Below are 109,824 nucleotides of genomic sequence, written 5' to 3'. Positions count from 1 at the left end.
TCACCTCCACGAGGAGAGCAGGACTCAGCAGGTGGTTCCCCACAAGTGCTTGGAAAGTGTTACTCGCTCAGTCATGTCCAACTCTTTGTGGCCCCATGGACTGTAGCCCACCAGGCTCTTCTGTCCATACGATTCTCCAGGCAAGAATACTGGAGTGGGTTGCCATTTCCTTCTCCAGGGGATCTTCCCAATCCAGGGATCGAAGCTGGGTCTCCTGCATTGCAGGTGGATTCTTTACCATCTGAGCTACCAGGGAAGCCCACAGTGCTCAGAGTTGTTCCTAATTCAGGTTCTGGGGCTTCTGAGAAAGGGGGGCATGGGGCAGGTGTGCCGGGAGAGCCTTGGGAATTCATGGGACTTCATGTGGGGCTAGCTCTGGTGGGGTGAGTCCTGGACCCCAAGCATCAGTGCCCAGCTGTGGCACTGACACAGAAATACCTGTTTCTGGCCCATGGCACCCACCAGTGTCTTCCTTGCAGCTGGGAAGAGGTGGGCACAGGGGCAGAGGGTGCAGCAGTGCCAGCATCCGGTGCAGTTTGCTGGAATGACCTCCAGGGCCCCTCACAGCTAACCAATTAATCTGGACACATGTAGAGAACATTTATAGTTTATTCAAAACTGCAAGAGTGCCAATGTGAAAACAGTTTTCCACACAGTGTCTATGCTCCTTTTGCTTGGAATGTTTCTGAGCTTCACCCTAAGAACCACCATCACTCATGGCCCAAGAATCTAAAGCAGCTGAGTTGACCTTAAAGTGCCTGGTCAAAATCCCAAGGGCAAGGATGACCTTAACATCCACAGGCCAGGGTCATGTTCATAAGAACCTTGTGAGTCTTAGGGAGCAGACCTGTCATGGCAGTCTGATCGCAGGTTGGAAAAGAATTTTCAGACACAGAGCATTTTTGAAGGGTGTGAGTTTATTAAGAGCAAGGAGCAAAGATAAGGAAGGCACTGTGAGCACGGTGGCCGACCTCCCGACAGGCCAGGGAGAGCCAAGGGGACACAAATACAGGAGACCAGGGATCGATCCCTGGGTCAGGAAGATCCCCTGGAGAAGGAAACGGCAACCCACTCCAGTATTCTTGCCTGGGAAATGCCATGGACAGAGGAGCCTGGTGGGCTAGAGTCCATAGGGACGCAAAAGAGTCAGACACGACTGAGCGAATGGACAGCACGGCAGCAGCGGTGAGCACTGGGTCGGGCTGTTTTGCCTGATGTGGAGTCAGGAAGCCTGCTGGTGGTGATCCGGGGGCTTCCGGCAATGGTTACGGAGGGGCTGAGTCAGTTCTGGAGACAACCTTGTTTCTGGGCTCTGCTTCTGGGCCTTGGTGCAAGGCCTCCCACCCGTGGTCTTGGGATAGACTCCACAAGACCCAGTCTGCTTTGTCTCTTTGTGAAATAAAGTCATCATCTCAAATCACCTACATCTAACACGCTTCCTCTGGCAGCCCACATGGCCCTCTCTCGATCTGATTCTCCGGAGACACCACCGGAGTGAAAGGCACCCCCGTGAACCAGCGCACACCTGCACACATTCCTATCTGCCGTGTGCAAGGCCTCGGGGCTCAAGGCCCCACCTTCCTCACCTAAGCTGCTCTAAAACGGCACCAGAACCTCCCTCGACTGTGTCCCCGTGGACTCCAACCCCTGACTGGCCCGTGAGCACCACGGTAGAAACCCAATGACCCCGCACATTTCGTGTGGGCCACGGCGTCCCCACCTCACAGATGCCCCTGGGTGGTGCCCACAGGTGATACCTGCCAGACACGCAAGTAAAGGGCCACCACTGGGATGCGGCTCTTTGTCTTTCCTAAGGAGATCATTTTGTTAGTCACTAAGTCCAGTTCTTTGCGACCCCGTGGACTGTAGCCCGCCAGGCTCCTCTGTCCATGGGATTTTCCTGGCAATAATACTGGAGTGAGTTGCCTTTTCCTCCTCCAGGGGATCTTCCGGACCCAGGGATTGAAGTGGTGTCTCCTGCACTGCGGTGGATTCTTTTACCACAGAGCCACCTGGGGAGCCCATAGATGATGGGGAAGAGGATGGAATTGCTCTGTATCGTTTCTTACGATTGCATGTGAACCTGGAATTATTTCAAAATGAAAAACTTTGGGACTTCCTTGGCAGGCAGTTCAGTGGTTAAGACTACACATCTCCAATGCAGGGGGGACGGGTTCAATCCCTAACTGGGGAACTAGGATCCCACATGCCACATAGTGCAGCCAAAAAACATTTAAAATTTTAAAAAATCAAAATAAAAGGTTTAATTAAAGAGAAAGCCCATTGAGATTTCTATTTCTACAGGAAACTGACCTTCAAAGATGGAAATCAGGGCATTAAATTGCAAGGTAATGCAGATCTAGTCTATTTCATGCAGGGAAAAAAATAGTAATATAAGTTGTCACCTACCGCAGTAAGTATTGTTGCCTAGAGGAAAGTGTCTACTGAAGATGAAGCCTTGGTGGATGGAGCAGTTGCTGTTCAGTTCAGTTCACTCGCTCAGTCGTGTCCAACTCTTTGCCACCCCATTGATTGCAGCATGCCAGGCTTTCCTGTCCATCACCAACTCCAGGAGCTTACTCTAACTCATGGTCATCGAGTCAGAGATGCCATCCAACCATCTCATCCTCTGTTGTCCCCTTCTCCTCCTGCCCTCAATCTTTCCCAGCATCAGGGTCTTTTCCAATGAGTCAGTTCTTCGCATCAGGTGGCCAAAGTGTTGGAGTTTCAGCTTCAATATCACTCCTTCCAATGAATATTCAGGACTGATTTCCTTTGGGATGGACTGGTTGGATCTCCTTGCATTCCAAGGAACTCTCAAGAGTCTTCTCCAACACCACAGTTCAAAAGCATCAATTCTTTGGCACTCATCCTTCTTTATGGTCCAACTGTCACATCCATACATGACTACTGGGAAAACCATAGCTTTGACTAGACAGACCTTTGTCAGTAAAGTAATGTCTCTGCTTTTTAATATGCTGTCTAGGTTGGTCATACCTTTTCTTCCAAGGAGTAAGAATCTTTGAATTTCATGGCTGCAGTCACCATCTGCAGTGATTTTGGAGCCCCAAAAAATAAAGTCTGTCACCGTTCCCATTGTTTCCTGATCTATTTGCCATGAAGTGATGGGAGTGGATGCCATGATGTTAATTTTTTGAACGTTGAGTTTTAAACCAACTTTGTCACTCTCCTCTTTCACTTTCATCAAGATTCTCTTTAGTTGCAGTTGCTGTAGCTGATCATTATGATGGGAGTGAGGGCTATAAGAACTGTGGGGTGAACTGTGAATTATTATAACTGTAATAATTACACTGAAGATGTTCAAAAGAGAAATAGTTAGGATTTTAAATTTTAAGACAGAGCCAGAGAACCAGGCCATTCCTGACTATTCTAACTATGTTTTCTTATCTCTTGTAGCCACAGGGCTTGTGTAGTCAAAAATTCAACAGAAGTGATCAGTGGGTTGCTAAACTGTAATGTAATTGCGATATAATTGCACCTGGCCAGATGCACTGAATGGCAACAACAAAGTGCACTTAGGAATTGAAATGGGGATGTTTGGGTGGATGGGCTTCCCTGGTGGCTCAGATGGTCAAGCGTCTGACTGCAATGCAGGAGACCTGGGTTCAACCCCTGGGTCGGGTAGATCCCCTGGAGAAGGAAATGGCAACCCACTCCAGTACTCTTGCCTGGAAAATCCCATGGACAGAGGAGCCTGGTAGGTTACAGTCCATGAGGTTGCAAAGAGTCGGACACGACTGAGCGACTTCACTTCACTTTTGGGTGGATGCAGATGACCGAGTTCCCCTGATTCCCAAAATCCAAAATTCAAGGAAACACCCTTGCCAGCAGTGGCAGCCCCTCCCCCCATGGCATGAGGCCAAACTACTTTCCCTGGAGGGCATGTAATAGCCTCCAGTGAAAGTGAAAGTCGCTCAGTGTCCAACTCTTTGAGACCCCATGGACTATACAGTCCATGGAATTCTCCAGGCCAGAATACTGGAGTGGGTAGCTGTTCCCTTCTTCAAGAGATCTTTCCAACCCAGGGATGGAACCGAGGTCTCCCGCATTGCAGGCGGATTCTTTACCAGCTGAGCCACCAGGGAAGCCCAAGAATACTGGAGTGGGTAGCCTATCCCTTCTCCAGGGGATCCTCCAGGCCCAGGAATTGAACCAGGGTCTCCTGCACTGCAGGCGGATTCTTTACCAACTGAGCTATCAGGGAATCCCAATTAGGAAGTTATTTTGTTGTGTTCCACACAGTCAAAGGCTTTAGTGTGGTTAGTGAAGCAGATGTTCCTCTGAAGCTTGTTTGTTTTGTCCATGATCCAACAAATGTTGACAATTTGATCTCTGGTTCCTCTGCCTCTTCAAAACCCAGTTTGTACATCTAAAAGTTCCAGGTTCACGTACTGCTAAAGCCTAGCTTGAAGGATTTTGAACACAACTTTGCTAGCATGTGAAATGACATGAATGGACTTGAATCTGGGCAAACTCCGGGAGTTAGTGGAGGGCAGAGGAAACTGACGTGCTACAGTCCGTAGGGTCGCAAAACGTTGGACATAACTTAGCAACTGAACAACAAACAGCAAGGAAGTTATTTTGCAGGGAGATGCTGCTTCCTCTCAGAGACCACTCACTTCACCACCCTTCTTTTGTCTCCAGATCTGAACAGAGAGTCTAACTCCAAAATGCCCCAGTCTGATCTTGGAGGCGGCTTACACACAAGGGAGAAAGAAGGGAAGGACGGAAGGAGGGGGAGGAGGAGACAGAACAGTCTTAACTGATAAACAAGCTGAAACCGGGGAATATGGGTGTGACTGGACTCTAGAGGTGCTAGGCCCGGGAAGGGAGCTTACGTTAGACTTGGCATGATACATGTATCGGTATGTAAATGCATGTTACAGAGATTTGGGTGTTTTAATGATTCAGCTGAGAATGGTTCTAACAGCACAGGTGGTTGAATAAAATCTGGACTCATTAGTGGTTTTCATTAAATGACACTGAGATGCCAGAAAGTCTTTAATACAGAAGAAGAAATCCCGAAACCTGGGGTGGGTGGTTGGGATAGGGCAGGAGTAAGTACATATGCGTTGGTGGGATGAGTGCAGGACTGACTTGTCTGGTTTCTCACTAAGGCTGTGGCTCCGGTGTGTTACCAACCAGCTCCCTCACCCCAAGCTTCTGCCCTCCAGGACCTCTCCCCTCAGAGTGATGCACAGGGCCCTTCACCATGCCCAGAGTTTCCAGCCCAAAACTCATCCACCCCTACCCTAAAGTCTTCCCAAAGCTCAGTCACTGTTTATATGTGGGCTAACTTGCATTTTCTGAATAAGTAGAATTTTTTTATTTGGTTGACCAGCCTGAGGATATAAACCTGAAACACTGTAGATAAACCGACAAATATCTATTTATACAATTTAGTCTATCATGCTGACTACAAACATTTTAAAATCATGAATTATATAACAGTGTTTTAATTTATAAATGCTACTTTTATGTTTTCTCTGTTCACTTGTTAGGTAATGGTTTTCTTTACTCTTCACGCACATCCTCGGCACACGCCCTTGACATTCACTTTTAAATTCCTTTTCATTTTGAAAATTTTGTAGGACTCCCTTGGTGGTCCAGTGGTAAAGAATCCACCTGCCAAAGCAGGGGAACCTGGTTAAGTCCCTGGTCCGAGAAGATTCCCCATACTTTGGGGCAACTAAGCCCATGCACGCTCACAGCTAATGAGCCCTGAGCTCCGCAACAAGAGAAGCCACTGCTCTGAGAAGGCCAAACACCACAACTGAAGAGTAGCTGCCCCCAACTCAGCGCAACCAGGTAAAGCCCACGTGCGGCAACAAAGATTCAGCCAAAAATAATGAACTAGAAAAACTGTTAAAAGAAAAGAACACTTTGTAAAGAACACAGAGTAGTGAGAATAGTGAAATATTGTCTGTACATCTGTCACCCAGATTCAACAGTTAGCTTTCGCTAAATGTACTTAAGATACCCTTCTTCCCCCCACCCCACCCCTTCCCCACCAGCGATCAAGCCCGAGCCCCCTGTGGTGAAACTGAAACTGGTAACCTTAGACTGGGACTTGAACTAACATCAGTTCAGTCCAGTCACTCAGTCGTGTCCGGCTCTTTGCAACTGCAGCACTCATGTGGCTGGGACCAGAACTCAGCCAAAGTCCAGTTTGGGACTCTAACCCATGTGGCTGGACTTGAACACACTAAACCCACAGGACCTGGTTTCAGGACCTAAAGAAGCTTGATGTCTCATTGCAGAAAGAATTCAGTGAGAGACAAGGTGATACATAATAAGTGGATTTATTTAGAGAGAAACACACTCCATAGAGTGTGGGCCATCACAGAGGGTGAGTCTGGCATCCCGAAATGTGGCATGGTTACTTTTTATGCACTGGGTAATTTCATAGGCTTAATGATGGAGTGTTAAGAGCTTATGAAGTGAAAGTGAAAGTCACTCAGTCGTGTCCAACTCTTTGTGACCCCATGGAATATACAGTCCATGGAATTCTCCAGGCCAGAATACTGGAGTGGGTAGCCTTTCCCTTCTCCAAGGGATCTTCCCAACCCAGGGATCAAACCCAGGTCTCCCACATTACAGGCAGATTCTTTACCAACTGAGCCACAAGGGAAGCCCATAGGCTAATGAGTCGGAGGATTATTCCAACTACTTTGGGGAAGGGGTGGAGATTCCCCTTCACTCATTCAACCAATGCATATGTACTCCTGCCCTATCCCAACCACCCATCCCAGATTTCTGGATTTCTGGAAGTGGGCCACCACCCACTTTTTGGTTTTTGATGGGGCCTTGGAACTGTCACGGCTCCTCTGGGTGTGCCATCTAGCTTGCTGGCTGAGGATCAAGGTCTAATCAAAGTCAACTTGTCTGCCATCTTGGACCCATTTGGTTCTAATCAGTTTATGTTGTATCCTTGGGCTATGTCATTCTTTCAAAAGCTGTGCCCTTCTCCCTTCCCTCTTGTTTCAGAAGTATGGAGTCTTAACCACTGGATGGCCAGGAAAGTCCTTTCACTTACTTACTTTTTAAGAAGCTTTGCTGAAGTGTTTTAAAGCAAATCCTAGATATCAAGTCATTCTATCTTTATATATTTCAGTGTGCAATTCTTTTAAAAAGATCTTACACTTATGCATGCCCTGATCATGCCTAACAAAATGTTCTTTGGAATCATTTAATATCCAACCAGAATCAAAATTTCCCTAATTGTCTTGAAATGTCTTTTTATTATTTTTTCCAACCAGGATTTATACAAGGTCCTCTTTCACTGCAGTAACAATTGGGTGGGGTGTTTTGGGGGATTTTGTTTTGTCAGCTACTAATTGGCACTGACCAAGAGCATTGCCAACTGAACAACAAAGGCATTTGCCATCTGCCTCTATGTTGACCTTTAACAATCCCTGAGGGAGTTCAGGCACTCTGCGCTCTAGGGAATCTGGTGGAACAGGTCTTTAGATGGTTGGATGTTTTTAGGAACAGATTTTATGATCGCAATCCTCGCATCTCCTCATTTCTAGAGAAGGACTAAATCCCTTCGTGGTGACATCAGATTCTCATGGCTAACAAAAACCTTTTATAAAATGGGTGCCTAATGGTATTGAGCTCCCCCTTCAACAAAACCTTATACACTGACCGTCCCCCACGGCCACTTTGCAGCAGCCTCTCTGAGCTATCTGAGGTGCTGCCTCTCAGGCTGCAGCCCTCATTGTGCCCCAAATAAAACTGAACTCAAACTCCCAAGTTGTGCATCTTTTTTAGTCAACAGTTAGTTTTGGCTTTTGAGTCACTTTTGTTCCAAAGTAATCTTTTCTCCTTGTCTCGTTTTTTGGGTTTATTTATTTGTTTATTCTGGTTTGTTTCATTGCTATTTCATTGCTTTATTGCAGAAATGGGGTCACTTGTCCTGTAGAATGACCCACATTCTGGATTTTTCTATTTCCTTCCTTATGCTGTCTTGCAATTAGCTCCTTTGTCCCGTTTCCTGTAAAATAGCTATAGACGCCTGAGTAGATCCAGATCCAATTTTTTTTGGTAAGAGGGCTTCCTGTTGAGTCCTTTGTGTGTTGTTGTGTGTGTTCAGCTGTGTCTGACTCTTTTGAGACCCCATGACCTGTAGCCCACCAGGCTCCTCTATCCATGGAATTTTCCAGGCAAGAATACTGGAGTGGGTTGTCATGCCCTCTTCCAGGGATTTTCCCTATCCTTTAGTGATGATAAAATGGGTAGTTTGGGTGGTTTGAGTGGCAGCAGCCTGATTCTTTCTTTGGAAAGTTTCTCATCAACCTTCCATAGTACTTTCTTCCTTTGAAGATGCTTGTCTGAGTCAGTAATTTCATTAGAGGTTGTAAAATGACACATTTCTGATCCTATCATTCTTTCCACATTTATTAGCTGAAATCTGTAAACAAGAGCTTTCCCTCATCCAGGGCCACATGTTTTTCTAGAAAAACAGTTTATCACGGAAGATAGGATAGCACTCATTTTTTTAAAGATAACAGCTTTTTGATATATAAACATACCATACAATCCACCATTTTGAAGTATAAAATTCACTGGTTATTAGTATATTAACAGTTGTGCAGCCAACACTGCTATCTAATTTCAGCACATTTCCATCGCTCTGCCAAACCCCATTTCTTCCTTCCCCCAACTTCTGACAACCACTAATCTACTTTTGGTCTTCACAGCTTTGCCTATTCTGGACATTATTTAAAATGGATTCAAACAACATGTGGTCTTTAATGACTGGTCACTTAGATTTTAAGCTTCATTCACACTGTGACATGTATCAGGACTTCACTCTTTTTTACGGTCAAATAATCTCCTGCTGTATAAGTGTACAGCATTTAGTTTATCTGTTGAACAGTTGATGGACACTGGAGTCCTTTTCACCTTGTGCTTAGTTGCTCAGTCGTGTCTGACTCTTTGCGACCCCAGGGACTATAGCCCGCCATGCTCCTCCGTCCATGGGATTCTCCAGGCAAGACTCCTGGAGTGGGTTGCTGTGCCCTCCTCCAGGGGATCTTCCCAACCCAGGGATTGAACCCATGTCTCCCACATGGCAGGCAGATTCTTTACCAGCTGAGCCACAAGGGAAGCTGTTGTGAATAATGATGCCATGAACATTTGTGTACAAGTTTTGTGTGGACGTGTTTTCACTTGGGCATACATGTTGAGTGAAATTGCTGGGTCTCATGGTAACTGTTTTAAGCACTATGTCCTTTACTTTTTGATTTATCATACTAGAACATCAGCTCCGTATTACAGGATTTTTTGCGGGCTCTCTCCTTTTGGCTGTGCTGGGTCACTGCCAGGCTGCTCTCTGCTGCGGTGAGCAGGGCTCTCTTCACTGTGGTGCTGGCACTTCTCACTGTGGCAGCGTCTCTGTGGAGCCCGGGCTCCAGGGTGTGCCGGCTTCGGTGGTCTCAGCACCGGGGCTCAGGCGCAAAAGAGCCGTGGCACCCGGGCTTAGCTGCTCTGCCGCATGTGGGATTGTCCCGCATCAGGCATCACACCCATGTCTTCACGCCCAGGCAGATTCTTTACCACTGAGCCACCAGGGAAGCCTATGATGACTCGATCTTTAACATTTTGAGGAACTGCCAAATTATTTTCCAAGATGACGGCACCATTTTTAAAAATTAAATTACAATTGAGTCACAGTGTTTCAGTGGTTCAATTATACATACATATATATATTAAGATTCTTTTCTATTATAGATTGTTACAAGACATTGAATATAGTTCCCTTTGCTATACAGTAGGTCCTCACGGTTAATGTATTTCATATATAGAAGTGTGTATCTGTTAATCCCAAATTCCTAATTTATTCCCCCACACACAAAGTGACTGAAACATTTAACAATCCCACTAGTAATCTAAGAGGATTCCAAATTCTCCAGACCCTCACTCTCACTGTCTTCCTGATATTCATTTCCTTTAAATTATCAAGAAATGAGAAGGTGTCCCGGTTACCTCCACTAGCGTCCAATGAGAGTCTTCCCCACTAACTTTTTAAAAATACTTTTTAAATTTTTAAATAACTTTCGGCTTATTGAAAAGCTGCAAAGTTAACACAGAGAGTCCCTGTACACTCCACACCCAGTTTCCCCATTGTTAACATCTTACGTGACCATGGGACATTTGTTAAAACTAAGGAAACAACACTGCTACGTGACTATTAACTAAATTCCAGGCTTTATTTGGATTTCACAGTTTGCCTGTTAGTACCCCTTTTCTCCTCCAGGATCCAGCCCAGGATTCCACACGGCATGTAGTCGTCATGTCTCATTAAGCCTCCTCCAGCCTGTGACATTTTCTCAGTCTTTCCTTGTTTTTCACGATCTTGACACTGTGAGGAGTACTAAGTGGGTATTTTGGAGAATGTCCTTCAGTTTGGATCTTTCCAGTGTTTTTCTCACGATTAGACCAGGGTTATGGGTTTTGAGGAAGGATGCTTTACATCTGCTGGGCTTCCTGGTGTCTCAGTGGTAAAGAATCTGCCTGCTAATGCAGAAGACACGGGTTCAATCCCTGGGTCGGGAAAACCCCTGGAGAAGGAAATGGGACCCACTCTAATATTTTTTCCTAGACAATTCCATGGATAGAGGAGCCTGGCAGGCTATAGTCCATGGGGTCACAAAAGAGTTGGACATGACTCAACGACTAAACAGCAACAAAGCTGTACACCTGAAACTAACACAATATTGTAAATAAACTTCAATTAAAAACAAACAAACAAACAACATCCTACACAATACAACAAGCCCAAAATGGGATTGCTTATACCAAGCCTCACATCAGGCAACCAACAGGCCAGCCGCCACTGCAACCACCCCAGCGGTACCCCCTGACGGGACTCAGGAGGGAGAAAAACAGGATACTTAAGGTGCATATTAAAGGAATAATTTCAATAAGCCCAAACTCTTGTATCTTCCCGTACATATAAAAGCACTAAATTCATTAACTTGAGATGTCTGATTTTCTTTAATTAATAGTAATCTTCTTTTCTTTCTTTATTTTTTGGCCAGGCTGCAGAGCATGTGGGATCTTCATTCCCTGACCAGGGATCAAACCTGAGCCCCCTGCATTGGAAGCCAGGAGTCTGACCTCTAGGCCACCAGGGGAGTCCCTGACAGTAACCTTTTCATGTTTCAACTACCTGGTTTGTTTTGTTTTGTTTTTAACTCCTATATATCCGGCTCTACACTTACCTCTTTTGATCAGGTTTTCTCTTGGACTTAAGTCCTCAGTAAATCCACTGAAAAAACATAACTCTGAACTTTAGGCTGTACATTTTCTTTCAGTAGACAAGGATCTCTCTTTTTCAGTAAAAGAAAAAATTGACTTAAAATTTGATTGACTTAAAAGATGCTGTAGATAGAATATATCCTCCGAAAATTCATATTTTGAAACCTAGAAAAGGCAGAGGAACCAGAGATCAAATCGCCAACATTTGCTGGATCATCAAAAAACCAAGAGAGTTCCAGAAAAATATCTACTTCTACTTTATTGACTATGCCAAAGCCTTTGATTGTGTGGATCACAACAAACTGTGGAAAATTCTTAAAGAGATGGGAATACCAGACCACCTGACCTGCCTCCTGAGAAATCTGTATGCAGATCAGGAAGCAACACTTAGAACTGGACATGGAACAACAGACTGGTTCCAAATAGGAAAAGGAGTACATCAAGGCTGTATATTGTCACCCTGCTTATTTAACTTATGTGCAGCGTACATCACGAGAAACGCTGGGCTGGAGGAAGCACAAGCTGGAATCAAGATTGCCGGGAGAAATATCAATAACCTCAGATATACAGATGACACCACCATTATGGCAGAAAGTGAAGAAGAACCAAAGAGCCTCTTGATGAAAGTGAAAGAGGAGAGTGAAAAAGTTGGCTTAAAACTCGACATTCAGAAAACTAAGATCATGGCAACTGGTCCCATCACTTCATGGCAAATAGACTGGAAAACAATGGAAACAGTGAGAGACTTTGTTCCTTTGGGCTCCAAAATCACTGCAGATGGTGACTGCAGCCATGAAATTCAAAGACACTTGCTCCTTAGAAGAAAAGTTATGACCAATCCAGACAGCATATTAAAAAGCAGAGACATTACTTTGCCAACAAAGGTGCATCTAGTCAAGGTTATGGTTTTTCCAGTAGTCATGTATGGATGTGAGAGTAGGACTATAAAGAAAGCTGAGCGCCGAAGAATTGATGCTTTTGAACTGTGGTGTTGGAGAAGACTCTTGAGAGTCCCTTGGACTGCAAGGAGATCCAACCGGTCTATCCTAAAGGAAATCAGTCCTGAATATTCATTGGAAGGACTGATGCTGAAGCTGAAGCTCCAATACTTTGGCCACCTGATGCAAAGAACTGACTCATTGGAAAAGACCCTGAGTCTGGGAAAGATTGAAGGTGGGAGGAGAAGGGGACGACAGAGGATGAGATGGTTGGATGGGCTCACGGACTTGATGGACATGAGTTTGAGCAAGCTCTGGGAGTTGGCGATGGACAGGGAAGCCTGGCGTGCTGCAGTCCATGGGGTCACAAAGAGTCGGACACGACTGAGCAACTGAACTGAACTGAACTGAAGAGATGGGTCTTTGTGGAGGGGTAATTAGGTCATGAGGCTAGATCCCTTATGATGGGGTTAGTGCCCTTATAAAAAGAGATCCCAGAGACCTTTCTTGCACTTTCTGTGAGGTGAAGACACAGCAAAAAGATAGCTATTTATGAACTAGTAGGCAGGTCCTCACCAAACACCAGAATCGATAAATGCCTTGATCTTGGACTTCCCACCATCCAGAACTGTGAGTAATCAAAGGTTTGTGGTTTAATGCCCTAATCTATCGCTGCTCAGAGTAAGACAAGGACATGCTGTCAGTAATATCCCATATAGTTCTTTGTTGCTGTTCAGTTGCTAAGTCATGTTCGACTCTCCGTGGCCCCATGGACTGCAGGATGCCCAGCTCTTCCGTCCTCCACTGTCTCCTGGAGTTTGCTCGAATTTATGTCTGTTGAGTCCGTGGTGCTATCTAACCATCTCATCCTCTGCCACCCCCTTCTCTTAGGTGGGACCAAAAAAAATAAATAAAACAGCTAAAACCTGGGAATGCAGCCAGGCAATGACTGAGGTTCGGGAAACTGAGACCTAGAAGAGACAGTTCCCAGGCTCGTCCCCAGGGAGGAAGCCGCTGCACTTGGAAGAAACTGTGTGTTTTGTAGAAGGCCTGCCTCCCAGCCACCCGACTGCAATCCTGTTGACATAAACCCGTTGATCAAAGCAATCCCCCAACTGCTCCAGGCCAGTTCCTGTGGCTCCTGGTGGAATTCACTCAGCAGATCCGGATCTGGTAAATATGAAAGGTCTGGTCCTCGGGTGGGGACCTGCATTCTGGAAAAGGCTGCCGAAAATGGCTTCCTCTGGCAGTGCTGAGCCAGGCGTCATGGCAGCAGTCACGGCCCCCTCAGAAGACCCCAGAGACCCGAGCGCCCGCCCTGGGGGCCTGGAGATGAACCTGGAGACTAGCTCAGGTAAGAGGTGACAGAGGGGGCCTCAGCCCTGCAGCTGAGAGGGACTGGGGAGGCCATGGAGTGGGGCTGGCAGGAAAGGACAGACAGGCTCCCTCCGGGGCTGCCAAGATTCTCAAGCCACGGGTGAGCTTCATTTACAGTTGACCCTGGAACAACTTGCGGGCTGGGGCGCTGATCCTCTGAGCAGTGGAAAATCAGGCTATAACTGCAATCATCCCTTTGTATCTGAGCATCCACATCCACAGACTCAACCTACTACGGATGGTGTAGGAATGAGTATTTATTGAAAAAAAAATCCACATATAAGTGGATCCACAGTTCAAACTGGCATTGTTCAAGGATCAGCCACATTTCCTGCGTTAACTAACTTACCAGAAGAGAAGCTTCCTTCTGAGCCTGGGTCATGGTGACGAGCACGTAGTCAAGAGGATAGTTTTGTTTATCATTTGAGCAACTTGAAATGTTTTTTTCGAAGAGCAAAGGCTTTGGATTCAGAGAGACCTGCTCTGGCACTTGCTTCATTGATAAGTCCCTGGGTTGTTTCACCGGTAAGCCCCTGGGTTGGCTCATGACTGCTCCCTGTTTGGTGGGGAAGACAGAGCAAGGATCCCCGGGGCAGAGAGGACAGGTAGATAAGAGTATGGTGGGGGAGGACGGAAGAGCAGCAGTGTTTCCTGAGGCCACTAACATCTGCAGCAGCTGAGCCTCAGTTCCCTCACCTGTAAAAGGAAGTCAGGGCTTTCCTCGTATTACTCACCACAGTGAGGTCCGTGGGCCAGCACCATCAGCACTCCCTGGGAGCTTGTTAGAAATGCAGACCATCAGGCCCCAGCCCAGACCTGCTGTACCAGAAAGTGAAGTGAAAGTGTTAGTCCCTCCGTCATGTCTGACTCTTTGAGAGCCATAGACTGCAGCCCGCCAGGCCCCTCTGCCCATGGGATTCTCCAGGCAAGAATACTGGAGTGGGTAGCCATTCCCTTCTCCAGGGAAGCTTCCCAACCCAAGGATCGAACCCAGGTCTCCCGCACTGCAGGCAGATGCTTTACCACGGAGCCACTGAGAATCTGCATGCTAACACGTTGCCCAGGCAGCTGGTAGGCATGGTGGGGTTGAGAGGCTCTGATGTGGTGGGCTGTGTACTCCTGGAAGGCAGAGGGCTGACGGGGGGTGGGAGGAACAGGTTTATACTCAGGCCTCCCCACTGCTGAAATTCATGCTCTTAAGCCCCACTGTCTTCCCATTTTTGTGTGCCAACTAACCTACAGTTAGAGCTTCCCAGGTAGCACTAGTGGTAAAGAGCCCACCTGCCAATGCAGGAGACGTAGAGATGTGGGTTGGATCCCTGGGTTGGGAAGACCCCCTGGAGAAGGGAAAGGCTACCCACTCCAGTATTCTGGCCTGGAGAATTCCACGGACAGAGAGCCTGGTGGGTTACAGTCCATGGGGTCGCAAAAAGTCGGACACGACTGAAGCAGTTTAGCACGCGTGACATACAGTTAAACCCCTGTTGAGGGAACTCCACTTAGTATTCTCTGATAACAGAACTTCCCTGGGTCCAGTGGCTAAGACCTCGTGCTCTCCGTGCAGGGGGCTTGGGTTCGATCTCTGGTTGGGGAACTATATCCCATATGTCTCAACTAAAAGATCCCACATGACACAAAGGTCAAAAATCCGGCATTCTTCAGCTAAGACCCTGTGCAGCCAAATAAATAAGTAAATACATATTTTTTTACAAAATTCTGTAATAATATATATGGGAAAAGAATCTAAAAAAGAATGGATATATGTTATATATTTATATATATATATACACAATACTGGATCACTGTGCTGTTCACCTGAAACTAACACAGCATGGTAAATCAACTACTGTTGTTCTTTACTTGCTAAGTGGCTAAGACTTTTACGACCCCGTGGACTGTAGCCCAGGCTCCTCTGTCCATGGGATTCTCCAGGCAAGAATACTGGAGTGGGATGCCCTATCCTTCTCCAGGGGATCTTCCCGACCCAGGGATGCAACCCCTGTCTCCTGCATGGCAGGCGGATTCTTTACCCCGAGCCACCAGGGAAGCCCAAATCAACTATACCCCATTATAAAATAAAAATTAAATTAAAACAAAAACTCCCCGTTGAGTGAATGAACACACGAATCACGGGAGCCACTCCCCGTGCTGCGCCAGCACAAACCTTCAGCCTTCTCCTCCCCTCCAGGTGGAAGGCTGGCCCGCCGTCAGAAGGCCATCCCCAGAGCTCACCTGACTTTCGTCATCGACTGTGCGCGTGGGAAGCAGATCTCTCTGGCAGCACCCCCAGGGCCACCCCGCAGCCCCAGTCCCAACCCGGGACCTGCCATCCCTCCGATGAAGACCTACATCTTGTTATGCGGGGGAAAGCAGTCCCCCAACCTGACTCAGGAGGCTCCGCTAGGTTGGGGGGGCCTTGCACAGGCCAAGGGGCCCTGCCCAGGCCCTCCCTGCAAAGGGACTACGGCCCCAGCTTCCGCCCCAGCCAGCCCAGGAGGCCTTGCCGAGGCTCCTGAAGCCAAGGGGGGCCCCGGGAAGGCCGTGTCCTCGCGGTCTTCCGCGTGGGGAACGGTCATCGGCTCCCTCAAGGCCCTCTCCTCCTGCGTCTGCCCACAGGCGGATTGATTGCAGGAGCCTGGCCGTGGGACGGAGGCTCGAGGGTCCATGCACGATTCCCGGGATCCACGCCCGCTTCCCCAGCCGAGCAGAAGGCTTTTGTGCCTGAGCCAAGGAAGGAGAATTAGATCCGAAAGGACATCTGGAACAGCCCCAAGTATCCCACTTCTTCCTTCCTGCCCATCTTTGCTAGCCTTTCAGAGGCGGCAGGATAAGGCACTGCCACGAAGAATGAGGCTCACTCACTCACGCAGCATATTCTAATGCAGCATCTCCCAGTTACCAGCCCTGCAGAGCACTGGAAAAGACGCTGGAGGTTTCTTGGAGTTTGTATTCTTGAGGCTGGAGAGACAGGTTAAACCACCGAATAAAGACCGTTTGAACAAGGTGATGAGTGCTGTGTAGAAACTGAGCAAGGTGGTAGGCTGGAAAATGATGGAACAAAGAGGGGGGTCTGTGGGTTTTTTTAATGGCTGCTCCTCTGGACATGCAGGGTTTTCTCCAGTTGCTCAGCGGCAAAGAATCTGCCTGCAATGAGACACAGCTTTGATCCCCAGGTTAGGAAGATGCCCTGGAGGAGGGCATGGCAACCCACTCCAGTATTCTTGACTGGAGAATCCCACGGACAGAGGAGCCTGGCGGGCTACAGTCCACGGGATTGCAAAGAGGCAGACACCCCTGAAGCAATTTGGCATGCATTGCATGGCATGCAGGAGCTTGGTGCCCGAACCAGGGATCGAACCCTGCAATGGGAGCGCAGAGTCCTAACCACTGGACTCACAGGGAATTCTTGGCAAAGAGGTTTTTTTGATATTGTGGTTGGGAAAGGCCTCTCTGAGTGGGGAACAAAATATGATCTAAAAGATGAGAAGGAGCCAGCACTGGGAACTATCCTCCCTAGGATCACCTGGTTGGTTTCTTATCCAGAGCAGGAGTCAGAACCTCCTAGCACAACGGGCAGGGGCGGTACAGTGACTGCAGCCATCTTAGCTCACCATGCAAGGGTGTAGGTCACCAGGGATCACCGGGAGGGCATGGGACTCAGGATGGGAGATTTAAGGACCCAGATGGAAGGGGAAATGAGGGGGACTGGCTTCTCGGGAGGGGATGGAAGTACTCAGAAAGGGAAGGGAGTATCATGCTTGAACAGATGAAAATGAGATATTATTTATTGAGCATCTATTGCATACCAGGCTTATACTGCCCCTAGGGACACAGAAAAGGAGGTGGGGGAACTTTGTTCCTTTCCCCCAGGGCAGTCCATAGAGTTGCAAAGAGTCGGACATGACTGAAGAGACAGCATGCACACACAAACACCGGTGGCTAACATGTATTGACCATTTGCTCTGTGCCAGGGAAATGACATCCTCCAAATGCCAGTACAGAGAAGCACCTTTTTTTTGTTTTAACCCATTTCACAGATTAGAGAACCATGGCACAGAGAAGTTGAGGAATGCATTCAGGTCCCATAGACAGGTGCAGTTGGGCTTAGAACCCAAACCAGCCCTACAGCAGATGGCCTCTCATCCTGGCAGGTTGTCTTCTAAACAGAGGGGATCTAGAAAAAGCAGACCCTGTCCTCAAGGAGCTCATAGCCTCATAGGGGAGGTGAGAAAGAAGACGACTGTTGGTTGTCATAACTTCTGGTAAGTGTAGCAGTAAGGACGCACAGAATGAGACTGGGCTGGAGGAGGGCGCCCTGGCCACTCAGGAGAGGAGACCAAGGAGGGCTTCATGCAGGAAGTGGCATCTAAACTAAAATCTGACCAGCGAGTGAGTCATACAAAGGCAAGGGGCAAGGGTGGGGAGTGCTCCAGGGAGAAGGGCCAGTCATTCAGTCTGGCTGAAGTATTCATTCATTCATTCACCAAGTATTTGTTGGGCACCCACTGTGTGCTGGGCTCTGGGCTAGACCCCGGGATGGAGCAGAGACAGACAAGGCTTTGCCATCAAGAAGCTTATCCTCCAGCTGGGGGAGAGGATGCCCGTACACATTCCAAACAGAGAAGCCAGAGAAGCGACAGGGACCTTATCACTTGCAGGCCCCAAAGAGGTCTTTGTGTTTCACTCTGAGATGGGGACTACTGGAAATTACGACCCGCCTTATAAAAAAAGATTTCTTAGCTCATGTGCTGGGAGAGGAAGGCAGGGGAGGAAGCTGCATCTTGGGCCAGGCAAAGGGAGTAATGATCTGTCCTAGAGAGGTGGTGAGAGAGGAGCTTGGACCGTTTACGTCCCCTCCTCTGTCCTCCCCTTGCTGAGAATCACTGGACTAGAAGAGCCCAGAGACCTGGCAGGAAGAGGGTGGGGCTGCAGGTCTCGCTTCCTGCCAGCATGTGTCGCCCTAGCATCAGACCGGGCAGCCCCTCCTTCCCTGTGGGGGAGGGCCAAGCTTTCAGAAGCCAGGCTTTTACTCTAATCACTGTCCCTTTCCTCTCGAATAGTCGCTATTGATAGTTTTATATACACCACAGGCCACTTCAGTTCCTCTCACACTGGCCCCGTGAAGACACTGAGGCACAGAGAGATGAAATGATTTACCCAGGGTCACCAAGTCCAAACCCCAGGCAGTGTGACTGTGCAATAATAGCGTCATAAGGCTGTACTGCACTGTAGGTGCTCCGCGCATGTTTGTTGAAGGAGTGAATGAACAGTCCCCAAGGAACAGTCCCCAGGGCCTGGCAGTGTGCAGCGGTGTCTGAGGGTTGAACAAGTGACTGAGGCCCCTCACTGAGCTGGGCACACGGGTGGAGGAGGACACCTCATCTCTTCCCCACAGTCCTGTGGGGGGCCGTCCCATTGTACAGGTAAGGAGACTGAGGCCCAGCTGGGTGGAGTGATTGGCCCAAGGCCATGCAGACAGCAAGTGGCAGAGCCAGGGCTGAAATGGAGACGGCGCCTCCTCAGAGCTTTATCTACCCACGATATCACAGAAACTTACTGAAAAGCTGTTGAGAGGATGAATCAACAAGAAAAAAGACTTTCCTGAACCAGCAAGTAAAAGTGTGAATCGGTGAATGTGTCTCCAGGTTGGCCTGGCTCCACGCCTAACCAGGACTGTGTCCTCAATGCCCTAAAAGTGCCTGGTGCATGGTCCGTGCTCAGGGATGGCGAGGGAAGAAAGGGAGGAAGAGGCAGAGGAGGGGAGGGCAGCAGGGAGGAAGAGGCAGGCTTGCGGTCCACTCTCTCCCCTCCAGCTCCCTGGGGCCAGTGGCCCAGCTTCATGCCCCTTCGGGAGGCTCCCCAGGACCCCCACCCCATCCAGCAGCCCTCAGACCCCCAGGGAGAGCTGCCCCTGGGTACCGGCGCTGGAGGGCCCCAGAGCTTAGGACGGGCCTGGCTGGCTGCTCAGGGTGAGCCCAGGCCCGCTGTGCTGACTGTAAGCAGCACCATCCCGCAGCCCAGAGGCTCCTGCCTGGAACTCCAGCCTGGCAGACTCAAGCCTCCCTGCTCCTCAGGACCCTCTCCTGTGTGAGGGCAGAGTCAGAGGGTGGAAGCTTGGGTTTCCTCGTTCAGAAAACAAGCACAGAGATTTTACAGGAGCTTAGCATTTCCCGAGCTTATACTAAACACCTTCTGGCTCCGGCTGTCACAGCAGGCCTGGGAGGGTGCTACCTGATCTTTGTGGAAGAGGAAACCAAGGCTTCCAGGTGCTTCTCTCGCCCACCTCCCCATCCCCCGGGGCCCAGACAGGTCTTCCAGGAGGGCCTTGGAGAACCGGCCACTTGATGATGATGATGATGATGATGATGATTAGTTATTTTGGGTGGCACTGGGTCTGTGTTGCTGCACTCGGGCTTTCTGGGTCGGGGAGCGGGGGCTGCTCCTTGCGGAGCTGGGGCTTCTCATTTCGGCGGCTCCTCTTGTTGCAGAGCATGGGTTCCAGGCTCAGTAGGTGCAGCTCGAGGCCTCTAGAGCTCAGACTCAGTGGTTGCAGTGCATGGGCTGTAGTTGCTCCGCGGCATGTGGAATCTTCTGGGACCAGGGACTGGACCCGTGTCCCCGGCACTGGCAGGTGGATTCTCATCCACTGTACCACCAGGAAGTCCCAGGAACCTACTTTTTCCATCTGCTTCACCTGCTTTTCCTGGAAAGAGGACCGACCCCGGGTACAAGGCAGCTCTTCTGCCCTTCCAGTCCGTCTTCATCTCAATGGAGCCAAAGACAGAGTGTCAGAATCCAAACAGAAATGAGATTAGGGGGCTCTAAATGACCCCTTCTGGGCGTTTTCAGTGCATGGCATATGTGAACTATAGTCAACTGTCACGTACCAAGCCCTTTAAGTGTATTACCACAAGCACAGCAGGTAGAGCCTGTCAGCACCATTTTATGATGCAACAGTTCAGTTCAGTTCAGTTGCTCAGTCGTGTCCGACTCTTTGTGACCCCATGGACTGCAGCACGCCAGACCTCCCTGTCCATCACCAACTCCCAGAGTTTACTCAAACTCATGACACTGAGTCGGTGATGCCATCCAACCATCTCATCCTCTGTCATCCCCTTCTCCTCCCACCTTCAATCTTTCCCAGCATTAGGGTCTTTTCCAACGAGTTAGTTCTTCGCATCAGGTGGCCAAAGTATTGGAGTTTCAGCTTCAACATCAGTCCTTCCAATGAATATTCAGGACTGATTTCCTTTAGGGTGGACTGGTTGGATCTCCTTGCTGTCCAAGGGACTCTCAAGAGTCTTCTCCAACACCACAGTTCAAAAGCATCAATTCTTTGGCGCTCAGCTTTCTTTATACTCCAACTCTCACATCCATACACGACTACTGGAAAAACCATCATAGCCTTGACGAGACGGACCTTTGTTGGCAAAGTAATGTCTCTGCTTTTTAATATGCTGTCTAGGTTGGTCACAGCTTTTCTCCAAAGGAGAAATTTCATGGCTTCAGTCACCATCTGCAATGATTTTGGAGCCCCAAAAAATAAAGTCTCTCTCTGTTTCCACTGTTTCCCCATCTATTTGCCATGAAGTCATGGGACTGGATGCCATGATCTTAGTTTTCTGAATGTTGAGTTTTAAGCCAACTTTTTCACTCTCTTCTTTCACTTTCATCAAGAGGCTCTTTAGTTCTCCTTTGCTTTCTGCCATAAGGGTAGTATCATCTTCATATCTGAGGTTATTGATATTTCTCCCGGCAATCTTGATTCCAGCTTGTGCTTCCTCCAGCCCAGCGTTTCTCATGATGTACTCTGCATATAAGTTAAATAAGCAGGGTGACAATATACAGCCTTGATGTACTCCTTTGCCTATTTGGAACCAGTCTATTATTCCATGTCCAGTTCTAACTGTTGCTTCCTGACCTGCACCCAGATTTCTCAAGAGGCGGGTCAGGTGGTCTGGTATTTCCATCTTTTGAAGAATTTTCTACAGTTTATTGTGATCCACACAGTCAAAGGCTTTGGCATAGTCAATAAAGCAGAAATAGATGTTTTTCTGGAACTCTCTTGCTTTCTCGATGATCCAGCGATGTTGGCAATTTGATCTCTGGTTCCTCTGCCTTTTCTAAAACCAGCTTGAACATCTGGAAGTTCACAATTCACGTATTGCTGAAGCCTGGCTTGGAGAATTTTGAGCATTACTTTACTAGCATGTGAGATGAGTGCAATTGTGCGGTAGTTTGAGCATTCTTTGTCATTGCCTACTTTGGGATCGGAATGAAAACTGATCTTTTCCAGTCCTGTGGCCACTGCTGAGTTTTCCAAATTTGCTGGCATATTGAGTGCAGCACTTTCACAGCATCATCTTTGAGGATTTGAAATAGCTCAACTGGAATTCCATCACCCCCACTAGCTTTGTTCGTAGTGATGCTTCCTAAGGCCCACTTGACTTCACATTCTAGGATGTCTGGCTTTAGGTGAGTGATCACACCATCGTGATTATTTGGGTCGTGAAGATCTTTTTTGTACAGTTCTTCTGTGTATTCTTGCCTTGGTACAACAGAGAGGTTAAGTTACTTACTCAAGATCACACAGCTCACAAGCAGCAGAGACAAGAGTTGAACCCAGGTGGTGTGGCTCTAGAGTCTACAACTGATCCTCCACTCCTTTTTTTTTTAATGAAATCTATAAATCATACACTTTCGATTGTTAGTCGCCTATCCATGTCTAGTGCCCCGTTTGAACTACACTTTTTAACTTACTTGGCAGCATCAGGTCTCAGCTGCTGCACACAGGATCCTCTTGTTGTGGCTCGCAGCTCGGCAGATGTGCGGCGTTAGGGTTTAGCTGCCCCCCTCCCAGCCCTGGCATGTGGGATCTTAGTTTCCTGACCAGGGATCAAACCCAAGTCACTGGACCAACAGGGAAGTCCTGAGCCTCCACTCTTTTTTTTTTAAAAAAAAGGAAGTTTTTAGATTTTATTTGTGTATTTCTGGCTGCACTGGGTCTTCACCGCTGCGCACCGACTTTCTCTAGCTGCAGTGGTGGGGGCTGCTCTTCGCTGCAGCACACGGGCTCCTCCATGGAGCACAGGCTCTAGGCATGCAGGCTTCAGCCACTGCAGCACGCAGGCTCAGTAGCTGTGGCACAGGGGCTTAGTTGCTTCGCAGCATGTGGAATCTCCCAGGACCAGGGATGAAACCCACATCCCCTGCATTGCCAGGTGGATTCTTATCCACTGGGCCACCAGGGACCCTCCACTCTTTACTAAGCCTTCTGAGCTTTTTAAAAAATTCCACAAACATTTACTTAGCTCCTTTCCCATACTGGGCTTGGGAGCAAGAAGGCAGAATAAGGCATCTTCTGCCATCGCAGAACTGGTACCCAAGGCAGATAGGAAGCAGACGGGGTGAAGGGAGATGGAGGGGTACAGTGGGGGAAGTGGGTCAGGGAAGGGTGGTCTGGGGATGGGTGTGTGGTCTGGTAAGGAAGCTTTGGTCTGAAGTTCTACAGGCCTGGTCTTCATCCCTTCTCTGCCACTGACTGCTGTGTGACCGAGGGCAAGGCCCTACCCATCCCGGGGCCTGGGTCCCCCATCAAACCATGAGGAGCTGGGAGTGACTCCCACAGGATATGGGGCTAGCCAACCAAGTCTCAGGCCTGCCCTCAGCCCCAGGCATGAGCTCATCTCATCTGAATCTGACCTTCTTTTAAAGACAAGTTTTGGACCTAGGTTTCCTTGAGCTCTGTGACTCTGAGCTGGTAACTCTGGAGGACTTTTGGGAGGAGGAGGCTTTTGGTCTGGGCTAGGCCTTTGAAAGTGATGGCACCTCCTAGGTCCTCCACACCCATCAGGCACTGGACCTGGACTTGCTCTCAGATCTCCAGCCCTGGAAGGCTGCATGTTTTCAACCTCCCCTGCTTCCTGCCCACACCCTCTGCTAAAGCTATAAGATGTAGGGGTTCCCCTTCCCTATACAGAAGGACAGGGAGTGAGGGACTGATCTGAGCTGACCCGGCAGAGGACAATCTAGAGCCACAGCGATTCGCATTCTAGCCGTGCCACCTCCCCGCTGGGTGGCCTTGGGCCAGTTACTTGACTTCTCTGAACCTCCTGTCTTCCTTGGTGTCCACCTTGCAGGGTGGTGGGCATGAGCAGGTGTTTGGCACACACTAGGCGCTCAATGAATGGGGCTGCTATAATTATTTTTCACGTGGTAGGGGCGGAGCCCAGGACCCGCAGCCAGGTCTATTTTTAGCCTGAAAAGCGAGGGGCGACAAAGCACGGCCGCCAGCCCAGGCGCCTGGGGGCGGAGCCAACGCGCGGCAGCCCGCGGCCCCCACGCCCCGCCCTCCTCTTCCGCGGGTCACCTTGGCTGGAGGGCGCCTTCAGTCTCCACCAGCTCACTCAGCCTCTAAAAGCGCAGTCTGGGGAGGGGCCGCTGGGGCCTGCGGGGTGGGGAGCGTTCGGCCTCACTGGCCACCGGGGAGCTGCCCCCTTTACTGGCCCGGGGAGGGACGCCGCTGAGCTGGGGACGCCAAGGTGAGCCTGGCCCCAGGTTGGGGTCGGAGGAGGGGGAGAGCTGGTCCCTCCTCCCCCCAGCTCCTCAGCGATGAGTGTCGGGACTGCAAATAGCCCGGTGGAATCAGTGAGTCACGGAGACTGGAAATACCGCGCCCCCTTCCTTCCCTTCCCCCCCTCCTCCAGACTGCACCGAGCTGCCTGGAACTCCGATTTCAGCAGCGCCTGGTGGTGTGTGGGGGGCGTCCTTGCAAAGGGCACTCACACTCCCTGAACCAGTCAGCTTCCCAGCCAGGTTCCAGCCGGCCTCTGCCTCTGGGGCCGTGTGGCCCTAGGTTAGTCACTCAGCCGCTCTGGTCCCCAGAACCCATCTGGTACAAGACAGGCTTCAAAAGCAGCCCAGCGCAGCTGGCCCACCGTTGGTCTCCCCGTGCCTGGGACCGTGCCTGGCAGGTAGGAGCAGGGGCTGGCAGTCGGAAGAGAAGGCGACGCAAGGTTTTCAGGGAAACCATTCCCAGAAGACTACCCACGTGGGCACGGGAGCCAAGGCAGGAGGCCAAAGGAACCCACGATTCTGTGAGGTCTTGAACTTTACTTGAGCTACCACCCCAGCCCCCCAATCTCAAGAAAGACGATGTTTATCCAGCTTTCCATTCCTGCCCTATCCCAAGCTTGAAAACTTCAGGCAGGTGACCTCCAGAAACCGGTGATTCTGCTGTTTATTGTGTGTGCAGGATACAATGCCAGGACCCTCCCCACCCCCGTCGTCCCCTGAGGACCCCAGAACGGCAGGGACGAGAGGCCACCTCACAGAACACTGGCCCAGGCAGCGCAGGAGGCCGGGGCCACCCTCCCCCCTCAGCCCTGCCTCCGCATGTGTGAGACTGTGCCACGTCATGGGGGGCAGCTGGGGGTCCCCAGAATGGAGGCTAGCAGGAAGTCCTTGTCCTGGCCTGGGGATGAGGAGGGACCGGGGTGGGGGCATGCTCTCTCAAACAGGAAGCTGTGGGGTGGGGTGAAGGGCTGAGAGGCAGAACAGAGGAGCTCTTCCCCTCTGCACGGAGGGGCAGGGGGGTTGGAGAGCAGCTTCTGACGTCCTGGGTTCAAACCCAGCCATCAGTGGGCAAGCTGGCCGCTCAGCTGCTCAGACTCTGTCCCCACTGATACAAATGGAGATTGTAAACCTGATTTTAGAGTGTTCTGAGACTTTCCTGGTGGCCCAGTGGTTAAGGCTCTGCCTCCCAACGCAGTGCGTGCAGGTTCCATCTCTGCTTAGGGAACTGAGGCCCCATAGGCTGCAGGGTGTGAACAAACATTGAGAAAGAAAAATAGAATGTTCTGAATTTGGCTGCAACCCATGGTAACACGTATTTGAAGTACAAGGGTAACCGTGTGCACGCGTGTGTGTGTGTGCCTCTGTTTGTGTGCATGTGGTATACACACACGCCAAGCCTACAGTTTCACAGATTATAGATAGGGAGGATGGGGGAGGCGAACGGCCACAAGGGAAGGTTGGTGGGAAGCAGGGATCCTACCTCGAGGACTCAAGCCCCATCCGTACTTCCTCTTGTTGGGTGACTTGTTTACAGTGGAGACAGTCCTGGGAGCCCAGGTCTCTGGGTGGGAGGCGGAAGCGTCAGCCCCGCCCCTCGGCCCAGCCTTCCCTGGAGGCATGAGCAGGTAACAGACGGTTCAAACAGTTTATCACGAACCAGCTGTATTGGAAAAACCCCGTCTATATACAGACACAACATGGCCCTGCCTGGGGGCAGCAGGCTGGATGGGGCACCTTGTGGGCAGGCAGCCTGGCAGCAGGTTCGGGGCTTGGAGAGTGGCCAAGGGGAAGTGGACCATGAGGGCTGTCTCCCGGCCTCTCCGTGCCTTGGCAGTTCGGTTTCGTGGGCGCCTCTGCCGGCGATCTCCCTCCGCTCTCCTGCTCCCCTTAGCCAAGGGGATCCTAGGTCCCCAGTTCCCCTGCCCTGCAGAGACTCCAAAGATGAAAGAATATGGCTGTCTGTCTGTCCTGCAGATTATTTGCCCAGATTGCCTGTCCCAATCCCCCTTCTCCAAACCGGGTTCTCTGGGATCTCCTGTTCCCATCCCAAACCGTTTGTTCTGGATTAAGGCCACATCTGCAATCTGGGGACCACGAGTGAGACAGGGGGGTCCCCGGCCTGCCCTGGGTAGAGCAGAGGCCCTTGTTCGGGGGTGGGGATGACCCACCTGGGGTCTGGGGTGGGGTGGGGTGTCAGGGCCCGGAACCTGGGCTGAGATGTCCCCAGAGCTGTCACGAGGGGATCAGGAGAGCCACTCAGGCTGGCCAGCGGGGAGAACAGGACACGGGGCAGTAGGGGGGTGGGGCAGGGGCGGCCCTCAGATCTTGATCTCCGTCCGGAAGGTCTGCTGCACGTGCTCCGTGGGGGGCTGGCGCCGGGCCCGGATGGTGAGGCTGCCGTCCTCCCGCAGGGCCGAGGTCACCGAGGTGGGGTCCACGTCCTCCGGCAGCTGGCACTTGTGGGCGAAGGTGTTCATTACGGTGCCGTCGGCTGCCAGCTGGGGGAGGGCCGAAGGGTCAGAGCGGGCTGCCCCCCAGCCCCTGCCCCTGGCTCCCACCCCAGCTGGGCCCCACGCGCCCTAGGCTCCTGCTCTCAGGTGCAAGGATCTGGCCTCAGAGCTGCCCGGGGCAGTGGTACCCACGGGCTGAGCGCCGCGCGGGGACGCATGCAGAGGAGCTCAGAGGACCCCAGTGGTTCCAGGGGAGGGCAGGGCTCAGTGGAGGAGCTCAGAGGAGGAGGGGGAGGCTCGGGCCGATTCCGGGGCTCCTGAGCAGCAAGGAGACGGCGCAGAACTGCCCTCGCATTCCCGTGCGTGGGTGTCTGGCAGCCGCGCCCCCTGATGCCGCCAGCACACAGTGTCCAGAGGAGCCGGGGCGGCTGAGTCACCGGTGGGGGCAGGGCGGGCACGTGCTGCCCACTGGTCCTGGCACCGCAGGGCCTGGCTCCCTGGTGGGGGCCCTCTGGGCTCAAGGGAGGAAGCCGGGCCGCGGGGATCAGAGGCGGCCGTGGGCAGCCCCTCTCCTCTAAGGGGCACCTCCTCGTTCAGCCACAGCCACCCCCTCCTCCAGGGCACAGGCCTCCTGACCCTGAGGACCTGTGGGTAGAGGGAGCGTGGGGTTTGGAGGGTGTGAGGCCCTGACCTGCAGGGCTCTGCCCAGCCTTGAGCCCAGTTCAGGGGTCCCAAGATGAGACGCTAGCCAGGCCTCTGGGTCTGGGAGAAACGAGGCCTTGAGGGGCGTCAGGGGCGAGAGTTTGTCCCCCAGCTGCCCCTGGGCATGGGGCGCCCACCACCCACAGACCTAGAGGGAGGGCCGTCCTCCTCCTCCTGGCTCCGTTTCTCGCCTCGCCTCCCGGGGGCCCCCTCCTGCACCCCTCTGCCCCTCACCCTCCTCTGTGGCTCCGTTGGCTCCTGGAGAAAGCACCTGGGAGCCTGGGGCAGAGGGGGCAGTGACGGGGGTCCTGTGGCCCACCAGCCACAGGAGCAAGGCCTCCTGTTTGTCCTGGGGGCTGGGGGTGCAGTCAGGGTGCAGGGTCCCAGGATGGGACATGGGAGGGGGCCCCTGTGCAGAGGGTGCAGGCGTGAAGTCTGGGGTGGGGGCGGGGGGCCGGGCTCACCTTCTCAGCCCGCACCTCGATGTGGTTGTTGGAGGTGGTGACAATGATGTCCTCAGGTGAGAAGTCGCTCACGTCCACAGCAAACTCGTAGGCATCTCCCAGGGTCTTGATGTTGCCTGGCCCCCCGGTGCGGGCTGTGGGGAGCGCTGGGTGAGCAGAGCACAGGGCAGGCTTGTCCCCAAGGCCAGGTTTCCGGCTCCCTCTCAGGTGGAGGGTGAAGGGGCAGACCCCGAGGCCTGACCGCCCCCTCAACCATAGCTCCTAACCCACCCCACCCTCTGCACCGAGGGGGCGGGGCCTTGCCCAGCAGAGGCTGTGGGAGGAGGGGTGCACGTATATGACACTCTGCAAGGACGCGCCCCAGGCCTGCAGGGAGGTCTGCGTGCCTCCCCCGAGCCCCGCAGCTCTCCAGACTCCAGAGAGGACCTGGCCACAGGCCCCGCATGACCCTGGCATCAGAGCTGACCCCAGGCCAGCACTGTCTCCTGAAGGCCTGCCCGTCTTCCCGGCCACATCTGTCTGTCTGGCCACATCTGCCCGGGCGGCCACGCATGCCTGCAGCTGTAGCACCTGTTGCTGGAGGCGCAGCAGCGGCCACGCCATCAAGTGTCCCCACCCTGTGCAGCGCCCCCTGCCCCCATGGGCCTGAGCACTTGCCTGGAAAGGCCAGGGGCTCCGAGTGGGGCCTCATGAAGCTGCCAAAATCCTCGGAGAACATGCTCAAGGCCTTCTCCATGGGTGGGTCCTGGGCCGGGAGGGTGTGGGAGGCCGAGGAGGAAGAGGAGGAGGAGGAATGGAAGCTCCGCTCCGCTCTGAAGGTGGAGGAGGTCCTGTGGCTCATCCACGGGCAGCGGCAGGCCCCGGCCGGCGGGCTCAGCGGACAGGGCAGCGCAGGGGCAGCGGGCTCGGGGAGCTGCCGGGCCCCGGCCGCCACCGCTTTATAAGGCCCAGGCGCCCCGGGCACGGGGCCAGCCCCTTGTCTACCGGCTAAATTTAGTCCTCTCCGTGGCCCAGAGGGGCTGGGGAGCTTCTCCAGTGAGACGGCCCTGCTGACAGCACAACGCGGGCGCCGCGAGGCTGAACTCACTGCCCGGCATTCCAGGCTGATAATTCCAGCCCCAGAGCCACCCGGAGCCACCACGCGGGGGCCTGTGCTGTGCCCCCGCCACTCAGACCCAGGCCGCTTCAGGACCCTGTGCATGCCTGTCTCTGGGTCTCTGTCTTCCCCCAGCAGTGGAAGAAGTGTGCCTCCCCCATCAGACTGCGTGTGGGCTTCTTGCAGAGGGTTTTCTCTCTCCTGCCCCCTCTCCCTCGAAGTCTCAGCCCTTGGTGCAAGGGATCAGGGCAGAGGCCCAAGGCCCTGGATCTGGGGAGATCAGGAGATGCAAGGTCAGGGGTCCATGGAGGACCGTCACCTCCGGGATCCCTGTGTGAGGCAAGGGTTTCCCCAGCCAGGGCAGATAACATCTCTTGGAGAGGCCTGAGACAGCCCTGGAGGGGAGTATAGAACGTGCTGCTGGTCCCCTCCCAGCCCCCCCAAGGGACCCAGATTTCAGGCTTGTCTCCTTGCCCCCCGCCCCTCCCACCACCCCGACTCTGGAACGTTTCAAGACCAAGAGGAGAAAGCTGGGGCAGGGTGGGTTGGGTCTGGACTCAGGGGAGGAGAGCAGATAATTCAGGAATGGTCCTTAATGATATAGAAGGTTCTGTTCCCAGGAGCTGTCTGCCTGACCTCCAGCTCAGAGGAGAGGCCTGGGTAGGCAGCAGGCAAGGTTTCAGTAGGAGGTAAAGGAGGCTTGGCAAGACGGTCATTCTAGCTCTGAGTTCTGAGGGGGCCTGCTGGGCCTGGGCTCCTGCCTGGGAGCTTTCCAGCGTGACCTCATTTGATCCCTGCAAGGAGCAGTTATTCCCATTCTATAGATGGAGAAACAGAGCCTCACAGAGAGCCTGGGGCTTGCACCCGGGAAGAGGCAGAGCTGGGATCTGAAACTGGAGGTATCTGACCCAAAGCCCCAGGAAGCCAGGGCACCCTGAACATCCGTGTAAGGAGACAGCCTGGCCCAGAACACTGAGAAGCCCCCTGCCCACACACAGGTCCGCAGACCCCGGCCTGATGTCTCACAGTATCAGGGGTGAAGCCAGGGAAGGCTGTTCTGGGAGGCTGGGGCCCCTGCTCCCCCACTGCCCAGACCAGCTCTGGTTCCTCCTCCTCACGGAGGCCCTCTGACTGCTGCAGCCCACGCAGGAGGTCCTGCCCAGGTGCCCGCTGTACCAGCTGGCCTTGCCCACCCCAGCGCTGCATGTAACTCGGTCAGTCTTCCAGTGTCCCCTCCCCTCGCAGACTGGTAGTTCCCTGGGACAGGTCTTCGCCTGTCTCCCCCATTAGAACAGGGGCTCCTGAACGTAGAGACCGTTCCTCTCTTTCCTGGCCCCCGCACAGCCTCCTCCTTGGTGTGTGTGGTGGGGGTCCAGCTACGTGGGTGATGACTGGGGCTGGTGGTCCCAGAAGTGGGGTCAGGGTGGCGGCTGGAGCAAGAGGGGTCTGTCTCTCCAGTGGCGATGCCTGCCTGGCTGGGTCACACACCCCCCAAAGAGGGGCTTCCAGCAGGGCTGCCAGAAAGTCACCAGCACTGAGGTGAGACGGAGGGAGGGAGGGGGTGCGGCTGGGGGCCCAGAAGCCTGCCGCCTGCCCGCCAGGAAACAGGAGCCCGTGGCTAAATGCAGACACACAGTCATGGTGCAGAGGCCTGAGTCACTGCTCCTGGACGTCAGCTCTCATTACCCACCCCCGCCCACCATGCCTCCCCCCTCCCCCCACCCCCGGGGCGTCACCCACACAGGCACTGGATCTACTGGCTTCAGTGCCCAGGAGGGACCCTGAAAGGTCATTAAGGGCATTCCCCTGTCTTGGCGCCTGATTCTTCCTTCAGATCCTAGGGACAGAAGGGGCTTCAGAGATGATGCAATGTCTTCAATCCCAAACCTGCCAGGGTACCTCAGTCTCCTGCAGGAACTTTTAACAAACACAGACTCGTCCCACATACCCTGAGATTCTGATGGGAATCTGCTCCCGTCAATTCCCTACTCAGCCAGCCCACAGGCCAATGTTTGGAAACCACTCATGGCTCAGCAGGTAACTGCTGAACAGCTGCTCTGTGCCAGGCACTGTCAAGGTTCTGGGGGACCCATGACAGTGATGAACGAGGCAGAGATAGGGCCCTGCCCCAGGGGTCTCAGGTTCCCCTCGTTGAGAGAAGTGAAGTGTCAGTCGCTCAGTCGTGTCCGCCTCTTTGCGACCCCATGGATTATAGCCCACGAGGCTCCTCTGTCCCTGGAATTCTCCAGGCAAGAATACTGGGGTGTGGGTTGCCATTTCCTCCAGGGGATCTTCCGGACCCAGGGATGGAATCTGGGCCTCCTGCATTGCAGGTGGATTCTTTACTGTCTGAGCCCCCAGGGAAGCCTCACTGGACAGAAGAGGAAACTGAGGCTGCAAGGGGTGAAGGACCAGTTAGGGGTGAGAGAGCTGTCCTGGCATCAGGCCTGCCCTCCACCCTCACGGCCTGATGCAGAAGCAGGAGAAGCCAGGGGCTGCAATGCAGGGAGTGGCTCTGGAGGGACTCGCCGCGGGCACCGTGTCCGCCCACCGGCCTCTCCCCAGGTTCCTGATGCTCGCAGGGCTAGGGGATGAGGTGTGGCCGTGCACTGCCAGCTGGCCAGCTGTGGCTGCCTGAGACCAGAGACGTGCGGGTTTGGGGTGTCAACAGGGTGGCCGGTGATGCTGTCACTATACACAGGTTGGAGCAGCCAAGCAACAGTGGGCCCCGGTCCATGCAGAGCAGCAAGCCCCCACCCCACCCCTCACAGCACACACGCGCTCCTAGCTGGGATTGACTTGGCCTGACATTTAGGGGCAGAGGGTGGCTCCGGGTCTCAGGAGTTTAAGTCACTGAAGGGCCATCGTGATTTCCAGAAAGGGGGCGCTGTCTGGAAGAGGGCGGAAGTTGTCCCAGATCTCTGGCCCAAATCTTCTAAAAGTGATAGCAGGCACAAATCCTCTGCTCTGTGCCTAAACCCTCGTCCTGAATGGTTAACCCACAGGAGCTGCAGGACTCTGGGCAGAAGAAGAGCCACAGCGTCTGAGTCTAGGTGCAGCGTCTGCTTTGTGATCTTAGATGAGTGACTGCACCTCTCTGATGCTCCATTTATTATTTGCAAAATGGTGCTAGTACTACTGCATCTTTGCCGTGTGCCAGGCACTGTGCTCAACCCTCCTCCAAGTTAGTGAGTGCTCAGGGAAACCCAAGGAGGTGAGTGGTCCCAGCCCATTTTAAAGAAATGGACTCTCGGAGAGGCGAGGGTGCTTGCCCAGGGTCACAGAGGCCGAGGGACAAAGCCCAAAGTTCCACCCTGGTTTGCCTAGCTCCCACGCCTGGACACCTGTCCAGGATCCTGCCTTGATGACCTGCCTTGCTCAGAGCTGGGGGCAGGGGGCTGACAGGGTGGAGCAGGAACAGGGAATTGGGGCAGGGGAGGAACTTGGACTAGATCTTCACCTCCAGACCCCCCAGTCTGTGAAACTGCCTCTCCCTCCACAGCACCCCAAGGGCAGTGGCTGTGCTTGGGGCTTCTGGGTAAAGGCCACAGACTTTATCCCACCCCAACAGAGTGCAGGAGCATGTGCATCAAGCTCCTCCTCCCAGCAGCCCTGTGGGTCAGGGACAGCATCACCGTTTGGGTGGGCCCTTCCACTCTCTCTTCTGTTCCGTCAAATCCCTCCCGTGCCCAACTCTGAGAGTCTGCAGCCCTGACCTTAAGTCCCTGCAGATGACCCCTACCTGTCCTGTTGCATCACGAGCGTCCCCCCTCCCCAGGCCCTCCAACTCCAGCCTGCAGCTCAGGTGGGTGCTCCCTGCCTCTGCGTGGCTCTGGCAGGTTGGGGAGCCCCAACCTGGCCCCTCCTGGCGGCTCTGGCCTGTGCTGCTCTGCTGGCTGGGGCAGTTCCAGTCGGTTTGTCAAGGACATTCTTGACGGCCAGGGTAAACCCCGGCGGGGTGGGCCGGGGGGGGGGGGCAGGGTGTTGATTGGTGGAATGAACACCTGTCCAGGTGCACCTGAGTTGCAAGCAAAGGAGTCTCTGTCAGAGGCGCGCTGGCTGGGGCCACAGCGGAGCGGACTGACCGAGGTGAGGGGCCGCCGGGTTCAGAGGCAGGATGGACTTGGACGAAACCTGCCCGGGCCAGTGCAGGGCAGGTGTGGGAGGCTGGGGGCAGGGAGCCAGCACCTCCTTTTGACCCTCAGGAGCTGTCCCTCTGGACCTGGGGTTTTCCTGACTCGCTCCTCCGCTGCGGGGGCAGGGGCTCAGGGATGGGCACGGGGACCCCACAGTAAGACAGTGACTGCTGGCCGAGGAGGCTGCCCCGAGCAGCGGTAACAGGCAAGCTTCCTGGGAAGGGGGAGTGATGGCTCCAGAGAACCGGGGGCCCTGTCTTGATCAACCAGCTCTAGACATGGAAGGGGCCGCTCTAAACCCCCCACCCCGAATGGTAACACGCACGCGCACACCCTCGGGGTTCCCCCTCGGAACGAAGGCACATCAGAGCTGCGTCTGCTCCTGAAAATGCCTCCTTTCCTTTCTATCCGGGAAGCAGAGCCGGGAAGGGCCCAGTGGTGGGGAGGGCAAGGGCCTCAGAGCCGCCCACCAAGGGTCCTGTGCCCTCCCTCAGGGGCCTGATGGAGGAGCTGGTAGGGCTTCGGGAGGGCTCCTCGGGGAACCCTGTGACTCTCCAGGAGCTCTGGGGCCCATGTCCCCGCGTCCGCCGAGGCATCCGAGGTGAGAGCTGGGCTCCCCACCCCCGACCCCCTGTGGGAGCCCCCTCGAGACAGCACCCCGCCCAGCCCGCCTCCCCACTCACCTTGGAGCCTAGGAGTGGCCCCTCCTTCCCCGGGTCCAGCGTTTCCTGGGTGACAGGAGGGAGGGAGGGGGTCTGTCTGCCTGTCTGTGGGTCAGACGTGCTCGCTGCTGGCTCTCAGCTTTTTGGGAACACGGCCCCCAGGCCTGCTCACTGGGGGCCTTGCTGGGGGCCCCGGGGTGAGCTCTGGCATGACCCCAGGACGGCCCACAGGTCCTGGGATGACAGAACAGTCTCTCTAGATGCCCGCGTTCTCTCCGCTGTGGACCCTGCGGAGACGGGGCCCCCACCCCCTGCCCCCCCTTTTCCTCCATCAGCACCTCAGCAAGGGGCAGGGGTGCGCAGGGCAGACGGTCAGAGGCGCTCTCCTGGCGGAGCCTGGCACCCACTGTGCTACCGCTTCCGCTTGCCTCAAATCCTGCTGGTCTCTCAAGGGAGGCAGAGCCCCCTCCCAGCCTCCCGGGACTGGCCCACCCGATTCCAGCCCCACACAGCGCCTTCCCTCCCTGCCCTCCTGGTCCCTGGGCTCTGATCCGGTGCCCCCGCCCCAGGTGGCCTGGACTGGCTGAAGGGGAAGCTGTTCCGCGTCGGTGAGGACTGGTACTTCCTGACGGTCCTCGGGGTGCTCATGGCCTTGATCAGCTTCACCATGAGCTTCACCGTCGGGCGTGTGGTCCGAGGTAACCCCCCCACCGACACGCATGCCTGCTCTGGAGCCTGGCCTCTGAGCACGCTCTCGGGATGCTGGGGGTGCCGCCAGGTGCAGTGGGGGCGGGGAGGGGGCTGGGTCTGGTCGTGGCATGCTGAGCGACCCTGGGCACCTCCCCGGGCCTCAGACTCCGTGTCTGCATGGTGACGAGAGACCAAACCGTCCTTCTTTCTGAGTTCCATGCCCACCGCTTCCTACTGCCCTTGCTCCCCCTGCCCTGGTCTCAGCTCAGTAACCCTGGCTAGGGCCCTTGTCTAGACCACCAGCCATAGAACATTCCCTCCCCATGCTTCCGCAGGTCCCTCTGCAAGGGGGGCGAGGGGCAGGAGTCACTCTGGCGGCATTACAAGGACCTGCCAGGCACCAGACGGCATCTGGCTTTCTTACAATGACCCTGTGAGGGAGTTGCCATCAGAGCCCATTTGACAGATGGAAAAACAGAGGCTCAGCAATGTTGAACAGCTTGCAAAATGTCACTCAGCTAAGGAATGGCAACACTGGGATAGGGATGCAGGGTCCTGCTCTTCCTCCTCTTGGGGGTCTGCCACTCACAGGGTAGCCCTGGCCACCTCTCTGTGGGTGGCCTCTGGACCTGCACTTCCCGGCCAGCAAGTGGGTGTCTGAGGGCTGTGTGGTCTGTGGACGGCTCCCTGACTCCTGGCTGTCCCCAGCACACAAGTGGCTATACCTGGAGATTGGGGACAGCCACCTCCTCCGGTATCTCTCCTGGACCGTGTACCCCGTGGCCCTGGTCTCCTTCTCCTCAGGCTTCTCTCAGAGCATCACGCCCTTCTCGGGAGGTAAGCCCAGTTGCCATGCTGTCCCCCTGCGTGCCTTGCCCGGCAGTGCCTGCTGCCCAAAGGCTATCCCACGCGGTCCTGCTGGGAGATGGCAGGAAGCGACAACCTCGCCTCTCGGCAGAGAAGCCAGGCTCAGAAGAGTCATGGCACTTGCCCGAAGTCACACAGTGAAAAGGACAGATCCTGCCTCGGGTCGCTGCTGGCTCTGCTTCCTCTCTGAGGCCTCCTCCAGGCTGGAGCTGTGGGTCCCCAGGGAGGGGCTCATGGAGGTGCACATCTCTGCCAGGCCTCCCAGCTCTGCCTCCGGTCCAGGCCAGCAGAGCGGGGTGCAGGGGTGCGTCACGGGGGGCAAGGTCTGAGAGTCCCTCCTAGTTCCCCCCATCCTGCAATAGCATCTAGCAGGCCCAGCTGGAGGAAGGTGGATGGTTCACATCCCCTCTCTGACCCTCAGCTTCCTCATCTGCAGAAAGTGAAAACTGTTAGTCACTCAGTCATGTTTGACTCTTTGTGACCCCATGGACTGTAGCGCCATCGGGCTCCTCTGTCCATGGAATTTCCCAGGCAAGAATACTGGAGTGGGTAGCCTTTCCCTTCACCAGGGGATCTTCCCAACCCAGGGATCGAACCCGGGTTTCCTGCATTGCAGGTGGATTCTTTACTGTCTGAGCCACCAGGAAGCCCTTATCCGCAGAATGAGTTTACAAACCCTCACTGACAGGGTTTAGGAGACCTGACAAGACCCGAATGTGAAACCCTGTGCCGGGTAAAGGGATAAGGCTAATCTAGAGAGGGTCCCTCCCCTTGCCCCTGTCCATCCATCCCACCAAGGTTCTGGAATTCCGGAGCTGAAGACCATCCTGTCAGGCGTGGTCTTGGAGGACTACTTGGACATCAAGAACTTTGGGGCCAAGGTGGTGGGCCTCACCTGTACCCTGGCCAGTGGCAGCACCATCTTCCTGGGCAAAGTGGTATGGATGGACATGAGAGCACCACTCCCCCCCCCCGCCCTCCAGCCCCGGCTGCCTTTTCTCCATCACCCCACTGAGACTGGGTCACGGGCACTCAGGCCAGTGCCCGCCTGAGGCAGGAGGCAGGCCAGGTCTCCACAGTGTGACTCAGGAACCTGGGAGGTGGGGTGGAGGGAGTGGGGGGGCGCGCCATCCCTGGATGAGCTTGGGGGCCCTGGGACCGAAGGAGGGGAGGAGCAGGGCTCCAGCTCCCGTCAAGGGCCAAGCCGAGCCCTGTGCCCACAACTCCCCGGCAGGGCCCCTTCGTGCACCTGTCTGTGATGATCGCCGCCTACCTGGGCCGCGTGCGCACCAAGGCTACTGGGGAGTCCGAGGTAAGGGGCTCGTGGGGACCCCTCCGTTGGAGGAATGAGAGGGAGGGCTGGGCGGGGGCTGGCTCTCAGCCCGGGACTCTGGATCCCTCCAGAACAAGAGCAAGCGAAACGAAATGCTGGTGGCCGCGGCGGCGGTGGGCGTGGCCACGGTGTTCGCAGCGCCCTTCAGCGGTGAGGCCCCGCCCGGCCCCCCGGGCTCCCCTACAACCCCCGGGACCCCCAAGCCCCCCGGGCTCCCACCCCCGGCCCCCATGGCCCCTGGCGCAGCCCGGCCACTGCCCGGCGCAGGGACCTGCAGGGCAGATGGGGCCGGTCGCGGTCCTTCCTGCCGTCTTCCCGGGAGCGCTGACCGTCTCCAGGGTGGCGCCGAGACGCGCGGCGGTCCCCTGGACAGACTTGGGCTATAAACTCGGCCCCCCTGCGCGTCCCCGAGCGGTGAGCCCGGCTCTCACCCTCACTCCGTCTGTGAAATAGGGGCGGTCCCCCTCCCCACCGCAGGGGTCAGGATGGGGGCGCTGGTTCCCGGGCGGCTCCTGCCGCGCGGCCAGCCCTCGGCTTCAGCTCAGGTCCAGGAGCGGGTGGCCCTGCCCCGGCGGCGGGAGGCCCAGCGCGGCGGGCTCTCAGCCCCGTGTCGCCCCCAGGTGTCCTGTTCTGCATCGAGGTCGTGTCCTCTCACTTCTCGGTCTGGGATTACTGGAGGGGCTTCTTCGCGGCCACCTGCGGGGCCTTCATGTTCCGCCTGCTGGCGGTCTTCAATAGCGAGCAGGGTGAGCGCTGCCCGAACCCTGCCCCTGCCCCCGCCCCCCGCCCCCTCCCCCCGCCGCCGCCCCCCGCCCCCTCCCCCCGCCGCCGCCCCGCCCCCTCCCCCTCCCCCTGCCCCCTCCTGCCCCCGCCCCCGCCCCCCGAGCCCCTGCCCCCGCCCCCTCCCCCTGCCCCCTCCTGCCCCCCTCCCCCTGCCACCTCCCATCTCTTCCCCTCTCTCCCCGCTTCCTCCCGTCCACTTCCTTCCTCCTAGGGGCATGGAAGGAACTGACCTGTGCTGGGCGTGAAGGATGGGAGCCCTCAGGGTGGAAGCGGGTGAAGCCAGTCAGGGAGGCCGGCAGGGAGAAGGCGTTTGAGGCACACCTGCCCCGCCTCCTCTCCTGCCGGTTGATTCTGAGCCTTCGGCTGGGCTGGGCCCTGACCCCACTCCCCGTCTCCCCCAGAGACCATCACCTCCCTCTACAAGACCAGTTTCCGGGTGGATGTCCCCTTCGACCTGCCAGAGATCTTCTTTTTCGTGGCGCTGGGGTGAGTGGGGGCCCCACCTGCCTGCACAGCTGCCCTGGGTCCAAGAGGGGCTCTGGACTCACCCCCCCCCCGGCCCCTGCAGGGCCATCTGCGGCTTGGCAAGCTGTGCTTACCTCTTCTGTCAGCGAAAGTTTCTCGGCTTTGTCAAGACAAATCCGGTGCTCTCCAAACTGATGGCCACCAGGTGGGCCCTGGATGGGGGCCGGGACCCATCAGGGTGATGCCCCAGACCCTCCCTCCCTGGTCACCAGGACCCCTCTCCAGGCCTCTGCAGGGTCTGCCTCCCCACTTACTAGGCCACCAGCATCAACATTTCAGCCCTCACTCACTAATGGCCACCCCACTGCCTATGAAGCCCAGGACCTCACTGAGCCCTGTTCCCCCACCCTTGTCTGAGCCCTGGCATTGCTGTTTCAGAGTCAGCCCTCCTCCGCCAGGTCGCTCCTGCTCCGGTCCCTCTTGCCTGGTGGACAGCAGCCTCTGTCTCACACTCTCCTGTAGTCCCGCCCCCGGTCACCCAGTGGTGTGGGGCCGCCCCCCTGGATCAGTGCTCAGCTCCTGCCCCCCCATTCCTGCCTCAGTGTTGCCCCCAGACTGGCAGGGCTGCCCCATGGGGTGGGGTGAGGGGAGTCGATGGCTGGCCTGGCGCTGACCCCCACCTCCTCCACAGCAAGCCTCTGTATTCAGCGCTAGCAGCTTTGGTCCTCGCTTCCATCACCTATCCCCCTGGCGCGGGCCGCTTCATGGCTTCTCGGGTAAGGGCCTGAGCTGGGGGGGCCAGAGGGGCATGCCCGTCATTGTCCGCTTTGTGTCCATCATCTCCCTGAGTCCCCTCAACACCTAGAAGAGGATGGCTGTGTGGCACTTTTCATATGAGGCCACGGCAGTTCCCTAGTGGCTCAGATGGCAAAGAATCCACTTGCGGTGTGGGAGACATGGGTTCGAACCCTGGGTTGGGAAGATCCCCTGGAGGAGGGTGTGGCAACCCACGCCAGTATTCGTGCCTGGAGAATCCCATGGACAGAGGAGCCTGGCGGGCTGCAGTCCATGGGGTTGCAAGGAGTCGGACACGACTGAGCGACGGAGCACACAGCAGCCCCTGTAGGGACAGAGCCGTTCCCAAGGAGTCCCCCCAGCAGGAAGTGACAGCGGAGGGTCTGAGGCAGGGAGGGGGTGGGGGGCACTGCTGCCCGGCCCTCGGGCAGAACTCTGGCCCCCTTCCCCCTCCAGCTGTCCATGAAGGAGTATCTGGACTCCCTGCTCGACAGTAACTCATGGGCGCTGCTGACCCGGAACATGTCCCTGCCCTGGCCCGTGGAGCCCGACCCCCAGAACCTGTGGTTCGAATGGTACCATCCACAGTTCACCATCTTTGGGACCCTCGCTTTCTTCCTCGTTATGAAGGTGGGCCCCCAGGGGTGTGCACAGAGACCTGAGTGGGCTGGGGTGCCTCCCCACAGCATGCATGTAGCACGGGGCCTGCACCTTCACCCAGACCCCCTGCCCTGACCTCTGCCCGCTGTGTGGTCCCCAGCAAGTTGCTTCAACTCTCTGAACCTTGCTTTCCTCATCTTTAAAATGCGGTAGTCACTGGGCCTACATCATAGAAGGTTGGGCGGGAAGAAAGGAGAGGCTCTGGTGCAGTGCCAGGCACACAGAAGGTGCACTGCCAGGGTGGAGGCCCTTCCCCTGCTCACACTTTCGTCACACCGGACGCTGGTGACAGGTGCGCGCCTGGGCCTCCTCCTTCCCCAGGGAAACTGCCCCCGCCCCAGGTAGGTCCCTCCTCTGCCTGCTCTTGTCCAGCCGCCTCTAACCCTGCCCCCACTGCCCCTCACCCCGTTCCCACTCGCAGTTCTGGATGCTAATTCTGGCCACCACAATCCCCATGCCTGCCGGATACTTCATGCCCATATTTATCTTTGGTGAGTCTGGCTGTTGAGGGTCTGAGAGGCTCAGGGTACTGGGACAGGGCCATGGCCACGCGTCCACCTGCCTCCCTAGTATGGTGCTGAGGCTGGTCCCCAGGGAGGGCAGGCTTTGGGAAGCAGGTCAGCCTGGCTCCCCATCCTCACTCTAAGTCTGTGGCCAGGAGCTGCCATTGGGCGCCTCATAGGAGAGGCCCTTTCTGTGGCCTTCCCAGAGGGCATCGTGGCAGGAGGGGTCACCAATCCCATCATGCCTGGGGGGTACGCGCTGGCAGGTGAGTGGACCTGGTTCTTACTGGGTGGGCATACATCATGGGTCTGGGCTGGACCTGGAGAATCAGCCAGTAGTTCTGAAGCACATGCAGAGGTCACTAGCCTCCCATGAGCCCCAGCCCTCCCTGGACCCCTCCTCTAAGCCCCCACTACTCTTTCTAGCTTCTCTCTGGGCCCTGATCCCCCCCTCTCCCTTACTGATCTCTCCCTCACCAAGCCCAGGCCCGAGGCATTTCCAATAGTAGCCAGTGTGTAGCCTCTGGACAATTTCCACCCAAGCCCATGGCCATCCTCACAGCAGCCTTGTCCTCTGCACGAAGCTGTCTCCTAGCCTGAGCCCCCCACCCGGCCTGCAGGGGCTGCTGCTTTCTCAGGGGCCGTGACCCACAGCATCTCCACCGCGCTGCTGGCCTTCGAGATGACCGGTCAGATCGTGCACGCGCTGCCTGTGCTGATGGCGGTGCTGGCGGCCAACGCCATCGCCCAGAGCTGCCAGCCCTCCTTCTACGACGGCACCATCATTGTCAAGAAGCTGCCTTACCTTCCGTGGATCCGGTGCCGAAAAATCAGGTGAGCGGTGCATGCTCAGCTTGGTGGACCGAGGCGACGGGGTCCGGGTGGGCTGACCGGGGACTAGGGTGAGCGTGGGAGGGGCTGACACAGGCTGCTCTCTAGTCCGCGTGCGCTCCAGCTCCTGTGTGGCCTCGCGTGAGTCCCTGGCCTCCCGAGCCTCAGTGTCTTACTGGTCATCAGTCTGTCTTCACAACAGGAGGACAGATATTGGGGCTCAGAGAGGTGCCATGTCTTGATCCAGGTCACCCAGCGAGTCAGCACCAGCTCAGGGAGGTCCTCACTGGGCCCTTGGGAGCTGGAGGTGGGGCTGGAATACTAGATGGAAACAGGCATTGAGGTCCTCACTCGACCACACAGGGTCGAGCAGCCTCTGTCCCCAGAGAAGCAGAACTAAGAGCCTCTGAGACCCCTGGGTCCAAGGCCCAACTCAAAGATGAGCAAGCTGCCGCCTTCTCCAGACTGTTTCCCCATCTGTTAAATGGAAGTGGCTACTGCAGTCATTTTCGAACTTTAAAGTTGTTTTGCCCCCTTTATGCCATAAAGCTTTTCTTCAAATGAAATTCTCCAGGGACGGCTTCTGAAGAAAACAGATGAAACTGGAGCTGCTCTTGGGGAGATAGAGGTCGGGGGGCTGGGAACTCAGAGCCAGGCCGTAGGCAAGTCGTCCCCAGGCTTCTCCCCAACCTGGGGTGTGAGGAGCTGTTCCTCCGAGGAATCCCTTAGTCCCTGCCTGCACTGGAGAACCAGCGAAACTCCCCCGGGCCCCCCGCCTTGTCCTGCTCCAGGACCCGACGGGAGCACTCCTCTGCCCGCAGCTCTCACCGGGCGACTGTAGAGCACTTCATGAACCGCACCATCACCACGCTGGCCAAGGACACACCACAGGAGGAGGTGGTCAAGGTCGTGACCTCCACAGACGTGGCCGAGTATCCCCTGGTGGCGAGCACAGGTGCCCAACAGGAAGCGGGGTGTGAATGGGGAGGGGGGCTTCCGGCTACTCCCTCTTGCATCTAGGAGAGTCAGGCCCTGCAAAGGGTGAGCAGGGCATTGGAGCTGTCAGGCACCTGAATCCAGACCCAGGCTCTGCAACTGTGTGACCTTGGGCAAGTCACTTCGCCTCTCTGAGCCTCAGTTTCCTCATTGGTAACATGGAGATAATGACCACCTTACCTTGGGGTGCTTGACATGTTTATTTATTGATATTTTTTTGACGTTGCAGTTCTTTTCTTTTAAAGGTTCTTTTTTTTCTTTTTTTCACGTAAACTCTTTATCAAACTTATTTCAACATTGCTTTTGGGTTTTTCAAAATTATCTATTTATTTTTAGCAAGGGCTCTAGGGCTCAAGGGCTTCAGTAGTTGCAGCACACGGGCTCAGTAGTTACGGTTCCCAGTCTCCGGCACTCAGGCTCAGTAGCTGTGGCTCCGGGTCTCCAGCACTCAGGCTCAGTAGCCGTGGCTCCGGGTCTCCAGCACTCAGGCTCAGTAGCCGTGGCTCCGGGTCTCCAGCACTCAGGCTCAGTAGCCGTGGCTCCGGGTCTCTGGCACTCAGACTCAGTCAGTGATTTTTGCTCTCAGGTTAGTGGCACTGCGGCAGGTGGGATCTTCCCGGGCCAGAGATGGAACCCATGTCTCCTGCATTGGCAGGTGGATTCTTACACACTGCACCCCCAGGGAAGTCCCAATGTTGCTTCTGTTTTTCGGGGTTTTGTTTGTTTTGCCCATGAGGCATGTGTAACCTTAGCTCCCTGACCAGGGATTGGACCCACACCCTCTGCATTGGAAGGCAAAATCTTAACCACTGGACCCCCAGGGAAGCCCTGACATGTTAGAATGAGAGATGAGAGGGGGCTGGTAAGGCACACTGTGAATCCTAGAAATCTGGCCTGATGTGCTTGGGGTAGAATGATGGGAACACATCTTCCTCCCAGGAGGCTCCTCCCTCAGCCTCCCCGTCCAGCGTTCCCCAGCTGAACTACCTCCCTCAGTCCTGGCACCATCAGAAAGACATCTTTTCACAGATGGATGGGGGCCCTTGTTGAAAGACACGTCAGCTGAATCTTCAGGGAGGGCCTAGCTGGAACATCATTTCCCTCTCGGACAAGTACAGTATGAGTGGGAAAGATATGCAGGGGGTTAGGGAGGGGACAGCCATGTCCACTCAGGGCCTCTGTCAGCCCATGTGTCCCCTTTGTATAAATGAAAATAGGTGCATACTTGGCAAGCATAGCATGGCTGGATTTTGGTCCCTACTTGTCCTTTGAACTGGTTTCTTGGGCATTGAGCAACCTGCACGACAGTATGGGTCATGCACATTCCTAACCCAAGCAGCATAAAGCTATTTTTGAGCAGCAGAACTGTAGATAAACCCCTTAAGCGCTATGAACTGCAGTTGCCTCAGCTGGAAAGTAGGGAGGACAGAGCTGTCAGAGGTTCTCATCCCAAATGCCAGGCCCTTCTTCCCACTCAAAGTGGGATACCTATAGCATTATCCCGTAGAACATGCCAGATATCCCATTAGAAAATATCTGCACATGGATGTCCCCTCAAGAAGCTTCACTCCCTTGAAAAAAGACAGAAGTCGTGTCCAAGACCAACTCCAGATCTACCCTTAGTGCCACAGAAAGCAAAGCACTCCTAACTAGCCCGGGCCCAGGCTGTGTGGCCCAACTGCTCATCCAAGAAATAGCTTTTTTTGTTTTTAAAGGGGGAACATGTGTATGTCCAAGTGTGAAGTTTTTCCTTTACTGGAAAAGGAGCAGAACTGTCAGGCTGTCCTTCCAAACAGAATACTTGCAAACTCCAGCAATGCCCTGAAGGCTGTGACCCCTCCCCACAGGAATGAGGCGGCCCCAGGGCACAGCTGTCTTCACGGAGGTGTCCCAGACCTGCTCCTGCTTGAGGCCCCGCCACATGGGGCATTTCAGGGTGGGCAAGTGACCTCCTGGCCCCCTGGCAGCCTTGCCCAGCTGCCCTCAGAAGCTGAGTGACCTTGGGCGAGACAGATGGCTGTGCCTGAGCCTCAGTTTCCTCTTCTGTAAAATCAGCGGTAATAGTTCCTGACCCATAGATTGCTTCAGGTTCCGGAGAGTCATGGGAACACCCAGCACAGCTCTTGGCACATCATAGAAGCCCAGGAAACAGAAGTTCCTTTTTCATAATGTGGCTCCTTCTGTCTCCCTCTCTGCCTGTCCAGAGTCCCAGACCCTGGTGGGCACCGTGCGGAGGGCACACCTGGTGCAGGCCCTCCAAGCTGAGCCGCCCTTCTGGGCTCCAGGACACCAGGTCAGTGCTCTCGTGGGGTGTCAGGAGGGGATGGGGAGTCAGGAGGGCTCTCGCAGAGTGGCCAGCTGATCACCTGTGGTTTGAGAGGGGCAGCCTGGGACAGGGGGCTAGCCCTGGCCCCCATAACCCCTCCCCCATCCCCAGCGGTGCCTCCAGGACATCTTGGCTGGAGGGTGCCCCGTGGAGCCAGTGACCCTGAAGCTGTCCCCGGAGACCTCCCTGCACCAGGTAATAGGCGAACTTCGGGCTGTGGGCAGACATGGGTCCTGGGATAGAGGGGAGGAACCTGAGAGGGAAACTCGGCGTCGTTCCTCAACACACAGTGTGGCTCTCTGTTCTCCTGCATCGCCTTCCTCGTCTGTGGAAAGGGCATGCAGTCCCCGCCTCTCTGCCCCTCGGTCCCAGGGTTGTTGGGACGTACAGAGACTCGGGGAGAGGGAGAGCTTAGGAAGCTGAAGACTCTGAATGGACAGAAATAGTGGTTAAAAGTTTGTCTTTCATCAAGGCACACATGGGTTTCAATTCCAGGTCTAACACATTCTGCCTGTGTGATCTTTGGCAAATTCCTTAATCACTCTGAATGCTGATCCCTCCCCGCTGCAAGCACAGAGTCTGGCACATGGGGTCATGGAGGGACAGAAGCGGGTTGGGGACCTAAAGGGGGCCCCAACTCCTGTGTCCACGGGTGATGCTGGGTGATCCTGAGTGGCGAGTCCCACTGGTCCCTTGTGTGGACTCTGGGGACCCCTGGTGGTCATAGTAGACAATGCGGGCCCATCCCAACTGCCCAGCCCTCCTAGGCTCAGAAACAGCGGGGCGGGGCAGGGGGAGCAGGGCCAGCACCCCGGGACAGAGCCTGGCCAGGGCCTTCATCTCTGCTCAGGGCTCACAGGCTCGGAAGAGTGAAGCCAGACGGGTGCGTGGGAGCCTGTCCTCCAGCATTTCCCAACCGCCCTCCTCCAGGCACACAACCTCTTCGAGCTGTTGAATCTTCAGTCCCTCTTCGTGACGTCTCAGGGCAGAGCCGTGGGCTTCGTGTCTTGGGTGGAGGTACCGTGGCCCCGAGGATGAAACAAAGGGGAGAAGCCAGGCTTGAGCATCGGGGGCGGGGGGGTGTCAATAACCTGCCATCACATTGGAAGGGGCCTCATGGGACACTGATGAGCCTCACTTTTGGCCCAGAGGAGCCAGCCACTTGGTCCAGCTACCCCTACCTTATCTTGTGGCCACTGGCCAGCCCTGCCATTACCTCTGGGCCTCAGTGATCCCATCTATGCAGTAGAGAGGCACTGGCTCTCAAACTCACTCCAAAATCAGCCCTTAGGGGAGGCAGACTATACTGCAGCCTCCATCTTCAATCTCCTCTACACTCTCCCCTTCTCCGGTCTCTGTTCTAGTTGGAGAAAGCAATTTCCAACCTGACAAACACTCCGGCCCCAAAGTGAGCCAGCCTGCCAAGATGACACAGAGCCGCCCAGCTACCACCGTGAAGGAAACAGGGCAGAGACCCTGCCTGTCTCCCTACGACAACACACCGCTCCCCTGCAGCCCAGCTCAACTCCATGGCGAAGCAGCCAGCTGACCTAGCCCTGAGGAGGACCCCATAGTCGCCATGTCCCATCCTCGGTGGGCCAAGTGCCACATGTCCTGAAGGACAAATCCCATCCTGAGAAGCTCAGAATGTAAGACAGCAGAAAACCGTCATGTGGTGGGTACTGCAAGCAAGCATCAGATTCACAGATGAAGAGCCTGGTGTCTTCTGTCAGCAAGGACAGGCACAGGTGCCCTCTAGGGGCTGTGTGACTCCCAACCAGAGGCTTCCAAGGCAAATAAAGCCGGTTCCCAGATCTGCTGTCTGCCCTCATCTCAGCATCCAGTTGTCTTGCCACCTTAGCGCCTCACCTGTGCCAACCCTGAGTGAGCTCTCGGGGGCCCCCAGGTGGTCGTGTGGGCATTGCAGGCCTGGGCCCTGGTCCCCCACTCCTTGCGCCCCCCTTCCTGGCAGGGAGCTATGGGGGATAGCGGGTTCCTACCAGGTCTTATGATGCCTGTCCTCATCTGTACGCATGACCCCGTGACCCAGTTACCTCCACTCCAGCCTCAGCCCCCTCCTTGGCTGAGCCGGGGCTGACAAAGCGGGGTCCCCAGGTGTGGCTCCTCGGAGAGTCCGCAGAGCCTTAAGCCTGCTCCATGGGGACCCTCCTGGCCACCAGCAGCAGGGTGACCGGTGGTCTGTGTGTTGAGGGCTCCCTCTCCCGTGAGCTGAGAGCCCAAGGACATGCTGTCCCCTGCAGAGACCAGCCCAAGGTCATCCGGGGGGAATCCACCACTTTAATGTCTGCCGAGAAGCTTCCTGGAGGTGGAGGAGGGTGTGAGGAGGGGAAGCAGGGCCCCGTGAAGAGCAAGAGCGCAGAGGAGCGGGGGGGTCAGCGCCCCAAGGAGCCGCCGCCTCTGATGGGGCCGCAAGGCGGAAGGCAGAGCCCAGGGCTGAGCGGGGGGGGGGGGGGGGGGGTTCCCCACGCCCTTCCGTGACTGTCGGTTCCTCTGGGCGGTCTGCCGGGTGTCTGCCGAGAGTCCTCAAGCCTGCCGTGGCAGACTCCCTGCTGGGGGTTGGCTCCCTCCTAAGCCAGGTAGAGAGGGGGAAGGGGATCACGGCTCCCACCGCGGGGGGGGGCCCAGGAGGCACGGAGTGTCCACAGGAGTGCCGCCCCCACCCCGCGCCTGCCCCAGAGCCCATGGTCCTGATGGCTCTGGGCTGCCCGCCGGGTCACAGCGGGAGCAGCCCAGCCTGCCTCAGTTGTAGAACACCTCGTCCTCCTCCTCGGAGGGCGGGCCGTTGTCCTCGGAGCGTAGGGGGCCCTGCAGGCAGGCCCCCCCCTCGGGCCCAAGGGCCCCCCGGGGCCGCGGCCGGAGCTGCTGTGCAGGGCTGGGGGGCTGCAGGCTGGAGGCTGTGGGGTGGGGCTGGTCAGGGGAGGGCCAGCCATCGGGGGAGAAGGCCAGAAGACTGTCGTCCTGCGAGCGGACACTCAGAAGACTGTCCTGAAGGTAGACTCTCTCCAGGTCTGCAAAAGCAACGGGGCGTGGGGGGGTGAGGATGGAGCTGGGAAGACCCTGCCCCTTGCCCTCTCTGGGGGTAGGAGGTGGGGGCTAGTGGCAGAGGACCTGCCTCCAAATCCTGCTTTATCAGCGCCAAGCTGGGTGGCCTTGGTCATGTCACTGAACCTCGCTATGCCCGTTTCTCCCTGGGGGTGACGGTGTGGTGGTGGCAGTGAGCAGAATGGTTAATAGCAGACTCTGCAGCCAGCCTGCTGGCCTCAAATCCATCTGTGCTCTGAGAACTGGGCCGACCAGTGCTCTCCTCTCCCCAGGCCTCCGCCCCTCCCCTCCATCACGGCAGGAGGAGGAGCACACAGTGGGTCTGCAAGCTCCACCCAGGCCCCAGGCCCCCTGAAGCCCTCAGGGGTAACCTGGGTATCTACAAAGGTGACTGACTGTGCCTGAGATTAAGGTTCAGATCCTGACGCCTCCAGCGTGTGTCATCTGAGGCTTCTCTGGTGGCCCGGCTGGTAAAGAACCGCCTGCAGTGTGGGAAACCTGGGTTCGATCCCTGGGTTGGGAAGATCCCCTGGAGAAGGGAAAGGTTCTACCCACTCCAGTATTCTTGCCTAGAGAATCCCATGGACAGAGGAGCCTGGAGGGCTACAGTCCACGGGGTCGCCAAAGAGTTGGACCCGACTCAGCGACTGAGCACGCAGCACAGTGTGAGGCCAGTCTCCTTCCGGCCGCTCTGCGCAGCGTGCGGGACCTTAGCTCCCCGACCACGGATCGAACCCGTGTCCCCTGTAGTGAAAACGCAGAGATTTAACCACCAGGGAAGTGTCCGAGGCAAGGCTCCTGATGCCTCAGTTTCCCTTATTTGTAAAATGGAGATAACAACTGCTCTACTTCTCAGTGTCATAGGTTGAGCTGCAATAACGCCTGCAAAGCGCTTAGCATGGTGAGCGCCTGATTCATGTCATGTGTCACCTCTTTACTGTCATCTCTCCGTCCCTCAGGTAACCTATCGCCTATCTACCCATCTATCCGTCTTCCTCTCCTTTGCGTTCATGGCGCTCCCCAGGCAATGGGCAGGGCAAGGATCACCAGCCCCATTTTTCAGACAGAGAAAAACTAAGGCTGAGGGTTGGAGGGGCTTCTCTGAGGGCACGGCACACGCAGCAGAGCAGGCCTGCTCCCCGGCTCCGCGGCCCCCATGCCCGCCCCGCCGGCCATACCCTGGAGCTGGAGGACGTCCGCGGGGCTGCTCTCTGGGCGCAGCTCCCCACTGTCCAGCGAGGACCAGGCGCTCAGTGTGGCCTCCGTGATGGCAAACTGCTCGGCAACCCCTGTGGGGGATGGGCCTGGCTCAGCGGGGGCACAGAGGATCCGGGTGGGCGGGCACCACATGCTGATTCTAGAGACTGCCCATCCGTGGCCCTTGGGGTCGGAGTTCCCATCAACGCCCCCCCACACTCAGCACTGTATTTCCCTGCCCAGACCAGTGGTAAAGAACCTGCCTGCCAATGCAGGAGACATAAGAGACTCAGGTTCAAACCTTGGGTCGGAAAGATCCCCTGGAGTAAGAAATGGCGATCCAATCCTGTATTCTTGCCTGGAAAATCCCGTGGATAGAGGAGCCTGGTGGGCTACGGCTGAAGCAACTGGGCACGCCCCGACAATCCGCAGGTGGGGACCCCGGGTCCTCTAAGGACCAGACCCCAGCCAGTCCGTCCCCGAGCCCCCGCCCCCGCTCACCTGCGGCAAAGCGGGCCTCACGCAGCTCATCCGGGAGGCGGTGGTAATGCTCCTCGTCGGCCGGGGGCAGCTCCCAGCCCGCCCGCTGGGCGCTCCAGCCCTTCCACTCGATGAGGTGGGCCACACGGCCGCGGGCCATGGCCGTGGGCTTTGTGATGTGGTCCTTGATGCTCTGCACCACCCCTGTGGGGATTGAGGGCGGCTGAGCCAGGGCTCAGACCCGAGGCTCAGCTCGGTGGCCAGGGCCCCACCCCCAAGAGCCCAGCCCTCCCAGAACCTCCAGCCTGTCCAGTGGCCTGTACCCCGCCGTCCATCCACAGCCCGGGTCCTCAGAGCCCCACCCCGCAGTGCCTGTACCCACCCAGTTCCTCACACCCGGCCAATGCGCCGTCCACGCCCCGCCTGCCCACTCCCTCCCACACCTGAGGTCCCCTTGCACAGATGTTCCCCACCCACCTGCGGGCCCCACACCCTCCCAGCATCCTGCTCCCGGTCAGTGTTCCTGCCCACCTGGCCCTTCTTCTCCAGACCTGCCACACCCCTCGCTCCCTTTCTGACCAAGTTCACACCCGTTTGCTCAAGGAGATTCACTCATGGACCCTTCAAGATCCACCCGGCTGTCCCTTTATCCACCAGTTAACAAGCTTGGGGACAGTATCTTCTGTGCCTAGCACACTGCTTGCTCTGCTGAGGGTGAGACCTGTAGCAGGCAGGGAAGGCTTCCTGGAAGAGGTGGGCTGGAGGCAGGCTTTGAAGGCAGTTTGGGTTGGATAAAAAGAGGCAAGACCGGAGGCTATTTCAGAGATGAGAAGAGGATGAAAGCATAGAAGAGTCTGGCGTGGTTCCAGGACTACCGGGGGCAAGCCACAGGGCAACACTGGGAACAGGGTGGCGGAAGAGTCTGGGAAGCCTAACAAGGTCCAGACTGGGGACGGACCACCCCTCTCCTTACGGCAACGGCACGGTGACGAGCAGGAAATCGGCACAGGGCAGACCTGCCGTTTGGGAAGAACGTCCTCACTGGAGGGCCGGGGCCAAGGGGGGCTGTTAGGGGCCACCGAAGGGGGTCAGCGAGGGACGGGACAGGTGGCGAGAGGGGGAGCAGGGCCTGGGGGGCTCTTGGGAGCAGACCAGCTGGATGAGCAGGCTAATCGACCAAAGGCTGCTAAGGACAACCCCCAGTATCTCCTCGAACCCAGGCTGAGAACACACATCTGGGGATCACTGGTCCCAGAAAGCAGGACATGAGGAAAAGCAATATTTAAGAAAGAAAGGCGACTTCCCTGGTGGTCCAGTGGCTAAGACTCCACGTTCCCAATGCAGGGGGCCCAGGTTCGATCCCCGATCAGGGAACTAGATCCCACATGCAACAGCTGAGCTTCCTCACGCCACAGCTAAGAACTAGCACAGCCAAACAGATAGACAGATACATAATTAAAAATAATAATTCAAAAAAAGCTAATGTTGACTTGCTTTAGGAAGAAAAACATGGAAGGAAGGAAGAAAGGAATCCATGAAGGAAGCTGAGACATAAAACTCTGGGAACATGGGAAAGATGAAGGTCGGAAAGAAGGTGGAGGCCCCCAGGTTGGAGAGCGCTGGCAACCGGAGGAGGTTTCTGGAGGGGGTGGTTCAGTGGCCCCCGAGGGGCAGGTGAGGTGGAGGGAGGGGATTTGGGGTGAAGGAAATGGGGGGCAGCTTCTGGGGGGCTGCGAGGGACTGAGGACATAGCAGGCTGTGAGCAGAGCCCCGAAGGCCGCGCTGGGGCAACCACCCCCTGCCGCTGCGGGCGCCGCGGGCACACCTGTGCTCACACCTCTGCGCACACCCGCGCCCTTGGGAGCCTTGCCCTCGGCTGGTAGGAACCACCTCACCCGAGATGCCCGGAGGCTGGGAGTCCTCCCGAGTGGCAGCCGGCACTGACGGATGGAGGAGCCCCGTGAAATCAGCCACGGCCGCAGAGCGCCTGGAGAGGAGACCCGCAACCAGCCCTCTGCCGAGCCCCGCCCCTGCCCTGTCCTGCTCCCCTCGGTACCCCAGCACAATTCCCCTCTCGGCTCTGCTTCTAGGGAACCCGTCACAAGTTGGCTGATTTCATCTGCTGCAGAGAGGCAGGGAGACCACCGGGGAGACACCCAGGAAATCGGGGCCAGCCCCTCAGAGCTTCAGGAGGGGGTAGGAACCCCGAAGTCCTGCAGAATCCCGCACAAGCCTGGCATTTAGAAAACCCTTGAGTGCAACAGGGCTGCAGTCCTTCCAGCTGCAATTCCGCTTTGACCTTCCCACCACCAGTGGCTAGCGGACGCTGTGTGGATTCCCAGGGCAGGAGGGGGCAGCCGGAGCTCACCCACGAGGGACGAGGTGGCCAGAGCTGCCACATTGTAGTTGCTGGAGCAGGACCTGGAGTCGGACAGGTAGTTGTTGGTGGTCTGGAAGCACCTCTGTAGGAAGGGGAGGGGGGTGAGCAGGGTGGGCAGACCTGCAAGATGACTCCCTCACCCCTCCCACCCCGTTACCCACCCTCCCCAGGTCCTGGGCGGTCCTGCCAACCCCCACAGGACCCCCCCCAGCCCTGTGTCCATCAGACCCTGCCCAGGGCTGGCAGCGCTGTGTGCCCAAGCTGGCCCCAGAAGCGAGGGCGACGGCGTCAGCTGGGGCTGGCTAGCCTTGGGGAGGGGTGAGTGCACTGACCTGCCAAGGATCCCAACAGAAATCCATCTGTTTGTCCTGAAACAAGAGGAGAAAGAGAAACAGGCAGGGTCTGGCATGCTGTGCCGCAGATGGCACGGATCCTGCAGCCCCGGGGGCGGTGCTCCCTGACTGAGTCAGGGTCTGCCTGCTCCTGGGGCATGCCCTCTTGTCCTCTGGCATGCAGAGAGAAGCGAGTGGGTGCGGGTGACCGTGACTCTGCCTGGAGAGGCAGCGGGTGTAGGGGACCGAGCAGGCCTGGGCTCAGACTTCGACTCTGCTGTTTCTCCTGGACATCCTTGGACTAGCAACCTAACATCTCAGAGCCTTAGTCTGCACCTCTGCAAGACGGGACAGTGCCATGCATCTCACAGGGTGTGGGGAAGCATCAACAGCATAAGGTAGGCAAAGTGCCGGGCATGACACTTAGCACGCGGCGTGTGAGCTCTCTCTATATATATACACACACACACACACGCACATACCAATTCTTTACTACTGAGCTTCCCAGGTGACTCAGTGGTAAAGAATCTGCCTGCCAATGCAGGAGATGTGGGTTCAATCCCTGGGTCAGGAAGGTTCCCTGGAGGAGGAAATGGCAACCCACTCCAGTATTCTTGCCTGGGAAATCCTGTGGACGGAGGAGCCTGGCAGGCTACAGTCCATGGTGTCGAAAACAGTCGGACACGACTTACAGATTAAACAACAACAACATAATTACGTGCTGAGTTGCTTCAGTCGTTCCCAACTCTTTGCGACCCTATGGACTGTAGCCCACCAGGCTCCTTTGTCCATGGGACTCTCCAGACAAGAGTACTGCAGTGGGTCGCCATGCCTTTCTCCAGGGGATCTTCCAGACCCGGGGATCAAACCCACATCTCATATGTCTACTTGTATTGGCAAGCAGGTTCTTTACCACTAGCACCACTTGGGAATTGTGTGTATGTGTGTGTGTATATATATGTATATATACTTGTGTATGATATACATATCATATATATATATTTGTGATATATATATATCAGCTTGTCAGTTCAGACCACAGCTTCTGGGGCAAAGGTGAAAATTATGGGACTCTTTTCTAGATAGAGCAGGTTCAGTGCCGGGATGCCCCATTCCACTCAGAGCTCCATCCAGCTGAATGCAACCCTGAGCTGCCTGACCCTGCAGGAAGGAGCCAGGCCCGGCAGGGAGAGAAGGAGGCTGAAGCGGTTTCTGCTTCCAGAGCACAGCCCAGGAGCCAGGGGGATGAAGCGTGACCAGTTACCTTGCCAGTGACATGGTCCAGAGCCACGATGGGGGGCAAGTCTGGGTTCAGGGGGTCTGTGCCCTGGGGCAGGGGGCAGTCCTTGTGGGCACTTGTGAGCAAATCTGGAAAAAAGGAAGACACGAGGAACTTAGACAAGCCCAGAGCTCTGTTGATTACGTAGCCCATTCAAGCCAGTTCTGAGAGATGGTGTTACTGTATTATTACATCATTTCATCGAAAACAGACTCAGGGACTTCCCTGGTGGTCCAGTGGTTAAGAATCTGCCTTGCAATGCAGGGGATGTGGATTCAATCCCTGGTAGCAGAACTAGGATCCCACACACCCTGGAGTAACTAAGCTGGCGCAGCGCAGCAAAAGACCCTGTGTGCTACAAGACCCAACACAGCCATATAAATAAAATTTTAAAAAAGAAAAAGAAAACAGACTCAGGCCCACAGCAGGTGAGGAGTCCAGCCAGATCCCATCAGTGGGATTTGCCTGCCCTCTCCTTGTTACTCCATTTTTACTAACTCTAGTCCTCACACTCCAGCGATTCCTTGACCTCACGGAGACCTGCAATCCATTTGTCCGCCTGTCTTTCATAAGACACTCACGTCCCCACTTCCCTCCTGGCCCAACTAAGACTCCTTGGCATACCCTTAAAGCTCTCCTTTGCAGATGCCCTTGACTCACCTCTCTTAACCCTGTTTTGCCCTAACCCTCCGCCCGGACTCTCAGAGCTACTGGCTGCCGGGGAAAGTCGTGGGTGTCAAGTTAAATCGGTGCCTACCAGTCTACCCAGGGATCCCTCTACATGTCTCTGATTCCTGCGAGTTTGCATCCTGTGAGGTTGACCACTTCATCCTCTTTCCTTCTCGAACTTTCACACAGACAACCCTGCTGGTCCCTGCACCCTAGTGCTGCCTGCTCTCCACCTCTCAGTGCGATCCAGGAGCCTAGGGCAGGTATCACTCATTCTCCCCACCTCAAGTCACTGTCCCGCCCACATGCCACACCATCTGCTTTCCCTCTTGTGACAAAGAGCTGTCCCCCCCAGTCCAAGCCCAGCCGCTCTCCCTGCATCTGGGTCTCCTGCCTGCTCTCTCTTTCCCGTGTTGTCTGAGTTTCTCTCCCCAGAGTCAGCCCATCGGTGTGGCTGCAGTGCCTCTGGGCTCAGGGACTCTGGCCGGCATTGCCTCTCCTGTCTCCTGCCGTGGGGTCCCCTCACCACTGGGCCAGCCCCCAGCCCCTCCCGGCAACACAAGCCTCTCCACCCTTGGAAGACCTCCTCCCGACCCCTGCTCCCTCCACTCCTTGCTCACTCCTGTGCCCCCAACTTAGAGCTGTGTCCAGCCTCTGCTGCCCATCTTCTCCTGTTCTCCAGCACCGGTTCCAACCAGCTCTCCTTGAGACAGCTCTTGGGAAGTGGCCAGAAAGCTCAGAGGGGCCCTCCGGCCCCCGCTTCGGCGGCCCCCCAGCAGGCATGAGGGTGCCCCCCTCTCCAGCCGCACCCTCTCCTGCCCCCCCCACCTCCACGGCTGCTCCTCCTCCTCCTCTGCTCGACCCTGGAGCCGACCCACCGCTCATCCCGGGTCACTTCTCACCTCCCTTCTCCCCTCTCCCGGGAGATCAGCCCTGCAGCTGACACCCACATTTATGCCTCCAGCCCCGATCCTTTGCTGGAGCTCCTGACTGAATTTCCAGCTCCCTACCTGGTTGCCCACTAGGCATCTCAAGCAAACGTGGGCAAAACAGAGCTGGCGAACCACCTTTACGTCCCCAGTTTGGTCCACCCAGCTGTCCCAAGGCAAAATCCAGGCACTTTCTCAGAGTCCTGCTTCCCCAACTCTTCCCACCAACCCCATCCAATCAACCAGCAAGGCCCCCTGGTCCTCTCTCTGACCTCCACTCCAGATTCAGCCCTCTCCATCGCCACTGCTGCTCCCGCCTTGCCCCTGCCCCGTGAGAGCCGTCACCTTCCCCCCCAGCAGCCTCCTCCCTCCCCTGCTGGGCCACCCGCTCTCCACCAGCAGCGTGGGGCTGTCACAGCCCTGGTCAGGCTGTCTCCATCTGCCCAGCTCTCTCCCTTCCTTCAGGCCATCAGCCCGCCCGCTCTGGCAGCAGTTCCCCGCCCGCGCCCGCGCTCACCGTCCTCGGCACTGCAGCCTCCATGCTGCTCCTCAAACGGCCAGGCCCGCTCTTTGTCCTTGCTGCCCCCCCATGCCTGGAGCACTGGTTCCCCAGATCCTCTGGAACCCCATCATCCTGCGCTCAGCTCAAGAGAGGCCGTCCCTGGCCACCTCCCTGTCCCCCCCCACAGTCAGCACCCCGATATTTGTGTTTATTTAAGTGTCCAGCCTCTCCTCCCACAACAAATGTGAGTGCCACGGCAGCTCTGCTCGGGGCTCTGCGTCCACAGCCCCTGCACTTAGTAGGTGCTCTGTAAACACCTGGGGGATGATTTCCACCGTCTGGTAAAAGCACTTATGTGTGGGACGGCAGGGATCAGCCTGCCACTGACAAATTACCAGGGCCTACCATATACTATGGTCACAGTCATTGCTGAGGGAGTGAACACCTTGAACGAAGCAACTAGAATTGCTGGACTGAATCCTTGGTCTAACTTAAAGAGGAATCCTCCAGTCCCCCTGGATGACAGGGAACACTTATCATTCATTTGATTAATGTACTTGGTTACTCTTCCATTCACTGAAAGGTATTACTGAGCAACTACTATGTACCACCCACTGTTCTGAGTACAACGGACACCGTGGTGAAGCCTGGGCTTCCCCAGTGCCTCAGATGGTAAAGAATCTGCCCTCAATGCAGGAGACCTGGGTTTGATCCTGAGGTCAGGAAGATCCCCTGGAGAAAGGAATGGCTACCCACTCCAGTATTCTTGCCCAGAGAATTCCATGAACTGAGGAGCTTGTTGGGCTACAGTGCACGGGGTCAGAAAGAATTGGACATGACTAAGCAACTAACACTTTTACTTTCTTTCACTGGTGGTCCTGTGGTTAAGACTCTGCACTTCCACTGCCAGGGGTGTGGGTTTGATCCCTGGCTGGGGAACTAAGATCCCATATGTTGTGCAGCATGATCCAAAAAAAAAAAAGAGAGAGATGATTTCTCTGCCCTCGTGGACCTGACATTCTAGTAAGTGAGACTATTAACCCAGAACTCACAAGCTCTGAGAGCTTCTCAGAGCTGAGGTCTGTGTATCCAGAAAAGTCCAGTTACATGAAGATCTGTAGACTGATCCTTCGTTCATTCACTCATGTAGCCATTAATTCCTTCAGCCACTGAGCACCCATCTCCTGGATGCCTATACTCTGCAGGCACCTGGGGAGGGAGGTCGGATCAGCTCTGTCCCTGCCCTCAGGGAGCTCACAGTTGCATGCAGGAAGCTCCCCAAAGCCCCTCACTCAAACCCAAGGCTGAGCGGTGGGAACTGTAGCACCAAGGACTGCTGTTCTCTACGCCCTCCTGTCCCAGTGTGACCTAGAGGGAGGGCTCCGTGGCTCAGCCTGGCAGGTGAGGAAACCCAGGGCAGGTGGAGGGTCACAGCCCCAGGCACACAGCCTGTCAGGACCTAAACCCTGCGGGTCTGATGCTGAGGCTCCTCAAACACAGGAGTTGTGATGATTTCCTGCGGGGACTCGGGGCTGCATGGGAGCACTGATGGGGCAGCTGGCCAGGAGGGGGTATCTGGAGGGGGATGGTTTAGGTGGGTGCAGGGATGGTGGGGAGGTAGGGGCGAGGTGGGAGGGGAGGGATTGTGGGGAGGGAGGGGTGAGGTGAGGAGGGAGGGGGTGAGGTGGGGAGGGGAGGGATGGTGGGGAGGGGAGGGGTGAGGGAGGGAGGGAGGGAGGGGTGAGGGAGGGAGGGAGGGAGGGGTGAGGGAGGGAGGGAGGGAGGGGTGAGGGAGGGAGGGAGGGAGGGGTGAGGGAGGGAGGGAGGGGTGAGGGAGGGAGGGAGGGGTGAGGTGATCAGAGTCTGGAAGGAGGGGTCTGGGGCGATGCCAGGAGGGGAGCCTCTGCAGGACGCTTGTCCGGCCTCCACCGTCCTGCCCTGGGCACTGGCTCCCATCACCCTTTCCGGCTAGGGACCACCTGGACAGAAGAAGACGAACTGATGGCGTGGACACAGAAGCGGCTTCCTGGAGGAAGCTGAGGCCAGGGAGGATCCGAGACTGGAGATGGGAGGCACCAGGCAACCCCAAAGGCAGAGCTGGGCGGGCCACTGGTGGACGGAGGGGAGTGGACAGAACTGAAGACTCAGAGATCGGGGGTTAACGAGGAGGGGAAGCAGTGGTGGTCAGGGGAGGCTGTGGGCGCTCCACCCAGCCCCCAGAACCCCGTGGACCCCCACTAGGCAGCTCCTGAGGCTCTTCCTAGACGAGCTGCCCAAGGGCAACTGGGCTGAAACTAGCCGAGAAGCGATGCTGCTCCCAGCGCAGCAGCCCTTGCCCGTGACTGGAGGGGCAGGGCCCCAGCTACTTTATTTCTGGTGGGAAAACTCTGAGCTCCACTCTCATCCCAGAGTCCCTGGTAGGATCAGGCTGAGACCAACCCCTGCAGGACGACGGACATCCTCTCCTGGCTGCGTCTCCTCTGCCCCACTCCACTTCTGCACTGGTTTCCTCTGGCAGGTTCCCTTCACATTCCAGTGGCACCCAAATCCCAGTTTCAGGGTCGGCTCCCGAGGATCTGCCCTGAAGACAGCTGGCTCAGGCTCTGGTGCCCGACTGTCCAGTTCAAATCCCAAGTCTGCCCTTTATTCCCGCGGGCCCTGAACAACTGGCTTCACCTCTCCCAGCCCCCACTTCCGTAGCTGTAAAATGGGCACCTGAGGGAGACAGTTCTCATCCCTTGGGAATTGTCTACTAGGACCCACAACTGAGACCCAGGAGGCTTTGAGGGCCCCACTTTTGGAGAAAGCCGCTCAGAGGGTGGACGTGGGGTGCGGGGAGTGGACACCCTCTTCAAAGCGGCTGAAACCAGCTCTGTCTCCCCAGCCGTCAACCTCCTTCTGACTCTTGTTGCTCAGTCATGTCTGACCCTTTGTGACCCCATGGACCGCAGCACACCAGGCCTCCCTGTCCTTCACTGTCTCCCAGCGTTTGCTCAAACTCATGTCCATTGAGTCGGTGATGCCATCCAACCACCTCATCCTCTGTCGTCCCCTTCTCCTCCTGTCTTCAATCTTTCCCAGCAGCAGGGTCTTTTCCAATGAGTCAGTTCTTCACATCAGGTGCCGAAGTATTGGAGCTTCAGCTTCAGCATCAATCCTTCCAATGAATATTCAGGGTTGATTTCCTTTAAGATAGACTGGTTTGATCTCCTTGCAGTCCAAGGGACTCTCAAGAGTCTTCTCCAACACCAGAGTTTGAAAGCATCAGTTCTTTGGCACTCCACATTCCTTATGGAGAATCACATAAAGAATGAAAATCACATCCATACATGACTACTGGAAAAATCATAGCTTTCACTGTATGGACCTTTGTCAGCAAAGTAATTATCTCTGCTTTTTAATACTCTGTGTAGGTTTGTCAGAGTTTTTTTTGCCCCCCACCAAGGAGCAAGCGTCTTCTGACTCTGACTACCTGTTTCTCCCCACAGGCTGAATGAGGGGATCTCAGGGACTCACTTGCAGAGATCTGGCAAGCCTGCAAAGGAGAGGCCACCGCCTCATCCACCCCCTTCACCCCTCCCGCCCTGGCTGTCCATACTGGGCATAGGGGCAGCCTGCCCTCCCACCTCCAGTAAGGCAAGGACTGTGTTGTCACGGGTCAGGCAGACACAGAGGGAGGGTCCAGGTGTGAGTCTTCCTGGTGCCCTCTAAGAGGGCCGCCTGCAGGCACCGGGACCCCAGCCCCAAAAGGATGGAAGGTGCGCCGCTGCAGGGAGACCAGCGAGTTGAGCGGGGGATGAAGAGGTCAGACCAGATCAGATCTCCCATGACGGCACCCCCCGCTGCTGTGGGTGCTCGGAGAATCTCCCGCGCTAACCTCTGCCCCCTCACTCCAGCGCGTTCCTGCCGCGGATCCTGTGCGCCGGCCGCTCTTCCCTCCATCTGGGACTCTCTCCCCTGTACACAGTTCACAGCCTCACTCCGCCCAGGTCTCTGCTCAGATGGTAAAACCTCAGTGAGGCCTCCCCAACCATCTCAGTTAACAGGACACCCGAGCCTCTCTAGCCCCTCACTCTGTTTTACATCCATCACTCCACAAAGCGTGTGTCTGTTTCCTTGTTTATGGCTTCCCCCTCGAACACGCACTCTGGGAGGGCTGGGACTCTGTTTTATTTGCCACAATGGCCCTAACACCTGCCCAGGGCCTGGCACGTAGTAGGTGCTCGTTAAATATTTGATGTAAGAATGAAGGAATGAACATTTGGGTGCCAGCCACACAGAGGATTCACCAGTGAGCCAGGGGCTCCGAGGGAGCCTCCAGGGCTCCGGATACACACAAATACACAACGGTCTCCGCCCCATGTTTTCTCCCATTTTTTGTGCTGGACTCCGGCATGCCACCGGAGAACGGGACCCAAAGGAGAGAAAGGCCAGCAGAGCAAAGAGCAGACCATGACCTTTGGGTGCGGCCAGCTGAGCGCCAAAGAATTGATGCTTTCCAACTGTGCTGTTGGAGAAGACTCTTGAGGGTCCCTTGGACTGCAAGATCCAACCAGTCCATCCTAAAGGAGATCAGTCCTGAATATTCACTGGAAGGACTGATGCTGAAGCTGAAACTCCAATACTTTGGCCACCTCATGCGAAGAGCCGACTCATTGGAAAAGCCCCTGATGCTGGGAAAGACTGAAAGCAGGAGGAGAAGGGGACAACAGAGGATGAGATGATTGGATGGCATCACTGACTCAATGGACATGAGTTTGAGCAAACTCTGGGAGTTAGTGATGGACAGGGAGGCCTGGCATGTTGCAGTCCATGGGATCACAAAGAGTTGGACACGACTGAGTGATTGAACAACAAGCCTTGGCCCCAGGGGAGGAGGGGAGGGTCAGATGGGACAGGAGAGGAGAGCTGTCATCCAAACTGGATGGGCTGGACATGTGTCCAGAAGAGGTGACAGGGTTCTGTGATCTGCCTGAAGGGTGTTACGGGCCGACAGGTCGGATGGTTCAGTGAGACTGTCTGGGGCAGGGACTGGAGAAAACGGAAGTGGAGTCAGGTTAAGCTCCAGCCCTAGGATCCAGAGCTCAGTGATCCAGGAACTAGGAGCGGTGAGGGCAGTGCAGGACCATGAGGACGCAGCCCTGTGTGCACCCGGAGGGTGCAACACGCTTTGCTCTTTGCCCTCATCTCTGGCCGTGTGACCTGGGCAAATCTTGCCCCTCACTGGGCTTCAGACTTTCCATGTGTACAGAGGCCATGTTCCAGGCCCTTCAGAGTTGGTGTTCAAACCAGGCGGGGGGTGGGGGAAAAACCTTCAGTGGGTCAAGCAAGCAATTTACTAGGTCGTATTTTAAAAGAATGAAACAGAATTGGGTAGAACGAAAAATATCAGAACCCACTGCACAATCAGGTTAAGTCTTATTTCATGAAGCCTCTTTTGAATTGCAAAGACACCCATGTGTGCACAGTTAAGAATTTGCTATGTGTGTGTCCTGGGCTATGATACAAAATACATTTATTCTTATGGGTCCAGTCAAAAAAGTTTGAAAGTTGCCCTCTCTCTGAAGGTTCCCGCACCCACAAGCTGGGGCCTCCAAGGTGCAGACCAGGTGATGCTGGCTACAGGCTTCCCCTGGGAACTCCTGAGGGTGCAGGAATCCCTCCAGGCCTCTGCCCATCGCTGGAAGTTGTTTGGAAACTCTGCGACCACAGAGCGGAATGAGGGGAGCTGGCAGGTGATGCTGAAGGCCTGGAGGAGATGGGACTCGGACAAGGCTATTTGTCGACGTGGCGGCAGACCTGGACTCCTGCTCCCAGCCCCTCCCCAGCTTTCCTGCCCCCTAGCTCAGGAGGGTGCAGGCATCTCTGCCAAAGCTGCTTTCTCCCCCTGAGGACTCTGGCCCTGTGATGTCACAGGCTGGTTGCCATGGAGACATCAGGTAATAAACCAGCCCTGGGTGAAATCACAGGCTGCTCTTTGCCCAGGTGGGACCGGCAGCCATGTCACCACAGGCAACTGGAAAAACAACGTTTCATGCGGGTGGGGGCTGGGGGACAGCCTGCGGAGACCCCTAGCCTCCGCTCCTGTGGGCACCTTCCTCTCCCAAGGGAGCCGTCGGGGCACCCCCTCTTTCCCAGTCCACAGCCCACTTCCCTGAACTCAAGGTCTGAGGTCCCTTCCCTGACTGCCCCTCCACCATGGGCCGGGCGCAGAACAGGCCCCGGTCACCGTGGCAGCAAGGAGGGGCTTCCTGACCCTGCAGGGGGGCACCATCCTCTCCTTCCGTCCCCGCAACCCCCTGCCTCCACCAGAGCTGCTCAGCACACCCAGGATGCTCCCTGCCTTCCCACGCCGGCTCCTCAGTCCTCTGGAGTCCGGCCACCCAGGCAGATGCTCCCGATGCTTCACCCTCTTGCAGCAAAGCTCCCACACTGGTCCTGTCCGCTTGTGCCCGGGGTGAGGCTGCCACATAACTCCTGGAGTCCTGTCTCCGCCTTCCAGCCCCTGAGCTGGCCCTTGGCGCCCATCAGTCATGGTGCCTGCCGTCTGCCCGGGCCCCACACCCTGGGGGACACGCAGGTCCCAGGCTTTACCCTGCTCCCGCTCAACGGTCCAGAGAAGGTGAGGCTCCTCTTGAAAATACACAGGATCTGAGACACAGCCAAGGCCCGAAGCCCCTCGTGAGGCCCCCCTGACCATCTCGGGCCTCCCCCAAGCGTCTCAGGGCCCCTGGACTGAGTGCAGACCATGGCCATGGCCGGCCGTGACACGCTAGGCTCCGGCCCAGCCCTGGAGACAGCTCGGCAGGCACGGCCTCCCCCCACGGGCCTGCCCCGGGCATGAATCCCAGCCCCTCACTCCCAGGGCTGGTGGGCCTGCCCCCTGGTGTCTCGGGGCTCTGCTCTGCGACGTGAAAAGACTGCAACGGGCGGCTCTGAGGACGGAGCGCCTGCCACAGCAGGAACGCCACGCACAACAGCTGCTCCGCCCACCCAGACCCCTGTCCACTCTCTGGGCCCTGGGACAGGCCTCGGGGGCCGCTCCTCCAGTAATTCCCCGGGGCTGGCGCTTGCCTGGGGGCTCGGCAGAGGGAGGTCCTCGTGAGTCACTGCCAGGGCCGCAGCCTGCCCTCTGAACTTGGCAGAGGCCCACCCTTGAGGAGGCCGAGGACACCAGTTCACAGGCTGTCCAAGCCACAGCGTTGCGTGAGTGAGTTGGTGCAACTCAGAGCTGCCCCAAGGGTCCCTTCCCATGTCCCCTCCAGGACCTTCCATGCACCCTCCCCACTCCTTTCTGCTTCCCCTGCCATCCAAGGGCCCAACTTCTCTGAACACCCTGATCTAGCCTCGCCTCCTCCAGGCAGCCTGCCTAGATCAGCCTCAGCTGCATTAGGCCGTCACCTTACCAGCAGCCCTACTGGGCATGGCCTGGCATACACTGTTCACTGAACACCTCCTCTGCCAGGTCTCGCCATCCATCATCTCCATTCCATCTTAACAACCCTGCAGGGAACTCCCTGACGGTCCAGAGGTTAGGACTCAGTGCTTCCGCTGCTGGGGTCCCGGGTTCAATCCCTGGTCAGAGAACTAAGATCCTGCAAGCCAGGTGGCCAAAAGAGAGAGCCAGAGAGAAACTACAGCTCTGCAAATGAGGCACTATTACGCCCATTTTGACTTCCCTGGTGGCTCAGACAGTAAAGCGTCTGCCTACAATGCGGGAGACCTGGGTCAATCCCTGGGTCAGGAAGATCTCCTGGAGAAGGAAATGGTAACCCACTCCAGCATACTTGCCTAGAGAATCTCCATGGACAGAGGAGCCTGGCAGGCTACAGTCCACGGGGTAGCAAAGAGTCAGACATGACTGAGCAACTTCACTCACTCACTCATGCCCATTTTACATATGGGAAAACTGAGGCTCAGAGAGGTGAAGGCACCTCTATAAGGTCACCTACTAGTAAGTGGCAGAAATGAGGCTGAAACCTGGGCCAGTCTGAGACTCCAGAGCTTGTGCTCTGACCGCTGACCAGTATTGATCTCCTGAGACGGTCCTCAGGCTGTTTTTCCAAGTGTGTGTGTCCTGCCTCCCCCACTAGACAAAACTCCAAGGACAAGGTTGTGTATCCCGCCTCAGACTGTGAGCTTCTAAAGGGCAAGGCCCACCCACCCCTTCCTCAGTCTCCCCACAGTGCCCAGAGTGACTCTGCTCACGCGCTCTTCTGGGGCAAAGGTGAGATGGTGCTGGGGGTGGAGGGGTCACAGTCAGGGGTACTGGGGGTGCTGGGGGTGGAAGGGTCACAGTCGGGGGTACTTGGGGTGCTGGGGGTGGAAGGGTCACAGTCGGGGGTACTTGGGGTAGTGGGGCTGGAGGGGTCACAGTCGGGGGTGCTGGGGGTGGAGGGGTCACAGTCGGGGGTGCTGGAGGGTGGAGAGGTCACAGTCGGGGGTACTTGGGGTGCTGGGGCTGGAGGGGTCACAGTCGGGCGGTCAGAGCACTGGGGGTGCTGGGGGTGGAAGGGGTCACAGTCGGGGGTTCTGGGGGTGGAGGGGTCACAGGGATACTGGGGGTGCTGGTGGTGGAGGGGTCACAGTCGGGTGTGCTGGGGGGTGGAGGGGTCACAGTCGGGGGTACTTGGGGTGCTGGGGGTGGAGGGGTCACAGTCGGGGGTACTGGGGGTGCTGGTGGTGGAGGGGTCACAGTCGGGAGTTCTGGGGGTGGAGGGGTCACAGTCAGGGGTTCTGGGGGTGGAGGGGTCACAGTCAGGGGTACTTGGGGTGCTGGGGGTGGAGGGGTCACAGTCGAGGGTACTGGGGGTGCTGGTGGTGGAGGGGTCACAGTCGGGGGTGCTGGGGGTGCTGGGGCTGGAGGGGTCACAGTCGGGGGTACTGGGGGTGCTGGGGCTGGAGGGGTCACAGTTGGGGGTGCTGGGGGTGGAGGGGTCACAGTCGGGGGTGCTGGGGGGTGGAGGGGTCACAGTCGGGGGTACTGGGGGTGCTGAGGCTGGAGGGATCACAGTCGAGGGGTCAGAGCACTGGGGGTGCTGGTGGTGGAGGGGTCACCGTCAGGGGTACTGGGGGTTCTGGGGGTGGAGGGGTCAAAGTCGGGGGTACTTGGGGTGCTGGGGCTGGAGGGGTCACAGTCGGGGGTTCTGGTGGTGGACGGGTCACAGTCGGGGGTGCTGGGGGGTGGAGGGGTCACAGTCGGGGGTACTTGGGGTGCTGGGGGTGGAGGGGTCACAGTCAGGGGTACTGGGGGTGCTGGGGCTGGAGGGGTCACAGTCGGGGGTGCTGGGGGTGCTGGGGGTGGAGGGGTCACAGTCGAGGGTACTGGGGGTGCCCTGGGCAGCCCCCTTAGAGCTTGCACCTCCTCCCAGGCATCATCAGATTCTTGACCTTCCAGAAGGAAGTCCCCCGTCTTCAGTGTCTGCCCTCACAACTCACAGCTCCCAGGGCACGAGACCCAGGGTGGGGCCAGGAGGGTGACGGGTGGTCTGGAGGAGCAGGCTGGGGCAGGAAGGAGCAGGCAGAGAGCTTTAGCCCCAGTGGCATGAGATGGGCACTGAGAGACCTAGAGCTGGAGAGAGGAGGGTAGACAGACTGCTCTGTACAGACTGTCACCGTGGGTGGCAGCAAAGCCAAACTGAATGCTAACACTGGCGCTATTCCAGAGGGCTGAATGTCTCAAGCATGGGCCACATGCTCGGTACCCATCTCCAGGTGGGACATGAGAAAGCACAAGGCAGGAGTTCTGTGCTCAGGCTCCAAGATCACGCAGTCCTGGATTCAAACCCTGCCTCTCTGGGTCCTGCCTGTGTGATCTCAGCTAGGACCCTTCCCGTCTCTGAGCCCTACGCCCCCCTTTCGGGGTTGAATGGGGTCTAACAAGGTCAGGAGAGTGATGCCTCAGCCAGCTCACGATAAGCACTCAACACAATGAACACTAGCTCCGAGGAAAGGCGTTTGTTGCCTTCTTCCGGTCCCAATCACTTTCCCCACGTCCTCAGCACCTCACGCATGTCTTTTCCTACAAGGCGGGATGGTGCTCAAAGCCCCTGTAGCTTCCCCTTTCTCAGCCAAGAGGGTCTGGATTAGCTGTCTGCACAGAAGGGTAATAATAAAAATTAAAAACTAAAGTGACAGCTAACACTTAGAGGGCTTGCTACATGCCAGGTGGTGGTCTGCGTGCTTTACATGAATTAACTCATTTAATCCCCTCCCAGTATCCCTGGTGGTTCAGCTGGTAAAGAATCTGCCTGTAATGCAGGAGACCTGGGTTCGATCCCTGAGTTGGGAAGATCCCCTGGAGAAGGGATTGGCAACCCACTCCAGTATTCTTGCCTGGAGAACTCCATGGACAGAAGAGCCTGGCAGGCTACAGTCCATGGGGTTGCCAAGAGTTGGATACGACTGAGCGACTATCACTTTCAGTAACCCTAAGACATCCATACTGGTATTATTCCCATTTTAGAGATGAGAACACTGAGATACACATACAAGGTTAAGTCCCTTGCTGAGGTCGCAGAGCAGGCTGGCCGGCTCCAAAGTCCGCACTGCTAACCTCTCAGGCCTGGCTTGAGGGAGCTGACTGCCGCCCAGGGCTGGGTGGGGTGGCTCTCTCAGCTGCGGCCTGAAACCTGGGGTTCGGCTGGGGCAGCTGCAGTCACATGCGGGCCCTGGGGTGGGTATGGGCAGCAGGAGGATGCAGTTTCTGGCCTGGCTTCAGGCTGCGAGTTGGGCACGTGGAGTACGGGGACTGTTGTTAGCAATTATTGGTGCAGGTGTGGACACTCCCAGGGCTTCCCAGGTGGCGCCAGTGGTAAAGAACCCACCTGCCAATGCAGGAGACACTAAGAGACGTGGGTTCAATTCCTGGGTCGGGAAGATCCCCTGGAGGAGGGCATGGCAACTCACTCCAGTGTTCGTGCCGGGAGAATCCCGTGGACAGAGAAGCCCAGAGGACTACAGCCCGTAGGGTTGCACAGAGTCAGACATGACTGAGCAACTGAGCATGTGGAGACTCAGAGGCTCTTGAAAGCCAGAAGCCGGCGGCTGGAGAGGAGCAGGCCAGGCCAGCCCTGGGTCCAATGGCGGGCTGTGTGGTACAGAGGACAAGGGCACAGGTTCCGAAGCCGCATGACTGCTGCGTTCAAGCCTAGCTTCTGCTCTTTCTTAAGCATGCAGCCCAGACTGTGTTTCCCTGTTTGTAAAATGCAGGCTGCGCTAGTAGAGACCCCAGACTGGCTAGTTGTGCCTGGAATATGCCCATCAGCACCTGGTGATCCGTAAGCACTCTGGGAGTAGCAGTGACAGCTAGAGGGGTAGGTGGCCTCCACTCAGGTGTCCAGACCCCCAGAACCCAGAGTGATAGGATGATGTTTGTCCTCTGCTCAAGCGGGCTCGCACTTTCTGTACCTGCATCCAGCTTGCCTGCGGGTATGTTGGGACTGAAGTGGGCAGACCCCTTCGGGAGGGCACAAGGTCAGAATACAGAATGAGGAGCCCAAGCCACTGCAGGAAGGGTGGAGACCTCAGGGCGACCTCACACAGACGGGCACGGCGGAGGGCCCAGCACCAGCTACGGGGGCGGGGGTCAGAGGACCCAAGCCCCCGCCCCAGTCCTGACACCACCACCCTGGTCTGTGGCTCACAGGCAAGTACCCCTGGGGCCGGGCCTCCGGCACCTGGCACAGGACGGCCGAGTATGTGGGAGGGTCACAATGCCAGGGAACATCAGGACCCCAACACCTGGAGCCTGCCCAACCTTCCGGGTTTCTGGAGACATGCCAAGAGCCTGCTGGTTCTGAAGAAACTTGAGTCCTTTCCACTCGTAACAGTACCTTCCCCTCTGGCCAGGCTGGAGGCTGCAGAGCAGACGCTGTGCTGGGCTCACCGCCTCTGGGCGCCCAGCATGTACACAGTGGCTGGCACACAGTAGGTGTCAGGCTGATGTCAGTTTAATGAATGAATAAATGAAAGAACCTCACACAGCCCAACCCCCACCCACGATCCCACCCACCTGAGACATCCTGAGCCACTTACCTGAACCCCCAGGTGACCTGGTGAGCAGAGCCCCAAGGCAGCGCCCTTTCCCCGATGTCTCCCAGGGCAGGTCCCCTGGAGCCCGCCCAGCCCCTTCCCAAGGCCTGGTTACCCCTCCACACCTGAGGAAGGGCTGGGGTGCGGGGTGAGGTGGCGGCCCCCCAAGGCCGTGCCTGGGGTCAGTGGGTTTGGCTTCATACCGCAGAGTAGGAGCCAGGGTCTGTCCCCTCCTCAGCTCAGCCCAGCTGGTCCCGCTGTGGGGTGAAGCTACCAGGCTCAGCCCCCTCTGAGAGGCCGCTCTGCAGCCTGTTGGAAACTGGCAGGGGTGCTCCAAAGACCAACACCTGCCCACCCCTTCCCTGCCACCCCCACCGCGCCGCCGGGCGGCTCCCGGGGGCTCCCTGGTTCCAGCCCAGGGACAGCCAGGGGTCAGGCACCGGCGGGCAGCAGCAGAGAGCCGCGGCGGAGACAGGCCGCGGCTTCCTGGGGGCCCCGGCCGTCTGTCCCCCCGCTGTCCGCAGACCGGGCTGGGCGTGGGGCTAGGCGCCAGCAGAAGGGGCGGGGGCCTTCTTTAGAAGCTGTTCATCCCACTAACCCCTGCCTCGGGTGCGTTCAGGCACTCTTTAAAAACAGGGAGCGGGGTACGCGACAGCGGTGGGCCCTGTGTCTCGGGAGGCGTGGGAACGGGGGCCGGCTTGCGCTGCGAGTGCCCCGAGTCCCACCGGAGAGGCCGGGACTCGCAGACGCTCCGTGTCCCCCACCCCAGGCGGGGGGTGTGCGGCCGCCGGGAAGGGATGGGGTGTGGATCCAGGCGGAGCACCGTGACCCCCGGGGCGCCGGTGGGGTGCGGCCGCCAGGAAGGGCGGGTCGTTCCCCCCACCCCCACCCAGGCTCCCCGGAGCGGCCGAGGGACCGCGCGCGACCCCGGCGCGGGCCCCTGTCCCCCCGGCACGGCCCGCGGCCCCCTCACCTCGCGACACGCAGGAGCCCATCACGGGGCCGCGGGGCCGGGCCGCCGGGCGCTCATGTCTCCGCGGGCGCGGGGCCCACGCGCGGCACCGGCGCGGACGAGCGGGGAGGGGGTCGGGCCCGCGGCTCCCGCCGCCGCCGCCCGGTCGTCCGGATCGCGCCGCCCGCTCGCCTGGCGCCGCCCCGCCGCGGTCAGCGCGGGCGGGGCAGAGCACCGGCGGCCGGCGCACCTGTGGCCGCGCGGCGGGGGCGGCGCTGCGGGCGGAGGCGGAGCGGGCGCTCTGAACCCCCGGCCCTCCGGCCGCCCGCCGGGGCGCGGGGTGAAGGGCAGGGACGGGCAGCGGGGGCGGGGAGGTTCCAGCGGCCGGCCAGCCGGGCGGAGCGCAGGGCGAGCAGTGAAGCAACGGAGGCAGTCACACGCCTTGCCCAAGGTTCCTGCGCGGTGAGGGACGGCGACTTTTGACCGTCCGCCCCTCACTGGAGATCGATGGCCCAGGCCGGGGGTATAGACGGTGCGGATGGTGAACCGGTAGGTCAGGGTCACGCCCTGCGGTCCCCTCCGGCTCCTGAGGGCGGGTGACCGGGGCCCCTCGGGGTTTCCTGAGCCCCTCTAATCACTCACACTCACCCTCTCACAAGCCTACCCATGGGCACACGTGTGTACACAGTTGCACGTGCGAACATGTGCTTCACCCACACGCTCACCACCGCACACACCCACATTGACACACACTCGCATTCACACGCAGTGTGCTCAGACACACCCCAGCTCCTCAGCCAGCCATCCACAGCCCTTAGGCGCCGGAGCGCTCACTGTCGCCTCCTTCCATCTCGCTCCATCCTGACGCCTCCGTGTGCACCAGGCAGGGCACCGTGCCCCTTTTACCCGTGAGCAGGCCAGGTTCCCTGGGGACGGCCCAGCAGGGCTCTGAAGGACGAAGGCGGCGGCGGTGGCCGTGGAGTGGGGCTCGGGGCCTCCAGCCAGGCAGGATCCAGGCCTGGTGGCTGCCTGTGTGGGGGTGGGCGCTGGGGTGGGCGCTGGCATCTCTTCTTTCCTCAGGCCTGGCGCCTTCTCCGGAGGTAAGTCCTGGTGGGGAGAGACCCCGGCCAGGGGTGTCAGCACCACTGGTGAGAAAGTGGGCTCAGCTCACACCCTCTGTGTGACTGAGACAAGTTGCTTCCCTTCTCTGAGCCTCAGGGTTTTTCGCCTGTTAACTGGGGGTAAACATCTTACCTCATGGGATTGCTGTAAGGATCCGTGAGATAATGTGTGCAAAATGACTGACCCATAGTGGGTACCTAGAGCTAAAAATAGCAGTGATGGTGAACACAGGTGTGATGCATTTCCTCACGAAGTGAGGATGCTGACGCAACTCCATTCGGTGGACGTGTGTGAAGCGCCTACTAGGTGCCAGGATGAACACGACAGATGTGCTGGTCCTGGAGTCCAGCGCTGCCCTCAGACTGGGGTGCTCAAGGCTGCCCGTGCCCTGCCTGCCGCAGACGCCCAGCTCCTCCCCGCCAGTCTGGTCTAGAGGAGGGGCGCTCCGACCCTCACCGTGCGCAGGAAACGCGTGTCCGGCTCTGCGGCCCAGGGTGGCGGAGGTGGGGTGTCCTTTCTCTTCCTCCCATCATGAGGCGCCTGGCTCCGGCTGGAGGGGGGGCTGTGGCTCACCCTGACGCAGGACGCTGGGTCACAGCCGCGGAGGCTCCCGCTGGCGGCTGGCCACTCTGGGGGCAGAGGGGGTGCCGGGCTCACGGGGGGAGGGTGCCTGGGGAGCCCACGGCGCCCCCTCAGCCTGAGACAGAGGCCCGTAGGTGAGGCCGGGCAGCGTGCCACCGCACGCCGCTTGCTTCCCAGCCCCAAGACAGGTCTAGGGTGGGGCTCTGGCCAGCCCGGCCTCAGCGTTCATGCTGGTCAGCTCTCCACTGACTGATCCTCTCCTTGTCCAGATGGGAGCTCCGAGAGGGGCAGGGGCCTGCCCAAGGTCACACAGCCAACAGGCAGCCGAGTGAGGACTAGAATGCAGGCCTCCTGCCGGTCAGGCCAGCCCTGGCCCTCGGCTGAGACCGGGCCTTGCGGGGGTGGGCTGCCCCCCCCGGCACACCCACATTCACCTTCCCAGTCCTTGGAATTCTGCTGAAGCAGACGATTCCCGGACAGCGCCAAGATGTGTGGTTGTCCTTCCGCGGGGGCAGGCTGTCCTTTTCCAGCTCAGCCCACAGCCCATCTGCCTGGTGAACTTCCACTCCCCTCCCCCAGCTATCCATGGGGGAGGGGGCTTCTGCTGGGGGAGGGAGCCAGAGGAGAGTGCCCGGCTGAGCTCTTCACACTCTGCGTCCCACTCTCCTGACATGGTTTGAGGGGGTCCAGCCAGCAACCCCTCTGCATGACCTGCCCTGCTGCTCCTGGTGGCCAGTGGACATCCACCAGTGCTGAGTGCCTGGCCCTGGGCTGGACGCTGGGGCATGGAGAGGAGGCCCTGAGGGGTTTGATGGGAGAGAGGTCAGTCAACGGGAGGTTAGAGATGACTCAGACTCAGTCCCCACCCAGGCAGTCCCGGGAGAGGGGTCGGTGCGGTGCAGGGGAGCCACATGCATAAGTAACTCCGGTCAGGGTGGCCAACGGGGCACCCCCACACCAGCCACGGGTGGTAGGGGGAGAGCTGCTTCTGCCAGGGTCAGGAGGATGGTGTCAAGGCGAGGGTGACCCCGCAGTGGAAGTTTGAAGGTTAAGAGGGATGTTGGCAGGCAGAAATGAAGGAGGGCTCCATGTCCAGAAAGACTTGGAGGCAGGGTGCTGACGGGCCCATGGGGACTGGCATCTGTGACACCCAGGGTCCAGTGGAGGAGGATGAGACTTCAGACTGGAGGTGCCCACCTCCCAGCCTCAAACATCTCCTCAACACTGGTTTTCTCAGGAAAGACAGAGCTGGATAAGCGGAAAGAGAATTGGAAACCAGACAGATCTGGGTTTAACTCCGGTGCTCAGAATACCTGGTAGACGCTCAGTGAATATTCACTGACTGAAGGTAAGAACGTGAGACTTGTCCGAGGCCATATATCCAGAAAGTGGTTACAGCCAGAGCTGTCTGATTTCACCTCTCCTTCATCCAGCAAATACTTCCGGAGACCTACTGCGTGCCCAGCGCTGTGGGGTGGTGATGGAGACAGGTTTCCATTCCCTGGGGAGGGAGAACAGACTGGCATTAACCCGATAATGGCCCAGGCAAACAGACTCACCTCCCTGGAAGGCTCTAGACAAGAGCTCTTGAAAGGGTAGAAGAGAAGGACTTGATATGGTCTCTCAGGTGGAGGGAGTGTCCAGCGGAGGTGATAGTGATTAAGTCCACAGATGGAAGGTGAGTGGGACCTGGCCTGGCAGAGAGAACAGCGTGGGCGATGGTGTGGAGGAGGGAGGAAGGGTTCGAGTCTCAGGAGGATGAGTCTGTGTTTCTTATTCTGCCAGCTGGCCTTCCACCTCTTGAACGGGGGTGCACCGCTGTCCTCCGTGACCTGAGCTATTTCTGTGTGTGGCTCCCCTTGCCCCACACCGTTCCCCCCAGGCCTGGGTGGCTGGAGCGCAGAGGGTGAGCTGGTGGGGTGGTGGAGCTGGCCAGGTCGTGGGCCCGGATCCCAAGGTGCTGGGATCTCGTCTTCATCCAGAGGGCCTTGGGAAGCCCCATCCTCTTTCTCCATCTGCAAGCCAACCTCCCTTCCAGTCACACTTGAGGTGGGGGTCGGGGGCTGTCGAGGCCTGGATGAAGCTCCCAGTACAGCTCCTTGTCTCTCTGGAGGCCCAGCCTGACCGGGGGGTCCTGAGGACCAGGGCTGGGGGCCTTCCTGAGAAGCCTGGGAAAGAAGCCCACAGCTGACCTCAGACGGTGCCCGCCCTGAAATCCAGCCTTGGGCCCAGGGGCTTCTAGCCGGAGTGGGCTGACTAGTGAGAGCTCGCCCCTCCCCCCCTCATAGACTGGGTGGACAGGGAGATGGCAGGGGGCTCCGAGGTGACGGAGGAGACGCTGTGATGGGCCCTGGTGACACTGGCGTGAGGGCAGCCCCAGCCCCGGGGGACCTTCCAGCCTGGTGAGTGAGCACGGTTCACTGAGCTCATCTCTAAAGTGCCCGACCCAGGCCTGGCGGCCTGGCCTACAGTAGCTGCTTCATGACAGGATCCATTTCTCAGGGGTCCGAGGCTGGTACCCTGACTCTGCTGGCGGGGAGGAGGCCCCCTGCAAGGACCAAGGCAGGTTAAGGCTCCCCTGAGATGCTTCTCTGGAGGCACGTGTATCATGCGCCATGTGACCACCAGGGGGCAGCCTCAGACAGCCTCATCCTTCACTGCTGTCATTGGCCTTCCTCCCCAAGCCAGTTTACCGCGAAAGTACGGAGCTTAGCAACTCGGACTCACCCACTGTGTGAGGCTGTGCGTCGTGTGTTCTGCGCGAGGGGGCCCAGCCGAGGAGGGGGACACAGAAATGCTGCCTCTGCTCTGGTCACCAAGCCCCGGGGCTCTGGCACGGTCTGGGTCTGCCCTGGTAAGGGCCACCTTTTTTTTTTTTAGTATTTATTTGTTTGGCTGTGCTGGGTCTTAGTTGCAGCATGTGAACTCTTACTTGCGGCATGTGGAATCTAATTCCCTGACCAGGGATCGAACCCAGGCCCTCTGCATTGGGGGCACAGAGTCGCAGCCACTAGACCACCAGGCAAGTCCCAGGGTGCCTTTTTCTTAGCACAAAGTTGTTATCTCCCTCCCATGCTTCATACTACAAGGCTGCATTGACCCAGATTTGCACCAAGTCTTCATTTAGGCCAGCAAAACTCCTGAGCTCAGACGTTACCTGGTCCTAATTCCCACTGTACAGACGTGGAAACTGAGGCCTGGGAGGCCACCCAAGGCCAGTTAGGAGAACAGCTGGGCCTGGAACCCTGCAACTATCTGCTCCACCTGGAGGCTGCAGGTTCCGGGTGCTACCTCTGGAGGTCAGGCCCTGCCTAGGGGTCCCGGAGACCAGAGCTTGGGGCCTTTCCAGGAACTGAGAGAAAAGGCCGCAGGCTGACCTCAGAGTTTTGCACTCTCAGCTCCAGGCTCAAGATTGGGGGGGCTTCCAACTGGAGTGAGATGACAGGTCAGAGTCCCTTCCAGGTGACAAGCTGGACTAGATGGGGGAGGGACAGGGAATAAGCCCCCAGTCTGAGGGAGGGGGAACAAGTACAGCGTGGGGCACTAAGGAGGCACCAGCCCTGCTCTCAGAAAGCTTCCAGCCTGCTGAGGAAGCGGGGTGAAGTGTCTCCTGCATCAGGACAGGTGTCCCCCAGCTGTTTCAGGGACAGGAGTTCTCATGGGCATCAGAGGCACACCCCCAGTGTGGGAGAGCCCCTCTGATTTCAGTGGGGCCATTGGTATGGGCTTGGGGGGGGAAGGTTGGTAGTTTGGGTTAATAACAGCAACAATAATAATCATGGCAGCTGAGACCTTCCCATGTGCCAGCTGCTGTACTGAGACCCCTCCCAGTCCTGTCCTGTGTAATCCTTCCAGTAACCTTACAAGATGGGCCCCAGCTGTGGCTGTGCTGGGGCAGCCTGGAGACTCCAGGCATGCCCCTCCGTCTTGACCTCAGGGGCGATTAGGAGCCTGGCAGCTCCTGGGGCCCCACAGTCTCCCTCATTCCCACCTCTGGCTGTTGGCACAGACTGTGCCTTCCCCTGGACTAGTTCACATCCCCATATCCATCCCTCGAGTCTCAGCCGCAGAGGCCTTCCCCGTGTCCCTCCTGATTCATGTCTTCATTTGTCAAATATTGATCAAATCAGCATCAGCAGTGTGCTGTCCGCTCAGATAAAGGTATACAGCTGAGAGTAATCAGACAGGTCCCAGCTGCCTTGGAGATTAGAGTAGGTGTCCGCAAACTATGATCCATGGGCCAAATCCGGCCCTTGGCCATTGTTTTAAAATAAAGTTTTATTGAAACACATCTGTGCTCATTTGTTTACCTATGGCCGCCCTGCCTTACAACAGCAGAACTGTGTTCTTGCAGCAGAAATCCCATGGCTCTCAAAGCCAAAAATATTTGCTACCTGGCCCTTTGCAGAAAAAGTTTGCTGACACTTGGTTTAGAGTCTGGCAGAGAAGGCAGACATGAACTAGTCCCTGGAATAAATAAACTGACAAACGGCAAGAAGTGCGAGGAGGGGCCCAGCAAGGGTCCCGAGTTGAGACGCAGGGCGAGACGGTCACCGCTTCTTCCCTCCCGCCCTCGATTCTCTGAGCAGTCGGTGGGGGCAGGACATGGGCAGCATATACAACGCACTGGCCCGTCCGAAGGTCGGGCCTGGGGCTGAAGTCTCCTCCTGTGCTGTATTTACGGCAGGGGTGGGGTCCTGCTGAAATGTGCAGTAAGGGATCACTGCCTTCTCTCTCACATCACCCAACCTCACAGCCGGTCATGACTGTTCTCATGTCCCCCATCTCCCCGTCCCCCGGGAGGCAGGCAGAGCGGGAAGCAGTGTTGTTTTACACCCGGGACAACAGAGGCTCCTTACGGTTTAATGACTTGGCCAAGTCTTGCTGAGCTGCAGGCAGAGATCTTGATGTCGTGGGAAAGCCCTGGACAGTATTCAGGGCCCCAAGGCTCTAGCCCAGGCATCATTTGGGCAAGGCTGTTCCCCTCTGGGCCTCAGTCTGTTCATCTGTAGCTAAGAAGGTTGGAGAAAGGAGCTCTTTTCTGGATCTGCAGCTGCACACTGGGGCTCGCCCCGTCTGTCTCCAGGCCTCGGTCTGTCTCTGTAAAGTGGGGAGAGAAATGCTGAGCCCTCCCACACTCCTGAGACTGAGCCCCGGCCAGGGAGATCACAGATGGGAAAGTGCTTTGAGCTCACTGGAAGAAAGAGCCTCTATAAACCCAGAGGGTTCCTAGGGAGGTGGGGCGGACCTGAGCCGGGGGTCTCGGGGCAGCGTTCGCTGTGGCCAGCAGAGGGCGCTGTGGGGAAGCGGAGGCCGGCCTCGCCCTGTCCCTCTGAGCGCAGACCGAGGCCGGCCCCGTGCAGCGCGGACGCGGACCTGAGATACCGCGGACCTCGGGGGCTGGGGTGGGCAATTGAAGCGAGCGATGGGCATCGTGGCAGGGCCGGGCAGGGGTAGTGACCCCGGACCGGGGGCCCGCGGGAAAGCAGGAGGTCGGCGGTCTGGACTGGACAGCCAGGCGGAGACTGTGGAGAAGCGTCTGGGCTGTCTGGACTTGAATCCTGGCCGTGCCACCCGCAGGCAGGTTGCCTCTCTGAGCCTCGTGTTCCTCGCCTGTAAAATGGGAGTAATAATTGCACTCGCTTCACACAGCTGCTGTGAGAACCAAAAGAGCTGACCGTGGGTGACACCTTAGAACAGGTCCTGACTTGGGCCAGTTTCTTAAATGTTGCCGTTGTGATCTGAACTGGACAGCTCGGACATTGACCGCTGAAGCCACGAGGGGTTCGTGTCCGCTCAGGAGCAGAGTGGAAGGACAGGGCTGAGGACAGGCCACCTGGAGAGGAGAGAGAGGCTGCGGGGGGGGGGGGCGGGGGGAGCACAGAACCACGGAGGAGGGACATAGTGAGGCCCAGGAGGGTTGGAGGAAAGAGTCGCTGGGCACCCAGTGCGGCATCTGCTGCAGCCCCAGACTCAACTCCCTGCTGAGTCACCCCCTCCCAGCTCCTTCCCCAGCTGTGTGCTCTTGGGCATGTCCTTGGGCCTCTCTGTGCCTCAGTCTCCTCCTCTGTAAAATGGGGTAATAGCTTCTGCATCACAGAGCCACAAGGATTCCTTAAGACAGCCTGGCTCTAGGACCCCAGCCTCTTCTACTGTGACCTCTCCAGTCCCATAAGGGGGTGGGTCTGGCTCTGGCCCCACAACCTCCCAGGTTGTTTGTCTAGAAAACCAGCTACAGAGGAAAACCCCCAACACAAGCCAGCCCAGTTGGTCTCTGCAGCCCTGCCCAGCCCCGCCCTGCCCTCTCCTGCCTTCACAGCCCAAAAAGCAGGTGGGGTGAGTCGGGGGAGAAGCAGACGCTCTGGGAACGTGTTTATTCCCAGTGCAGGGAGTGGCAGTAACCAGGTCAGGGTAGAGCTGATGGAAGGGCCCCCAGGACTCAGCTGAGGGGTGACGCTCCTATTCCAGCAGGTAGGACAGTGGGCATCAGAATCCACTGGGAAGCTGGTTCCACATGCAGGTTCCAAGACCCTGCTGCCTGCCCTCCCAGAAGTCCTGCCACCCGGGTCCTAATTCCCTAGATTAGGAATTAATCTATTAACAATTAATAATTTTAATATTAATTAATAATTAATAATTAATATAATTGTTAATTAATCTGTTAACAATTCAAGTTCTCAGGATTCTGCACCTCACTGGGTGGAGGTCCTTCTGGTCCTCAAAGCTTAGGAGCTTCCCAGGTGGCTCAGTGGTAAAGAATCTGCCTGCGATGCAGGAGACCTGGGTTCAGTCCCTGGGTCGGGAAGATCCCCTGGAGGAGGGCATGGCACCCACTCCAGTGTTCTTGCCTGGAGAACCCCATGGACAGAGGAGCCTGGTGGGCTATAGTCCCTGGGGCCGCAAAAGAATCAGACATGACTGAGCAACTAAACAACAACAACTAACCTAGGGAGTGTGGGGTATTTTAAGGACCTTTGCACCGATGAGGAAATTCAGACATGAGTGCCGGAATCCCGGATCCCATCTGCCCAGGAGAGCAGGGCGGCCACGCTCCATGTCAGGAGGAGGAGACAGGAGGCAGGAGGTGAGGGAGGATCACTGGGGCTTCGTCTAGGGCTGATCTTTCGGGGACCCTGAGCTTCAGAGGAGAGTGGCTGAGACACCTGCAGGCCTGGCAGGGGGCAGGACGCAGGTCAGGGCTGACCATCACTGATCCTGGAGGGCTGGTGAGGGGGCAGGACGGTGTCAGGCTCTGGACACTGAACCTGAGGAGGGCAAGACGTGGCTGTGGGGACCGTACCTACGACCCCTACCCCAGGGAAGCCTCAGTGTCCGGGCGGAAAGCCGTCTCCTCACCCACAGACCCCTGCCCTGCTGTGAGGAAGACCCTCCCTGGGGGCCCCGCCCTCCCAGGAACCCGCTGTGCAGACCCTGATCCTCGGCAGAGTCAGGCCAGGGGGCTCTGGGGCCCATCCTGGAGCCCTGACAACCGGAGAGTGTGGCCACATCCCCTCTCCCCGCCACTGGGAGGGTCTGGCTCATGGTCAGGCCCTGGGGCCCAGGCTTTGGGTCGGAGAGCCGGATCGAAATCCAGAGACAAATAAGAGATTGTCGAGGCTGAGGGTCCTGGAGAGGGGAAGACAGGCGGGGGTCAGGCGTTAACTCTGCAAGATGCTGGGCTCCCAGGCTTGGAAACCCCCTGGCTGGGGACTTGTCACGTGATTCTTGGTCCCAAAGAGGCTGCTCCATCTGCTCCTGCGGCTTTCTTCAGCTTTCATGTCTCCCTTCAGCCTCAATTCACTTCCGTTTTCAGTTCCTCTTCCCACGTCGCCCTGCCCCTGGGGTCCGCAGACTCGGGTCACCGCAGGCCAGGTCCCTCGGGTCTGATCTGGACCAACGATTCCTCTCGTGCTCAACCCGTCTGGGCTGGGTGCCTTCTAGGGGGAGGAGGGGGAGACACGGGCTGCCGCGTGGGGCTGGCGCGGGGCGCAGACCTCTGAGCAGCAGAGAGGAAGCAGAGGGAGTCGGCCGCGGCCGGTGCGCTCACCGCGCTGGGAGCCAGCTTCTGCGGTGGCCGTGAGGACGCGCACTCGGTGCTCACGGAGAGTTTCTCTTATCATCGTGGGAGAGTGGCCTCCCGTGACCTTCTCTCACCCCTCACTTCTCACCCGGGAACCCGAGGCTCAGAGTGGGCGTCGGCCCGTCCCAGGTCGCAGCGCTCAGAGCTGGCGGGCGCGCCTCCCCGGTGGGTCCCGCGGGGCAGGCCCCATTGTGTGCTCCCGGCCGGAAACCGCTGTGCTCAGCCGCCTGCCGTGAGAGGAGGAGCGAGTCTGGCTACGTGACCGCAGCCCTGAGGCTGAGCCGGGCCCAGGCCGGAAAGCAACCTGCGGGGGGCGGCCGGGCAGGTGGAGTGGGCCCTGGGGCGGAGACCTCCCTGCCTGGAGGTGGAGATGCTCGGAGCTAAGGCCTCGCTGCCCTGCCCCACAAACCTGCCTGCGAGGAGGCAGCTGATCGGCTCGTTGCTCCCTGGAAGGGGAGCTGCTTGGGGAGGAGAGGGCCGGGGGTGCCCAGTAGGGCCGGTGCGCGCCTGCGCCCCCGGGGAGCTTTGCACAGGCCGCCCACCCGCTCACCAGCTCTGGTTTCCAGGGGCCTGGGGGTCTCCACGGGGAGGCCTCAGCCCTGGGCGGGGCCCCTGCTGGACTGCCCAGGTGGGACCTGGAGCATCGCGAGGGGTCTCCTGGCGACTCACGAGGGACTGCTGCCCCCCTCACTCTGGACGCAGGGCCTCCTGGCCCCAGGCCCGGCTGGTTCGTGGCCTGGCCTGTCACCACAGGGAGGGCGCTGGAGGCCAGCACGTCACCACGGAGCACGGTGGAGCCACTGACCGGTTCAGCAGAGGGGCGGGAGGTGGTCCAATGTGGCTTCTGGAAGGGGCAGGTTGGGTGGCAGCGGGGGACTGGAAAAGGTGGGGGCAGGGCTTAACAGAGGCCGAGTGAGTGGGGGTGGACCTGCCGGCACCAGAGTGGGCTCCCTGGGGTCCGCTCCTGGCTCCTCCTACGAGGCTGTATGCTGATGGCGCGTTAAGTCCCCGCACCTTGCTCTTTGCACGTAAAATGAAAGTGAGGTCAGAACTGGGCCAAAACAGATCCCTCCCCGCCGCCTCTCTCTGGACGCCCCAGCATCAATGCCCCGGCCAGAGGGCGCCTAGACCAGGGCAACGGGAGCCCAGGGAAGCAGGGAACATGTACAGTGTGGGAGGCAGGGATCCGGCCTGGACAGCAGAGGGCCTGGGAGGAGGCGGCATCCCCGGGGCAAGGACATAGAAGCCGAGGGCATCCTCGTGAGCAGAACCCCAGCTGGGGGTGGGGCCTGGGTGCCAGTCCGCATCACTAGGGAGCCAGCCGTGCAGCTGGGACCCATTGCTGCGGAAGGCGGCAGGAAGGGAACCCCGTCTGAATGGTGAGACACCCCCTCCGAGGGGTCAGCTGCCTGGGACTGCGCTGCTGGTCTCTTCTCCTGCAGCTGCCACACGTCCAGGCCCCGACCCGAGCCCCTGTCTCCCTCCTCTGCCCTCTGAGAAAGACAGGAGTGGCCACAGGCCTCGCTTCTCCCTGCTCACCGTGTGTCTCCCTGGACTCTCTAAGCCCCAGCTTCCTTATCTGTCAAATAGGGCTATAATGACGCTTGCTTCAGAGGGCTGACGAGAGGAATAAATTAAATCATGCATGGCAGATACAAATTGCCTGGCACAGCTGGCTGATGTGCCAACTCATTGGTAAGACCCTGATGCTGGGAAAGATGGAGGGCAAGAGAAAGGGATGGCAGAGGATGAGATGGTTGGACGGCATCACCGACTCGATGAACATGAGTTTGAGTAAACTCTGGAAGATGGTGAAGGACAGGGAAGCCTGGCGTGCTGCAGTCCATGGGGTCACAAAGAGTCCCAACAACATCAGTCTGACTGCTGGTGTGACGTCATATGGCCTCACATGGGCCCTGAGAGGCAGATACACTTTGCCCATCATACAGAAGAGGAAAACTGAGGCTCAGAGAGGTTGAAGTGGTTTGCCATGCAGTTCTGACCAAGCAGCTCCCAAGCCTGGTTCTTTCCATGGCGATGGCTGGGACGTGGAGGGGAATTGGGGGGAGGTTTGGGACAGGATCCACGTGCCCCCCACCTGGTGTCAGGAGAGGGGACCTGACTCCCAGCCCCTCCCCCGTCTCTGTGGGACCATCTCCCCACTCCTGTCAAAGGCCAGCCCTGAGACGGCTCAGGTCAGCAACCGTTAAGCCTCTCTGCTGACCCCAGTGTCACCCCTTGGCTATTCCGACTCTCTCGGGTCTAACTTGCATCTTTCCTGCTTGAGCTGCAGCCTGTTTCCCCCTCACCTGCCTCTGGGCCAGCAGCTAGCAACTGCCCTTGTAGAGATGCACCCCCCACCCCAAGTCCACAGGTGCAGAAGAGAGGTCACCAGCCCCTCCCCGTGGGATTGCCTTGCTGGCCCAGGGGCACCTGAGGCATCACCCGCTTCCCCCCGCAAGAGGATCTGTGATTCCTTAAACTCAGAGGAGCTGCCATGGGCCCAGGACAGAGAACAGGTAGCGAGAGAAATCGGACACCCAGTTCTAAGCGAGGGCCCAGAGTCCTCCTCCTCCGCTGTCCCTCCTGGCCTGGGCCCAGCAGGGTCAGAGCACTGGGTACTGATGAAGCCGCTGGGCAGCTTCTCCTGACATACCTGGCCAGGTGAGCAGGCAGTGAAGCCAAGAGCCAGCTCAGCTCACTGCCTAGGTGTAAACAGCGGCCCAGTGGGAAGCTGGCAGCCACTTCGGCTGCCCCTTCCCCAGCCCCCTCCCCGGAGCCCCACCCGGGAGAAGAGGGTGCCCTGACTCATTAGAGGAGTCCCGTCCCACACCTGTGCCCAGCCTGGGTGGGGTGGGGGTGAGCGGGGCCCACAGAGACTCTCTGTGCTCCAGGCCATGCCCAGCCCACGTCTTCCCTGAACTGGTGCCGGGAAGGCGCCAGGCCCTCGGGATCCCAGGCCCCCGGGATCCCAGGCCCCCTGCCTCTACCCCTCTACCCCAGCCCGCCTGCCCCTGCCACTCCCTCCCGGGGCCCGCGGAGCAGGACAAGGGCCTTCTGGACGCTGGGTTGTGTCCTGAAGGGCCCCCTTGGCCCCCGTCCCCACCAGCTGAGAGCTGTGTCCTGTGGAAGGAGGGGTGCAGCTCCAAGGTTTCCAGGATGAGGAGGAAAACCAGCCTCCATGGACTGCTTAGACCCAAGGCCCTGCCCTTGGCAGACACTATCTGGGAGATGGGCATTGCCACCCCCACTTTAAAACGGGGATGTTCAGGTGAGACTGGCAGCTGGGTGAGGGATTGGACTCTCTCTAGCTTGTCCGTACCTGTCTTCCCAATGCCTGCCACGCAGCAAGAGCTCAAATGACACTTGTGGAGTGAATGAATGAGGTTCAGAGAAGGCGAGCAACCTGGCCAAGTACACACAGCCAGAAGGTCGCTCTACTGAGACTTGACCCCAGCTAGTTCAAATCCTCAGCCCAGGCTGTTTCTGAGACCCACCCACCACTGTGGGGGCCTCACACAGACACACGTGAAGGTGCACCTCCCCAGACGCCAGAGCCCTGTCTACGCACATCCACACTCCCACACAGCCCTCAGCAGACGGCCCCCATCTGCAGAGGCCCCCGTCTGTGGAGGGCCCCCATCTGCCAGACCACTGTAGCCCATGCAGCGGGCCCTCCCTCCCGCCACCTCCGGCTGATGCACACACTTCCTTCCGGTCTGGCCTCACACCCTCCTCTGTCACCACCCTCTTCCACAACCAGGAGAGGGCAGGACGGGGCATGCCCTCTTCTGCCCCCACACTCGGCGCCCTCTCGGCCTCCCCAGGCCACAGGAAGCACATTGGCACCGCTGCTCTGCAGAAGGCCTGGGAAGGCACCCCCACAGGGCACTGATTTGGGCCAAAGAACAGGCAGCATCCAGACCATGGTGGAGCCAGGTGGACCTGGTACCCAGGCAGAGCTGGGGGCTAGGCTGTCTTCAAGGCAACTCCGAGATTTGGGGTCACCACTCCCACCCCACTGTACCACATGATCCAGCCCCAGGAAGCAGCTGAACATGCAGACCGCAGGGGCCAGGCCCTCCTCCTGTTTTCTGAGCCCCAGACCTGCTTGGCAACCAGCTGGCACCTCAGGTCCCTGGGACTCACTCCCCCGAGCAGGCTGAACCTGGGATGGGCCTCTTCTCCTGCTCTCCCACTAACAGAGGGCCCACAGGGCAGGGGTGGTCAGGAGGGGGGGGGGCCCTGGGAAGAACAGATGGCATATGCCAGACCGTGCTTGAGACACTCCACACAGATTTTCAGTGAACCTCACAGCAACCCTGGGAGATAGACAGTAGTTAATCTTAGCAACCAATCTTCTTCCCATTTTCTAGAGGGGTAAACTGAGTCCTTGGAAGAAAAAGCTATGACCAACTTAGATAGCATATTAAAAAGCAGAGACATTACTTTGCCAACAAAGGTGCATCTAGTCAAAGCTATGGTTTTTCCAGTAGTCATGTGTGGATGTGAGAGTTGGACTATAAAAAAAGCTGAGCACCGAAGAATTGATGCTTTTGAACTGTGGTGTTGGAGAGGACTCTTGAGAGTCCCTTGGACAGCAAGGAGATCCAACCAGTCCATCCTAAAGGAGATCAGTCCTGAATATTATTGGAAGGACTGATGCTGAAGCTGAAACTCCAACACTTTGGCCCGCTGATGCAAAGAGCAGACTCACTAGAAAAGACCCTGATGCTGGGAAAGATTGAAGGCAGAGAAGGGGGTGACAGAGGATGAGATGGCTGGATGGCATCACCGACTCCATGGACATGAGTTTGAGTAAACTCTGGGAGTTGGTGATGGACAGGGAGGCCTAGCGTGCTGCAGTCCATGGGGTCGCAAAGAGTCGGACACAACTGAGCGACTGAACTGAACTGAGACTGAGTCCAGAGAGTTAGGGCTCTTTCTCGCCCAAGGCTCCCCGTCCCTGGCATACAGTAGGCATTTGCTAAGTATTCGTGGGTGGATGCAGTTGCAAAGAGGAAGGTGATCTGTCTAAGAGCTTGAACAGAAGCAGATTCTGAACCCAGGTCTGACTCCAGAGGCTCTTGACTTCTCTCTCTGCTGAACCTCCTCTGTGGCCTTGGGACCCACAGACAAGGCACGGCTGACATTTATCCAGTTACAGGTCTCCTGTGTGAGGTGGCCAGTGTTCCCAGGCTCCATGCAGTTTCCTTTCACGCTGGGAAGAGAAGAGCAGCCCCACAGACAGCCGGGAGCGGGCCTGGCCCTGCTGCCTGGGCCCTCGTGCACTCGCGTTAAGCAGAAGTAGTTTCACAGATCACCAGCAGCAGACAGGGCCCCTCGAGGACCGTGAGGGATCAGGACAAAAATCAAGACCACCTGATAATCAGGTCTGAATGCAGACAAAAGATGAATGTGATCCAAACCACAAAAATGACCAGACATCCCAGCTGAAAGAGTGATGACTGTTGCTTTGCTGATCACAGCTCGAGCTTCAATTCATCCCTCTTCACTTCCAGATTAAAACCATTAGGGTACCCCGTCACACAGTCACCCCGCTTCCGGATGCATCCAACCCAGAGTGAAACTCCACTCCCTCGAGCCCTTCCCAGAGCTCCTAACACCAGCCCGGAGCCCTCCCCAGGTCCTGCCTGACTGCTTCTCACTGAGCCGCCCCTCAGTGTCCGCCCTCGTTGCCACAAGCAGTAAAGCCAACTTTGTTCAGGTGTGTTTCTGGGGGTCTTTGCCTAGGAGGCATTGACAGAGGCTTAGAAAAACTGCACAGGACATGTTTTGTTCAGCCTATTTTGTGGTTGGCCCTGGAGCTGTGGGCCAGGAAGGTGTCAGCCTCTGATGAAATGTCACGGGGTGGGATGGGGCCCGTCATCCCCATCTGTTCCCAGGAGGCTGAGTTTCAGGATCTGGATCTGGAGAACGGTTAACTCCTCGGTTAACTCTTGCGGTCCCGTCCACCGCAGCCCGTGTATGAGCCTTGAGACCTCCCCTCCCAGCCCCCATGGTGAGGCGTCTGAGTAGAGGGGACAGGAGAAGAGACAGGACACCTGGGTTCAGCTTTTGCCTCTGCCTCTCATTTGTATGTGACCTGAGCCTCGGTTTATCCATCTGGACAATGGGATGGGATGGGATAAAGGAGTCCCTCCCCAGGTAGGGTCACTTACCCAGCTCCCTGCAATAAGCCTTCGGTGGTCAGGACAGAGACCTCCCCATCTGCCTTCAACTCCTGGTTCCTGAGGGTTAACCAACCTTCCTTTCCAGGCTTGGTGCCAACATCAAGGGGGACATGGGGGCAGGAGAGGGACCGGCGGTCCTATATGTCTCCAGTTGCTGCACCCCCGGCTGCAAGAGAGGAGCATCACTGGAGCCTGCTCTGAAGGCTCAGGCCTCCTCTGCACCCTGTCACCCCATCGCCCTGTCCCTCAGGTTCCCGAGAGCGGGGATCCCGTCCAAGGCAAACAGATGGGAGGACGGAGCGGGAGGTGGCGCAGGAAGGGCCTCGGGGCTGAGCAGAGGGCGCCCTGGCAGCCGTGGCTGAGGGAGACGGGTTCTGTGGCTTCATTCAACTCTACATCCGGCTTCTCTGGAGACAGCGGACACGGCCGCTCCCATTCTGCACCGCCCTCCCCGCCCCCGGGCAGCGAGCCAAGGACAGTGACCTTTCCTGACAGTGACCTTTCCTGAAAGAGGCTGCGTGGCACTGAAGGTCAAGGGTGTTTGCTTTCCCCCAAGCGTGGGGCCTCTCATCTTTGTAGTCCCGTCTCTGGGGGGAGCGGGCAGAGGGGAATTGATGAAGGCAGTAGGGGTGCGGCAGCCACCTCCCAGCTTCTCCCTGCGCCCCCTCCGTCGACCTCCAGGCTGATTCACCAGCTCCACTCAGCACCTTCACAGACATGTTTGCTGGATAATTGCTACACATCCCTCAGGCCTCAGTTTAAATATCACTTCCTCTTGGAAGCCTCCCCTGCTTGAATCTCCTTGCAATGTACTCCGTGGCTCCTGCTTCCTCCTCCCAACTTGGATCCCACTGCGTTGCAACCAACTTCTCATTATCCTCCTGGAGGGTAAGGGGCAGCCTCTGTGTTGGTCACAGTTGAATCCCCAGGGCCTGGAACGGGCCTGGCAGACTGTGAGTACCACATACATGTTTGATGGTAAATAAATGCAGGCATGGAGATGTGGACTCTAGGGACCAGGGCTGCGAGCAAGGTAACTTGAGCTGGGAGAGCCTATGGTGGCAAAATTCTGAGTAGGGCTTTGAGAGCAGGAGTGCCTGAGGTGAGCAGGGAGGGGATGTATCCTGGATGCAGCCTGCTGCTGGGCTCAGTCGCTCAGTCGTGTCCGACTCCTTTGCAACCCCATTGACTGTAGCCGGTCAGGCTCCTCTGTCCATGGGATTCTCCAGGCAAGACTACTGGAGTGGGTTGCCGTGCCCTCCTCCAGGGGATCTTCCCAACCCAGGGATCGAACCCAGGTGTCCCGCATTGCAGGCAGACTCTTTACTGTCTGAACCACCAAGACACAGCCTGGACAAGGGTAAAGAAATGCCAGTGCAGGGACTTCTACACCAAATCTCATGGGATATATAATTTGGACCAACCCTCCTGCTGAAGACAACCAGAGTCCCTAGATCCAATTCAAAAAGATCATCTTCTTAAGACCATCGAACAACTAACAAGAATTCCAAGGACTTCCCTGGTGGTCCAGTGGTTAAGAATCCACCTGCCAATGCAGGGGACGTGGGTTTGCAACTGTGGAGAGTAGCCCCTGCTCTCCACAACCGGAGAAAGCCCACGCACAGCAGCGAAGACCGAGCACAGTCAAGGAGTGCATAAATAAATCAGTCTTTTAAAAAGAAAGAAAGGGGACTTCCCTGATGGTCCAGTGGTTAAGACTCCATGCTCCCAACGCAGGGGGCCTGGGTTCGATCCCTGGTCAGGAAACAAAGACCCCACATGCCCCGTGGTGCAGCCAAAAATAAATTTACAAAAAGAAAGAAAGAAAAAAGAATTCCATAGTAAGAATCTAGCAGAAGGCAAAAATCCAGAGGGGAAAGCCCAGTCTGGAGATCCCATTTGCCCTGAAGGTAATTGCCAATCCAGAGGAATCAGCTTTGAAACTGAGCTCTTGTTTTGATGGCCTCAAGGGAGGCAGGGAAAGAGGAAGAATAAAAGGGAAACCTAGCTTTTTGCCCAAGATGGGGAGCCTGATGCCCCGTATCTTTAAGCAGAGACATCCTCAGAATAAGGTGAACCAGAAGAAAACCAAGCCTTGAGCCCAGTCACCAGGATGACTCATGAAACTCAAGACTTGAATTACAGTGGCCGTGGATTAGCAGTGTCTCCAGCTGCTTGGTAGAAGCAAAGTGCTTATCTGGCTAGAGATGTCATCATCTTAGGCCTCGTGTTATTTTGGCAAATAATTTTCAAATTATAATCTTAATAATTTCACGTTATTTCAAATTTTCAAATACAGTGAGTTGAACACAGTCAAAGATAACTAGGTACATAAGGAAATAAGACAAAACCAGCAGAAACAGAAGGCACTGTAAATAATAATTACGTAACATAGTAGAGGTGTTAACTAATACTAAGGTGGTAATTACATTGCAATATATAAATGTATCAAACCAACATCTGGTACACCTTAAACTTGCATAATGTTATATGTCAATTATATTTCAATAAGTTCTTTAAAATATGACAGACACAGACCACAATGACTTCAGATATTGGAATTTTCAAAAATTATGGCTTCAGAATCACAGGTTCAAAGATCCTCATGGACAAACTCATTCTAGAATTCATTTGGAAATTCAAGGGACCCAGAATAGAAAAAAAAAAATCTTGAAAAATAACAAATTTAGAAAACTCACACTTCCTAGCCTCAAAACTTACTACAAGGCCACAGTAATCAAGACTGTGTAATATTGGCATAAAGACAGACATTTAGACCTACGGAACAGAACTGAAAGCCCAGAAATAAACCCGTACACTATGGTCAATTGGTTTCTGACAAGGGTGCCAAGAAAATGCAATGGGGAAATAGCCTTCTCGACAAACAAAGGGGGGACAACCAGGTTTTCCCATGCAGAAGAATGGAAGTGGACTTCTGTCTGACCCTGTACTTCACATACACCATTCCCTCAATATGGTCCAAAGTTGTAAATCTAAGAACTAGAATTATAAAACTCTTAGAAGTGAACAAGAGTAGGGAATCCCCTGGCAGTCCGGTGGTTGGGCTTTGAGCTTCCAGTGCAGGGGTCACGGGTTTGATCCCTGGTTGGGGAACTAAAGTCGCACAAGCCGCGTGATGTGGCCAAAAAAAGAAGAAAACAAGTGTGAGCCTGCGTGACCTTGAACATTCAGCAATGGCTTCTTAGAAATGACGACTCAGCACAAGCAAAAAGAAAACAGAGAAACTGGACTTCATCAACATTTAAAACCTTTATACTTCAAAGGATACATCAAAAAAGTGAAAAGACAACCCACAGGATGGAAAAAGAAGTATTTGCAATTCAGATATCTGATAAGGGCCTGCTATTTAGAATATATAAAGAATTCTTCCCTGTTGATGTTTGACAGAAAACAACAAAGTTCTATAAATCAATTCTCCTTCGATTAAAAATAAATAAATTAAAAAAAAAGAATATTTACAGCACAAGAGTAAAATTGACAAACAACCCATTTAAAAAATGAGCAAGGGAATTGAATAGGTATTTCTCCAAAGATATATGAATGGCCAATAAGTACATGATATTCAACATCATTAGTCATTAGGAAAATGTAAATCAAAACCACAAGGAGACACCATTTATAACCACTAAGATGGTCACAATGGAAAAGACAGACATTACCAAAGGTTGCAAGCCAGTAGAGGAACTGGAATCCTCATACACTGCTGGTAAGACGATGAACTGGTGCAATCATTTTGGAAAAGAGTTTGGAAATTCCACAGAAAGTTAAATGTGACCCAGCAGGGCCATTCCAACAGAGATGCCCAAGAGAATAAGAAACATATGCTTACACAAAATTTCTACATGAATGTTTATAGCCGCATTATTCATAATATCCAAAAAATGCAAACAACCCAAATGGTATAGTCATGTGATGGAATATTATTCAGCCATGAAAAGGAACGTAATACTGATACCACTGTGAATGAGCCTTGAAAACATTATGTTAAGTGAAAGATGCCAAATGCAAAACTGTGCATTCTCGTTTTTTATGAAACGTCCCGAATAGGCAAAGTCGTAAAGATAGAAACTAGTTTATGCTGTTCTTAGTTGCTCAGTTGTGTCCGACTCTCTGCAACCCCATGGACTGTATCCCACCAGGCTCCTCTGTCCATGGGGATTCTCCAGGCAAGAATACTGGAGTGGGTTGCCATGCCCTCCTCCAGGGGATCTTCCCACCCCAGGGATGGAGCTTGAGTCTCTTATGTCGAACCTGCATTGGCAGGTGGGTTCTTCACCACTAGTGCCACCTGGGAAGCCCAAATGGGACCTCATTGAACATAAAAGATAGATAGGGAAAAAATGGAAACAGTGAAAGACTTTATTTTCTTGGGCTCCAAAATCACTGTGGACAGGGACTGCAGCCATGAAATTAAAAGACACTTGCTCCTTGGAAGAAAAGCGATCACAAACCTAAACAATGTATTAAAAAGCAGAGACATTACTTTGCCAACAAAGGTCTGTCTAGTCAAAGCTATGGTTTTTCCAGTGGCCATGTATGGATGTGAGAGTTGGACTATAAAGAAAGCTGAGCACCAAAGAATTGATGCTTTTGAACTGTGGTGTTAGAGAAGACTCTTGAGAGTCCCTTGGACTGCAAGGAGATCCAACCAGTCCATCCTAAAGGAGATCAGTCCTGGGTGTTCATTGGAAGGACTGATGCTGAAGCTGAAACTCCAATACTTTGGCCACCTGATGCAAAGAGCCGACTCATTGGAAAAGACCCTGATGCTGGGAAAGATTGAGGGCAGGAGGAGAAGGGGACGACAGAGGATGAGATGGTTGGATGGCATCATTGACTCAATGAACATGAGTTTGAGCAAACTCCAGGAGATAGTGAGGGACAGAGAAGCCTGACGTGCTGCAGTCACTGGGGTCACAAAGAGTCAGACATGACTGAGAAACTGAACAACAAAACATAAAAACTTCTGCAGAGCAAAGGAAACCATCAACAAAACAAAAAAATCAACTTACTGGATGGGAGAAAATATTTGCAAATGATAACACAGATAAGAAGTTAATATCTAAAATATATAAACAGCTCATACAGCTCAACATCAAAAAAAGAAAAGCCTGATTTAGACAGAAGAACTAAATAGATGTTTTTCCAAAGAGGAAGTGCAGATGGCCAACCGCACACGAAAAGATGCTCATCATTGGGGAAATGAACATCAAAACCATAATGAGGTATCACCTCGCTCGTTTCCGAATGATGATCATCAAACAGATCACAAAAAACAAATGTTGGTGAGAATGTGGAGAAAAGGGAACCCTCACACACGGTTGGTTGGAAAGTAAATTAGTGCAGCCAATGTGGAGAATGGTAGGGAGGTTTCTCAAAACACTAAAAATAGAATTATCAGATGATCCAGCAATTCCACTCCTAGGTATATATCAAGAAAAAAATTAAACCACTAATTTGTAAAGATATACGCATCCCAATGTTCATTATAGCATTATTCACAATCCAGTTGCCAAGATATGGAAGCAACCTAAATGCCCATCAACAGATGAATGTGTTCAAGAAGACGATATATATATTTACAATGGAATACTACTCAGCCATAAAAAAGAATGAAATTTTGCCATTTGCAACAATAGATGGACTTGGAGGTTTGTTGGTGTTGGTTTAGTTAGTAAGTCATGTCTGATTCTTGCGACCCCATGGACTGTAGCCTGCTAGGCTCCTCTGTCCATAAGATTTTCCAGGCAAGAATACTGGAGTGGGTTGCCATTTCCTTCTCCTGGGGATCTTCCTGACTCAGGGATTGAACCTGGGTCTCCTGCATTACAGGCAGATTCTTTACCGACTGAGCTACAGACCCTGCACAGATCCAGGGATCTAACCCTGGTCTCCTGCACTGGCAGGTGGTTTCTCTACCACTGAGCCACCAGGGAAGCCCTTTGGAGTATACTATGCTAAATGAAACAAGTCAGACAGAGAAAACAAATACTGTATGACACCACTTCTATATGGAGTCTAAAAAATACAACAGGGACTTCCCTGGCAGTCCAGCGGTTAAGACTCCATGCTCCCAATGCAGCTGGCAGGGGTTTGACCCCTGGCTGGGGAACTAGGATTCCATATGCTGCGTGGCTCAGCCTAAAAAAAACCAGAGACTAGTGAATGGAACAAAAAAGAAAGACTCACAGATGCAGAGAACCAACTAGTGGTTACCAGTGGGGGGCGCAATTTAGGGAAAGGGGAGTAAAAGGTACAAACTATCATGTATAAAATAAACTCTAAGGATATATTGTATAACACAGGGAATGTAAGCAATATTTTATAGTAACTATAAATGGAGTTTAAAAACTGTGAACCATTATATTGTATACCCATATTATATAATGTATATCAACTATACTTCAATTAAAAAATTAAACAATAATAAAGAAGGTGGAGAATGAGCGAGACTGGCAGGTGCAAAGTCTCATTTTGGGCGATGAATGTGTCCTGGAATTAGACAGTGTTGATGGCTGCACAATCTTGTGAATATGCTAAAAACAACTAAATCATATATTTTAAAATGGTGACCTTTATAGTATGTAAATTATATCTCAAATTTTTTAAAGATCCTCAAAGACAAGGTCAGCTAATAATAATGGCTAACATCTGTGAAGCACCAGCCATCAGACTCACTCTAAGCACTTTATACAGATTAATTCACTGTCCCTCTCGGCGTCCTGTAGGTAGGTACTGTTACTGTTCCATTTCACTGATAACTGAGATGGAGAAAGGTCTCTTCCTTAAGGTCGTCCAAGTCAACTGGGTTCAGACAGGGAACCTGGGGCCCAGAGACGGGTGAGGGCACAGCCAGGTCACACAGCAGCCCAGGGCAGAGTCAGGACTAGAGCCCGGAGCCCGCTGCCTGCTTTCCTTCAGGAGGCCTCTGGGGTCGTGTCTTCTTGGGTTGGGGGTTGGGTTAGGGTCTATGTGCCCCTAGAAGCTCCAGCAAAGTTTTTGCAAAGAATTAAAAAAAGAATAGCTCCCAAGGCTGTAACACTTACCACAAGCCTGACATTACATTCAATGCTCTATGCTTCACCCCAGTGAAACCTCCAAACCCCTTTTATCATCCCTCTTTCTATTGTTGCAAAACTGGGGGCTCAGAGAGATGGTGAGACTTTCCCAAGATCACACAGCTTGTCAGTGATGAAGCACAATATTAACTCAGCCCTATGGGATCAGCATCCACAATGTAACCAGTCCACAATAAAAGAATGCATGAACGAAGGAATGAGCTTCCCAAGGGCGAACTGGTAAAGAGCCCCCCTGCCATGCAGAAGACACAAGAGACTTGGGTCCGATCCCTGGGTCGGGAAGATCCCCTGGAGGAGGGCATGGCAACCCAGTCCAGGATTCTTGCCTGGAAAATCCCATGGACAGAGGAGCCTGGCGGGCTGCAGCCCAGGGGGCTGCAAAGTTTTGGGCACAGCCGAGCGCAGCACCATTGGCAGCCCCCAGCCCCAGAGTGTCACTCAGTTGGCACCACAGATGTTGGCGGAGGGGACAGGACCAGGGAAAGCAGCGTGGCGGAAACCGGGGCAGCACAGCGCAGCTGCTGGATAAAGCAAGACGCACCAGAGCCGGGCAGAGAGGGCCCAGAGGCACGGAGAAGGGCCAGGCGGTGGGCTCGGGACCGGGAGGGCCTGCCTGCCAGGAATCTGGGCGGCAAGCAGCTCTGGGCAGCCTTCCAAGTTCCTCTCCCCACCCTGCCCGCCCGACCGGGCACCCGCAGCCTGCTGGAGAGGGCTTCCTCCTCCCCTGCCACGGTGGCCCCTCTTGGTTACAGCTCTTCCTTGGAGGTTGCCAAGTGGGGAGGGAGGCCCCCGAGGGGGGTTTGTGCATAGCCCCCCCACTCAGCCTGTGCTCAGCAACCCCTGCCCTGCCAGGGAGACGGGGGACCCCTCCTCTCCAGGCCCAGGAGCGCCTGGCAGAGTCGACGGGGACTCAGGGCAGTGTACGTGGCCCCAGTGCAGTGACTGCGGTGGGGGAGCCCCGTGGTTGGAGCCCTCCGGTCTGGGTCCCCAAGTCTCCCCACTGTCGGGAGCTGCCCAGAGGAGCCGTTTCTCCCTGCTGACTTGGAGATAAAAGTGCCCTGACCACCTCCTTGTCAAAACCTCCACTCCACTGACAGCAGCTTCTCAAACGTGTGGAGCAAGCGGACAGCGGGGGGAGGCCCTCTCAGGGAGAGATGGATATGCGCCTGGTGACCAGGTCACACAGCTGCTCCCCTCGCGTCTGCAGAGAGGCTGCAGCGCAGCGCCGCTTGGGGCTGGACTTGGAAGCCAGCCTGCTGGGTTCCCATCCCAGCTCAGACACTGGCTAATGTGTCCCTTTGGCCAAGTGACATCCCTGAGCCTCGGTTTCCTCTTCTGTGAACTGGGCACTGCAGCGTTGCCTACCTCAGGGGACTGAGCTAAGCAAAGTTCTCAAAACAGCCTCTGTTGTTCTAATTGAGTTCTGAATCTTATCACCCAGTGCTCAGAGCCTGGGTCCCACTGGGAGCCAAAGTTCCCAGCCTTCATGGAGCTCACAGCCAAGTAGAGGATAAACAACCTATAAATAAGGACTTGAATAAATAAACAAGATCTTCATGATTTGGGGATAAATGCTGGTAGGGAAATATTCAAGAGGTTTACGGTGGAGAGTGCTGGAGGTTGTAGGGATGTCAACCACTCTAGAGAGTCAATGCCTGAGCCGGTTCTGGAAGGATGAGAAGGCAAGCAGCTATATGATGATCTGGGGAGAATGAATTCCAAGTAGGGCCAAGTGCAAGGCAGATGCTAAGGCCCTGAGGCGGGAACTGACAGGGAACACCTGGGAACAGCAGGGTGGCGGGTGAGCCAGTTCAGTGCAGCCGCTCAGTCGTGTCCGACTCTTTGCAACCCCGTGGCCTGCAGCGCACCAGGCCTCCCTGTCCATCACCAACGCCTGGAGCTTACTCAAACTCATCCTCATTGAGTTGGTGATGCCATCCAACCATCTCATCCTCTGTCATCCCCTTCTCCTCTCGCCTTCAATCGTTCCCAGCATCAGGGTCTTTTCAAATGAGTCAGTTCTTCACATCAGGTGGCCACAGTATTGGAGTTTCAACGTCAGCATCAGTCCTTCCAATGAATATTCAGGACTAATTTCCTTTAGGATGGACTGGTTGGATCTCCTTGCAGTCCAAGGGACTCTCAAGAGTCTTCTCCAACACCACAGTTCAAAAGCATCAATTCTTCGGTGCTCAGCTTTCTTTATAGTCCAACTCTCACATCCATACATGACTACTGGAAAAACCATAACCTTGACTAGACAGACCTTTGCTGGCAAAGTAATGTCTCTGTTTTTTAATGTGCTGTCTAGGTTGGTCATAACTTTTCTTCCAAGGAGCAAGCATCTTTTAATTTCATGGCTGCAGTCACCATCTGCAGTGATTTTGGAGCCCAAAATAATAAAGTCTGTCGCTGTTTCCATTGTTTCCCCATCTATTTGCCATGAAGTGATGGGACTGGAAGCCATGATCTTAGTTTTCTGAATGTTGGGTTTTAAGCCAACTTTTTCACTCTCCTCTTTCACTTTCATCAAGAGGCTCTTTAGTTCTTCTTCACTTTCTGCTATAAGGGTGGTATCCTCTGCATATCTGAGGTTATTGATATTTCTCCTGGCAATCTTGATTCAAGCTTGTGCTTCCTCCAGCTCAGCGTTTCTTGTGATGTACTCTGCATAGAAGTTAAATAAGCAGGGTGACAATATACAACCTTGACGTACTCCTTTCCCAATTTGGAACCAGTCTGTTGTTCCGTGTCCAGTTCTAACTGTTGCTTCTAGACCTGCATACAGATTTCTCAAGAGGCAGGTCAGGTGGTCTGGTATTCCCATCTCTTTCAGAATTTTCCAGTTTGTTGTGATCCACACAGTCAAAGGCTTTGGCATAGTCAATAAAGCAGTAGTAGATGTTTTTCTGGAACTCTCTTGCTTTTTTGATGATCCAACAGATGTTGGCAAATTTGATCTCTGATTCCTCTGCCTTTTCTAAATCCAGCTTGAACATCTGGAAGTTCATGGTTCACATACTGTTGAAGCCTGGCTTGGAGAATTTTGAGCATTACTTTGCTAGTGTGTGAGATGAGTGTAATTGTGTGGTAGTTTGAGCATTCTTTGGCATTGCCTTTCTTTGGGACTGGAATGAAAACTGATCTTTTTCAGTCCTGCGGCCACTGCTGAGTTTTCCAAATTTGCTGGCATATTGAGTGCAGCACTTTCATAGCATCATGTTTTAGTATTTGAAATAGCTCAGCTGGAATTCCATCACCTCCACTAGCTTTGTTCGTAGTGATGCTTCCTAAGGCCCCCTTGACTTCACATTCCAGGATGTCTGGCTCTAGGTGAGTGATCACACCATCGTGATTATCTGGGTCGTGAAGATCTTTTTTGTACAGTTCTTCTGTGTATTCTTGCCATCTCTTCTTAACATCTTCTGCTTCTGTTAGGTCCATATAATTTCTGTCCTTTATTGTGCCCATCTTTGCATGAAATGTTCCCTTGGTATCTCTCATTTTCTTGAAGAGATCTCTAGTGTTTCCCATTCTATTGTTTTCCTCTATTTCTTTGCATTGATCATTGAGGAAGGCTTTCTTATCTCTCCTTGCTGTTCTTTGGAACTCTGCATTCAGATGGGTATATCTTTCCTTTTCTCCTTTATCTTTCACTTCTCTTCTTTTCACAGCTATTCGTAAGACTTCCTCAGACAACCATTTTGCCTTTTTGCATTTCTTTTTCTTGGGGATGGTCTTGATCACCACCTCCTGTACAATGTCACAAACTTCTGTCCATAGTTCTTCAGGCACTCTCTCTATCAGATCTAATCCCTTGAATCTATTTCTCACTTCCACTGTAGAATTGTAAGGGATTTGATTTAGGTCATATCTGAATGGTCTAGTGGTTTTCCCTACTTTCTTCAACTTAAGTCTGAATTTGGCAACAAGGAGTTCATGATCTGAGCCACAGTCTGCTCCCGGTCTTGTGTTTGCTGACTGTATAGAGCTTCTCCATCTTTGTCTGCAAAGAATATAATCAATCTGATTTTGGTGTTGACCATCTGGTGATGTCCATGTGTAGAGTCTTCTCTTGTGTTGTTAGAAGAGAGTGTTTGCTATGACTGGTGTCTTTGCCCTGCTTCATTCTGTGCTCCAAGGCCAAATTTGCCTGTTACTCCAGGTGTTTCTTGACTTCCTACTTTTGCATTCCAGTCCCCTATGATGAAAAGGACATCTTTTTGGGGCGTTAGTTCTAGAAGGTCTTATCTGTCTTCATAGAACCATTCAACTTCAGCTCCTTTTCAATTACATGAGGTGTCCTAGAGGATGTTTAGCATCCCTGGCCTTTACCACTAGACACCAGCAACATACACACACACCCCAGCTGTACAACCAAAAATGTCTTCAGACGTCGTCAGATGTCCCATATGGGCAAAATCATCATGCCTGAGAATCGTGGGGTTAGGGCGAGCGCAGTGAGCAGTCAGCCAGGTTGCCGGGCCCACGGCGCCCAGTAAGCTGCTTCGAGAGCTGGGTAATGAGAGGTCAGAGCGGGATGGAGCTGTGGATGGTGAGGAGTAGCTGCCTGGTCCCTGCCTCGCCCTGCCAGGGCCTGGGACAGACCCAGCTCTGTACCCACCTCCTGAGCAGCCTCTCTGCCTTTCCTGCTTCTGAGCTGCCCCTCCTGCCCTCCCGCCTCCCCTGCTTGTCCCCACGCTCTCGGGGCTCACCCTAGTGAAGAAGGAATTCATAGGGCCTGGACTCCATCTTAGGCCTGATGGTGCTAATCATGTTCGGCCACCTCTCTAATGGACTCTGAACTCTGTGCTTAGTGCCTGTGGAAACGACGATAGAGGGTTTTTACTGTAACCTCGGGCTTATTGATTATTGATTGTTTGAACACATAACACATGAATGATAAGGTTATTGTGATTGTATTTACCTTTCCTTTGTTTATGTAAGTCACAAGGAAATTGGGTGGTGGGTTCAGACACGTACACTTGGGGTATAAAAGATTTTCACAAATGCTGGTCGGGGTCCTTGGCTAAGAGGAGACTCTGCCTTGGGCCCGCCGGTGTAATAAACTGCACTTCACTATCTGCATCGTCCTTCTGAGTGAGCTTGTTTCCCGGAATGCGTGGCTATAACACTAGGACCACCCCCTGACCACCCGGCCTCTGGTTTCACTCCTTTAGGTGGGCCACACCATGCAACGTGCAGGTAACAGGTGATCTCAGACCCCCTGACCGAAAGCAGACATAAGGGGTCCTCACTGGGCCCCTACTCAGGGTGGCACGGCGGGAAGCTGCCTAGACGGTGGCCCCCTTCCCTCTGGGGTGTTCCCCCGCCGCCCCCAATCTCAGCTCCGTCTTTCTCAGACTCGCCCTGTCCCTGCGCATTGCTGCCCCCCCCGCACCATCCCGACCCCCTCCAGCGTCCCATCCGCCTCCCGCCCCCCAACCCAGCCCTCCGGCTCCCTCCGTCCTTGTCTCTCCCCCTTCCTGCCTTGGTCTCCTTCCCTCCCTCAGCACCCCCCACCCTCCACCTCCCCCCAAACGTCTGTCTCTCTCTCCGCAGTGGCTCCAGTGGTTTGGACAGGCTCAGCTCCCTTCTGCCTAGATGACCTCACTTCCCCACCACACGCGTGCACACACATTCACTGTCACACACAGACACAGACCACACACACACACACACACTCACTCTCCCTGGTCTCTGGCTGGGTTTCGCCAGAATCTGAGGGCCCAGCCCCAGTGCTGGTTGGCCTGGTCTGGTTGGAGGCATCGCCCCGGCCCGGCCTGGTACCTGCCCAGAGGCTCCTCGCCCCCCGCCCACCACCCTCTCCCGCATCTCCCACTGGGGCTGCCGGGCAGCGGGCTCCGGGTCGGCCCGGCCCAGGATGGATGCTGCCTTCTGCAGAGAGGCCAGCAGCGGCCTTCGAGCAGGGCCCTCCGTGCAGCCAGCTTAGCCTCCAACACCCCAGGTGACCTTGAACGCATGCCTCAGTTTCTCCCTCTGTGCAAGGGACCTTGGCGTCCGCCTAACACTACTGCTGGGAGGAGGAAATGTGCTAATTCTGCCCCATGCCTGGCACACAGCGGGCACCCGCAGGAACAGGCACCGGGGTTCTGGGGACGGCCTCCTGCCTGCCAGGCCCCACCCCTGTCTAAGCCCTGGGCACCTCTGTAGTCAGCTCCCCGCTGGTGGCCTGTCTCCAGGAGAACTTCCCGGCAGACTTGGGGGGTCAGAGAGAAGGGGGAGCAGGCCTGCTGCCTTCTAATTTAGATTCCTGGGTTTATGGCAGGAAGCGCAGGGAGGCTGATGCTGTAATTAAGGCGATTCCTGAGGCTGCGGTGGGAGGCAGGGAGCAGAGCCCACGCGGGGCTGCCCCCACCGCGCTCTCCCCTCCTGCCAGAAGTCCCAACCTCAGGCCGCCAGCAGGCTCCTCGGCCTTAATCCCCTGCTGCTGGGCTCTGCTTTGCAGCCCGGGAAACCAGAGACCAGTAGCCACACGCCAAGTGTCACACAGCACTCGGGACACACGATTGCGTGCCCTTGGGGACCCTCTGCCAGCTGCGGCCCAGCCCAGACCCGTGGCTCCTGTGTTCTGCGCCCCCCAGTCCCCAGGCCCCCTCTTCCCGAGCCCTACTCCCTGCACATTCCTGAGGTGTCTGGGCAGAATCTGCCCAGGGCAATGGCAAGAGGGCAGACCCCGCCACGGTGGTCAAGACCAGGGCAGCAGCCTGGACCTGTAGTCCGCACCCACCGCCTCCCCATCGGGCCTGCCCTCGCCAAGTCCTCGGGCCATCTTGGGCTCTGCAGTGGGCAGGGAGGGCACCAGGAGCTCAGCATCTCTGACTGCCCCTCCCACCGCGGGACCCAGGACAGGAGTGCACACTCGCCCTCTGCTCCCTACTGGGAGCCTCGGGCTGCTGCTCACCAGGCCTCAGTGTCCTCATCTGGAGAGAGGGAAGTCAGCCCTCTCCCTGCCCTTGGCTGGGCTCAGACTGAGCTTCCATCAGAGCTTCGTGTGGCCTCACCACCCCATCCTCCCTGCGGGCCCAGCCCTACCAGGCTCCGAGGCCTCGGGCAAACCTCTTGCCCATCCTGGGCCTCTGCATCCTCCCTGGTAAACATGAGAGGCTTGAACAAAGTCAGGAGCTCAGACCCTGGGACCTCACGTGCCGACACCAGTTCAGAGAACGGGGATAGGCATGGCTGGGGCTGTGACTTCCTGCTTTGCCAAGTTAGGATATTTTTAAAAACATCATCAAGCGCAAAGACACAGGAACAGCAGGCTGAGGCAGGCGCTCACTCTCTGGGCCTGTCTTCCTTCCCAGGCTCTGCAGGCATCTGCGGCCCAGACCAGGCCGGCCTCAGGTTCTGAATGGGGCTCAGGCCTGTGAGCCCAAGGCTGGGCTGTTCTCGGGGGCATGTGTGTGTGTGTGTGTGAGAGAGAGGCTGTGGGGAGGCTGCTCAGGGGAAGGGGAGGCACGTCCATAGCACAGAGGGTCCTCGCTGCCCCAGAGGCTCAGGGTGGAGCCCATGCCCAGTCTGGGCCCCGCGGAGTGAGCACTGGGTCTGGGTAACAGATACGGATGAGGCGGGGGCGGGAGGGGTGCCAGGCATTCCTCAGGCCGGGGAGAAAGAGGACTTTGTTGTCCGAAACCAAGCTACCCCTGGCCTCCTTGCACACCCGGGCACTCTGCCAAGGATGAGGAGACCCACTGGGAGGCGGCAGGGCAGTGTGCAGGTCTCTCCTGGAGGGGCTGTCTCCCCCTGCCTAGGTGTCCGCAGTCAGCTCCACCCACCTCCAGCCGAGCACCCAGACAGGCCCTTCAAAGGATGCAGATGCCAGCTGGGGAGGGTTGAAACCCCGGGAGAGATGGCGATGGGGCTGGGGGAGCCAGGATCGGAGGAGTCCCTGCCCGCTCCCCGTCCGGGGCTGCATCTTGGCGCTCACACTGTCCTGTCCAGGCGTCAGGACAGCCCTGGGAGGGACACACTGAGTCCCCCTTTATGGCTGTTGTTCAGTCACTCAGTCGTGTCCGACTTTTTGCGACCCCATGGACTGCAGCACGCCAGCCTCCCTGTCCATCACCGACTCCTGGAGTTTACTGAAACCCGTGTCCATCGAGTCGGTGATGCCATCCAACCATCTCATCCTCTGTCGTCCCCTTCTCCTCCTGCCCCTAATCCTTCCCAGCATCAGGGTCTTTTCCAATGAGTCAGCTCTTCGCATCAGGTGGCCAAAGTATTGGAGCTTCAGCATCAGTCCTTCCAGCGAATATTCCACTTTATGGTTGTGTAAACGGAGGCTCAGTGAGGGGAGAGGCTGAGCGTCAATGGCAGAGGAGGAATTGCAAACCCAGAGCTTGAGCCTCAGGACGCCCGCCCCTGCTCCCTCAGGGACCCCCGAGTCCTTGTTCCAAGTGGACAGGCCTGGGGTTGGCGCTGGGCACCGCAGTGCAGGGTTTCAGGGGTCAGATGACCAGCACACAGCCCAGCCCAGCATGCACTCAGTAGGTGCTCATAACTGCTCACTGGCGCTGCTGGGTGACAGGTCCTGCCCTCTCTCGGCCTCGGTCCCCAGCTGTGGCCGAGGCCGCTTCCCCGCTTCCCCGTCTGTCTTCCGGGCTCTTTCACCTCTGCCTCCAGCCTCCCTGCCCCCTCTCCACGCCCAGGGCCCTCTGAGCCCAGGGCCCCTCCTCCTGTCTCAAGGCTGCCTGTCCCATCGGGGTCCAGGACTTTCTGTCTCTGGCCTCTCATCACAGGTCGTGGCCTTGGATCTGGGGCAGGAGGTGTAGGACCTTGGCTCTCCTTATCTCTGCTGTCCCACTTGCTGGGCGTCCAGCGAGTCGGGCTGGGGCCACGGGGACAGCCACCAGCCCGGGGTGGGAGTGGGGCCTCCGGCCTGACCCGGGGCCCGTGGGGGAGGCGGCGGCCTCTGGAATGCACAGCCCCTCTCTGCCCTGCCCTCCGCGCCTGACTCACTTCAGACGGGGTTAGAACACAAAGCGCCTGCCTTTGTCCGCAGCCTGTGTTTAATAAGATTGGGCGGCAGGCCTCTGGAGGGGGCACCTCTCCCTCCACAATGGGGCCTGTGACATCACGCTGCCCCCCGCTGTGATGTCAGAGCCCCCACAATGGGCCTTCCCAGACAGATGGCCGGGGATGGGGTGGGGCGGGTGCCTGCAGCTCCGTCCTGTTCTGAGCGCTGGCCCTGCAGGGCCAGGCAGGCAGCGGCTCTGGTCTCACAAATGACAGCAAAAAAAAATCGACTTTTCTCTTTTTAAGAGTTGATGCTTAGCTGATTTTTTTTTTTCACAAGGGGGTAGGAGAACCCTGAAAAAAATAAAAGTTAACATTTTTCTTGCCCATCCCCCCACCCCCAAGTTAAGAACCACTGAGCTGCTCCTTGGGGCCCACCCTCAGGATCAAAATTAAATCCTTAGAACAGCAGCAGATGTCTCGGTTCAGACACTAGCCACACTGGCCTTCCTTCGGCTTCTGATTTGACCACCCATGTTCTTCCCCTATCACCTCATCCTTCAAGTCAGCTTAGAAACTGCCTCCTCCAGGAAGCCTTCCCTGACCCACTCCAGACTAAACAAGTGGCCCCTTCTCTGAGTCATAGCAGATTGGACTTCTGAGCATTCTTGTTGCCGTGAGTGTCTCTCCCCGGGAAAGCGACAATGTGTGGGGTCTGTGAGGGGACCACTTGGATTCTCTCGCTGTCCACACTTTCCCTGGAACCAAGATCCAGTCACCGATCCCGACACAAAAAACGTGGTGGGGGCACCCTCCAGGTGTCAGGCCTCATGGAACTGGCTGCCAGGCAGGAGGGTGTGTCTACAGTAGGTAATCATCACCTGATGTGAGCCTGTGACTGCAGAGTGAGAGGAGCATGAAAGAGAGATGCTGGGGGTAGGGGCCAGGGGTACCTTTAAGTCGGGTGATGGGTGAGCTAAAAGCTCAGAGGAAGCTGGTGGGTAGGGCCAAGGGTCTTGGGGACAGTTCCAGGCAGCAGGCAACACAGAGCGGGCCCTGGAGAAAGTCTAGTCTCGGTCACTCAGACCCCTGGCCGTGGGCAGCAGGGCTCAGGGCAAGATGCCGGATTCCCTTTCTGACTCTGTGCCTTCTGGCCCTGCGGCTTTGGGCAAACCTTTCCCTCCCCAAGTGGCTCAGTGGTAAAGAATCCGCTGCCAACGCAAGAGATGTGAGAGACGCGGGCTCAATCTCTCAGTCGGGAAGATCCCCTGGAGGAGGATGGCAACCCACTCCAGTCTTCTTGCCTAGAAAATCCCGGGAACAGAGGAGCCTGGCGGGCTATGGTCCGGAGGGGAGTTGCAAGGAGTCAGACATGACCGAGCACACAGTTTTCTTTTCTGTATCTCATGGTAGGGTGACCGAGCGAGTGATCGTCCAGATAGGGACAGAGTAGAAAGGGGAGCTGTTGCTAATTATACAGGACACGTGACCTAAACTGGGTCCTGCACAAATGGGGTACACAGCCCCCCACCCACGGGGCAGATGAAGGCAGTTCTAGTTCACAGAGTTCTTGAAGAAATGAGGGACCGGGGCTGCTGGGAGGAGCGGCCAGGGCTGCAGGGCCCCGCCTCTGAATGCCATTCCAGCCCCGCTGCGGTCCGCCTGCCGAAACCGCATGGGAGAATGGACTGAGTTTTGCCAAATCAGTTGGTTCTGGAGGGCTCTGAGAGGCTGGAGAGCTCGAGTTGGCCTGGAGCAGTGAGTGCCGTTTCTGCGAGCATAAACAAGGTGGGGGGGGCGGCGTCCGTGCAGCGGCAGGGAGGGGTCTGGTGAGCCCCGAGGACCCCGGGGGTCGGGAAGGAGCTGCGGGGGTATGGTGGGGAGAGGCCTGGTGGATCCCTTGTGCGGATTTGGCGTGTAACCACCTGGGGTCAACCAGTCTACCTGGCCCCCAAGGCCTAGTCCTGGGGGAGGGACCCTCCGCCCAGCAGGGGACCTGGTCACGCAGCTGCCTAGCTGCCAGACCAGAGTGGAAACTGCATCCGACCGTCCAGACTCCTGAGGCCACCAGGGAATGTGATGAGGCTGCTGAAATGGGGCCCCCGGCAGCGGACGTGGCCGCGGCTTCCCAGAAACCCCAGCTCTGCCGACAGAGAAGAGCTGACGAGGTTTGCATTGGCAAGGCAGACCCTGGGGGACTGGAGTGGAGCCTGCCGCCTGGAGCTGCCTGGGAGCGGGTACCAGGAGTGGGGGGCAACCTGTGGTGGGCAGCAGGAGCCCCCAGGATTTCCCCAGGCCCTCCCCATGACAAGTGGACAGACCAAAAGCCAGTGCCCTCAAGGGACATGCCCGGGTCCTACAACAATATCATCAAGAGATGACCCACCAGAGCCCCTCTTCCTCTTCCAGTCAAGGGTCTTCGTCTTTCCTAGGACCCCCACCACCTCCCCAGATGTCACTCAGTAGCATGCAGTGGGATGAGGTGGCCCTTGTCTTATATCCTGTCTGTCACCTCCTGGCTGTGGGAGCTTGGTCTGATACTATAACCTCACTGAGCCTCAGTGTCCCCATCTGTAAAATGGGGATAATCCATACTTTGCACGATCATTGTGATCCTTCAGTAAGACAAAGTGGGTCTCAGGCTTGGCATGCTGACTGGCACATAGTAGGTGCTCAGAAATGCTCAATTCCTTCTCCTTTCCTGCCAGCATGGTTCTGGGCAACCTGCAGAAGCTGGGGCTGTCTGCATAGCACGTCTCCTGGACACAACCCACATTGAGGGATATTGAATAATCTGGCTCCATATGGCTCCACTAGCTTCCCTGGTGGCTCAAATGGTAAAGAATCTGCCTGAAATGCAGAAGACCTGGGTTTGATTCCTAGGTTGGGAAGATCCACCTGAGAAGGGAATGGCAGCCCACTCCAGTATTCTTGCCTGGAGAATCCCATGGACAGAGCAGTCCATGGTGTCACAGAGTAGGACATGACTGAGCAACTAACACACGTAGCTCCACGGGGCCCCCGGGTCCCCAAAGCCTGGTCGCTGTCTTCTTCATTCTTTGCTTATTGAGCAGATGTTTCCTGAGGGCCTACTGTGCTGGCCACTGTTGTGAAGAGGGGGAGATGGAGGCACATTGATCGTGGACAAAGGCAGAGAAGGCCAGAGCTGAGAATGCCAGCACTTTACACACCGCAAGGGCCTAACCTCTGTTCTCACAGCAGCTACTGTGCGCCAAGCCCCATCCTCAGCCCTGGGGCCGAAGCAAGAGGTTGGGAGTGGGGCATTCCTCTGTGGTTCACTAATTAATTAGAAAATACAAGGCCGGTGCCTGGCGATACTGTTTTGACTTGCCACTCAGACTGGGAGCACCAGGGAAAGAGGGAAGCTTCCCACCCAGCACCCTCATAATTGCTGCCTTTGCCTCCTTCAGGGCTTTGCTGGGTGCATCAAAGGGTGCCAAGGCCCCTGCAGCTCAGAGATCAGGGAGGGCAGTGGGCTGCAGGCCCGCTTCCCAGCTGAGACGACTGAGGCCAGAGACGAAGGTTCTGTCTGGGAATGAAAGCAGGGCTGGCACCGTAAGGCTGCTGATGGCATGACGGCCAGAGGCTGGGATGGCATTGGAGCCAGAGTAGGGCTTGTCCTGGTCAAACGGGGGAGACGCAGGCCCCAGTCTCAGAGGTCTGCAGTGCGGAGGGCAAGGGCAGGCCCTTCTGGGGACCTTTCTCTGCCCTTCATCCGGTGGACTCCCACATGACCTTGGCTTCAACTTGGATGGCTCCTCTTCCTCCGAGAGGCCTGACTGAGTCTTCCAGGCTGGGTCAGGTGCCCCATTCTGGCTCCCATGACACCCAGCTCCTCTCCTTCTAGGCCAGGATCCCTGTGTTGCCATTGTTGCCTCTGCCTGACTAAGAGCTCTGTGAGGGCAGAGAAGGACCCGATTCATCCCTATGACCCCAGTGCCCAACCTGGCCCAGAGCAGGAGGGAACTGCAAACCATCCCCATCCTTCCCTTCCTCCCTCCAATGTGGGTGCCTGGGGTATGGAATGCTATGGCATTTGCAGACCTCGAACAGGTTATGTGCCCTCAGTTGCCCCAGACTCACTGTTCTCAAGCATTTCTAGGGAGATGCCCATCATGGCAGAGAGAAGAGAATGTCCTGTCTTGGCTGTTGAAGGTGGCAAACGGAAAACCATTTTATCGCGGCCCCAACTACCTGGTCTTGACTCCTGCTCTTTCTATGCTTGAGCTGATGGCTCTGGTGAGTTCCTTAACTTCCCTCTGCCTCATTGTTCAAATCTGTAAGTTGAACGGTTCTATGAAGACCTACAAGACCTTCTAGAGCTAACACCCAAAAAAGATGTTCTTTTCATCATAGGGGACTGGAATGCAAAAGTAGGAAGTCGAGAAACACCTGGCGTAACAGGCAAATTTGGCCTTGGGAGTACAGAACGAAGCAGGCAAAGGCTAACAGAGTTTTGCCAAGAGAATGCACTGGTCATAGCAAACACCCTCTTCCAACAACACAAGACAACACTCTACACACGGACATTACCAGATGGTCAATACCAAAATCAGACTGATTATATTCTTTGCAGCCAAAGATGGAGAAGCTCTATATAGTCAGCAAAAACAAGACCAGGAGCTGACTGTGGCTCAGATCATGAACTCTTTATCGCCAAATTCAGACTTAAATTGAAGAAAGTAGGGAAAACCACTAGACCATTCAGTTCAGTTCAGTTCAGTCTCTCAGTCGTGTCCGACTCTCTGCGACCCCATGAATTGCAGCACGCCAGGCCTCCCTGTCCATCACCAACTCCCGGAGTCTATCCAAACCCATGTTCATGAGTCGGTGATGCCATCCAACCATCTCATCCTCTGTCGTCCCCTTCTCCTCCGGCCCCCAATCCTACCCAGCATCAGGGTCTTTTCCAATGAGTCAACCCTTCGCATGAGGTGGCCAAAGTATTGGAGTTTCAGCTTTAACATCAGACCTTCCAATGAACACCCAGGATTGATCTCTTTTAGGATTGATTGATTGGATCTCCTTGCAGTCCAAGGGACTCTCAAGAGTCTTCTCCAACACCACAGTTCAAAAGCATCAATTCTGCGGTGCTCAGCTTTCTTCACCGTCCAACTCTCACATCCATACATGACCACTGGAAAAACCATAGCCTTGACTAGACGGACTTTTGTTGGCAAAGTAATGTCTCTGCTTTTAAATATGCTATCTAGGTTGGCCATAACCTTCCTTCCAAGGAGTAAGAGTCTTTTAATTTCATGGCTGCAGTCACCATCAGCAGTGATTCTGGAGCCCAAAAAAGTAAAGTCTGACACTGTTTCCCCATCTATTTCCCATGGAGTGATGGGACCAGATGCCATGATCTTAGTTTTCTGAATGTTGAGCTTTAAGCCAACTTTTTCACTCTCCTCCTTCACCTTCATCAAGAGGCTCTTCAGTTCTTCTTCACTCTCTGCCATAAGGGTGGTGTCATCCGCATATCTGAGGTTATCGATATTTCTCCCGGCAATCTTGATTCCAGCTTGTGCTTCATCCAGCCCAGAGTTTCTCATGATGTACTCTGCATAGAAGTTAAATAAGCAGGGTGACAATATACAGCCTTGACGTACTCCTTTTCCTATTTGGAATCAGTCTGTTGTTCCATGTCCAGTTCTAACTGTTGCTTCCTGACCTGCATACAGGTTTCTCAAGAGACAGGTCAGATGGTCTGGTATTCCCATCTCTTTCAGAATTTTCCACAGTTTATTGTGATCCACACAGTCAAAGGCTTTGGCATAGTCAATAAAGCAGAAATAGATGTTTTTCTGGAACTCTCTTGCTTTTTCGATGATCCAGCGGATATTGGCAATTTGATCTCTGGTTCCTCTGCCTTTTCTAAAACCAGCTTGAACATCTGGAAGTTCACGGTTCACTAGACCATTCAGGTATGACCTAAATCAAATCCCTTATGATTATCCAGTGGAAGTGACAAATAGATTCAAGGGATTAGATCTGATGGACAGAGTGCCTAATGAACTATGGACAGAGGTTCATGACATTGTACATTGACCATTCCCAAGAAAAATAAATGCAAAAAGGCAAAATGGTTGTCTAAGGAGGCCTTACAAATAGCTGTGAAAAGAAAAGAAGCAAAAGGCAACGGAGAAGAGGAAAGATATGCCCATTTGAATGCAGAGTTCCAAAGAATAGCAAGGAGAGATAAGAAAGCCTTCTTCAGTGATCAATGCAAAGAAATAGAGGAAAACAATAGAATGAGAAAGACTAGAGATCTCTTCAAGAAAATTAGAGATACCAAGGGAACATTTCATGCAAAGATGGCTCAATAAAGGACAGAAATGGTATGGACCTAACAGAAGCAGAAGATATTAAGAAGAGGTGGCAAGAGTACACAGATGAACTATATAAAAAAGATCTTCATGACCCAGATAACCACGATGGTGTGATCACTCCCCTAGAGCCAGACATCCTGGAATGTGAAGTCAAGTGGACCTTAGGAAGCATCATTACGAACAAAGCTAGTGGAGGTGATGGAATTCCTGTTGAGCTACTTCAAATCCTAAAAGACGATGCTATGAAAGTGCTGCACTCAATATGCCAGCAAATTTGGAAAACTCACCATGGCCACAGGACTGGAAAAGGTCAGTTTTCATTCAAATCCCAAAGAAAGGCAATGCCAAAGAATGCTAACTACCGCACAATTGCACTCATCTCACACGCTAGCAAAGTAATGCTCAAAATTCTCCAAGCCAGGCTTCAACGGTATGTGAGCCATGAACTTTCAGATGTTCAAGCTAGTTTTAGAGAAGGCAGAGGAACCAGAGATCAAATTACCAACATCTGTTGGACCATCGAAAAAGCAAGAGAGTTCCAATAAAACATCTACTTCTGCTTTATTGGCTATGTCAAAGCCTTTGACTTTGTGGATCACAATAAACTGAGGAAAATTCTCAAAGAGATGGGAATACCAGACCACCTGACCTGCCTCCTGAGAAATCTGTATGCAGGTCAGGAAGCAACAGTTAGAACTGGACATGGAACAACAGACTCGTTTCAAATAGGAAAAGGAGTACGTCAAGGCTGTATATTGTCACCCTGCTTATTTAACTTCTATCCAGAGTACATCCTGAGAAACACTGGGCTGGATGAAGCACAAGCTTGAATCAAGATTGCCAGGAGAAATATCAATAACCTCAGATATGCAGATGACACCACCCTTATGGCAGAAAGTGAAGAAGAACTAAAGAACCTCTTGATGAAAGTGAAAGAGGAGAGTGAAAAAGTTGGCTTAAAACTCAACATTCAGAAAACTAAGATCATGGCTTCCAGTCCCATCACTTCATGGCAAATAGATGGGGAAACAATGGAAACAGTGACTGACTGTATTTTGAGGGGCTCCAAAATCACTGCAGATGGTGACTGCAGCCATGAAATTAAAAGATGCTTGCTCCTTGGAAGACAAGCTACGATCAACCTAGACAGCACATTAAAAAGCAGAGACATTACTTTGCAAACAAAGGTCAATCTAATCAAAGCTATAGTTTTTCCAGTAGTCATGTATGGATGTGAGAATTGGACTATAAAGAAAGCTGAGCGCCAAAGAATTGATGCTTTTGAACTGTGGTGTTGGAGAAGACTCGTGAGAGTTCCTTGGACTGCAAGGAGATCCAACCAGTCCATCCTAAAGGAGATCAGTCCTGAATATTCATTGGAAGGACTGATGCTGACATTGAAACTCCAATACTGTGGCCACCTGATGCGAAGAACTGACTCACTGGAAAAGCCCCTGATTCTGGGAAAGATTGAGGTGGGAGGAGAAGGGGACAACAGAGGATGAGATGGTTGGATGGCATCACCGACTCGATGGACATGAGTTTGAGTAAACTCCAGGAGTTGGTGATGGACAGGGAGGCCTGGCGTGCTACAGTCCATGGGGTCGCAAAGAGTCGGACACGACTGAGCAACTGAATTGAACTGATGGGCAACACTTGGAGCAGTGGGTGGCAACCAGTAACTTCTGTGTGTTTGCTGACACCCGATCAAATTCAAGGAACATATTCCTGTTGCTCTGAGTTTGTTTGTTTCACTGGTGATGTTAACTTGGTTATGGCAGTATTTGTCAGGTTTCTCTACTGTAAGATTGTTTTCGTTTTCTTTTTCATAAAAACCTTTTGTTACTTCCTTTCTTTGGAAGATTCCCCTAGGTTCAGTCCACAGTCAAAGCAGTGGGGAGTTAAGCTCCACCTCCCAGAGGGGGGAAACCTACATGAATTATTCAGAATTCTTCTGTAAGGAAGTTTTTTCTTGTCTCCCCCATTTATTTATTTCTTCAATCATTAAATTAGTGTGGACTCATGGATATTTGTTTTATGTGTTAGATTATAATCCAATTCTGTTATTTGTTCTGTTGCTCATCCTGGTCTAGGTTTGGCCACTGGGATCTCTTTCAGGTTGGCTCCTGAAAGGATCACGGGCTACTGATACCCCATCTGTTTATTTATTTTTTTTATGCATTTCCTTACTCTCTAGCACTCCAAGCTGCTCCCGGCTCATCTATTGTTTTCCCTGCTTCAGCCCTGGAATCAGTCGTTTCTCTAGGAAGTTCTGGTTCGTATTATTTATTAGAGAGTGGTACGTAGAAACCAAGATCTAGAGGCCAAATGTGCTTATTGCTACCAGGGTGTCACTACTTCCAGGCTCTCTAGCGGGGAGAACTAGATTTGCTTTAATATAAAAAATTAAGTTTCCAGGGCTTCCCTGGTGGTCCACTGGTTAAGACTCTAGACTTCTACTGCAGGAGGTGTGGGTTTGATCCCTGGTTGGAGCACTAAGTAAGATCCCACATGCCACATGTCCCGTGGTGTGGCCAAAAACACAAAACAGAACAAAATGAAGTTTCCCCTCTTGCCAATCGTGGGGTCTGTTGGAGGCTCCAGACAGCTGCCCCTCGGCCTTTGAGCACAGATCCCAGCCTGTAGCCCACAGGAGGCAGGCCTGCGCAGCCTCACGTGCCCTTAGAGGGCCTTATGCCCACGGGGGCTCTGAGAGACACAGGGAGGGAGGCACACGTGCAGCCAGCCTCCCCCCAAGCTGAGCCAGTCCTGCTCCCCAGCGGGGCCATCTCCAAAGCTGAGTGGCTTTGGAGATTGGACTCAGCCAGGCCTCAGGCATCCTCACAGCCCACACTGCGGGAGGCCTGCTCCCTGCTGGACCAACAGCTTTGTCAGTGGTGGTGACAGTAGCCATAACCCAGTAACAGAGCCATAGGGGCAACCCGGGGCAGGCCAGGCGAGGGTCAGCTCCCAGGAAGGCCTGATTCAGCTGCCAGGCTCAGCACACCCAGGTGGCCGGTGCTGCTGCCGCGTGCAAGGCCTGGGGCGCTGGTCCCTGAGCTCCCTCACCTTTCCCACGCCCAGTCCAGCCCAACACTGCAGGAGACACGGGTGCTCAGTGGGCCAGGGCCCAGCTGGCCCCCCACAGAGGCAGCTCTCCTGCAGCTGCAGGGAGTCAGGGCCGAGTGGGGAGCTTGAGGCCCCGAGGCAAGCTGAGCGCCCTCCCACCTTTGCCAGAATGTCTCCTGTCTCCCTATAGTTCTAGGCTGGGAGTCAAGAGGTCTGGGCCTCTCTAGCGCTGACTTCTGTTTGGGGCACAGTAATTATGTCTCACCCCGCGTAACATCGTCATCAGCTCCCCATTGCCCTCAGCTTAAAATCCCCACTGCTGGGCCGGCCTTCCCCGGAGATCTCTTCGGCACTCTGCGGCACGCCCTAATAACGCCAGGTTGCTTGTGGTTCCCGCTTGCGCAATCACAGTTTCACCCTCCACAGTTTGCCCTGCCTGCATTACCCTTTCCCACTGCTTCACCGGTTAATTCCTACTTGTGCCTGAGCTCTTAGCTCTGGATCACCTCCTCCAGGAAGACTTCCTCCTGTGCCCTGGATCACTTCTGCCCATCAGATCCTGCCTCTGATCCCCTGGGTATGATACCTTCCTTAAGGCCC

General features: G+C 55.9%; 5 protein-coding genes and 2 long non-coding RNA genes across 29 annotated transcripts; 4 read left to right on the top strand and 3 right to left on the bottom strand.

The window, feature by feature from the left end:
* The first annotated feature begins 13,268 nt into the window (after positions 1 to 13,268).
* On the top strand, positions 13,269 to 16,605 carry SRARP (steroid receptor associated and regulated protein). The gene is made up of 2 exons (XM_081575103.1): positions 13,269 to 13,578; positions 15,790 to 16,605. The coding sequence occupies exons 1-2, from the start codon at positions 13,404 to 13,406 to the stop codon at positions 16,224 to 16,226; spliced, it is 612 nt and encodes a 203-aa protein (XP_081431229.1). The 5' UTR covers positions 13,269 to 13,403; the 3' UTR covers positions 16,227 to 16,605.
* Positions 16,606 to 24,332: 7,727 nt separating this feature from the next.
* On the top strand, positions 24,333 to 45,749 carry LOC145540540 (chloride channel protein ClC-Ka). Of its 2 annotated transcripts, XM_081575093.1 has the most exons (22): positions 24,333 to 24,456; positions 31,894 to 32,102; positions 32,901 to 32,977; positions 33,519 to 33,625; positions 34,256 to 34,384; positions 35,085 to 35,213; positions 36,042 to 36,181; positions 36,478 to 36,555; positions 36,648 to 36,726; positions 37,197 to 37,322; positions 37,761 to 37,845; positions 37,928 to 38,029; positions 38,516 to 38,600; positions 39,076 to 39,249; positions 39,701 to 39,770; positions 39,938 to 40,048; positions 40,403 to 40,616; positions 41,435 to 41,568; positions 43,814 to 43,902; positions 44,047 to 44,130; positions 44,866 to 44,952; positions 45,300 to 45,749. In XM_081575093.1, exons 4-22 carry the CDS (start codon positions 33,526 to 33,528, stop codon positions 45,345 to 45,347), a joined length of 2,064 nt encoding a protein of 687 aa, XP_081431219.1. In that variant the 5' UTR covers positions 24,333 to 24,456; positions 31,894 to 32,102; positions 32,901 to 32,977; positions 33,519 to 33,525; the 3' UTR covers positions 45,348 to 45,749. The 2 variants fall into 2 exon arrangements, with proteins under 2 accessions (XP_081431219.1, XP_081431220.1); XM_081575094.1 differs by lacking the exons at positions 24,333 to 24,456; positions 31,894 to 32,102; positions 32,901 to 32,977; positions 35,085 to 35,213 and having other exon boundaries at positions 33,526 to 33,625.
* On the bottom strand, positions 24,823 to 28,756 carry HSPB7 (heat shock protein family B (small) member 7). Of its 7 annotated transcripts, none has more exons than XM_081575095.1 (3): positions 28,450 to 28,756; positions 27,793 to 27,938; positions 24,823 to 26,674 (listed from the first exon to the last, which is right to left on the bottom strand). In XM_081575095.1, the coding sequence occupies exons 1-3, from the start codon at positions 28,631 to 28,633 to the stop codon at positions 26,495 to 26,497; spliced, it is 510 nt and encodes a 169-aa protein (XP_081431221.1). In that variant the 5' UTR covers positions 28,634 to 28,756; the 3' UTR covers positions 24,823 to 26,494. The 7 variants fall into 7 exon arrangements, with proteins under 7 accessions (XP_081431221.1, XP_081431225.1, XP_081431223.1 ...); XM_081575099.1 differs by having other exon boundaries at positions 24,823 to 26,632; XM_081575097.1 differs by having other exon boundaries at positions 27,808 to 27,938.
* Positions 41,911 to 68,510, bottom strand: FAM131C (family with sequence similarity 131 member C). The gene is made up of 13 exons (XM_081575001.1): positions 68,416 to 68,510; positions 68,191 to 68,337; positions 67,773 to 68,026; positions 52,652 to 52,755; positions 51,388 to 51,423; positions 51,044 to 51,137; positions 48,697 to 48,879; positions 48,177 to 48,287; positions 45,990 to 46,964; positions 44,875 to 45,026; positions 44,189 to 44,363; positions 43,852 to 43,975; positions 41,911 to 42,252 (listed from the first exon to the last, which is right to left on the bottom strand). The coding sequence occupies exons 1-9, from the start codon at positions 68,508 to 68,510 to the stop codon at positions 46,696 to 46,698; spliced, it is 1,293 nt and encodes a 430-aa protein (XP_081431127.1). The 3' UTR covers positions 41,911 to 42,252; positions 43,852 to 43,975; positions 44,189 to 44,363; positions 44,875 to 45,026; positions 45,990 to 46,695.
* On the top strand, positions 60,746 to 64,907 carry LOC145540938 (uncharacterized). Its single transcript, XR_014078650.1, has 3 exons — positions 60,746 to 61,388; positions 62,860 to 62,993; positions 64,138 to 64,907. It is a non-coding gene; the product is annotated as an uncharacterized LOC145540938 (long non-coding RNA).
* Positions 68,511 to 73,715: 5,205 nt separating the features above from the next.
* LOC145540539 (uncharacterized) lies at positions 73,716 to 77,369 on the bottom strand. Of its 15 annotated transcripts, XR_014078382.1 has the most exons (7): positions 77,119 to 77,369; positions 76,619 to 76,720; positions 76,147 to 76,219; positions 75,146 to 75,309; positions 74,704 to 75,068; positions 74,315 to 74,555; positions 73,716 to 74,152 (listed from the first exon to the last, which is right to left on the bottom strand). XR_014078382.1 is itself a non-coding variant. In XM_081575086.1 (6 exons), exons 2-5 carry the CDS (start codon positions 76,509 to 76,511, stop codon positions 74,458 to 74,460), a joined length of 693 nt encoding a protein of 230 aa, XP_081431212.1. In that variant the 5' UTR covers positions 76,512 to 76,720; positions 76,886 to 77,369; the 3' UTR covers positions 73,716 to 74,155; positions 74,315 to 74,457. The 15 variants fall into 15 exon arrangements, 14 of the variants coding, with proteins under 14 accessions (XP_081431212.1, XP_081431211.1, XP_081431215.1 ...); XM_081575086.1 differs by lacking the exon at positions 76,147 to 76,219 and having other exon boundaries at positions 73,716 to 74,155; positions 75,164 to 75,309; positions 76,428 to 76,720; positions 76,886 to 77,369; XM_081575085.1 differs by lacking the exon at positions 76,147 to 76,219 and having other exon boundaries at positions 75,164 to 75,309; positions 76,428 to 76,678; positions 76,886 to 77,369.
* Positions 77,370 to 100,026: 22,657 nt separating this feature from the next.
* LOC145540965 (uncharacterized) lies at positions 100,027 to 104,458 on the top strand. Of its 2 annotated transcripts, XR_014078673.1 has the most exons (3): positions 100,689 to 100,741; positions 101,452 to 104,065; positions 104,183 to 104,458. It is a non-coding gene; the product is annotated as an uncharacterized LOC145540965 (long non-coding RNA). The 2 variants fall into 2 exon arrangements; XR_014078672.1 differs by having other exon boundaries at positions 100,027 to 104,065.
* Positions 104,459 to 109,824: the final 5,366 nt, after the last annotated feature.

The sequence above is a fragment of the Giraffa tippelskirchi genome, chromosome 3 (assembly GCF_054371585.1).
Source record: "Giraffa tippelskirchi isolate mGirTip1 chromosome 3, T2T-mGirTip1v1.2.pri, whole genome shotgun sequence".
Lineage (NCBI taxonomy): Eukaryota > Metazoa > Chordata > Mammalia > Artiodactyla > Giraffidae > Giraffa > Giraffa tippelskirchi.
This window is presented reverse-complemented; position numbering and strand designations above follow the sequence as displayed.

Bases quoted from the DNA above. Each gene is read 5' to 3' on its own strand.
- SRARP (XM_081575103.1), top strand. From the start codon at position 13,404: ATGAAAGGTCTGGTCCTCGGGTGGGGACCTGCATTCTGGAAAAGGCTG. The intron at 13,579-15,789 runs GTAAGAGGTGAC...CCTCCCCTCCAG, and splicing joins GAACCTGGAGACTAGCTCAG to GTGGAAGGCTGGCCCGCCGT.
- HSPB7 (XM_081575095.1), bottom strand. From the start codon at position 28,633: ATGAGCCACAGGACCTCCTCCACCTTCAGAGCGGAGCGGAGCTTCCAT. The intron at 27,939-28,449 runs GCAAGTGCTCAG...CTGCTCACCCAG, and splicing joins GGAGCCCCTGGCCTTTCCAG to CGCTCCCCACAGCCCGCACC. The intron at 26,675-27,792 runs GTGAGCCCGGCC...GCCCTCCCCCAG, and splicing joins TCGAGGTGCGGGCTGAGAAG to CTGGCAGCCGACGGCACCGT.
- LOC145540540 (XM_081575093.1), top strand. From the start codon at position 33,526: ATGGAGGAGCTGGTAGGGCTTCGGGAGGGCTCCTCGGGGAACCCTGTG. The intron at 37,846-37,927 runs GTGAGTGGGGGC...CGGCCCCTGCAG, and splicing joins TTCTTTTTCGTGGCGCTGGG to GGCCATCTGCGGCTTGGCAA. The intron at 41,569-43,813 runs GTGCCCAACAGG...CTGCCTGTCCAG, and splicing joins TCCCCTGGTGGCGAGCACAG to AGTCCCAGACCCTGGTGGGC.
- LOC145540539 (XM_081575078.1), bottom strand. From the start codon at position 76,511: ATGGAGCGTGGCCGCCCTGCTCTCCTGGGCAGATGGGATCCGGGATTC. The intron at 75,310-76,427 runs GTCCTTAAAATA...CCCCCCCCGCAG, and splicing joins ATTTCCTCATCGGTGCAAAG to CCTCTCTCTCCTCTCCAGGT. The intron at 74,556-74,703 runs GTCCGCCCCACC...CCCACTTTACAG, and splicing joins CCCCGAGACCCCCGGCTCAG to AGACAGACCGAGGCCTGGAG.
- FAM131C (XM_081575001.1), bottom strand. From the start codon at position 68,510: ATGCGAGTGTGTGTCAATGTGGGTGTGTGCGGTGGTGAGCGTGTGGGT. The intron at 48,880-51,043 runs GTGAGCTCCGGC...CAATCCCCACAG, and splicing joins GGCCACCTCGTCCCTCGTGG to GGGTGGTGCAGAGCATCAAG. The intron at 46,965-48,176 runs GTATGGCCGGCG...TTGCTTTTGCAG, and splicing joins GGACGTCCTCCAGCTCCAGG to ACCTGGAGAGAGTCTACCTT.